The sequence below is a fragment of the Pelobates fuscus genome, chromosome 11 (assembly GCF_036172605.1).
Source record: "Pelobates fuscus isolate aPelFus1 chromosome 11, aPelFus1.pri, whole genome shotgun sequence".
Classification (NCBI taxonomy): Eukaryota; Metazoa; Chordata; class Amphibia; order Anura; family Pelobatidae; genus Pelobates; species Pelobates fuscus.
Window position 1 is genome coordinate 100671464 of NC_086327.1, and position 119528 is coordinate 100790991.

The 119528-nt window shown below is 42.6% G+C and overlaps 2 protein-coding genes across 2 annotated transcripts; both read right to left on the bottom strand.

The window, feature by feature from the left end:
* Positions 1–794: 794 nt before the first annotated feature.
* On the bottom strand, positions 795–71588 carry LOC134577950 (membrane-spanning 4-domains subfamily A member 4A-like). The gene is made up of 7 exons (XM_063436898.1): positions 71509–71588; positions 27560–27727; positions 14254–14367; positions 12103–12159; positions 10513–10674; positions 5971–6090; positions 795–3479 (listed from the first exon to the last, which is right to left on the bottom strand). Exons 2-7 carry the CDS (start codon positions 27716–27718, stop codon positions 3393–3395), a joined length of 699 nt encoding a protein of 232 aa, XP_063292968.1. The 5' UTR covers positions 27719–27727; positions 71509–71588; the 3' UTR covers positions 795–3392.
* Positions 71589–82344: 10756 nt separating this feature from the next.
* LOC134577946 (membrane-spanning 4-domains subfamily A member 4A-like) lies at positions 82345–105080 on the bottom strand. Its single transcript, XM_063436893.1, has 7 exons — positions 105004–105080; positions 99365–99532; positions 96369–96494; positions 90625–90681; positions 86089–86247; positions 84570–84689; positions 82345–82532 (listed from the first exon to the last, which is right to left on the bottom strand). The coding sequence occupies exons 2-7, from the start codon at positions 99521–99523 to the stop codon at positions 82443–82445; spliced, it is 711 nt and encodes a 236-aa protein (XP_063292963.1). The 5' UTR covers positions 99524–99532; positions 105004–105080; the 3' UTR covers positions 82345–82442.
* Between the last annotated feature and the right edge of the window lie 14448 nt (positions 105081–119528).

Consider the following 119528-nt stretch of genomic DNA (forward strand, 5'->3'; position numbering starts at 1 on the left):
CATCAAGGAGCTGATCTTTGAACATGGTCCACACCCTCGGAGGTCACCAATAGATGACCTCAGCAGCGTCTGGCAAGATACCCCCGGGATAGATTATGATGCCGAAAGCAGCAACATGTGCAGGCTCCAGTGTTGGCTGCAACCATTTCAGACTCCGTTATTGCCTGTGAGCAATCCTACCAATGTGGGAATAGGCAGTTCTCACACTTTCACCCTTTTTCTTTGTTTTTCTTCTTTAATTGGTTATCTAAGTTTTTTTTTACTTTTATACCCATTCTCATTAAGCAAGCGAGGCCTATCTCCAAACATCCAGTGGCATTTTCAGACATTAGCAGTGTTAAGCTATGTTAAGGTGTGCAGTTATTTATGTTTGAATTTTAACCAACACACGTTTCTGTTAATATAGGTAAACGATCCTTACAATGTGCTCTTTGCATTTCATCTCAGTATAACTTGAAAATGTGCAGCATACTATATATGTGATACCCCTACAGATAATTTGGCCTTTATTCTTCTTTGTATATTAGCCAGATTGTTTTGGCTTAATACTCTGAAAATGTCTGTGACTGTGCACTGCACAAAATAAAAAATATTATAATTGTATTTATTTTGAATTCCCAGCTCACCTTATTGAATAACCCTTTTTAGAAACATAAACTGTGCATTGCTTACTTATCTTGTAGTGAGTTGCTAAGAGATTTGTTGTTTTCTTCACCAGTACTGAATCTAGTAATATGTGGCATACACAAACCACAGTCAAATGTTGATTATCATACTAATAAATATGATCAACATTTGCAAGTGCACAAATGCTCTTTATTGAGAGAGGTATATAACAATAGTTAACAGAAGTGCAGTGAAAGTGATAATCTTTAACAGATTGGATAAACAGCTCTACGTATAAACAAAATGAAGATCTCTTTAAATAATTGACCAATTCTTTGCCATGAACTTCTTTGTAATTTAGCAATCTCTGGTTTGTCCTGCAACTCCTTTCCAGCGCTGGGGAGGCCACGATGAACTGACAGACACAAGTTGTTCAAAGTGACTTATCCAAAAATGTTTATTGCATATCCCAAATATATAGTTATTTTTTTGTTTTTTAACAGGGCGTGCTTTTATTCTTTATCTAACCAGATAGTTACACATGGTCTTAATGTATAGAGAAGGTAGAAAAAGGGGGGTGATTAGTTTGGACTTTTACTGCTGTTACTAGGCAGATCAGCATTAAGGGTGTGATGTGGGTAGGGGGGAGGAAAGAATGTATAAAGTCCAAACTTTTAAACAACCAACACCCCCTATACATTGAACAGAACTTGGCTTGCTAGTCTAGACACTTATTCACCAACATGTTAAAAATCAAAGAGCATATAAAATAATCACATTCCATCACATATTAATTTAATCAATTAAGATTTGTAAATGTAAAATGTTCTTTATTATAAAATAGAACTATATTGAAAGTGATCATTTGAAATACAAAGTATAAACAACAGTCTGTATCACAATATTACACGTAAGCTTAATTAATATTTCAAAGACACAAAAAAACAGGTAGAATCAAGAAAGTATCAAAAAGTGTGTAGCTCACTTAAAGGATTACTCCAAGCATCACCGATCATCATTACATCCTGCTGTAATGGAAATGATGCCCAAATTACCGTGGCCTGGCTCCTCAGTAAAGGGGTAAACTGTTTAGCAACAGTATGCTCCCTGTTGGTCCAGTGACATGTTTCCAGAGTCTGCAGAGCTGCAGAACTCAGAAGCCGCAACGGACTCCTGCTTAGCCATGCCCCCTCTTCAGACAATGTGTTCCAAGACTGGCTTTTAGAATCTCGGTAAATACTGAGCTACCGAGAGCAACATGAGCTGCAGGGAGTCAGAGAGCCTGCGCCAGAGGCTAGCCAGGGAGATGCATTGTGAGTATTACTGCTACGAGTATGTGTATCTGGCTGTCTATACATCTGTCTTTTTTCCTTTCATGCTTTTTTTCCCTACATCTAAGTGCTTGCCAATCTTTTCCCTGGTACATTCAATTCTTGAGCTTTCTGCTACTATTACCCGATTTCCTTTAAAGAGATAAATTAGGTGAAATCCAATCCCTGCATTGTGCCTGCTCTCTGTATTACACACTCTAGGTTGCATTCTTTAGTCTAGTTTAGGGCTCTGGAGGAGGAGAATTCTGTGATTGTGATAGGATCCTAGTGTAGTTCTCTTTTTACCCCATATTGAAGGGACAGTTATTAAAGACTAAACTTTAAAACACAGAGCCTGACAGCGTTAACTTGTTTAATCTTGTTTGTAGTTTGCCCTACCATAATTACTGTGTATTAAAGAGACACCATTGGCACCCAGACCACTTCAACTTATGGAAGTGGCCTGGATTCATTGTCACTGTCCTCTTAACCCTGCATATTTAGAGGAACTGCAATGTTTATATTGCATGGTTAAGGCTGCCCCTACTGGCTTTATCCCAGACAGCCATTAGAGGTGATTCCTGCAGATTAACTCCATTAAACAACGCTGGATGTCACGCCTTGTATGATGACATCCAGCTTCTTGAAAAATCACATTTGAAAGCATTGATTTCCTTTGTAAAAAACCTAATGCACTGCATGATCGGATGACATGGGTGGTGGAGCAGCCCGACCAGGTAATCATGTTTTTTTAACCCATTTTGCCAGTGGGGTAGGGTGACAGCAGCAGAAGGACACTATAGTGTTAAAAATACAGTTTTCTACTCCTAAAACTATAGTGTTCCTTTAACCCTTTGCAGCATGGTAGTAGTGCAATGTATATTATTATTATTTATATAGCGCCATCAGATTCGGTAGTGCTGTACAATGGGTGGACTAACAGACATGTAATTATAACCAGACAAGTGGACGTAGAGGGATAGAGAGGTGGAAGGCCCTGCTCAATAAGCTTACATTCTAGAGGTAGTGATATAGTCCAGTTATATAACAAGAACCAAAGAAACCTATGTCAAGAAAAGAAAACTGATATTTTGTTTGATGTTAATGAAAAAGTAGCATTTATGAAGAATCAAAATGAGGCCTAGCATCTCAGGAAGTAATCTAGTTTGCAGAAGGCGTTTGTGCACGGGGCTATATGAGTTGCATAGCTGTAGAGCAGTAATATACCAACTTTGATAGTGCTTTAATAATGAGAAGCATTAGTTTGCTTTGATTAGCTCAAAAATGGAAAATGGTCTAAGCCGAAGTGGAAACTGCAGACTGGCAGCAGAGGAGCTGCTAGTCTGCAAAAAAAAAAAACAAATAGAAACTTGTATTTATGTTTAAAATTTCACAAAACTACGTAGGCATCTGAAAAGTTGTGATGAAAAGGTAATGTCATATCTTCCCTAGAAGATATTCTTTGATATCAATACATTATTCATCTGTGGTTAAGGTAGTAGGATCAGGAGTCATGTAATTTCCAGAGTTTATCACCGATGAGGCTTGATAAATTATTACTGTCTAAAATAAAATATAAAAGAAATTCTATTTTAGTGGCAACATAGTATATAATTCATTATTTTAAAGCATTACATTTTGAATATTCTAAAGCAATTAATAATGATATAAAATCAACTAACATGTTCCACATTCTGCAAGAATGATTTATGTAAATATATTAACATTTTGAATCTACGGAAATAATTCACATTTAACAGGACTTTCTAAACAGCCTAATCACTGCGACTTAATGCAATGGATATGTAGGCAACAATTTGGTGGTTCATTGTCAAACCACATGGAAGCATTTTTTTTTTTCCAGTATCCAGGCTTCTCCCTGGCACCCAGAGACCTCCTCTTCGTTGGCTGCATTGATAATGTGAAATTTTAAAATTCAGCTTTATTAATGTCAGTTTCAGCTGACACTCTGTGTTTTGGTACCACCTCCAAACTGTAAGTTTTTGTGTGACTCAGCACACATCTCTCCACCCATGTGTATCTCTTTACCCTCCTACACCTTTGGATCTCTTACCCCTATTACTCTTCTGTGTCTCCTATCCCTCCTTTGTCCCTTTTATTCCCCTTTTGTGTACCTCACCCCCTTATTCCTATTCTTCTTTTCTGTTTATTATCTCCTTCGTGTTTCTTATTCTCATATTTTCTATATATCTTACTCACCCTTTACAGTACTGTAGAGTGGCCTTGCAGACTGTAGTAGAGGAATTTCTTTATCATCTATCTGGTTTGATAGAAGTTGCTTGTTCGTGCTGTTAGCATCATATCTCTACAACCTCCATCTTTCTTGGATTGGGTAGAGGATAAAGAAGACCTTCTACACTGATGTCCGCAAGGCTATGTCGCAAAGAGTAATAGATGAGGGGGGATCTCTGTTTATTCCCTCCCATTAGTCATACAGAGCAGATTGCCCCTTGCACCCAGGTTAGTACATAACTAACTAATCTAGATTAGTTTTGAGAATCACTGTGCTAGGCTATAGCCGTAGACTAACCCCACCTGTACCTTGACGGAAGGGCTAAAGCACACTAACCTCTGAATTTTAAAGAAGCTCCTACTCTCTTTGGACCCTTCAAGGGTTCAATGTACCAGGTAGGTAACAGTAACAAGTTTATTAAGTGTGAATTATTAGGCATTCAAAGTGTATTTAAAATAAACATAAAAATAAAGGCATAATTATCTGAGCTATTGCCATGGCTTGGATATTTTAGCCTGTGTTTTGCAATTTGATTTTTAACTTTATGATTAGTGAACAAATCTGGCCTATCTGTAATGGAACAAGACCTGTTAAAGACACACTACTAAACGAATGTTTCAAGGACCAAAAGAATGACATTACAACCTTAATCAAGACCACAAATGTAATCTTCTTTAATTCTGTTTGAAAAATACTACAAATACACATTTAAATGCCCTCCCTTTAAAGGAAAACTTCAACCACTATTACCACTATGGCCTGCTGTACTGGTTATGGTGCCCTACCAGAGTATGTAGTCAATCAGTATAGGAGCAGTTTGACAACTTACCCAGGCCTTAATGGGTGCCCATCACAGCCTCCCTCCCAAGTGCTCCTTTGAGCTAAGCTCTTTTGTGCATAGCCATGCTTGTTAGCTTAGTGTTGAATTCATCAGCTTAACACTGTCAGTCAATGAGTGTGACCCTCATTAGCTGAATGCATCAGCTCAGTGCTGTCAGCCAATCAGTGTGACCCTCATTAGCTGAATGCATCAGCTAAGTTCTGTCAACCAATCAGTGTGGCCTTGCATGGTTGAGCGTAAGTCACGGGCAGAAGCTTCCAGCAGCAGAAGAAGTGGCGTCAGGTGCTTGATGGGAGCAAGGAAACTTGTCAAAAAAGTCTTAAACAGTCTGAGTGCACCAATTCACTTATGTCACCATAATTATTATTATTGTGCTTGAAGTGTTCCTTTAATGATTTATTTTTCATTTGTCGTTGGAAATGCATGATTATTTTAAAATAACTCCAATCTTTCCCCACCCTGTAAAAACATTTTAAATTCAGTGTGAAATTTAGAGATGCAAGGGTAGAAAATTAGGGGGTTCATTAAAAAGTAATATGAAACTGAATTGCAAAATACAAGCTAAAATAGTTAAATAATTCTCCAATTTAGATATTTATAATAATACATACATTTTGCAAATTAATCACTTTTTGTCATTTAATCACTAAAACGCATACATGCGCATGTTCAACACATCATGAGTTGGCGAAATCACTGAAATGATGAAGGGTAGCAGAGGTAATTTTCTTTCACTTACCACCGCTGCGTTAGTCATCCTAGTAACACTGCAGTAGAATTTACTGAGTAACTAGTAACTGTCACCACTAGTTAACATGGTTCACTTCGGCTTTAAATATAATTTGTGTAACATCACATTCTAGTACGCATATTTGTAAGACTTACAAGATGAGAAAAATTGTTTTGTTTTCTTTCTCCTGAATAATTTATTTCAGCATATCTTTATACATTTAACTTACCGTTTCATTATATGATGTCCGGCACACAGTTTTACATCCAAAAACAGATGTGGATATTGTGATACAAAGCTGCGTTACTGTCATTATGAAAAGCAATGCCAGCATTCCCTCAACAACAGGCTGCAATGAGAAAAATGTTTAGAAATTAAAAATGACTCCAATCTTGACTCACCCTGTAAATACATTTTAGACAATAGACAGAGACAAAAAGAGCATCTATTTTGCCCACTTTAACCATTTCAGGACAAATGTTTTTCTGAGACTGTGTTTTGATGGACAAGGATTTTTAGCACTTTTGATTTGTTCCACCTTTATTTAACACTTTTATTTTACTGTAAGTGTACCTGTACCTACTATATCTTGTTTATAAAGGATGGATAGGGCTTTCATTTTATACTAAACAACATTAAAGGGACACTATAGTCACCGGAACCACTATAGCTCAATGTAGTTGTTCTGGTGTCTATAGCATCTCCTTGTGTCTTCAGAGAAAAGGCAGTGTTTACATTGCTGCCTATGAACACCTCAAGTGGCAGTCACTCAGACAGCTACTAGAAGTGCTTCCTGCATTTAGTGGCTGAACATTCCCCATAGAGATGCATTGATTCAACGCGTCACTATGAGGACATGCCGCTTGGCCCAGCACAGTGTTTTGCAGCGCCTGCGCAATAGCCTGCCAAGCATTGGACTGGCTGAGACCATCAAGTCATGAGAAAAAGGCGAGTAAACGCTGGGGCTAGGGGCCAAAACAGCCATACCAGGACTATAGTGTCAGGAATACGTGTATATATTGACATATGTGTATTCTTGACATTATAGTGTTCCTTTGAAGGATTACTAAAACAAAAACAAAAAAGTTTGAATAAAACAGTTTTTGGTTTGAGTAACCTTTGTTGTCATGCCCCCCTCAGACTAGCCCCCAAAGCAACAACTAGATTACGATCCCACAATGAGGACAAGCTCTTCCTGCTGCTTCAACCTCCTTTTTTTAACGTTACTTCCCCTCACTGCAGGGGGATGGATGTCCTGTAGGATGGGCTGAGGGAAGGACTTGGGTGGCACAAAAAGCTAAATGCCAAATATGTACAGCTATACCTTAGAGAAAAATAATGTGTAAAACATACAATTTTTAGAAATTGGAACAACTGATTGGCTTAGAACATCAGCTGATGGCCCTAAGCCAATTAGCGGTGCCCTTCCACATGGCAGACAGAGACTTCTGTTTTGAAGATTTTCAGAAAGCTGAGCAAAGTAACACTGGGGAAGAGACTTTGGGGTTGGAACATTCAAGAACGTTATCACCTGTAAAGGTAAGCCAATACCATCGACCTATGTGCCCCATAACAACTTAATATTTTGCTATAGTTGTTATGGTGCCATGAGGGTCCCCAAAAAAACAAACAAACAACTGAAAGTGATAGAATAAGAGAAATTACTTGACCAGTTGTGCCACCTTTGCTATGCTTCTACGTCCTTCCTCTTCGTCCCCCTGGGCCATGTGATCGCGAGGTCCTTGCGAGGACCACGCGATCACATGGTATGTATAGCCATCCAAGGTATTGCCAGCAGGGGGAGTGCCTGTAATGACAGGTACTCCTCCTGCTGTCTGGAAAAATAAAAACAGTGTAAAACAGTGTAAAAATAAATAATATATACTTAGATCATATATATTTATTATATATATATATGATCTAAGAATATATATACACAAATACACATACACTGTCTAAGTGTGTTTCAATATTAATATATACATAATTATATATATATATATTAATATCAAAATACACGTACAATGATATTGATTAAATATATACATATAATTTTCATTATATATATTTATATATAATAAAGAATAAATAAATATGTAAATACGTTAAAAAATAAAATTCAAAAAATAATAATAAATAAATAAAAAAATATATATACGTATATATATATATACATATATATACATATGTGTAATTTTGTTCTAACTGTATTTTAAAATTTATATATATATATATATATCAAAATACATGTAGAACGAAATAATATATATATCTATATACATAAGTATATACGTATATATCACTATATATATACCTATATATAAATAAAATTAATTAAAAAAATTATACTGTTGGAAGAAAAAGTATGTGAACCCTTTGGAATGATATGGATTTCTGCACAAATTGGTCATAAAATGTGATCTGATCATCATCTAAGTCACAACAATAGACAATCACAGTCTGCTTAAACTAATAACACACAAAGAATGAAATGTTGCCATGTTTTTATTGAACACACCATGTAAACATTCACAGTGCAGGTGGAAAAAGTATGTGAACCCCTAGAATAATGACATCTCCAAGAGCTAATTGGAGTGAGATGTCAGCCACTGGAGTCCAATCAATGAGATGAGATCGGAGGTGTTGGTTACAGCTGCCCTGCCCTATAAAAAACACACACCAGTTCTGGGTTTGCTTTTCACAAAAAGCATTGCTTGATGTGAATGATGCCTCGCACAAAAGAGCTCTCAGAAGACCTACGATTAAGAATTGTTGACTTGCATAAAGCTGGAAAGGGTTTTAAAAGTATCTCCAAAAGCCTTGCTGTTCATCAGTCCATGGTAAGACAAATTGTCTATAAATGGAGAAAGTTCAGCACTGCTGCTACTCTCCCTAGGAGCGGCCGTCCTGTAAAGATGACTGCAAGAGCACAGCGCAAACTGCTCAATGCGGTGAAGAAAAATCCTAGAGTGTCAGCTAATGATTTACAAAAGTCACTGGCAAATGCTAACATCCCTGTTTGCGAATCAACAATACGTAAAAATGGATTTCATGGGAGGGTACCACAGAGGAAGCCACTGCTGTCCAAACAAAACATTGCTGCACATTTACAGTTTGCAAAAGAGCATCTGGATGTTCCACAACAGTACTGGCAAAATATTCTGTGGACAGATGAAAAAGAGGCACAGCACACCAACATCAAAACATTATCCCAACTGTGAAGTATGGTGGTGGGGGCATCATGGTTTGGGTCTGCTTTGCTAAGCCAGGGCCTGGACGGATTGCTATCATCGAAGGAAAAATGAATTCCCAAGTTTATCAAGACATTTTGCAGGAGAACTTAAGGCCATCTGTCTACCAGCTGAAGCTCAACAGAAGATGGATGTTGCAACAGGACAATGACCGAAAGCATAGAAGTAAATCAACAACAGAATGGCTTAAACAGAAGAAAATACACCTTCAGAAGTGGCCCAGTCAGAGTCCTGACCTCAACCCGATTGAGATGCTGTGGCATAACCTCAAGAAAGCGATTCACACCAGACATCCCAAGAATATTGCTGAACTGAAACAGTTCTGTAAAGAGGAATGGTCAAGAATTACTCCTAACCATTGTGCACGTCTGATCTGCAACTACAGGAAACATTTGGTTGAAGTTATTGCTGCCAAAGGAGGTTCAACCAGTTATTAAATCCAAGGGTTCACATACTTTTTCTACCTGCACTGTGAATGTTTACATGGTGTGTTCAATAAAAACATGGCAACATTTCATTATTTGTGTGTTATTAGTTTAAGCAGACTGTGATTGTTTATTGTTGTGACTTAGATGATGATCAGATCACATTTTATGACCAATTTGTGCAGAAATCCATATCATTCCAAAGGATTCACATACTTTTTCTTGCAACTGTATACACACACACATATATATATATATATATATATATATATACATATACACACACACACGTATATATAATAATTCTACGCATATATTTATGTAATAATTTTACATAATTAGGTAATTTTATTAATTACAATTTGCAGGACCTGCCTGACAACCCAGGCCGAAAGTTCAGGAAATTTAATTTGCTAGCACTATATTTAGCCCTGTAACTTTCCAAGACACCATAAAACCTGTACATGGGGGGTACTGTTTTACTCGGAAGACTTCGCTGAACACAAATATTAGTGTTTTAAAACAGTAAAATGTATTACAACGACGATATCGTCAGTGACATTTTTTGCATTTTTCACACACAAATGGCACTTACACTGACGATATAATTGTTGTGATACATTTTACTGTTTTGAAACACTAATATTTGTGTTCAGCGAAGTCTCCCGAGTATAACAGTACCCCACATGTACAGGTTTTATGGGTACTGTTTTACATGTGAGACATCACTGAATACAAATATGTGTATTTTATTGCAGTAAAAGCAAACAGTATTTTGACATTCACAGTTAAAATGTCACGTAGAACTAAGAACATTTTAAAAAAATCTTATTTTCTCCCATTTTTTTTTTTACATTTTATTCATATTAAATTATGTTCCCTACCTAAATATTTGATGTTAAATGAAAGCCCTGTTTCCCCTGAATAAAATGATTTATAATAAGTGTGGGTGCACCTAATATGAAAGAGGTGAATTACGGTTGGACAGACATATAGCACAAATGCCAGGTTTTGTTTACGTTTTGTTTTGATCACAACTTGTACATTTGGCTGCGGTCTTAAGGGGTTAAGTGCAATAATAGAGAGTTTATTTACCTTAGGGTTAAAATTGCCTTCACAGTGAACGGATGATTTATAATAAAAACAGGTATGAATACTTGATCTGTACCAGTGAATAGCCACTCCAAATAAAAACAGTATAATTGCAATACATGCAGTAATTGAGCTTAAGATGTTCAAAACCAGGCTTGATCTCACCTGAAATGCAAGAAAATGAATGTGATTTATTTATAATTATGTTTAATTATTTGGTCTAGCATGCAGTAACCACTCTTAGTCCTTAACTAAAAAGTCATTCCCTGCGCTGCTCTACACTTCAAACTAGGAATAAACACATAGTACAATTAATGAAAATAGGCTCTCTTTTTTTTTGCATACCCCTCCAAATAAATAAAACAAATTAAAATCTTGACATGGTTGAATTCCTCCTATTAATATGTTTCTGTAATTAATAGTTTCTGTACTGCAATGAGCTCATTACTGACATACGTACAAAAAAAAAAAATCCCAAAGACCCCCAGAAAACTATAATGTGGATATTTTTCCTACCAACATTAACTGAATAACCAAGCAAGACTCTTACAGCCCTTACTATCCCACTAAATGTAAAGTAATGTGTGAGATAAGTGTCACGAAAAGGTAGGGACTGCTCAGTGGCTCCATCTAGTGGATGGTCAATTCTTTGGTTCTATATAAATGTTGCATGTGCTTATTTATTTTTCTTTCTTTCTTAATAAATGTTAAGCAAAGTTTTTTTTTTTTTAAAAAGGAACACACATTCTGCACTACGCAATCTAAGTTTGCATTCGTCTTTCCAAACACAAATTGGGAACTTGAATGGATAAAGTTAGTTCTAAACACTTTGCAACTCGGTGCACATTCACGAACGATTAGATACTTATTTCAGGGTGACCACAAAAAGCTGGCAAATGTGGCTGAACAATCTATTCCCATGTTTATCTCTGATCTATCTTGATTACACGTCATTCTACGTATGTACTTATTACTATATGTTGAGGTTTTGTTTGTTTTGGAATGGCCAGAAAGTACCTGTATTATTTCAGGCTGATGCATCTATGCATAAATGGCATGCTCCCTCTAAGTGCAAGATAAATATGTATTTAATAAAGATAACCACTGCAATAAATATAATTTAACCCAATATTTTGGTTTAGCTATTGCTGAAGGAACTCCTGAGACAGGGCAATAAATGGAATGTGGTAAGGGAAAATGGCACATTTTGGGAATTTACACCATTATATAAAAAAATAAAAAAAAAACCTAAAACGTTTTTGTTTTCCCCCATAAAATTGGTTTTCTTTGAGCTTTATAGCAGACATTGCTAGTGAGGAGAAGAAATAGAAACATTGTTTCAAATCTGTTCTTCTGTTTGTATGAACTCTCTATTCTAACTGCAAAGGACAGAGATTAGAACAATGATTGACAGGGAGCTACGATAGAGGTGCCCAATTGCAAGATAAAAAGTTCTGAATTTTTTAAATTTTAAAACATACATATTTTAAAAATACAGGGGTTAGTAAACATAATATTGAACACTTCGAACAGGTGACAGATCTCCCTTTAACGGTTTTCATTATATTTATCCCTAGTATTATGTGGTCTTACCTTCCCTAATGTTGGTTTCACTGCAGCACTAATTGATATTGATCCAGATATAATATACTGTAAATATAAAATCTGACATTAGCTTATGATTTATAAACAAACAGCATGGATAAGTTGTTGGATGTCAGCATAATCTGTTCCTTAAAAGGAACACTATAGCCACCAAAACAACTTCAGCTCAATGAAGCATTTTTATTTTTTAGATCATGCCTCTGAAGTTGTACTGCTCAATTCTCTATCATTTAGGAGTTGGATCACTTTTGTTTCTGTTAATGCAGCCCTAGCCACACCTACCCTGGCTGTGACTTACACAGCCGGCATGAAAAAAAAATAGTTTCACTTAGTAACTTATTTTTAAAAGTTTTTATCTCCTGATCTCAAAATTTAACTTTAATCACACACAGGAGGCTCCTGCATGGTCTAGCAAGCTATTAACAGAGCAGGAGAAAATAAATTCTAAATTAAACAGAATTTGCAATAAAGGAAGTGTAAACTTTAGATGACTTTTTACAGGAAGTGTTTAGGAAGGCTGTGCAAGTCACATGCAGGAAGGTGTGACTACAGCTGCATAAACAAAGTGATTTAACACATGAATGGCAGAGAATTGAGCAGTGAGCAAACAGGGACATGATATATACAACAAAACTGCTTCATTAAGCTAAATTTGTTGTATTGACTATGGTGTCCCTTTAACTACATACAGCAATGATGTGTTTACCAGAAAAGATACAATGAAATGTTCTATCCTTTTCATGTGTGTTCTTGGTTATAGATATAATTATCCATTTTAATAGTCCTCATTTAATCAAACGAAGAAAATGCTAAGCTGTTTATGTCAGGTACAGCACCTGCAATGCCAAAATCCGAACACTTCTATGGTCGGTGCACTAACCACCTGATCTCACCTGTGTAGTTTGGTTCGAAAAAACAAACGTATGTAATGCATGTCTCCTGACATACTGCCTAATGGATAATCTGAAAGGTTAAAATTACATTTAATAATTCCTCCATTGAGCAAAAAACAAAACAAAAAATGAAACAGTTTGATGGTGCTCTTACGGCATATGCATGGGCACTGCATGATGTATTTGAACCTGTCTCAATTTTTGTATGTATAATTAGGGTATGAAAATCTGAGGGGAAAATGTTTATATTTTTTTCAAACTACATTTTCATTTGCTGATAAACATACATAAATGTCTAAAATAAAACCAATCACTTATTAATCTAGCAAATTTTAAGACAAATTAAGTACGTTATCGGATGGCAAGTAAAAACAAGCTAAGAATCATATTTTAAAAGATACAGTCTATTAGGTAAAAGGACCATGTGGATCATTCTTTAGAACACAGATCATGTACAAATTCAAGGTAGGTTGAATAGCATATTAAAAGAGAAAGTGAAGGATCAAGGAAAATTGAGAGAAAAGGGAGGTTAGGAAAGAATAAAGGAAACATGGATCAGTAGAGAAGTATAACACAGCATGGATTCCACAAATATAGATACTGTAATTATTGAGATTAAGAGTCGCTTCATAGAAGAAGAAAAAACCTTCAACAGAAAATCTGGTCATACATGTACAAAAAAAAAGGTTAAAGTCTTAAATTGGTACACAGGGATGCATAATTTGGGGATTCTTAAGTACAATCCTTGGAAACCATATATGATTAGGTGCTTCCTTTATTTTAAGATCAAGTTCTCAGTGGATCAATGAACCGTTCACAAAAATTAAGGATGATGAGGACATTTATAGTTTTGCAGAATCTAGTTTAGACCGCAATCAAAAGTCTCACTATAATGGACTTCTTGTGCGTTGATGACATCTGGTCTATGTAGTGAAAATACCTTGTCACAGGAGTGTATGAAAGGGGATCCGAAAGGTCACCAAACATTTATATTTTTAATTTTGTTCCTTTTTTACACTTCTAATCTGTAATTATGTGTTGAAAACTGCTATCTGTACTTATTAACAAACAATATATTGGGTTCTTTCCAGAAATTGTATGCTTTGCATAGGGATATGTTAATGATGGCAACATGCTCAGAAGAAGAAGTTCTTATCACTATAGAGGAATATCTATCCAATGTAGTAGTAGATATTCAAGAACTGAGATTTAGTATCGGGCATAAAAATGCATTACATTTTCTTACCATTACTCCAGACCAAAAAGGTAAACCGCTGTAAAGGATCAGGAAATATTCCGGGGCAAAACAAAAAATAATGCCAAAAATAATGAAAAATATTCCTGAAAATACCTGAGTCACCTGTATGGGAAATAATATAGACAAAATATATATTCACAAAATGCATTTAATATATATTTAAAAAAACAACAACAACCACATACCTCTTAAACATTTTATATTGTATAAGGACAATTGTGAATTAATAGAAGCACTGAAAAAAACAACACATGTATTAGTCGCACCTTTTTCTTTCATGGATGCTTACAATTACATTATGGATCCATAGCAGTATCCTATAGGGTCATTGATCTAAGAGGTGGGGCACACTTGTCCATACCAGTTGGTGCGCATAAGGACATAGATGAGGTCAGAGGCGTAACTAGAAACCACATGGCCCCAGCGCGAAAACTGCCTTGGCCCCCTATACATCTCTCTCCCGTCCCTCCCCCTCTCAGCCCGTCTATGTGTCACACTCCCAACCCTCAATGTGTCTAATTCATACAAACACACACTGACATTCATGCAGATACACACCATATAACACATGCAGATACACACACAGACACACATGCAGATACACAGACAAACAGAATTACACACTTTGAAATACACAGAATGACACTCCTTTAGATACAAACACTGACACAAATACAGATATACAGACACACACACTGACACACATGCGGATACACAGACACATGCAGACAGATACACAAACACTTAAGGACAAACATTAAAATACACAGAGTGACACTCATACAGATTCAAACAGTGACACACATACACATACACATACATAGCACACATTGACATACAGATACACAGACATACAGATACACATGCAGACACACACATACAGAGACAAACACACGCATACAGAGACAATCACACACACATACAGAGACACACACACACATAAATAGAGAGATACACACATACAGAGACACACACCCATACATCCAGAGAGAGACACACGCACAGACATACAGAAGCAAGAAAGAGGGCGTATCACTACTTATCATCTTTACGGCTAGGTAAGCAGGATACTCGATAAATAAATATAAAAATGCAGTTCAAACATAGGCCATGTAATTGATATAAACTGTTTGTTTTACCACGCTTGTTATAATGATCATGGCTTGTCCAGCCGACTTGTTACACCTTGCATATGAAAAATAAAGAATTAAAAAAAAAAAAAAAAAAAAAAAAAAAAAAGAAAGAGGGCGTATAACACGCCTAGTAGTTTATATATGAAAAAAATACATACATGTATCCTTGAATATTCCAATAAATCGTAACCTCGGAAAAGAATTAAGATAAAAAAATAATAGTGCAATACAGTAAAAAAAATGTAAACCAAATAATTAATAGCTATGTACAGTCCACTCACATTGGGATGAGCTATAACAGAGCTCTGCTGTGGAGCGCTTGGACGGTACAATCCCCGTCTTTGGATTCGTAGTAGTTGCCATGGATGTTTCCAGAGTGCAATGTGCGTAGTTGGTATAAAAGAAAGATAGCAGCAAAATGGTGAAGTAAGTACTAATATTATAATAGGTAATAAATAGTATTGTACTTACACTTTCCAGAGCATGTGACCTGCTCTAGTATAAACAGCTTAGGTGGTATAATCCCCACCAAGGATATACAGGATACCAGGAAATAAAAGTAGTAGATATAAAAAGTAACTTTAAAAGTATACTTTAATATAAACAAACAAAATAGTAGATAGTAAAATATAAAATATAAAATATAGTCCCACTTAACGCGTTTCGCCTGATAGACTTCTTCAGAAGTGTGGTATAATGTCCAAAAAGTCAGTTTATATATCCTTATTGATGAGAAAATAGTGTCCTGGTGTGATTACTTCCTGGTTTCGGTTTCGTGCTGACACGCACACGTCATACCGGAAATGACGCGGCACCCGCGTCATACCGGAAGTGACGCGATGCTCGCGTCAGACCGGAAATGGCCGCGGCATTGATATTGAAAGAAAAGTGTGGTATCTGATGCCTTGGAACGCACGCATTACCAGTGGATGGTGTGCGTAGCGTTCCGAGCGTTCCCCGCCCCAATTTCCAATGTAGAGGGGTGTGGGCACATCGTAATCCAAATATGGCGCGGCGGCCATATTTGATAAGGGCAACGATCAGTATTCACAATAAATAAAACAGAATGATGAAATATATTAGAAATAGCAATGAGGGAATGATAGCAATTGCACAGATAATATTTGGATTACAATATTTGGATTACGATGTGCCCACACCCCTCTACATTGGAAATTGGGGCGGGGAACGGGGCGTTATGACGCGTGCGTGTCAGCACAAAACCGGAACCAGGAAGTAATCACACCAGGACACTATTTTCTCATCAATAAGGATATATAAACTGACTTTTTGGACATTATACCACACTTTTGAAGAAGCCTATCAGGCGAAACGCGTTAAGTGAGACTATATTTTATATTTTACTATCTACTATTTTGTTTGTTTATATTAAAGTATACTTTTAAAGTTACTTTTTATATCTACTACTTTTATTTCCTGGTATCCTGTATATCCTTGGTGGGGATTATACCACCTAAGCTGTTTATACTAGAGCAGGTCACATGCTCTGGAAAGTGTAAGTACAATACTATTTATTACCTATTATAATATTAGTACTTACTTCACCATATTGCTGCTATCTTTCTTTTATACCAACTACGCACATTGCACTCTGGAAACATCCGTGGCAACTACTACGAATCCAAAGACGGGGATTGTACCGTCCAAGCGCTCCACAGCAGAGCTCTGTTATAGCTCATCCCAATGTGAGTGGACTGTACATAGCTATTAATTATTTGGTTTACATTTTTTTTACTGTATCGCACTATTATTTTTTATCTTAATTCTTTTCCGAGGTTACGATTAATTGGAATATTCAAGGATACATGTATGTATTTTTTTCATATATAAACTACTAGGCGCGGTATGCACCCTCTTTCTTGCTTCTCTATTACTCACAAGGTTGGGGAATCCTTGTTTCTGTATACTGCTGCCTGATTACTATAGTGAGCGCCTATTATTTTCCTTTTTTCCACATACATACAGACACACACCCACCCACATACATACAGTAAGACACACACACAAACAATCACACATGCACAGTGGTTTAGTCACCATCCTTTTTCCAACCTTTTAGGTGCAGGAGAGTGACTTCCCTGAGGTCCAGTGGCTCAGGCTGATGGGAGTCAGAGTCCCCACTCTGTCTACCTCCTCTCTTCCTCCCATGCGGGCTCTGTGTAAACTGGGAGGAGTGACCAGGGCAGTCACTTCCTCCCAGCTCAGTCTGACCTCATCACAGATGGTCTGGTGACGCTGTTAAAACACCACAGCGCTGACCGAGTCCCTTGGAAATACTTCAGCAGTTCAACCGCGTGGCCCGGGGCTGCAACACATGGCCAGTTGGGCAACGCGGTCGCAGGGATCCATAGGCCGGCCGGGCCCGGTCGCAGCTGCGACCCCTGCGACTGCGGTAGTTTCGCCACTGGATGAGCTATTAGTCAAAGAGTTGTACAAGAAGTTTGTATATAACTCCTATAGTGAGGGGGGATTATCATCTAGACAACTATCTCACACCTACTCCTAACAGAACGTTTTTATAACAACGCGCTATACAAATCCCAAGTAATCATAACATAAATAGCATCCTTAAAATAACACCGTATAACACACTAGCCTCGACTAAAATATATAATAAAATATTATTAATATAATAATAATAATATTAATCTTGTTGAAATCGATCGAGCCTTTAATAATTATTATTCTAAACTCTATAATTTAGAATCTAAACCTGGAACAGCAATTATAGAGAATTATCTTCCTAAGACCTCTCTTCCTGTCCTTAAAATTCATCAAAAATATCAGCTTAATAGATCTATTACCAGAGAAGAGATAGGAAGGGCTATCTCTTATTTAAAAAAATATATATATAAGTCTCCAGGCCCCGATGGTTTTCCCAATTCTTTTTTTAAGATAAATGCTTCTAAGATCATAGTTTTTTTTTTTTTTTTTACTGTTTAACGGGATGTTTAACGGGATAATAGAGGGCAGGGAATTTCCTAAAGAGATGACACGAGTAAATATTATTCCTATATTAAAGCAGGGTAAGACTCAAACAGAGATCACCAATTACCCAGTATACTTAATTAATGTGGATATGAAGATATACGCGTCAGTGCTATCTGCTTGACTGAAAACTATTATAGGAGAATTAATCCATTTAGATCAGGTGGGTTGTGTTAAATGAATGCAACATATCTGTGAGGAATTGCTCAAAACTTTCCAAAAACAATTAAATAACTGTAAAAAAAAATAATGGAGGTTTCATGGTGGAGGCATTTAAATATAGCAGATGCATATTTAATACTCAAGTTATAGTATTGTTTTAGATCCTGTCCATTTAGAGTTTTTAAATGTTTTTAATTAGTTTCCAAGATAAATATCTGAATTCATCTGGGCAGGTAAGCAACCTAGGGTCTCAAAATATTCTTCACAAAAGCCATCCTATGGTTGGTATTTTGTTTCCAGGTGTTAAATTACATGAAGCAAGCATGATGTTGTATCTAAGGATATGGGTTAAGCCAAATACATTTGCTAATACTTGGTATGTTCTTGAACAAAAGAACTGCCCTTACTATAAATTATATACCGTATTTATCGGCGTATAACACGCACCGGCGTATAACACGCACCTCATTTTTAGAAGGAAATTCCAGGAAATTTCCCCCCCTCCCATAGTATTCCCCCCCTCATCCCATAGTGTCGTTCCCTCCCTTTCCATAGTATTCTCCCCCCCTACCATAGTATTCTCCACCCCGTCCCATAGTATTCTCCACCCCCTCCCATAGTGTTCCCCCCTCATCCCATAGTGTCCCCCCTCTCATCCCATAGTGTCCCCCCTCTCATCCCATAGTGTCCCCCCTCTCATCCCATAGTGTCCCCCCTTTCCACAGTATTCTCCTACCCTTTCCACAGTATTCTTCCCCCCTTTCCATAGTATTCTCCCCCCTCCCATAGTATTCTCCCCTCCCATAGTATTCTCCCCCCTTCCCCTCCCATAGTATTGTCCCCCCTTCCCCTCCCATAGTATTGTCCCCCCTTCCCCTCCCATAGTATTCTCCCCCCTTCCCCTCCCATAGTATTGTCCCCCCTTCCCCTCCCATAGTATTGTCCCCCCTTCCCCTCCCATAGTATTCTCCCCCCTTCCCCTCCCATGCACTTTCCCTTGTCCCATCATTACTTACCTGTCTTGAAGTGTGGGCTGGCTTCACAGCGCGCACCGCGGTACAGGAACATCAATTTCAGGTTCCGGTTTCCGGCAGGACTGAAAGGTAGTGTGCACACTTCCTTTCAGTCCCGCCGGAAACCGGAACCTGAAATTGAAGTTCCAGTACCGCGGTGCGCGCTGAACACCGGCCAGCGCTTCAAGACAGGTAAGTATATCGGCGTATAACACGCACCCACAATTTCCCCCCTATTTTCAGGGGAAAAAAGTGCGTGTTATACGCCGATAAATACGGTAATCTATTTTGGTCAGAACTTTTATGGACTGAAAAATGTATATTCCAAAATGGGAATCTCACTGATATGTTTATTACCCTGAAAACTTTAAAGAACAAATTACATATATGAGATAATTTTTCTAGAAAGGCCCCAATTGATATTCTGTAATATAATGATAGAAGTCAATATTTCAAATTGGAAACAACAGGTATTTTAAAGATCTCTGATCTTATTGATAATAAACAACCTATGCTTTTTCTCTAAATCTATACTTTTAATTCATCTTATTTCCAGGTCCATTAGTTTATTGGAAAACAGTGAACCCATAATTAAAGTTTCCCCTTTTATAAAATGAGAGAGAGATATTAACTTTTTTTTTCATACTCTGATTGGCATCAAGCCACTCTTTTGGTAAGGCACAGTACACACTGTACTGCTTTACTTGAATTACATTTACAAATTATATATAGGTGGTATATAATTCCTGTTAGACTCCATATAATCTCATATGGACAAATACTCATCTAGCTGTTGGAGATGTGAAGGAGCGTCAGGAACCATCTACTACATCTGGAGGGAATGTGAAAGTACGTGGTCAAAAAAAAAAAAAAAAATCATCTCTTTTCAACTTTTTTTTAAAAAAATTTTAAATGTTGGTTTTCCTTCTCAAAATAAGGCTTTGAAATATTTACTCACTCATATACTTCTTGCCATTATTGTAAAAAAAAAAACAACAACTCCCTTTATCTGGTGAGAAATAGTAGATCAAATAGATTTACAAATATAGAATTGAATGTAATTTTATATCATCAGTGGGTAATTTTGTCTCCTATTCTAATGTATGGTTATCCTGGACAAAATATATAAACATATTATTGTAAACATTTAATACATCTTTATATTCCCCAATTAGATTAGTCCTGTGCCGAACCTATATTATGATTTGTTTATTTTTATATATTTTTTTTATAGTTTTAGTTATATGTATTTTTTTTGTGTCTTATTCATTTTTATATCTACTTTATGTGTTTTTTTTGGGAAATATGTTGGTGGATAATGTATGAAAATTTGTATAAATGAAGTATAGAAAAAAACAAAAAAACAATCAAATACAATTTTTTTTCTTTTTAAATGGGGCTAAATTTTTTGGTATTTGGTACCTGAAGAAGTCCCTAAGGGAAAGAAAGGGACAGGATATATAAACGCAATTACATAATTAATCAATTAATTATAAAGCCCCCTCCTTCCCAGCTTCCCTAGTTAAGTAACAAAGTCTGAAAAACAGGAAAGCCAGAAGGGAGGAAGCGTGATGCTGTTTTAGAACATACCTAGCAAAAGAACTTTACGCTAACTATGAGACAATTTCTCCTTTCCTGGTTAACCACGACAGCATCACTGATGAGTAATATTGAAGACAACTAAGAATCCATTAACATCACAAACTGAACTGCAAAATACTCCATTAGTTAGAGGCCACTACCATTAAAACACATTACGAAAGGAAAAATAACTCTTTGTCACATCCAACTTATAGAGCGTGATGAATTTTAAATGAGATGACCAAGTAGCTGCCCTGCTTATCTCTGCCACAGATGACCATGACCAGGGCCGGTGCAAGGATTTTTGGGTACATAGGCGAAGATGTATTTTTCCACCCCCCCCCCATTCAAAAATAACATCTTCACCTAAACAGCCCCTCTCCCCGTCCTTTATTGGTCCCCTCCCTTCCCTGTCCCTTAGTGTTCTTCTGACAGTCACACACACTCAATGACAAACACAGAGACTCACTGATCTGACACACACACACACTGATTGACACTCATTGACAGACACACTGATAGTCACACACAGACTCAATGACAAAGATACTCTCACTGATTTGACAGACACTCACAAACACACACTGACGGACACACACATACACTGACACACTCACATGCAACACTCATACAATCACTCACAGACACACATGCACACACTCAGTCACTCACAGACACAATACACACACACAATCACTCACAGACACACATACACTCACTCACACACTCACACACAGTCACTCACAGACACACAGTCACTCACAGACACACATACACTCACTCACGCACACACTCACTCACGCACACACTCACTCACACAGAGACACACTCACAGACACATACACACTCACTCACACAGACACTCACACACAGACACACACTCACAGACACAGACACACACTCAGACACTCACTCACATAGAGACACAGACACTCACTCACACACACTCACACACAGACACTCACACACAGACACTCACACACACAGACACTCACACTCTCACACAGAGACACATACTCACTCACAGACACATACACACAGACACTCACTCACACACAGACACTCACACAGACACTCACACACACACAGACACTCACACACACACTCACACACAGACACTCACACACACACACACACACACACACACACACACACACACACACACACTCACAGACACACAGACACTCACACACACACTCACACACAGACACTCACTCACACACACACACACACAGACACTCACACACACACACACACAGACACATCACATACATTCACAAATTATTTTAATAAATAAATAATATCCACCCAGCCTCCCTACCTGGAGAGCTGGTGTGGATCATTCCCTGGGGTCCAGTGGGGCTGCTGGGCGGCGTGCGGCAGTGCAATTGGAGGGAAGATGTAACGTCATATTCCGGCTCCCGCGGCATCTGCAGACAGCGCGCGAGGGAGCAGAGCAGAGAGGTTAGAGCTCCCTCGCCGCGCCTGATCGCAGCACTGCCGCACTGGGGGCGGAGATGGTGGCCGGCAGGAGGGATAGCTTCCCTGCTGCCGGTCACTGAAGTCCTTATGGACGCGCCGGCCCTGACCATGACGCTGCCACTGAGCTTGTTGAATGTGCTTTTAATTCCCATCAGAGCAGATTTTCCCACTATGGAGTAGGTTTTAGAAATGGCAAGATAAATACACCACCTTAATGTTGCTTTAGAAGTTTCTTATAGTTCCCAAGGGTAAGAGTTTGTTAGATTTCTTGAAATACTTGGATTTAAGTAAATGGGCTTGAACACATCTCTTGGCATCTAACTTTTTCCATTTCTCTTCCTCTAGTGAAGAAGGTTCTGTGAACATTTTTTGAATATGGAAATTTGAAACTACTTTAGGAAGAAATTTCAGGGAGATGGTTAGACTAATGCCTGAATATCTTATCATCTCTTATAATGTCTACTATATTTTCTCGATTGTATCCGCTATTGATTTCTTCTACTATACTTAAAAATGTGCCTGTTTTCTCCAGCTGTGATGCATAACACTATGCTAGGGGACTGCTGTTGGGGCACCCCAAGCTTGTATGTTATTACTTTTATGCACAACAAAAATATAAAATTTTAAAAAGACAACAAACTGTATAAGGTACTTCACTAGATATAAGAAAAACATTTTTCAGAGTCAATAAGCAATCAGAGATGACTTCCAAAGGTTCAAATGACTGATTAGTTAGGACTCGAAGGACAAGGGGAAGATCCCATGGGGGAGAAAGAGACATAAGAGGAGGCTTATTCCGTGAAACTTCTTTCATGAATCTAGAGGATTCAAGGCCCATCTAATATTGGTAAGAGCAGAAAGCACAGAAACCTGCACCTTTAAGGGAACTTTGACTCAGGTCCTTGTCTATACCATCTTGTATAAATTCCTAAATATTTGAGCATAGAGGTTCCTTTCTGACCAGCTCAGTAATGCATCCCAAAATGTGACAGAGGCAGAAGTATACATCTTTCTAGCTTTGAGAAGAGTCTAGGCTAATCCCAGAGACATGTAGGATTTCACTACAGATTCCCTTTCAAAAGCCATACCGATAAGTTAAGTGACTGAGGGGATGGGTGGACTGCTGGACCTTGATGAAAAAGATCTCACATCTCGGGAAAGATAGAAGGCTCATTTAGGCTCATTCTGAGTAACAATTGACACCAAAGCCTCCTTGGTCAGATTGCTTTGATAGTGATCACCTTGATTTTGGAACTTCAAATTGTCCTCAATTTAAACAAGAGAAATTGGAGGGAAGATGTAACCCAAATTGAATGTCCACAATTGTGGTGATGAAAAAAGAGCAATTTACTTTTATTCTACCTTAAAGTTAAGTGTAACAAATGAAGATTTTGTATTATACTAGAACAGAGGTTCCCAATCCGTTATACGCTTATTCAGTGCCCCAGGGAGTATGCAAAATAATTTTTCCAGTGGCGGCGATGCACACTTAGGGCCACCCGCTACACATGTGCCTTCAGGGGTCAGGTCGCACGCTGCAATGATTTAATAGCGCGACCAGACCCCTGTGTTAGTGCAGCCATAGCGGAGAGGAAGTAACAGCTTGTAACTACTTCCTCCCAGTTCACATTGTGAGTAAGCCACATGGAAGAGGACGGGGCGGGGCAGACCGGACGAGCAGCAGGACCCTTACACCCACCAGATCCAGTGTCACGGACAGATAGGATCCATCAAGCAAAGACAAGCACAGCAAATACTAAAGAACAGAAAGCGTAATATCGGACCTTACAATGGCCGGATTAAACCCCACTAGAATAGTACAAGACAAGCCGAGGTCATGGATACAGAAGACAGAATATACGTTTGGAATAGCCAAAGGTCAAGGACAATAGAGAGGAGACTAGTCAAAGATAAGCCAAGGTCAAAATGACAGAAATACAAGAAATGCAAACGCGCCCTCGGATAAACCAAACAAATGGAAACCACAACAGGGCAAACAAAAGAATCAGAGAGTTTAAATAGCCCAGGAAAGGCTCTAATTGGTTATTGGGACCTGGTGATGCCAAAACATGCGTGCACGTCGATGACGTAATGACGCACACATGTCTCCATCACCAGCATCCAAAATGTGTCATGTGCTTTTAAATTGCGGCCTTTAGAAGCGGCCGGCGTTCGTGGTGATGCCAGCGTGATTCCCGGCCATGTAGCGTGGAGAGCAGATTGAGACCCAGCAAAAGATAATTTATTTTTATTTTTAGCATGTCCACCCTTATCGGGCTCAAGCACGCTGTCATGACGACCTGTTGCAGGCTCTCCAGCGTGCCGATTGGGCACGGGCACGTGGACTCCCCAGATCGGCAGCATGACACCAAGGCAGCCAAAAGGTCAGGGTATTTATCGGTGTGTCAGGGTGTGTGTCTGTGTACTTGGGGCGGAGGAGAATTATATTATTGGTAATTATGTGTTGTATATGTGTGTATGAATGTATCTGTATGACTGTGAGTTAGTGTATGTATTTGTGTATCATGTGTGTGTGTTAGTGTGTCTCTGTGTCAGTGTGTGTATGTGTATCTGCATGTGTGTCAGTGTAGCTGTGTGTCAGATTATGTATCTGTGTCAGTATGTATGTCAGGGTATGTATCTGTGTGTCAGTGTATCTGTGTGTAAGTGTATCTGTGTGTTAGTGTATGTATCTGTATGTCTGTGTGTATGTGTCAGTGAGTGTATCTGTGTATGTATCTGTGTCAGTGCATGCATCTGTGTGTCGCATGTGCACGTGTGCCAGGGTTTGTATTTGTATCTCAGGGTATGTATCATTAAGTGGGTCAGTGTATGTATACATGTGTCTGTGTAACTACATGTGTGTCAGTGTGTTTATGCCTGTGTGAGTGTGTGTAACTGTATGTCTGTGAGTACGTGTATGTGTCAGAGTGTGTATCTGTGTATCAGTATGTATTGCAGTGTATGTATCTGTGTGCATGTGTGTTTGTTTGTGTATCTACATGTGTGTCTGTATCTGCATGTGTGTTGAGTATGTATCTGCATGTGTGTTGAGTGTGTATCTGTGTGACACTGTGTGTATCTATGAATCTGCATGTGTGTGAGGGTGTGTATCTATGTATCAGAGTGTGTATGGGTATGTATCTGTATGTGCATGTGTATCTACTTGGCTGTGTATCTGCATGTGTGTCAGGGTATATCTGTGTGTCAGGGTGTGTATCTCTGTGTCACGATGTGTATCTCTGTGTGTCTCTGCATCAGGGTCTGTGTCTGTGTGTATCTGCATGTGCCAGGGTATGTGTGTCAATATGAATGTCAGTGTATGTATCTGTGTGCATGTGTGTGTGTATCTGCATGTGTGTCAAGTGTGTATCTGCATGTGTGTATCTGCGTGTCAGTTTGTGTATCTATGTATCTGCATGTTTGTCAGGGTGTGTATCTCTGTGTCATGGTGTGTATCTCTGTGTGTCTGTGTGTCAGAGTGTGTGTCTGTGTGTATCTCTGTGTATCTGCATGTGTCAGGGTATGTATCTATGCATCAGGGTATGTATCTGTGTATCTGTACGTTTGTCAGGGTGTGTATCCTTAAGTGTGTCAGTGTATATATATATGTGTGTATATCTGTAAGTGTGTCATGGTATGTTTCTGTGTCAGTGTGTGTGTGTATATATATATATCTGTGTATCTACATGTGTGTCTGTGTATCTACATGTGTATCTACATGTGTATTTGTGTGTAAGAGTGTGTCTGTCTGTGTGTCAGGGTATGTATCTGTATGTGTGTCAGTGTCTGTATATCTGTATCTGCATGTGTGTCAGTGTATCTGTGTGTCAGTGTGGGTATCTGGGTCTATATGTATGTCAGTGTATTTATCTGTGTATCTGCATAGGTTTTAGGGTATGTATTGGTTGTCACGGTGTGTGTCTGTGTACCTGGGGTGGAGGAGAAGCAGTGAGAGCTTGGGGCGAAGAAGAAACAGGAAGAGCCTGGGGCGGAGGAGAAGATGAGAGAGCCTGGGGCGAAGGGAGAAGCAGGGGGAGCATGGGACAGAGAAAAAATGTATACATGTGAAATAATGTAACTATATTAATTACAAACATTTTGCTAACATGAGGAGTACAATTTATAATAATTGGCTGGTAAGTGGTACTCAAGTAAAGAAAGGTTGGAAACCACTGTACTCTACTATTTTCTCTATTTTTTTTTAATGTATAATGGAACTTGTTATATCCCTTTTAAAAGAATCATTTAGAAATGGTCAGACAAAGTGTTGTGTTTTGACATTTTCTACACGTTTAAAGTAATACTAAAGGTATCAAAATAACTTTAAGTTAATAAAGCAGTTTGGGAGTATATGTCATTCCCCTGACATTTAGGAGTTAAATTACTTTTGTTTCTGTTTATGCAGCCCTTGCCACCTATACTTGGCATCGACTTACCCAGCCTGCATGAAAAAAATAGTTTTATTTTAATCAGATGTTAACTTGATTTAGAAGTTTTTATATCCTGCTCTGTAGGTTCTAGAAGGCTATTAACAGAGCAGGAGATAAAAAAAATTATAGATTTAACAGACTGTGCACTACAGGAACTTAAAATATATACTTTTCAGGAAGTGTTTAGGAAAGCTGTGCAAGTCACATGCAGGGAGGTGTGACTACAGCTGTATAAACAAAGCGATTAATTCATAAATGGCAGATTACTGAGCAGTGAGACTGCAGGGGTATGATCTATACACCAAAATTCCTTTATTAAGCTAAAGTTGTTTTGGTGCCTATAGTGTCCACTTTAAAATGAAAGGCATTATAGCACTGCATTTTTGTCCATGTATTTGCCAATTGCCATCACCAATAGAAGATGGCAGTAATAAAGAAGAACATTTTAGTTGTCCATTACTATTTTTAATGACATACTTACACCAAGAGCTTCAGGTTCTCCTTTGTAGAAGCTGATGAGAGGCTTTGGAGTTGTGTTTTTTATATTTTGGATGTGATCTGATAACTCTTGCAAATTACCACTTGGATTAATTTGAGTAATAACCGCAAAGCCATCATTGTCTGATCGAATTTCAGTCATGATTCCCACCTATATCAAAAAGAACAAAGAGAGGCCATCAAAATTATGGGTTGAGCAATAAAAAATTATTACGATGTATATTCTTTACAATGGATAGGTCACGTATTAAACCTAAATGTAAATATATTGTATTTAAAGAAGTAGTCAAAGATCGTAACTAATTAAAAAATAGTGCCTTCAAAATGCTACGGGATCTGGATAATGTTTTTTGCTTTATGGAAATTGTAATTACACAGCACATGTAAGGAGTTATTGAAATATTTGCCAAATCATTGTCTTTTATAATTGAATTACATAAATTTACAATTATTTATATGCATGTATTGTTTATAGATATAATATACCCTACTAAAACAATTGGTTCAGTCTAGGCAAGGTAAATTAAATGTAACCCCATTTTTTAATATATAACATAGGATCACAGATTTTTTTAAATGTCTTGAAGGGTCTATGCCTGTGCTGCAGGGTCTGTACCTATGCTAAGCTCTCACATTTAAAAAAAAAATGTGTAAATAAATATACTGAGCAACTATAAGAACACTCTTATAAGTGGTTCTGGTACCTAGACTTCCCTAGTTCCAAAGCGACTGTCAGCTGCTTCTCCTTTGGTGGCTGGCAAAATAAAGAAGCATTAGCTAGAGTTTCCCAGTGACAGCAGTCGACACTACAGGCATACCCCACAATCGACACTACAGGCATAACCCACTTTACATACCCTCACTGTACGTAATGGTGCCTCGCGAGTACGGACATTTCCGCGCCGCTTCTGTCAGCGAGGGAACACAAAATGGAAGGTTCTATTCTCGCCCGGAGCAGCTCTTTAGCTTCCGTCCCCTTTTTTGGGGATCATGGTGCAATAAACATTTCCCTGTATTTTCCAATTTACATGTCATGTGCCATCTTGCTGTATTGCACCTCTGCTCCTTTACAGAATATGCAACTCTTGAAGGGTAGTGATATGCTGGCGTTAAAGCCATGATCCCTGCATACAGTAAGTGAGATTTTTTTTACTTTTTAAAATAACTCAATTTCTGCAGGAGTACATACTGTACCTTATACGCTCAAAGCAGGCAAATGGGTCCAATACAGGCTAAGCACTATAGGAGTATAATGGTGGCAGCTGTCTAAGGAAGTTGTATGGCTTTTGGTGCTGTGAGTTGCAATGGGGGGGGGGGGGGAGAGGGTTAGTAGTTACTAGAGGCAAATGGAAAGGTGCTCTGAAATACTGGAATATAATTTTCTAAGAAGAAAACAGTTTAAAAAAGTATTTTGCAGACTTATAGTCCAATTTAATGCGGACATCACCGCAGTTTGTCTGTCATCAGAATAACCTCTCTGAAATATTCCACCCGGCAGATTGGCTGTATTGGTTAATTTGGAATTTGTTTTAACTGAATAAAAACCCACTGGAAATCACTAAATAAATCACTGGACATCAAATCACTGGAAATCTGCAGTTGCAGTATCAGTTATGCCTGTAAATGACTATTGTAATGCAGTACATGCATTGGGAAGTAAAAAAAAAGGGATTGCTTCACTTTAAAGGGACACTCCAGGCACCCAGACCACTTCTGCCCATTGGAGTGGTCTGGGTGCCAACTCCCACTACTCTTAACCCTGCAAGTGTAATTAAGTGTTCTTGCATAGCAAGACCACTTAATGTTATCTCACATATATATTATTATTATTAAGTGTTCTTGCATAGCAAGACCACTTAATGTTATCTCACATATATATTCTTCTTCTTCTTCTTCTTCTTATTAAGTGTTCTTGCATAGCAAGACCACTTACTGTTATCTCACATATATATTATTAAGTGTTCTTGCAAAGCAAGACCACTTACTGTTATCTCACATATATATATTATTATTATTATAGCCAAATTTGCCACCCTAACTCCTCCCACAGTTTTTACACTACATAGACAAAAATATACCAAAACGTGCAGATTGTTCCCGATCGGAGTGCTATTACTTTGTGGAACGTTTCGCCGAATGGTTCTCGGAATATCGTCGTTCTTGTGGCGAAATTTGTCCCATAGGAATGAATGGCAAAGCTAGAGTGGGAGCTGGCAAAAGCTGAAAAATCAGGACATGATTTCTAAACTGCCACCACTCCCACATTTTCAAGCCCACCTACACAAATCTTATATCAAAACGTTCAGCTATCCCTGCTGCCACTAAAAATATCCACGGCTAAGCCATAGTCCTGATAGTTTTTACAATATGACCATTTGTTTGCAACTCGCGCCACCCATTGACATTCATTGAAACTCCACTCTGCAAAGCTCACATTTGAAGGGCAATTTCTAAACTGCGACTGTGCCTTCATTTTTAATATTGCAGAGACATACTATACATCAAAATGTAGGTCTGGGTCTTGTGATTCTCACAATATAAAGCTCTTCACTGTAGGAATTATAGTTTTTAAAATACGACCGTTTGAAGATGGCAACCGCAAAAATACTCTGACCTGTGCCAGGCTGCAGCAGCAAGTGATGTCATAGACAGGGCCTTTTGCACCTGCTAATGTTTTTATAACTGTATGTTTTAATGTAACTGTGAAGCACTTTGGGCAACAACATTGCAATTAAATGTGCTATATAAATAAATAATAACAGTTACTCCGCCCACTCCAGTTGTAGACTACTGGTGGAGGCAAGAACACTTCACAATTTCCCCAGAAATTGTAGCTTTTCTAGTTAAGTGTTCTTGCATAGCAAGACCACTGTCACGATTCTAGGGAACCCAACACGCTAACACACACACAGACACACACACAGAAAGTGTGCAGTACCGGTCCTTAGAGTGGCCGGGCTAAGCACGCACAGAATAGTCAGGAGATAAGCCGAGTAAGGGGAACCAGAAAACAGAATAACGAGAAACAAGCCGAGGTCAAAGGGTAGGAGAAAGTCACAAAGTCAGTATAACAAGCCAGAGAGTACGTAACCAGAAAGCACACGTTCACAATCAATACTATGAAGCAAAGACCACAACAGGGCACAGAAAGACAGGAAAGGTAAGTATTTAAATCCTAGCCTGAATCCTGATTGGTTAACCACCAATCAGTATTAACAAACACACGTGGGGGATATCTATACCCCCCACTGTGTTTGTTGCACTGTAGCTTTAACGCCGGGTCACGTGAGTGACCCCGGCGCTTAGATAATAGTGCCGGCTCCCAGCATGCAGCGTTAGACATGCTGCCACTGGGAGGAGGAGAGGAGGACGCGAGCGGCGTGTCAAGAGGAGAGGACGCCGCTCGCTTATCGGTAAGGGGAGAGGGGACCGCGGGCGGCGACGGACCGAGGGTGAGTGCTGCGAGAGTGCTCGTCCAAAGCGGGCATTCCCTTGTCGGAGAACACACCGGGAAGGACAGCGGGTTGGAACCCATAAGCCACCATAAAAGGACTTACGCCAGTAGAAGAATGAGACACAGTGTTTCTGGCAAACTCAGCCCAGGGAAGGAGATGGGACCAGTTGTCCTGGTGTGCATTCGTGAAACAGCGTAAATACAACTCCACAGACTGATTTGCTCGTTCGGCAGCTCCATTAGATTGCGGATGATAGGAGGAAGTAAATGATAAGGAGACCCCCATCTCAGCACAAAAGCCTCTCCAAAACCTAGAGACAAACTGAGGGCCCCTGTCAGATACGATATCTTGTGGTATACCATGCAAGCGGAACACTTCTTTGGCAAACACCTGAGCCAACTGAACCGCAGAAGGTAGCTTCTTAAGCGGAATGAAGTGCGCCATTTTGGAGAACCTATCCGTTACAGTCAAAATTACTGTCTGCCCATCAGATGAAGGAAGATCCACAATAAAGTCCATGGATAAGTGTGTCCACGGTTTCTTGGGTACAGATAGGGGCATAAGGAGTCCCAGGGGTTTAACATTAGGGGACTTACACTGTGTACAGACACGGCAAGCCTGCACGTAATCTACCACGTCTTTTTTGAGTGAGGGCCACCAAAACTGTTGGATAAGACCCTTGTAAGTCTTGGTAACCCCTGGATGACCAGCCGTTTTGGCTGTGTGAAATAAAGTTAACAACTTCTTTCTGTCTTTTACTTTCACGTACAGCTTACCAGTAGGAGTCTCAGAGGGTGCTTGGGATTGGTATGACTTGATACCATCAAGAAAAAGAGACGAGATAACCAAACGGGTAGTAGCTATTATTTTAGTTGTGGGTACAATGGGCTCAGGAGTGGAGGTAATAGAATCTACAGGTTCGTACTGGCGGGAGATGGCATCAGCCTTGACATTTCGATAACCAGGCCTGTATGTGATTATGTACTGAAAACGTGAGAGAAATAAAGACCATCTAGCCTGACGAGAGGATAACCTCTTAGCATCTGCGATATAGGATAGATTTTTATGATCGTTTATAACCAGAATCTTGTGTCTAGCTCCCTCTAACAAGTACCTCCATTCTTTAAATGCCATCACTATAGCTAATAATTCCCTGTTCCCAACGTCGTAATTCTTTTCAGACTCTGACAAGCGTTTTGAAAAGTAACCACAGGGAAGGAGGGGTTCGTCATACGATTGTCTTTGTGACAACACTGCTCCTATACCTGATTCAGAGGCGTCTACTTCCAGTACAAAGGGAAGGGAAGGATCAGGATGGTGTAACACAGGGGCAGTGGCAAATGCCTTTTTTAGAGTCTCGAAGGCCACAATAGCATTAGGATTCCAAACCCTGGGGTGTAAACCCTTTTTTGTCAGTTTAGTGATAGGGGAAATAATGGATGAGAAGTTTTTAACAAACTTTCTATAATAATTGGCAAACCCTATAAATCGCTGTATTGCCTTAAGTCCTTGGGGAAGGGGCCAGGACAGTATAGCTTCCAATTTTGAAGGATCCATGCTGAATCCTTGTTCAGAAATAACATAACCCAGGAATTGTACAGAAGTTTGGTCGAATAAGCATTTCTCTAATTTACAATAAAGACCGTTCTGCAACAACTTTTTAAGCACCATCCTAACATGAGTATGATGTGTCTCCAAATCTGGAGAATATACCAGTATGTCATCAAGGTAGACTACGGCACAGACATGCAGTAGGTCTCTAATGACATCGTTTATGAGATCCTGAAATACGGCAGGAGCATTACACAATCCAAAAGGCATGACTAGATACTCGTAATGCCCACTGCGTGTATTGAACGCCGTTTTCCATTCATCGTTCTCTTTGATACGAACAAGGTTATAAGCCCCCCTGAGGTCTAGTTTTGTAAAATATTTAGAACCTTTGACACGATCAAACAACTCCGTAATGAGAGGGATCGGATAGGCATTTTTAATCGTTATATTGTTTATTGCTCTGTAATCTATACACGGTCTCAAATCACCCTCCTTTTTCGCCACAAAAAAGAAACCAGCACCAGCCGGAGAGGAGGACCTTCTAATAAAACCTTTAGTTAAGGCCTCCCGTATGTACTCCTCCATGACCTGGTTCTCTTTCTCAGAAAGAGGGTAGACCTTACCCCTAGGAGGCATAGTACCCGGTAATAGGTTAATGGCACAGTCATACTCACGGTGTGGAGGTAACTTAACTGCCTCCCTTTTTTCGAAAACCAATGCAAGGTCTGCATATACAGAAGGGACAGAAACAGAAAGTGGTTTAGCTGTGGGCACGTTGAGTAAACAAACGGGACGTACCTGGGCCATACAGTCTCGTTGACAAGATTCCCCCCAGGAGAGTATATCTAAACAACCCCAATCAAGTACTGGGTTGTGTTTAACTAACCAGGGAAAACCCAGAACGATGGTAGCAGTAGGGGAGTCAATTATTTGGAAGGTTAATCGTTCCTTGTGTAAAGCACCCACAGACATAACTATATCTTGGGTTTCATGGGTCACCAGAGGTTTCTCAAGTGGTCTACCATCTATGGCCTCAACGGCCAAGGGTGTGGCCTTTCGGATCAAAGTCAGGGCTGCGGTTTTGGCAAAGTTCTCATCCATAAGGTTGTCTGCCGCACCTGAATCGATCAAGGCTTTGGTTGTTATAGTGGTTTTATTGACCAAAAGAGAAACCGTAATAAACGGTCTGGAGATGGACACATGAGGGGACAAGGTCATAACACCCGAGGCCGACCCCTCTCTGGGCCTTAGGTGCTGTAGTTTCCCTGTAACTTAGGGCAGGTATTACAGTGGTGCCCCCTCTTACCACAATAAAGACATAACCCCTCCCTTCTACGATACGTTCTTTCAGCCTCAGTTAACCCTGTAGCACCCAATTGCATGGGTTCGGGGGATGATTGTCTAGGAGCGGGTAATGCTAGTAATGCAGTACTGGGTAGAGCAGGTAACACCCGTGTATCCAGCCGTCTTTGAGTACGCCTCTCTCTAATACGGTTATCAATAAGGATTACATAGTCTATAACATCATCCAGAAGAACAGGCAGTTCCCTGGATGCTATTTCATCCAGTATGTAAGCGGCCAAACCCTCCTGAAAGGCTGTTACGAGGGCCAGGGCCGGATTAACATAGGGGCTGATGGAGCTGCAGCTCCAGGCCCAGGCCCATGGAATAGGCCCATTTAAAAAAAAAAAAAAAAAAAATTTTTTTTTTTTTTTTTTTTACACACTACTCTTAGGTTTTCCTCCTGACTAATATTTTAAGGCACAGCCTGTATTTGAGGCTGCTGGCCATGCTGGTATTGCAGTATTACCGGCAATGCAAATATTTTTCTCAGTATAAACAGAGATTACTCTGCAATACCAGCACCGGCCAGTAGGGGTCACTGTGTATGGAGAGAGGCAGGGATAGGAAGTTACAGCATATCCCTCCCTGCCTCTCTCTACTCACTGATACACAGGGGAGCAGCTACACAGTACAAAGACAGCAGCTCTCAGCCTGCAAAGACAGACTACAGCTCAGGGAAGTAAGGGATGATGGGAAAGACATCAGGGAGACATGGGGACACTGGGGGACACTGAGGGACACTGGAGGACACTGGGAGACGTTGGGACACTGAGACACTGGGGGACACTGGGAGACGTGGGGACACTGAGACACATGGGAACACTGAGACACATGGGGACACAGAAACATGGGGATGCTGTGAGACATAGGTAGGCACATTGGGACACATGTCTCCCAGTGTCCCCATGCCTCCCAGCCAGTGTCCCTAGTGTCTGTGTCCCCATGGCTCCCAGTATCCCCATGCCTCTCAGCCGGTGTCCCCATGTATCCCAGTGTCCACATGTCTCCCAGCTAGTGTCTGTGTCCCCATGTCTCCTAGTGTCCCTATGTCTCCCAGCCAGTGTCCCTAGTGTCTCAGTGTCCCCATGTCTCCCAGTCTCTGTGTCCCCATATCTCTGTGTCCCCATGTCTCCCAGTGTCTGTGACCCCATTTCTCCCGGGTTCCCCAAATGTCTGGGTCCCCATGTCTCCATGTCTCTCAGTGTCCCCATGTCTGTATCCACAAGATCCCCCATGTCTCCAAGTGTCTCAGTGCCCCCATGTCTCCAAGTGTCCCCGTGTCTCCAAGTGTCTCAGTGTCCCCGTGTCTCCAAGTGTCTCAGTGTCCCCGTGTCTCCAAGTGTCTCAGTGTCTCCAAGTGTCTCAGTGTCCCCGTGTCTCTGTGTCCCCATGTATCCTAGTGACACTGGGGACACTGGGAGAAATGGGGACACAGACACCGGGAGACTAGGGGACTGGGCGACATGGGGACACTGACACTGTGATGCATAGGGACACTGATGCCAGGCTGGCCTTCCAATTCTTTGGACAGACATACCCCCTTTTTGGGCATGTTCACCCCTTCTGGCAGTTCTGGTCATGTGATTCGCATCAGTGGCCTACTCTTTTACCCCGCCCATTGGCTTCCTGCTTCACTGGACACTGCTGTTGGTATGGATTTACTTAAAAGATGAAAGCATAAATTAGATAAAGAGATTAGCATAGAGTATGTGTTTTCTTATAGCTGCATCCCTTGAGTTTCCCTCCAACACCAACTCCATCAGATATATGATGCTTGGGAGGTATGACTATTTTAGTGTTTTTCATCGATAAGATTCTGTAATTAGGCCCCATGATAATTGGCAGCACCAGGCCCACTGGGCTCTTAATCCGGCCCTGACGAGGGCGTCATTATTCCAAACTACTTCAGCTGCTAGAGTGCGGAATTCGATAGTATAATCCGCTACAGATCTGTTACCCTGTCGAACCCTAAGCAGAGCTTTGCCAGCAGAGGCAACCCTACCGGGTTGATCAAGCGTGCGTTTGAATGCTGACAAAAAATCTGCAAAGGACATAGGAGACATATTTTCCCACATGGGGTTTGCCCATGCTAAAGCTCTCCCAGACAGGTGGTTTATCAAAAAGGCAATTTTGGACCTGTCGGTGGGATAGGAACGTGGATTCATCACCAAATGGATGTCAATTTGATCGAGGAAACCACGACACAAAGCTGGGTCACCACTATAGCGCTGTGGAGGTGTCATATGGACTACATGAGCAGGAACGGGTACTGGAGTGGTAATGGGTTCGGGCACAGCAGCAACCGCCTCCTGGACGGCAGGCTGCAGGTGTGCAGTACGAGCCAGTATGGTCTGCAAAGCTTGAGCAAACTGATCCATACGGTGGTCCAAGCCATCCATTCTAGCCTCCTGATTAACTAGGAGCTGTGGTATGTCAGCAGGTTCCATTATGGCCCTGTTGTAATGTCACGATTCTAGGGAACCCAACACGCTAACACACACACAGACACACACACAGAAAGTGTGCAGTACCGGTCCTTAGAGTGGCCGGGCTAAGCACACACAGAATAGTCAGGAGATAAGCCGAGTAAGGGGAACCAGAAAACAGAATAACGAGAAACAAGCCGAGGTCAAAGGGTAGGAGAAAGTCACAAAGTCAGTATAAAAAGCCAGAGAGTACGTAACCAGAAAGCACACGTTCACAATCAATACTATGAAGCAAAGACCACAACAGGGCACAGAAAGACAGGAAAGGTAAGTATTTAAATCCTAGCCTGAATCCTGATTGACTAACCACCAATCAGTATTAACAAACACATGTGGGGGATATCTATACCCCCCACTGTGTTTGTTGCACTGTAGCTTTAACGCCGGGTCACGTGAGTGACCCCGGCGCTTAGATAATAGTGCTGGCTCCCAGCGTTAGACATGCTGCCGCTGGGAGGAGGAGAGGAGGACGCGAGCGGCGTGTCAAGAGGAGAGGACGCCGCTCGCTTATCGGTAAGGGGAGAGGGGATCGAGGGTGAGTGCTGCGAGAGGATTGCAGCCTCCCCTCACTGCCGCCCGCGGAGCCCTGACAACCACTTAATGTTATCTCACATATATATTATTATTATTATTATTATTATTATTATTATTATTATTATAGCCAAATTTGCCACCCTAACGCCTCCCACAGTTTTTACACTACATAGACAAAAATATACCAAAACGTGCAGATTGTTCCCGATCGGATTGCTATTACTTTGTGGAACGTTTCGGCGAATGGTTCTCGGAATATCGTCGTTCTTGTGGCAAAATTTGTCCCATAGGAATGAATGGCAAAGCTAGAGTGGGAGCTGGCAAAAGCTGAAAAATCAGGACATGATTTCTAAACTGCCACCACTCCCTAATTTTCAGGCCCACCTACACAAATCTTGTATCAAAACGTTCAGCTATCCCTGCTGCCACTAGAAATGTCCCTGGCTAAGCCATAGTCCTGATAGTTTTCACAATATGACCATTTGTTTGCAACTCACGCCTTCCATTGACATTCATTGAAACTCCACTCTGCAAAGCTCACTTTTGAAGGGCAATTTCTAAACTGCGACTGTGCCTTCATTCTTAATATCTCAGAGACATACTATACATCAAAATGTAGGACTGGGTCTTGTGATTCTCACAATATAAAGCTCTTCTCTGTAGGATTTATAGTTTTAAAAATATGACCATTTGAAGATGGCAACCGCAAAAATACTCTGACCTGTGCCAGGCTGCAGCAGCAAGTAATGTCATAGACAATGCCTTTTACACCTGCTAATGTTTTTGTAAATCTTTCTTTTATTATGGCATATACCACTGGGCTAATCCTCATTCCTATCTAGCTGAACCGTGCTATACATGGGTGAAAACACATTGATACCAGATTTAATAAAAATAACGTGTCAGGCTTTACGAACTCGGAGCCGGTAAGCTGGGTTAAGTCCCTGGTTCTCGTAGACGGTCATGCAGAATGAGTGCGGGACTTGGGAAGGTCGGTATGTATGTATTGGGACAGTCCACTAAGGGAATCCTGTTGCCAAAGACAGTCCATTGGAACTTGCTGGGGTTCTGTGCCATAGTAGTGGAGTACGGTGGTGTGCACCCGACGGCCTCTCCTGGTTCAGCCGATGCCCACGTGTGGAAAGTTCGTGATGGCGGTAAGGAGTTTACCGGTGTTCTGGAGTGTTCGTGTTGCGGCGAACAGGAGTCTGACCGAGCTTTCCCGGCACTCAACTCCCCGCTCCACGTTTCTCCCTCTGCACTTCCTGGGTGCTCGTCGTCCTGGTGTCGTGTCTCTTCGGCCCGAGGCCTTAGCAGGGGCCTGTGCCGCATGTCCATTGACCCCATCAACAGGGTCGGGGGCCCAAGGGCGTGCCTGAGCACAGCTATCCCCTCGGGTATATGGGCGGCGTGGGAGGATCACCTCCAAGTAGGCCCCCAGCTCGGAAGAAGGGTACACTGTCCCAGTATCGATTTTCTCCTTGTGAGCGGTGAGGTGCGCCGTTCTGCCCTTAGGTGGTCCCCGTGGGTACCCCAGAGTGACTCCGCTAGGTAATGTTGTTGTAGGGATCGTGACTGTGCGGCAGCGGTAGGTGATACGTCTGCCATTAGCCCGCTTTTTCCTTCTGCGGGTTTTCTGTGGTGGCGGTTGACCCTTTAGTGTTATGAGGCTATTGTAGTTTGGCTGTCGGCATTTGGGAGGCTGCTGAGGTCGCCGCTCAGTGCGGTTTTGTTTACCTCTGTCTGGCTTCCGTGTAGCTTGTGCCTGTCTCATACGTTGCTGCAGTTTGGACCAGAATTTGTCAAATATGACCTCCAGGGTGTCCGGAACTAGGTACCTGGGGTCTGCTGTGTCCGATTGCGCTATTGTCTGGCCCATCGTCTCAGTGCCTGGTGCATCCGCCATCTTGGGTGGCTTCCGTCCCGCTTGATAGTTCCGTCGGGTACCCAGAGGCGTTGAGACCGGAGGCAGAACAGGACTTTGGGAACCGGGATAACCCCCACCGGCGGGGGGGGGGGGGTAGGATGTGTGTGCCCCCTCGTCTGCCAGAGAACCGGGAGAGCGGCCGTCCCTCCTCGGCTCCCACCCGCACAGGCCGCTTGCCGCACGTGGTCCGCCTGGCACCGGAGGACCAAGTGTTTGGTATCCCCGGGTTCAGGTTGGTCTTTTGCACTCGATTAGTGCTGTCAGCAGTCTGTGTGCTCGGGTGGTCGGGCGTTGTGCCCGGAATCTTGGGTCCAGACTCGGGAGCCCACTCCTTGTGCGTCTTGTCCGTTTGGCAGTCAGGCTCCGCCCCCCTGCTAATGTTTTTATAACTGTATGTTTTAATGTAACTGTGAAGCACTTTGGGCAACAACATTGCAATTAAATGTGCTATATAAATAAATAATAACAGTTACTCAGCCCACTCCAGTTGTATACTACTGGTGGAGGCAAGAACACTTCACAATTTCCCCAGAAATTGTAGCTTTTCTAGTTATTATTATTATTATAGCCAAATTTGCCACCCTAACTCCTCCCACAGTTTTTACACTACATAGATAAAAATATACCAAAACGTGCAGATTGTTCCCGATCGGATTGCTATTACTTTGTGGAACGTTTTGCCGAATGGTTCACGGAATATCGTCATTCTTGTGGCGAAATTTGTCCCATAGGAATAAATGGCAAAATGTTCAAAACTAGAGTGGGAGCTGGCAAAAGCTGAAAAATCAGGACATGATTTCTAAACTGCCACCACTCCCTCATTTTCAAGCCCACCTACACAAATCTTATATCAAAACGTTCAGCTATCCCTGCTGCCACTATAAATGTCCACGGCTAAGCCATAGTCCTGATAGCTTTCACAATATGACCATTTGTCTGCAACTCACTGTAGCGGTACTTACCCTTTCCAGGGGCCAGCCGGGGTCCTCTGTTCAAGCCGGGGTCCTGCTGCTGCACGAGCTGCGCGCGGCTCATCCGCCGTCTGTGACAGGAAGGCGGGCAGTGACCGCGAGAAGCGGTCACGTGTCCCGTCTGACTCTAAGAGTGCGCCGCGGGTATCGGGCGCGCTCTTAAAGGGACAGTGGGAGCCTAAATTGGCAAAGGCCTCCCATTGGTCCCAGTCATGCCACACTCCCCATACACTTACCTTTTGGGGGCGTGGATATGACAGGGGCCAATCAAAATAGATGTTTAGGTATATATACTCACCTTTTTCCCTTCCTTGCCCTATCGTGGTTTCTGTTTCAGTTCCCTTTAGCGCTTGTTGTGTTCAGTTCTGTTCCTTCGTACTTGACCTTGGCTTTGTTTCTGACTACGTTATCTCTTTATCCTTATCTGTTCTGTTTGCCGGCTTGCTGTTTACTGTGTACCAGAACCCGGCTAGTCTTAGTTTACGCTGTCTCTTTGTGCCCTTGACCTCGGATCGCACCTGACTCTGTACTCCTCTCATATACGTTGAGTCCAGCCATTCTAAGGTCCGGTAGACGTATCTCCTCTCTGTGTTGTCTTCTGTTGAGTTGAATCCTGCGTGTTGGGGTATATTTTCGTTACATTACAATAGGGCCATGGACCCCGCAGATTTAGCTCAGCAGATGGTTTCTCATGAGGCTAGATTTGTAGAGCAGGATCACCGTATGGATCAGATAGCCCAGGCTCTCCAAACGCTCTTATCTAGAACTATTTCAGTAACCGTACCAGATCCTCCTGCTCCTCTTCTTCCTGATGTATCTACTTTGCCTAATGCTTCGGCCCATTTAACACCCCCTCCTAAGTATGGAGGGGAAGCTAAGACTTGCAGAGGATTCATTAATCAAATAGGATTCCACTTTGAAATGCATCCACTTTCCTTTCCCACAGATAGGTCTAAAGTAGGGTTCCTGATGCACCAACTTACCGATAAAGCACTTGAGTGGGCAAATCCTATTTGGGAGGCTAATGGACCTATGGTACATAATTTCAATAGTTTCCTTATAGCTTTTCGTAGAACTTTTGACGCAACTAAAAGGTCAAAGAATGCCGCCAGAACATTAATGAGAATTAAACAGGGTTCTAGGTCTGTTGCAGACTATGGCATTCAGTTTCGTACCCTTGCTTCACAGGTAGATTGGACCAACAATGGGTTAACTACTGCATTCATGGAAGGTTTATATGACACCGAAGTCCAGTTTTTGGGGTATTTGATTTCCGCTAAAGGTTTTCGTATGGATCCCCAGAAGCTTTCTGCTGTCAAAGAATGGCCTCTACCACAAGGTTTGAAAGCCATTCAGCGTTTTCTTGGTTTCTCTAACTATTATAGACGCTTTATTAAAGGTTTTTCCTCTATTGAAGCGCCTATCACCTGTATGACAAAAAAGGATGGCAATACTCGTGTCTGGTCTCCCGAGGCACTTCAGGCTTTTGAATTTCTTAAAACTACGTTCGCCTCTGCACCTATTTTACAGCATCCTGTCCCCTCACTGCCCTATATTCTTGAAGTTGATGCTTCCGATATCGGGGTAGGTGCTGTCTTATCCCAAAGAGAGTCACCTGACAAGCCATTGCATCCTTGTGGCTTCTTTTCCAAACAAATGTCCAAAGCAGAAAAGAATTATGACGTGGGTAATCGCGAACTCCTTGCTATTATTTAAACACTTAAAGATTGGAGACATTTGTTAGAAGGAACTAAGGATCCCATCCTCATATTTACGGATCACAAGAACCTATCCTACCTTAGTGAGGCTAAAAGATTGTCTTCTAGACAGGCTAGGTGGTCACTGTTTTTGTCTCATTTCAATTATATTATCACCTATAGGCCAGGTGATCGCAACACTAAAGCAGACGCTCTGTCCAGACAGTTCGAACTACTGACAAACAGGAGATTGTTGTTACTCCTGTCATTCCCACCAGACAGGATAATAGCTACTACTATTTTGTCTATTTCCTTGTCCCTCTTACAGGCCATACAAGCGAAACAAAGCATGGCACCTAGCAAGAGGCCTAATGATAAACTGTTCGTTGATGTTCCCGAGAGACGGGATATTCTGTCGTTGTATCATGACACTAAGACTGCTGGACATCCTGGTATTTCCAAAACGGTGTCAGCTGTTTCTCTGTATTTTTGGTGGGATTCCTTACGCAAGGATGTCACCGACTATATAGGTGCTTGTACTACTTGTGCCTGTATGAAATCTTCTCGTAGAGTTCCTTGTGGGCTGTTGCATCCGTTACCCGTTCCCGAGAGACCTTGGTCTAACCTGTCAATGGATTTTATTGTTGAATTACTCCCTTCGAATGGTAACACAGTTATCCTAATGATAGTAGATCGGTTTTCCAAGATGGCTCACTTTGTGTCTCTTCGCAAGCTGCCCACGTCTAGGGAACTGGCATTTATCTTCGCTAGAGAGGTGTTTCGGTTGCATGGCATTCCCGTATCTATTGTGTCCGATAGGGGTAGCCAATTTATTTCCAGGTTCTGGAAAGCCTTTTGTTCGGAAATGGGTATTTCTCTCTCATTTTCTTCCGCTTACCACCCCCAGTCTAATGGAGCTGCTGAACGTGCCAATCAATCTCTGAAGCAGTACCTTCATTGTTTCGTATCCCACCATCAGAACAATTGGGCTGACCTTCTTCCTTGGGCTGAGTTTGCTCGGAATAACGCTACTCATGATTCTTCCGGCAAAAGTCCTTTTTACGTTGTCTATGGCCAGCATCCCGTTGTTCTTCCGGCTGCTTTCTCCTTGCAGGGCATGCCAGTTCTGGATGAGCATTTGGCTGGTTTGCGTAATACTTGGGAGCAGGTTCAGCGTTCTTTGGTGGATTCCGCTGCTCGCCAGAAGGTGCAGGCTGACAAGCATCGCAGGGCGGCTCCTTCTTATGTCGTGGGGGACAGGGTTTTGCTTTCCACGCGAAATATTCGCCTCTGGGTGCCTTCTATGAAATTGGTCCCCCGTTTTATTGGTCCTTATCGTATTTTGCATAAAGTTAATCCTGTTTCGTATGCCTTGGGTCTTCCTAAGAATCTGCGTATTCCTAATGTCTTTCACACCTCGTTGTTGAAGCCTTACGTACGCAACCGCTATACCCGGCATACTCCTCCTCCCCCTCCTGTCTCTGTGGAGGGTCATGAGGAGTTTGAAGTTTCTGCTGTTCTTGACTCTCGTTTCCTTAGAGGTCGACTTCAGTACCTGGTGCATTGGAAGGGCTATGGGCCTGAGGAGAACAGTTGGATTTCCGCTGACGCTGTACACGCTCCTTGCCTTGTACGTTCCTTCCATTCTCATTTTCCTGCCAGGCCTGGCCCTCCCCGCCCAGAGGGCGTGTCCTCGGGGGGGGGGTACCAATAGGGGGTAGGTAGACCAATAGTGGCAGGGGTGGATTCTCTGTTGTCACTCCTGTCTCATTATATCGACACTCTTTTACAACCTTTAGTTGTTAATACTCGTGCTTATTTGAAAGATTCGATTCATGTCCTTCAAACATTACAGGAGATCATTTGGTTAGAGGAATACTTCTTAGTGACCAGTGATGTGAGCAGCCTGTACACTATCATTGAACATCACAAAGGCTGTGAAGCAGTAGAACATTTCCTGAGGAAATCTGATTCCTTTAAGGATCAACAGATAGATTTTATCAATAGGGGCATTCAAATGATTTTACAAAATAATTTTTTGGGTTTGAGGATAACTTTTATATTCAGAAGAGGGGTAACGCCATGGGGACCAAGTTCGCACCCAGCTATGCCAACCTGTTTATGGCATATTGGGAAGAGTCATTCATTTATGCAGAGCATGGCTGGAGTGCGAACTTGGTCCTCTATAGCTCTATAGCAGAATACCTGCTTTTTAGTTGGTGTGCTTGTTCTGCATCATTTACTCCGAGGAACAAGCTTCACACAGAGGAATACCCTTTGGATTTTCTTCTATAAACACAATTACCCGAAAACAGACTTTCAGAAAAGGGTTACATTATTGAACCTTCCAGCATTTGATTCCTGGTTACCATCTGATCCTGTATATATATTTGGGGTATATTTGTGTGTTTCTCCTATTGGGTATATACACATCCACAGTGCATGTATTACATTTTATTTGTGGTATCACGTATTTGCGCTGCACACTACTTTTGTTGTTCAGGTGACTATAGTGTCCCTGTAACTTCGGCATCCTAATGATTTAGAGTTCTCCTAACTCGAGCGGACGACACTGCCTCTTGACCAACTTTTTTAAGCCCCATATCTATACGATATATTCCAGGGAAGCCGTTGTTATATTGGTCAGCCTTTCACCGGATATCAATCCAGATAGGGCTGCCTTGACTTTAGGTACGTAGCTTAATCAGCATGATAGGTGACCTTGAAGGCACAGTTTAGAAAATCATCTGTTAACAGAAAGCTAGAGCTATTCGTTGCCCTGAGCCCTTATCTGTACGCAATCTATACAGATAGGTGTTGTTTCTATCCTAGATACTTATTCTAATCACAAAGATAAGTTCCCTCGAAGGCACAGGATAGGTAATTATCTCTCAGCAGACCGCTAGAGATAGCAAGCCAAGTAGATAAATTTAAAAGTAGATTAGGTGCTCATTAAGGCAAAACCTAGAATCTCTACTAAATAACTTACTAAGACAGCTCCCCATTACTTGGATTAATACCACTAGGACTACTTAAAGGACCACTATAGTGCCAGGAAAAAAAACTTGTTAGGTCCCCCCACTCGTTTTTTTTCACAGTGAGAATCTTGGATGCGTCTCTAGCGGCTCTCAGTGAGACAGCCACTAGAGGCTGGATTAACCCTCAGTGTAAACAAATCAGTTTCTCTGTTTTCAGCTGCAGGGTTAAAACTAGAGGAACCTGGCACCCAGACCACTTCATTGAGTTGAAGTGGTCTGGGTGCCTATAGTGGTCCTTTAATGTTTTTCACGGTTACTCTAGTTCATGGGTCGTCAACCTGGTCCCTACGGCCCACTAGTGGGCGTTTCAGGATTCCAGGTGGGCGGTAGCAGGCCCGGACTGGCCATCGGGCAAACCAGGCAAATGCCCGGTGGGCCGCGATGGCCATGGGCCGACAGGAAAGATCAAGAGATCTCCCCTGCCAGCCCATGCACAGCAGCACCGGCCCCAAGATGGAGTTCTATCCCATCATGGGCCGGAGCGGAGATCGGGCAGTGAGCCGGTCACCCTCCGCACACGCCGAGCAGCTTCCTTTCTCTTCTTCTCGCAAGCTCCAAGATTATCAGAGCGTTGCCATGGTAACCCATGGCAACGCTCTGAAAAAATGGTGCTCGCGAGAGGGAGAGAGAGATGGTCTGTACCCTGCGGGGTACAGACTGAATTACCTGCCGGCTGGACCACCAGGCATCGGTGTGTGGTGTAGCCCCCCTCTCACTGGACCACCAGGTATGTGATTGTACCCCCACCCTTTGCAAAGTTAAAAGGGGGAGTAAATGGCATTTTTTTAACTTTTTAATAATAATAATAATAATTTAAGGCCATATACACACATACACACACACTACACACACTGCACCCCTGCACTAACACACACTGCACTAACACACAAACATACTGCTCCCCTGCACTAACACACTAACACACACTGCACTAACACACAAACATACTGCTCCCCTGCACTAACACACACTGCACTGACACACAAACATACTGCTCCCCTGCACTAACACACAAACATACTGCTCCCCTGCACTAACACACTAACACACACTGCACTAACACACAAACATACTGCTCCCCTGCACTAACACACTAACACACACTGCACTAACACACAAACATACTGCTCCCCTGCACTAACACACTAACACACACTGCACTAACACACAAACATACTGCTCCCCTGCACTAACACACACTGCACTGACACACAAACATACTGCTCCCCTGCACTAACACGCACTGCACTAACACACAAACATACTGCTCCCCTGCACTAACACGCACTGCACTAACACACAAACATACTGCTCCCCTGCACTAACACACACTGCACTAACACACAAACATACTGCTCCCCTGCACTAACACACTAACACACACTGCACTAACACACAAACATACTGCTCCCCTGCACTACCACACACTGCACTAACACACAAACCTACTGCTCCCCTGCACTAACACACTAACACACACTGCACTAACACACAAACATACTGCTCCCCTGCACTAACACACTAACACACACTGCACTAACACACAAACACACTGCTCCCCTGCACTAACACACACTGCACTAAAACAAAAACATACTGCTCCCCTGCACTAACACACTAACACACACTGCACTAACACACAAACATACTGCTCCCCTGCACTACCACACACTGCACTAACACACAAACATACTGCTCCCCTGCACTAACACACACTGCACTAACACACTAACACACACTGCACTAACACACACACATACTGCTCCCCTGCACTAACACACACTGCACTAACACACAAACATACTGCTCCCCTGCACTAACACACTAACACACACTGCACTAACACACAAACATACTGCTCCCCTGCACTAACACACTAACACACACTGCACTAACACACAAACATACTGCTCCACTGCACTAACACACACTGCACTAACACACAAACATACTGCTCCCCTGCACTAACACACTAACACGCACTGCACTAACACACAAACATACTGCTCCCCTGCACTAACACACACTGCACTAACACACAAACATACTGCTCCCCTGCACTAACACACACTGCACTAACACACAAACATACTGCTCCCCTGCACTAACACACACTGCACTAAGACACAAACATACTGCTCCCCTGCACTAACACACACTGCACTAACACACAAACATACTGCTCCCCTGCACTAACACACTAACACACACTTCACTAACACACAAACATACTGATCCCCTGCACTAACACACACTGCACTAACACACAAACATACTGCTCCCCTGCACCAACACACACTGCAACAACACACACACATACTGCTCCTCTGCACTAACACACACTGAACTAACACACAGACATACTGCTCCCCTGCACTAACGCACACTGCACTAACACACACTGCACTACCACCAGGGCCGGATTAACATAGGGGCTGATGGAGCTGCAGCTCCAGGCCCAGGCCCATGGAATAGGCCCATTTAAAAAAAAAAAAAAAAAATTTTTTTTTTTTTTTTTTTTACACACTACTCTTAGGTTTTCCTCCTGACTAATATTTTAAGGCACAGCCTGTATTTGAGGCTGCTGGCCATGCTGGTATTGCAGTATTACCGGCAATGCAAATATTTTTCTCAGTATAAACAGAGATTACTCTGCAATACCAGCACCGGCCAGTAGGGGTCACTGTGTATGGAGAGAGGCAGGGATAGGAAGTTACAGCATATCCCTCCCTGCCTCTCTCTACTCACTGATACACAGGGGAGCAGCTACACAGTACAAAGACAGCAGCTCTCAGCCTGCAAAGACAGACTACAGCTCAGGGAAGTAAGGGATGATGGGAAAGACATCAGGGAGACATGGGGACACTGGGGGACACTGAGGGACACTGGAGGACACTGGGAGACGTTGGGACACTGAGACACTGGGGGACACTGGGAGACGTGGGGACACTGAGACACATGGGAACACTGAGACACATGGGGACACAGAAACATGGGGATGCTGTGAGACATAGGTAGGCACATTGGGACACATGTCTCCCAGTGTCCCCATGCCTCCCAGCCAGTGTCCCTAGTGTCTGTGTCCCCATGGCTCCCAGTATCCCCATGCCTCTCAGCCGGTGTCCCCATGTATCCCAGTGTCCACATGTCTCCCAGCTAGTGTCTGTGTCCCCATGTCTCCTAGTGTCCCTATGTCTCCCAGCCAGTGTCCCTAGTGTCTCAGTGTCCCCATGTCTCCCAGTCTCTGTGTCCCCATATCTCTGTGTCCCCATGTCTCCCAGTGTCTGTGACCCCATTTCTCCCGGGTTCCCCAAATGTCTGGGTCCCCATGTCTCCATGTCTCTCAGTGTCCCCATGTCTGTATCCACAAGATCCCCCATGTCTCCAAGTGTCTCAGTGCCCCCATGTCTCCAAGTGTCCCCGTGTCTCCAAGTGTCTCAGTGTCCCCGTGTCTCCAAGTGTCTCAGTGTCCCCGTGTCTCCAAGTGTCTCAGTGTCTCCAAGTGTCTCAGTGTCCCCGTGTCTCTGTGTCCCCATGTATCCTAGTGACACTGGGGACACTGGGAGAAATGGGGACACAGACACCGGGAGACTAGGGGACTGGGCGACATGGGGACACTGACACTGTGATGCATAGGGACACTGATGCCAGGCTGGCCTTCCAATTCTTTGGACAGACATACCCCCTTTTTGGGCATGTTCACCCCTTCTGGCAGTTCTGGTCATGTGATTCGCATCAGTGGCCTACTCTTTTACCCCGCCCATTGGCTTCCTGCTTCACTGGACACTGCTGTTGGTATGGATTTACTTAAAAGATGAAAGCATAAATTAGATAAAGAGATTAGCATAGAGTATGTGTTTTCTTATAGCTGCATCCCTTGAGTTTCCCTCCAACACCAACTCCATCAGATATATGATGCTTGGGAGGTATGACTATTTTAGTGTTTTTCATCGATAAGATTCTGTAATTAGGCCCCATGATAATTGGCAGCACCAGGCCCACTGGGCTCTTAATCCGGCCCTGACGAGGGCGTCATTATTCCAAACTACTTCAGCTGCTAGAGTGCGGAATTCGATAGTATAATCCGCTACAGATCTGTTACCCTGTCGAACCCTAAGCAGAGCTTTGCCAGCAGAGGCAACCCTACCGGGTTGATCAAGCGTGCGTTTGAATGCTGACAAAAAATCTGCAAAGGACATAGGAGACATATTTTCCCACATGGGGTTTGCCCATGCTAAAGCTCTCCCAGACAGGTGGTTTATCAAAAAGGCAATTTTGGACCTGTCGGTGGGATAGGAACGTGGATTCATCACCAAATGGATGTCAATTTGATTGAGGAAACCACGACACAAAGCTGGGTCACCACTATAGCGCTGTGGAGGTGTCATATGGACTACATGAGCAGGAACGGGTACTGGAGTGGTAATGGGTTCGGGCACAGCAGCAACCGCCTCCTGGACGGCAGGCTGCAGGTGTGCAGTACGAGCCAGTATGGTCTGCAAAGCTTGAGCAAACTGATCCATACGGTGGTCCAAGCCATCCATTCTAGCCTCCTGATTAACTAGGAGCTGTGGTATGTCAGCAGGTTCCATTATGGCCCTGTTGTAATGTCACGATTCTAGGGAACCCAACACGCTAACACACACACAGACACACACACAGAAAGTGTGCAGTACCGGTCCTTAGAGTGGCCGGGCTAAGCACACACAGAATAGTCAGGAGATAAGCCGAGTAAGGGGAACCAGAAAACAGAATAACGAGAAACAAGCCGAGGTCAAAGGGTAGGAGAAAGTCACAAAGTCAGTATAAAAAGCCAGAGAGTACGTAACCAGAAAGCACACGTTCACAATCAATACTATGAAGCAAAGACCACAACAGGGCACAGAAAGACAGGAAAGGTAAGTATTTAAATCCTAGCCTGAATCCTGATTGACTAACCACCAATCAGTATTAACAAACACATGTGGGGGATATCTATACCCCCCACTGTGTTTGTTGCACTGTAGCTTTAACGCCGGGTCACGTGAGTGACCCCGGCGCTTAGATAATAGTGCTGGCTCCCAGCGTTAGACATGCTGCCGCTGGGAGGAGGAGAGGAGGACGCGAGCGGCGTGTCAAGAGGAGAGGACGCCGCTCGCTTATCGGTAAGGGGAGAGGGGATCGAGGGTGAGTGCTGCGAGAGGATTGCAGCCTCCCCTCACTGCCGCCCGCGGAGCCCTGACAACCACTTAATGTTATCTCACATATATATTATTATTATTATTATTATTATTATTATTATTATTATTATTATAGCCAAATTTGCCACCCTAACGCCTCCCACAGTTTTTACACTACATAGACAAAAATATACCAAAACGTGCAGATTGTTCCCGATCGGATTGCTATTACTTTGTGGAACGTTTCGGCGAATGGTTCTCGGAATATCGTCGTTCTTGTGGCAAAATTTGTCCCATAGGAATGAATGGCAAAGCTAGAGTGGGAGCTGGCAAAAGCTGAAAAATCAGGACATGATTTCTAAACTGCCACCACTCCCTAATTTTCAGGCCCACCTACACAAATCTTGTATCAAAACGTTCAGCTATCCCTGCTGCCACTAGAAATGTCCCTGGCTAAGCCATAGTCCTGATAGTTTTCACAATATGACCATTTGTTTGCAACTCACGCCTTCCATTGACATTCATTGAAACTCCACTCTGCAAAGCTCACTTTTGAAGGGCAATTTCTAAACTGCGACTGTGCCTTCATTCTTAATATCTCAGAGACATACTATACATCAAAATGTAGGACTGGGTCTTGTGATTCTCACAATATAAAGCTCTTCTCTGTAGGATTTATAGTTTTAAAAATATGACCATTTGAAGATGGCAACCGCAAAAATACTCTGACCTGTGCCAGGCTGCAGCAGCAAGTAATGTCATAGACAATGCCTTTTACACCTGCTAATGTTTTTGTAAATCTTTCTTTTATTATGGCATATACCACTGGGCTAATCCTCATTCCTATCTAGCTGAACCGTGCTATACATGGGTGAAAACACATTGATACCAGATTTAATAAAAATAACGTGTCAGGCTTTACGAACTCGGAGCCGGTAAGCTGGGTTAAGTCCCTGGTTCTCGTAGACGGTCATGCAGAATGAGTGCGGGACTTGGGAAGGTCGGTATGTATGTATTGGGACAGTCCACTAAGGGAATCCTGTTGCCAAAGACAGTCCATTGGAACTTGCTGGGGTTCTGTGCCATAGTAGTGGAGTACGGTGGTGTGCACCCGACGGCCTCTCCTGGTTCAGCCGATGCCCACGTGTGGAAAGTTCGTGATGGCGGTAAGGAGTTTACCGGTGTTCTGGAGTGTTCGTGTTGCGGCGAACAGGAGTCTGACCGAGCTTTCCCGGCACTCAACTCCCCGCTCCACGTTTCTCCCTCTGCACTTCCTGGGTGCTCGTCGTCCTGGTGTCGTGTCTCTTCGGCCCGAGGCCTTAGCAGGGGCCTGTGCCGCATGTCCATTGACCCCATCAACAGGGTCGGGGGCCCAAGGGCGTGCCTGAGCACAGCTATCCCCTCGGGTATATGGGCGGCGTGGGAGGATCACCTCCAAGTAGGCCCCCAGCTCGGAAGAAGGGTACACTGTCCCAGTATCGATTTTCTCCTTGTGAGCGGTGAGGTGCGCCGTTCTGCCCTTAGGTGGTCCCCGTGGGTACCCCAGAGTGACTCCGCTAGGTAATGTTGTTGTAGGGATCGTGACTGTGCGGCAGCGGTAGGTGATACGTCTGCCATTAGCCCGCTTTTTCCTTCTGCGGGTTTTCTGTGGTGGCGGTTGACCCTTTAGTGTTATGAGGCTATTGTAGTTTGGCTGTCGGCATTTGGGAGGCTGCTGAGGTCGCCGCTCAGTGCGGTTTTGTTTACCTCTGTCTGGCTTCCGTGTAGCTTGTGCCTGTCTCATACGTTGCTGCAGTTTGGACCAGAATTTGTCAAATATGACCTCCAGGGTGTCCGGAACTAGGTACCTGGGGTCTGCTGTGTCCGATTGCGCTATTGTCTGGCCCATCGTCTCAGTGCCTGGTGCATCCGCCATCTTGGGTGGCTTCCGTCCCGCTTGATAGTTCCGTCGGGTACCCAGAGGCGTTGAGACCGGAGGCAGAACAGGACTTTGGGAACCGGGATAACCCCCACCGGCGGGGGGGGGGGGGTAGGATGTGTGTGCCCCCTCGTCTGCCAGAGAACCGGGAGAGCGGCCGTCCCTCCTCGGCTCCCACCCGCACAGGCCGCTTGCCGCACGTGGTCCGCCTGGCACCGGAGGACCAAGTGTTTGGTATCCCCGGGTTCAGGTTGGTCTTTTGCACTCGATTAGTGCTGTCAGCAGTCTGTGTGCTCGGGTGGTCGGGCGTTGTGCCCGGAATCTTGGGTCCAGACTCGGGAGCCCACTCCTTGTGCGTCTTGTCCGTTTGGCAGTCAGGCTCCGCCCCCCTGCTAATGTTTTTATAACTGTATGTTTTAATGTAACTGTGAAGCACTTTGGGCAACAACATTGCAATTAAATGTGCTATATAAATAAATAATAACAGTTACTCAGCCCACTCCAGTTGTATACTACTGGTGGAGGCAAGAACACTTCACAATTTCCCCAGAAATTGTAGCTTTTCTAGTTATTATTATTATTATAGCCAAATTTGCCACCCTAACTCCTCCCACAGTTTTTACACTACATAGATAAAAATATACCAAAACGTGCAGATTGTTCCCGATCGGATTGCTATTACTTTGTGGAACGTTTTGCCGAATGGTTCACGGAATATCGTCATTCTTGTGGCGAAATTTGTCCCATAGGAATAAATGGCAAAATGTTCAAAACTAGAGTGGGAGCTGGCAAAAGCTGAAAAATCAGGACATGATTTCTAAACTGCCACCACTCCCTCATTTTCAAGCCCACCTACACAAATCTTATATCAAAACGTTCAGCTATCCCTGCTGCCACTATAAATGTCCACGGCTAAGCCATAGTCCTGATAGCTTTCACAATATGACCATTTGTCTGCAACTCACTGTAGCGGTACTTACCCTTTCCAGGGGCCAGCCGGGGTCCTCTGTTCAAGCCGGGGTCCTGCTGCTGCACGAGCTGCGCGCGGCTCATCCGCCGTCTGTGACAGGAAGGCGGGCAGTGACCGCGAGAAGCGGTCACGTGTCCCGTCTGACTCTAAGAGTGCGCCGCGGGTATCGGGCGCGCTCTTAAAGGGACAGTGGGAGCCTAAATTGGCAAAGGCCTCCCATTGGTCCCAGTCATGCCACACTCCCCATACACTTACCTTTTGGGGGCGTGGATATGACAGGGGCCAATCAAAATAGATGTTTAGGTATATATACTCACCTTTTTCCCTTCCTTGCCCTATCGTGGTTTCTGTTTCAGTTCCCTTTAGCGCTTGTTGTGTTCAGTTCTGTTCCTTCGTACTTGACCTTGGCTTTGTTTCTGACTACGTTATCTCTTTATCCTTATCTGTTCTGTTTGCCGGCTTGCTGTTTACTGTGTACCAGAACCCGGCTAGTCTTAGTTTACGCTGTCTCTTTGTGCCCTTGACCTCGGATCGCACCTGACTCTGTACTCCTCTCATATACGTTGAGTCCAGCCATTCTAAGGTCCGGTAGACGTATCTCCTCTCTGTGTTGTCTTCTGTTGAGTTGAATCCTGCGTGTTGGGGTATATTTTCGTTACATTACAATAGGGCCATGGACCCCGCAGATTTAGCTCAGCAGATGGTTTCTCATGAGGCTAGATTTGTAGAGCAGGATCACCGTATGGATCAGATAGCCCAGGCTCTCCAAACGCTCTTATCTAGAACTATTTCAGTAACCGTACCAGATCCTCCTGCTCCTCTTCTTCCTGATGTATCTACTTTGCCTAATGCTTCGGCCCATTTAACACCCCCTCCTAAGTATGGAGGGGAAGCTAAGACTTGCAGAGGATTCATTAATCAAATAGGATTCCACTTTGAAATGCATCCACTTTCCTTTCCCACAGATAGGTCTAAAGTAGGGTTCCTGATGCACCAACTTACCGATAAAGCACTTGAGTGGGCAAATCCTATTTGGGAGGCTAATGGACCTATGGTACATAATTTCAATAGTTTCCTTATAGCTTTTCGTAGAACTTTTGACGCAACTAAAAGGTCAAAGAATGCCGCCAGAACATTAATGAGAATTAAACAGGGTTCTAGGTCTGTTGCAGACTATGGCATTCAGTTTCGTACCCTTGCTTCACAGGTAGATTGGACCAACAATGGGTTAACTACTGCATTCATGGAAGGTTTATATGACACCGAAGTCCAGTTTTTGGGGTATTTGATTTCCGCTAAAGGTTTTCGTATGGATCCCCAGAAGCTTTCTGCTGTCAAAGAATGGCCTCTACCACAAGGTTTGAAAGCCATTCAGCGTTTTCTTGGTTTCTCTAACTATTATAGACGCTTTATTAAAGGTTTTTCCTCTATTGAAGCGCCTATCACCTGTATGACAAAAAAGGATGGCAATACTCGTGTCTGGTCTCCCGAGGCACTTCAGGCTTTTGAATTTCTTAAAACTACGTTCGCCTCTGCACCTATTTTACAGCATCCTGTCCCCTCACTGCCCTATATTCTTGAAGTTGATGCTTCCGATATCGGGGTAGGTGCTGTCTTATCCCAAAGAGAGTCACCTGACAAGCCATTGCATCCTTGTGGCTTCTTTTCCAAACAAATGTCCAAAGCAGAAAAGAATTATGACGTGGGTAATCGCGAACTCCTTGCTATTATTTAAACACTTAAAGATTGGAGACATTTGTTAGAAGGAACTAAGGATCCCATCCTCATATTTACGGATCACAAGAACCTATCCTACCTTAGTGAGGCTAAAAGATTGTCTTCTAGACAGGCTAGGTGGTCACTGTTTTTGTCTCATTTCAATTATATTATCACCTATAGGCCAGGTGATCGCAACACTAAAGCAGACGCTCTGTCCAGACAGTTCGAACTACTGACAAACAGGAGATTGTTGTTACTCCTGTCATTCCCACCAGACAGGATAATAGCTACTACTATTTTGTCTATTTCCTTGTCCCTCTTACAGGCCATACAAGCGAAACAAAGCATGGCACCTAGCAAGAGGCCTAATGATAAACTGTTCGTTGATGTTCCCGAGAGACGGGATATTCTGTCGTTGTATCATGACACTAAGACTGCTGGACATCCTGGTATTTCCAAAACGGTGTCAGCTGTTTCTCTGTATTTTTGGTGGGATTCCTTACGCAAGGATGTCACCGACTATATAGGTGCTTGTACTACTTGTGCCTGTATGAAATCTTCTCGTAGAGTTCCTTGTGGGCTGTTGCATCCGTTACCCGTTCCCGAGAGACCTTGGTCTAACCTGTCAATGGATTTTATTGTTGAATTACTCCCTTCGAATGGTAACACAGTTATCCTAATGATAGTAGATCGGTTTTCCAAGATGGCTCACTTTGTGTCTCTTCGCAAGCTGCCCACGTCTAGGGAACTGGCATTTATCTTCGCTAGAGAGGTGTTTCGGTTGCATGGCATTCCCGTATCTATTGTGTCCGATAGGGGTAGCCAATTTATTTCCAGGTTCTGGAAAGCCTTTTGTTCGGAAATGGGTATTTCTCTCTCATTTTCTTCCGCTTACCACCCCCAGTCTAATGGAGCTGCTGAACGTGCCAATCAATCTCTGAAGCAGTACCTTCATTGTTTCGTATCCCACCATCAGAACAATTGGGCTGACCTTCTTCCTTGGGCTGAGTTTGCTCGGAATAACGCTACTCATGATTCTTCCGGCAAAAGTCCTTTTTACGTTGTCTATGGCCAGCATCCCGTTGTTCTTCCGGCTGCTTTCTCCTTGCAGGGCATGCCAGTTCTGGATGAGCATTTGGCTGGTTTGCGTAATACTTGGGAGCAGGTTCAGCGTTCTTTGGTGGATTCCGCTGCTCGCCAGAAGGTGCAGGCTGACAAGCATCGCAGGGCGGCTCCTTCTTATGTCGTGGGGGACAGGGTTTTGCTTTCCACGCGAAATATTCGCCTCTGGGTGCCTTCTATGAAATTGGTCCCCCGTTTTATTGGTCCTTATCGTATTTTGCATAAAGTTAATCCTGTTTCGTATGCCTTGGGTCTTCCTAAGAATCTGCGTATTCCTAATGTCTTTCACACCTCGTTGTTGAAGCCTTACGTACGCAACCGCTATACCCGGCATACTCCTCCTCCCCCTCCTGTCTCTGTGGAGGGTCATGAGGAGTTTGAAGTTTCTGCTGTTCTTGACTCTCGTTTCCTTAGAGGTCGACTTCAGTACCTGGTGCATTGGAAGGGCTATGGGCCTGAGGAGAACAGTTGGATTTCCGCTGACGCTGTACACGCTCCTTGCCTTGTACGTTCCTTCCATTCTCATTTTCCTGCCAGGCCTGGCCCTCCCCGCCCAGAGGGCGTGTCCTCGGGGGGGGGTACCAATAGGGGGTAGGTAGACCAATAGTGGCAGGGGTGGATTCTCTGTTGTCACTCCTGTCTCATTATATCGACACTCTTTTACAACCTTTAGTTGTTAATACTCGTGCTTATTTGAAAGATTCGATTCATGTCCTTCAAACATTACAGGAGATCATTTGGTTAGAGGAATACTTCTTAGTGACCAGTGATGTGAGCAGCCTGTACACTATCATTGAACATCACAAAGGCTGTGAAGCAGTAGAACATTTCCTGAGGAAATCTGATTCCTTTAAGGATCAACAGATAGATTTTATCAATAGGGGCATTCAAATGATTTTACAAAATAATTTTTTGGGTTTGAGGATAACTTTTATATTCAGAAGAGGGGTAACGCCATGGGGACCAAGTTCGCACCCAGCTATGCCAACCTGTTTATGGCATATTGGGAAGAGTCATTCATTTATGCAGAGCATGGCTGGAGTGCGAACTTGGTCCTCTATAGCTCTATAGCAGAATACCTGCTTTTTAGTTGGTGTGCTTGTTCTGCATCATTTACTCCGAGGAACAAGCTTCACACAGAGGAATACCCTTTGGATTTTCTTCTATAAACACAATTACCCGAAAACAGACTTTCAGAAAAGGGTTACATTATTGAACCTTCCAGCATTTGATTCCTGGTTACCATCTGATCCTGTATATATATTTGGGGTATATTTGTGTGTTTCTCCTATTGGGTATATACACATCCACAGTGCATGTATTACATTTTATTTGTGGTATCACGTATTTGCGCTGCACACTACTTTTGTTGTTCAGGTGACTATAGTGTCCCTGTAACTTCGGCATCCTAATGATTTAGAGTTCTCCTAACTCGAGCGGACGACACTGCCTCTTGACCAACTTTTTTAAGCCCCATATCTATACGATATATTCCAGGGAAGCCGTTGTTATATTGGTCAGCCTTTCACCGGATATCAATCCAGATAGGGCTGCCTTGACTTTAGGTACGTAGCTTAATCAGCATGATAGGTGACCTTGAAGGCACAGTTTAGAAAATCATCTGTTAACAGAAAGCTAGAGCTATTCGTTGCCCTGAGCCCTTATCTGTACGCAATCTATACAGATAGGTGTTGTTTCTATCCTAGATACTTATTCTAATCACAAAGATAAGTTCCCTCGAAGGCACAGGATAGGTAATTATCTCTCAGCAGACCGCTAGAGATAGCAAGCCAAGTAGATAAATTTAAAAGTAGATTAGGTGCTCATTAAGGCAAAACCTAGAATCTCTACTAAATAACTTACTAAGACAGCTCCCCATTACTTGGATTAATACCACTAGGACTACTTAAAGGACCACTATAGTGCCAGGAAAAAAAACTTGTTAGGTCCCCCCACTCGTTTTTTTTCACAGTGAGAATCTTGGATGCGTCTCTAGCGGCTCTCAGTGAGACAGCCACTAGAGGCTGGATTAACCCTCAGTGTAAACAAATCAGTTTCTCTGTTTTCAGCTGCAGGGTTAAAACTAGAGGAACCTGGCACCCAGACCACTTCATTGAGTTGAAGTGGTCTGGGTGCCTATAGTGGTCCTTTAATGTTTTTCACGGTTACTCTAGTTCATGGGTCGTCAACCTGGTCCCTACGGCCCACTAGTGGGCGTTTCAGGATTCCAGGTGGGCGGTAGCAGGCCCGGACTGGCCATCGGGCAAACCAGGCAAATGCCCGGTGGGCCGCGATGGCCATGGGCCGACAGGAAAGATCAAGAGATCTCCCCTGCCAGCCCATGCACAGCAGCACCGGCCCCAAGATGGAGTTCTATCCCATCATGGGCCGGAGCGGAGATCGGGCAGTGAGCCGGTCACCCTCCGCACACGCCGAGCAGCTTCCTTTCTCTTCTTCTCGCAAGCTCCAAGATTATCAGAGCGTTGCCATGGTAACCCATGGCAACGCTCTGAAAAAATGGTGCTCGCGAGAGGGAGAGAGAGATGGTCTGTACCCTGCGGGGTACAGACTGAATTACCTGCCGGCTGGACCACCAGGCATCGGTGTGTGGTGTAGCCCCCCTCTCACTGGACCACCAGGTATGTGATTGTACCCCCACCCTTTGCAAAGTTAAAAGGGGGAGTAAATGGCATTTTTTTAACTTTTTAATAATAATAATAATAATTTAAGGCCATATACACACATACACACACACTACACACACTGCACCCCTGCACTAACACACACTGCACTAACACACAAACATACTGCTCCCCTGCACTAACACACTAACACACACTGCACTAACACACAAACATACTGCTCCCCTGCACTAACACACACTGCACTGACACACAAACATACTGCTCCCCTGCACTAACACACAAACATACTGCTCCCCTGCACTAACACACTAACACACACTGCACTAACACACAAACATACTGCTCCCCTGCACTAACACACTAACACACACTGCACTAACACACAAACATACTGCTCCCCTGCACTAACACACTAACACACACTGCACTAACACACAAACATACTGCTCCCCTGCACTAACACACACTGCACTGACACACAAACATACTGCTCCCCTGCACTAACACGCACTGCACTAACACACAAACATACTGCTCCCCTGCACTAACACGCACTGCACTAACACACAAACATACTGCTCCCCTGCACTAACACACACTGCACTAACACACAAACATACTGCTCCCCTGCACTAACACACTAACACACACTGCACTAACACACAAACATACTGCTCCCCTGCACTACCACACACTGCACTAACACACAAACCTACTGCTCCCCTGCACTAACACACTAACACACACTGCACTAACACACAAACATACTGCTCCCCTGCACTAACACACTAACACACACTGCACTAACACACAAACACACTGCTCCCCTGCACTAACACACACTGCACTAAAACAAAAACATACTGCTCCCCTGCACTAACACACTAACACACACTGCACTAACACACAAACATACTGCTCCCCTGCACTACCACACACTGCACTAACACACAAACATACTGCTCCCCTGCACTAACACACACTGCACTAACACACTAACACACACTGCACTAACACACACACATACTGCTCCCCTGCACTAACACACACTGCACTAACACACAAACATACTGCTCCCCTGCACTAACACACTAACACACACTGCACTAACACACAAACATACTGCTCCCCTGCACTAACACACTAACACACACTGCACTAACACACAAACATACTGCTCCACTGCACTAACACACACTGCACTAACACACAAACATACTGCTCCCCTGCACTAACACACTAACACGCACTGCACTAACACACAAACATACTGCTCCCCTGCACTAACACACACTGCACTAACACACAAACATACTGCTCCCCTGCACTAACACACACTGCACTAACACACAAACATACTGCTCCCCTGCACTAACACACACTGCACTAAGACACAAACATACTGCTCCCCTGCACTAACACACACTGCACTAACACACAAACATACTGCTCCCCTGCACTAACACACTAACACACACTTCACTAACACACAAACATACTGATCCCCTGCACTAACACACACTGCACTAACACACAAACATACTGCTCCCCTGCACCAACACACACTGCAACAACACACACACATACTGCTCCTCTGCACTAACACACACTGAACTAACACACAGACATACTGCTCCCCTGCACTAACGCACACTGCACTAACACACACTGCACTACCACCAGGGCCGGATTAACATAGGGGCTGATGGAGCTGCAGCTCCAGGCCCAGGCCCATGGAATAGGCCCATTTAAAAAAAAAAAAAAAAAATTTTTTTTTTTTTTTTTTTTACACACTACTCTTAGGTTTTCCTCCTGACTAATATTTTAAGGCACAGCCTGTATTTGAGGCTGCTGGCCATGCTGGTATTGCAGTATTACCGGCAATGCAAATATTTTTCTCAGTATAAACAGAGATTACTCTGCAATACCAGCACCGGCCAGTAGGGGTCACTGTGTATGGAGAGAGGCAGGGATAGGAAGTTACAGCATATCCCTCCCTGCCTCTCTCTACTCACTGATACACAGGGGAGCAGCTACACAGTACAAAGACAGCAGCTCTCAGCCTGCAAAGACAGACTACAGCTCAGGGAAGTAAGGGATGATGGGAAAGACATCAGGGAGACATGGGGACACTGGGGGACACTGAGGGACACTGGAGGACACTGGGAGACGTTGGGACACTGAGACACTGGGGGACACTGGGAGACGTGGGGACACTGAGACACATGGGAACACTGAGACACATGGGGACACAGAAACATGGGGATGCTGTGAGACATAGGTAGGCACATTGGGACACATGTCTCCCAGTGTCCCCATGCCTCCCAGCCAGTGTCCCTAGTGTCTGTGTCCCCATGGCTCCCAGTATCCCCATGCCTCTCAGCCGGTGTCCCCATGTATCCCAGTGTCCACATGTCTCCCAGCTAGTGTCTGTGTCCCCATGTCTCCTAGTGTCCCTATGTCTCCCAGCCAGTGTCCCTAGTGTCTCAGTGTCCCCATGTCTCCCAGTCTCTGTGTCCCCATATCTCTGTGTCCCCATGTCTCCCAGTGTCTGTGACCCCATTTCTCCCGGGTTCCCCAAATGTCTGGGTCCCCATGTCTCCATGTCTCTCAGTGTCCCCATGTCTGTATCCACAAGATCCCCCATGTCTCCAAGTGTCTCAGTGCCCCCATGTCTCCAAGTGTCCCCGTGTCTCCAAGTGTCTCAGTGTCCCCGTGTCTCCAAGTGTCTCAGTGTCCCCGTGTCTCCAAGTGTCTCAGTGTCTCCAAGTGTCTCAGTGTCCCCGTGTCTCTGTGTCCCCATGTATCCTAGTGACACTGGGGACACTGGGAGAAATGGGGACACAGACACCGGGAGACTAGGGGACTGGGCGACATGGGGACACTGACACTGTGATGCATAGGGACACTGATGCCAGGCTGGCCTTCCAATTCTTTGGACAGACATACCCCCTTTTTGGGCATGTTCACCCCTTCTGGCAGTTCTGGTCATGTGATTCGCATCAGTGGCCTACTCTTTTACCCCGCCCATTGGCTTCCTGCTTCACTGGACACTGCTGTTGGTATGGATTTACTTAAAAGATGAAAGCATAAATTAGATAAAGAGATTAGCATAGAGTATGTGTTTTCTTATAGCTGCATCCCTTGAGTTTCCCTCCAACACCAACTCCATCAGATATATGATGCTTGGGAGGTATGACTATTTTAGTGTTTTTCATCGATAAGATTCTGTAATTAGGCCCCATGATAATTGGCAGCACCAGGCCCACTGGGCTCTTAATCCGGCCCTGACTACCACACAAACATACTGCTCCCCTGCACTAACACACTAACACACACTGCACTAACACACAAACATACTGCTCCCCTGCACTAACACACTACACACACAGCACCCCCTGCACTAACACACAAACACACTGCATACACTCTATACCCCTACATACACACTACAGCTCCTGTATTAACACACAATACACACTCTATACCCTTATATCCACACTACACCTCCTGCACTTACACACAAACACACTACACACACTCTATACCCCTTATATACACACTATTCCCCTGGCACTGGATGCTCTGGAGGAGCATCACATTAACATACTCATTTGGTGGGGGGGGGGGGGTGTGAGTGTCAATGGTGGTAACGTGACGCCCCCTTTCTGGCCCCGCCCCTAATAGTGGTCTGCTCTGCCTTTAATTGCCCAGGCTGAATTTTTGTCCCAGTCTGGCCCTGGGTGGTAGGTATTTTCCATGTTTTTTACAGATTGGTTGAGCGGGCGGGCGCGAGCTGGGTACCGCCATCACCACTTGCCGGGGCCACATATGGAGGGGTCCAGAGCTCGAGTCCTGCAGGAACGCGCGGGAACGGCGTTCCCGCACTTTTTTCACAGCAGGAACGCCGTTCCCTTTAGAAGTCCTGCAGGACCTGCCTTTTGTAGCAGAGGGGAGCTGACTGAGCAGCAGGGGGCAGGCTCCCAGCAGGAGAGGGAAATTGGAAGAGCTTGCGTCTCAAATTAGGCAGGGGGGAGAAGCCTGCATTGAATGACACCTAGTCACCAGCATGCAATTAATGACCCCAGCACTGGACCCACCTCCTGTCACCAGGGAGCACAAGAGAGCACACAGCCCCCTCCCCCGCCTGCATTAAGCATATTGTACAGCACCCCTCCCATCCCCCAAGGGACAGGGGCCGGACAACTGCAGCATCTGAGGGGTAAGTCACTGATAACTATGGACTGTCCTGGTTTTGTTTTATTAGTTATAACATCCCATTACCAAGTAGGCCTCACTGGTCTTTATAACTGGCATCAGAAGGATCTTACCGAGATTTACTGCATCTTATCTCTGACTGGGGTCAGCTCACCTTTTTAAGGGTTAAATCTTTCATCAATCTTTGCAGAATTGTGTATATAATATAGAAAATCATTTTTTGTCTTAGTAACTTTATGTTGGGGAAAAATACTGATACAGTCCTGCTGTTGTGTCCTGTATCCCTTGGTTGTGAGATGTGTTATACAGCATTTCTTTTGAACAATTTATTTATTGGTCTATTAACCTCTGCAGTGCTGGGGGTAAGTGCATTGCAGACAGTAAGTGCATTGAATGGCTTGTTTGCACCCCATGTCTGCATGCAGTTGGTGTAAATGCAGAGCAAGGCTGCAGACTGCAATCAGACAATATATTTAATCTTAAAAGTATGTATGTGTGACATATCCGAGTAAATAATGCTAAACATGACTGCTGTTTATCTCACTATGCACTGCTTGGGTGCACACATCCACAATATGCATAAATGTTTACATATTCACCATGCCCCCTTAACATGTGAGCTATTCAAATGTTTGTGTGTGTCTGTCACATATAGCAATAACTGTATTTTTATATATGCTTTCCAAAATGGCTTTATATTTTGTTTCTCTTATTTGTAGTGAGTTGTAAGCTCAGGTTGATGTTCATAGGGGGTATGATATATCCTAAAAAAAAGTGTACACCAGATTTGAATGATCTGCAGTTAGAAGCTAGCACATTGTGTGTGTGTGTGTGTGTGTGTGTGCGCGCACGCGCGAAAGTATGGTCACTGAATATGGCTGGAGCTATGATTCAAGTCAAAAGAATCCATGTGGTGTCAGTGGCTGGTGAAGAGACTTACTGAGACTCATCCCTCTCCTTTGTGGAGAAATCTCTCTGACAGGCATTGGTTGTGTCTAGGCTATCTGCTAGGCCTCCATGTCTCTGCTTATTTAATAACTATGTGTGTTGTCTCTCTGTAATTGTAAGCACCCAATGGTTATCTCATTAGTCTTTTTGATCTGACAATCTTTAAACAAATCTACATTTTATTATTGACATAAAATTGTGCACTTATTCTGCATGCCACACAAATGTTCTATGTCTGATACTGACGCTTGTTAGCTTAGAACCTTTGCATACTGCTAATATGTGATGTGAGTAGGTAATCTGGGAAGATGCCAAACCCCTGGGAAAGTGGGAAGGGTGGGTGGAAAGTGCTTAGTAAAAAATAAAATGGAAGGTATTGGAGTGGATTGTGATGTCAAGCCTCTCAGAGCTTGTTGGATGTTGCGGGGAAAATGGAAGGTATTGCTTGGAGTGGATTGTGATGTGACAAGAATATAGTAGAAACTCCATAATATCTGTTAACAGGCAAAAAACCTAACCTTTCTAAAATAAAGATTCATGGGTCAGAAACACAAACACACAAACAAACACACACAGTGTCATAGGCAGAGACACACACACACACACACACACACACTCTTTCTCACTCTCTCTCCCACTTACAAACAGTATGGGCTGACCTGGAGGGGAGAGCATTGGCACTGAAGTCTCTTGTGTGTAATAGTTGGGGAAACAGGGACTTCTTCCTGCTTTCCCCTCAGTGTGCTGCCGTAACCAGGAAACAGGTAGATACTGCATTTAGCTCCGGTCCTGCTGCCGATTTATTTCTGCCTCCGCTGCCACAGGCAGTCACACACAACCCCTTACTTGAAGCCAGCTTTTAAAACTCTGCACTGTCGGCCCCTGTGTATGTGAGCTACGTTGGATGCCTGGCACCCCTGCTGCCAATATGCCCTGTGTGGCCGCACAGCTTGCACACCCCGAAGGCCGACCCTGTGACAAGAAAAGTCCTTCATATCTAGTATGATATATATATATATATATATATATATATAATATGTGTGTTTGTGTCAGGTGTTTATCATACGTTTCCTTCTGTCTTTGTGGTTTCCATTTTTTATATTTGGTTAAATAATACGATGCATGTGAATTTTGGAGATGACTTTGTAAACTGGCACTTTACAATAAATGTTGCACTGTATTTTCTGGGAAATATATATATGCATACAAGCGTATAATTAAAAAAATATATTTTTGGAGGGGTGGATCTTTCGTGAGTTCCCACACTTTTTTCCCCAGGACTTGACCCCTGGAGGGGTCCATCGGGTGGCCCATGCTGTCAGGGCCACCCGATGGATGTGGATTGTGAGGGGGCCTGGTCAGCGCAGGGCGTTTTAACAGCGTGACCGGGCCCCCTGTGATGACATCATCTCTGCTGGGAGGAAGTGATTCCCCGGTCACTCCTCCCAGCATACTGAGAGCCGCGCAGGAGGAAGGAGGAGGAGGGAGTCAGAGTGGGACTAGCTATCCACATTTCTGGACATAACCTAATAAGACTGTCTATCTATTTAATAACAATTTGTGATTCTTCTGTAGTAGCAACGATAAGACATATATGTTGCCACTTCTATGAATAGTCTGGCTGCCTGCCAGCACAAGGGAAGTTTTAGTCAGTAAAAGTACAGCTGTGCATATACTTTTCTCTTTCTCATCACTATATTTCTCTCACGATAGCACTCTCTACTCACAGTGTGATAAGAATCTCTTTTTTTTCCCTCTATTTTCAATGTATGAAATAAATGAAAAGTTTTAATTTATCTTTATCTGTATATACATCCTTTTGTGGGCAATTTCTGCATCTAGTAAATCATCTTATACCAAGGGTTATTAACTTCTAAAGCCTTTCGTTGTTTTGTTCTTTTCCTATGTGTTTGTTTTTTTTCTTCTTAGAGCATATTAATTTTTCGATAAACTCATGACAACAAAAGATTTTAAAATTCCTATCTATGGATACTGGGGGTTTAAATATAAGTATATTCGACTAATTTACTGATAAACATAGATGCAAAAATTTCTATCTCTAAATGTCAAAGGGTTAAATACCAATAAAAAAAGGAGCAGATTATATGATACTCTTGGGGAACATAACATTCAAGTGGCATTCTTACAGGAAACGCATTGGTTGCAGGGTCTTAAGCAAAGATGGGGTGGGGACAAATTTAATAATATAGTCCATGCTTCCTTAAGAGAAAAGAAAAAAAGAGGAGTTGCAGTTGTTTTCAATAGTAATATAGATTTGTTTGTGTAATGGATAAATTGTCCTATACTTTAGTCAATGTCTACCTACCGAATGTCGACCCTATGACAAAATTTCTATCCATAATGGATAGAGTTGACAAAGTATCTAAGGGACATCTAATTATAGCTGGAGATTTTAATTGTGTGGGGAACGCTAAAATGGATAAGACATATACTCCTGCTACTTCAATGGATAAAAGAACTGTCAAACAGTCTAAAAAATTTAATAACATCTGTAAACAATACAATCTATATGATATATGGAGATTATTACATCCAATGGAAAAAGATTACTCCCACCAATCGTGCGTGCATGGTTCATACTCACGTATTGATCTATGTTTATTAGACGCAAACTCGATACCCTTATGTAATTCAATTGAAATTAAAGAGAGTCTATGGTCTGATCATAGCCTCATTCTAATAAACTTTGGTAATAAATCTTCTAAGGTGCGTACTACTTGGAGACTGAATGATGCTCTTATCAATGACCCGAAGAATAAGGAAGAATTAACCCAATTACTAAAAATTTTTTGGTTAGAAAATAGTTCATCTGATACATCGCCGGCAAATAACTGGTGTACACACAAATCAGTTATGCGTGGCTATTTAATTAAATTAGCCCATATAATGAGGACTATAAAGGGTAAGATACTAACTGATCTGTATATTGAGTTCTATAATTTATCCAAGTTAAATAAACAAAATCCATCTGCAGAAATGAAAACTAAGTTAAATGGTGTACAAAAACAAATTAATCTAAAAGTGGAAGAAAAAATTAAATTAAATATTTATAAACTAAGATTAAAAAACTACTACACTGGCAATAGAGCTAATAAAAATTTGTCAAAAAAACTACAAAATTATCATGCAAAAAATCGAGTGGAACAACTGATCGATGGCCAAAAGGTCTATTCGACACCCTCTGCAATAGGGGAGAGATTCAATCAATTTTATGAAGATTTGTATAATCTTAAATTGTCTCCTAACTTAAATGATATCCAAAACTATTTAGCAGACACTCAGATCCCAAAAGTTACAGCTCAAGATCTACTAACCTTAAACAGGATTATTTCGGCTGATGAAGTTAAATTTCAAATAAATAGACTCCCTATTAACAAAACCCCGGGCCCTGACGGTTTTACGAATTTAACAAACGACTATTGATAGATCAAGTTAGGTTCCAATTATCAATGGAATATGAGATGATCAACAACACGACTTTTACTTCTAGGAAAAAGAGATGGTATTGTGAATGGTTAGACAAATATAGCCTATTATTTGGATAGCTCTCCCATGGATAGATTTTTTTTAATCTAATCTATATTGGATATCTGCATAGATAGAGAAAGATTTGATAAAATTATAATAGAAGTCAATAACCTCAGTCCAGGGGAAGGGATTTTATTTGATAAGGTGCTCTAAGGTTTTTTTTTTTTCTGGTTGTTTGGTTTTTTTTTTTTTTTGTTGTCGTGGTTTATCTATGTTAGTATGCTGCTATGCTGGTCTATAAGTGAATATGAGATCATTGTTTTTGATTATGTACTATGTATCATAAATTACGATAAAACTATGTATTTGCTTGATACTTGTGCATACTTGCTGATGTGTATTAGTTTCAGCATATTCGTTGTTTATGTAAAAAAATAATGAAAAATGTTTTCAATAAAGATATAATAAAAAAAAAAAAAAAAGTTAGGGAATTTTCATTTTCACTTTATCCCTTGGAGGTTTGTGCAGACAGGGGTCTACCATTATCTTATTCTCAAACGTGCATTTTTCTAGCCACTAACTCTGATTTAATAAAGTAGCTGAACTCTGATTGGCTGTGAACATACAAATTTAAAGCCTATATCTGCAAAACAAGTCTACTGCTCCAGGAAAATGTGCAAATGGACAAGCCCTGTAATTCACAACGAATTTCCCCCATTAAAAAAAAACAAAAAAAAAAACAAAAAAACTTCTAAAGCCTGCAACATAGAAGCTCGCGGCATTTTCTAATATCTCTCAGGACTGCATAATTGAGGGAAATGGTCTTGCCCAGGAGTGGGTGAATGTTGGATTCCTGGGCGTCGTAGAGTTGCTCTGACTCCCATCAACCTGAGCCACCACTGGACCCCAGGGAAAGTCACCTTCCTGTACCTAAAAGATAGGAAACAGGAGGGTGACTTAAACATTATGCATATATGTGTGTGTTTGTGTGTTTGTGTGTGTGTGTCTGTATATGTGTGCGTCTGTGTGCGTCTGTGTGTGTCTGTGTGTGTGTGTGACTGTCTGTATGTATGTGTGTATGTGTCTTTGTATGTATGTGTGCCTGTCTGTTTGTACGTACGTATGTATGTATGTATGTATGTGTCTTGTGTGTGTGCGTCTGTGTGTGTGTGTGCCTGTCTGTATGTGTCTGTGTGTATGTATGTATGTGTCTTTGTATGTGTGTGTGTATCTATGTGTGTATGTGTGTGTCTATCTGTCTGCATGTATGTATGTATCTGTCTGTCTATATGTGTACATGTGTGTGTGTGTGTGTGTGTGTGTGTGTGTGTATGTATGTATTGGTGTATGTATGTGGTTTTAAAACATCTAAGGGATCTACCCTTTAAACATCCCTGATCTAAGACATGGAGATGTTGCCAGACTGGCACAGTGTGGGAGAAAAGGCGAGTAAAATAACCTTTATAATGCGATCTAAGGGGCGTGGACCCTAAACTGTTTAACACTATAGTGTCAGGCAGGGGCGGACTGAGAACCCTCAGGGCCCCCGGGCAAAATAAATCAAGGGCCCCCTTACAGGCCCCACCCATACTCCGCAGCAAGCGCCACCCATGTCCCGCCTCAATGCACCGCCTCCAGCCACACCCTACACAATCTTTAGACACAAGGAACAAAAGTGCAATAATCCCTTCGAGGCCCCAGTAGAGACTACAATTGAGGGCTAATGGGCCATGGAGGGGGGTCTTTCTAGCAGAGGCTATCTCAGTGTCCTTTAGAGAGTGTGTTAGAAAGAATCCCCTCCAGGCCCTATTAGAGACTACAATGGAGTCTAATAGGCTTGGAAGGGGGTCTTTCTAACAGAGGCCATCTCAGTGTCCCTGTTGGAAACAGTCGCCTCCAGGCCCCAGTAGAGACTACATTTGAGGGCTAATGGGCCATGGAGGGGGGGAGCATTCCAGCCACACCCTACACAATCTTTAGACACAAGGAACAAAAGTGCAATAATCCCTTCGAGGCCCCAGTAGAGACTACAATTGAGGGCTAATGGGCCATGGAGGGGGGTCTTTCTAGCAGAGGCTATCTCAGTGTCCTTTAGAGAGTGTGTTAGAAAGAATTTCCTCCAGGTCCCATTAGAGACTACAATGGAGTCTAATGGGGCCTGGAGGGGGGTCTCTCCAACACTCTGGTTCCTATTCACAATATAGCAACACAACATAGCTTGCTGATACCTAGGCCAAGTTAGCTCCTCTTACCTTAATTACTGTTGCTGGCTGGCAGTCTGTGGGCTTGCTGGAAGGCTGTGGGCTTACTGGCTGCGGCTGGCAGGCTGTGGGCTTGCTGGCAGCCTGTGGGCTTGCTGGCAGGCTGTGGGCTTGCTGGCTACTGCCGGCAGGCTGTGGGCTTGCTGGCTACTGCCGGCAGGCTGTGGGCTTGCTGGCTACTGCCGGCAGGCTGTGGGCTTGCTGGCTACTGCCGGCAGGCTGTGGGCTTGCTGGCTACTGCCGGCAGGCTGTGGGCTTGCTGGCTACTGCCGGCAGGCTGTGGGCTTGCTGGCTACTGCCGGCAGGCTGTGGGCTTGCTGGCTGCGGCTGGCAGGCTGTTGGCTTGCTGGCTGTGGCTTGCTGGCTGCGGTTGGCAGACTGCGGGCTTGCTGGCTGTAAGCCTAACTGGTGGCCTGTGGGCTGGCTGGCCGGCCTGTGGGCTGGCTGGCCGGCCTATGGGCTGGCTGGCTACTGGGGCACTTGTAGATTATTTAAAGAAATAATCCATGCACAATAACCACTACTGCGCTGTGTAGTCGTTATGGTGCCAGGAGGGCCGGACCCCCCTTTCAGAGTAAGTAGTCAAACCGTTTAAGAACAGTTTGACAACTTACCTGGGGTCTGCTGGGATATGAGGCTGTAGTAGGGTATAGGAGCAGTGGTGCAATGTGTAAGGGGTGCAGTGTATGTGAGGGGGTGTAGTGTGTGAATGTGTAGGGTGTGTGGGGCAATGTGTGTATGAGGGGGCTGTGTATGTGTGTGGCAATGTTAGTATGGGGGGCTGTGTGTGTATGGGTGGGCAGCGTATGTGTGTGTGTGGCAATGTGTGTAAATGTGCATGGTGTGTCTGGGTGTATGGTGGGCAGTGTGTGAATGTGTATGGTGTGTGGGGGCAGTGTGTTTATGGGGCTAGAGTTCACTCTCACCACTGCGACCACCAGGAATCCCTGGTAGTCACAGTGTTGAGAGTGAACTCTAGCCCATAGCTCCAGGGCTAGAATTTACTCTCGCAAGAGCCGTAACGTTGCCGTGGTAACCGCGGCAACGATCTGTGCTCGTGCAAGAAGGACCCAGAAGAGCTGCAGGCTGAGCTCCCGGGTCCTCTCTTCCTCCCTCCCCTGCCGGCTGCCCGCACGGTGCCTGCGGACAGGGGAGGGGGCAATTGCCCTCCTCTTACTCCCCCCCTCCCCCTCTTCTTACTCCCCCCTCACTCTCTTCTTACCCCCCTTCTTACTCCCCCCTCCCCCTCTTCTTACTCCCACCTCTTCTTACTCCTCCCTCTTCCTACTCCCCTCCCCCCTCTTCTTACCCCCCTCCCCCCTCTTCTTACCCACTCCCTCTCTTCTTACCCCCTTCTCTCTCTTCGTACCCCCTCCCTCTCTTCTCCTAACCCCCCTCTCTCTTCTTACGCCCCTCCCTCTCTCTTCCTACCCCCTCCCTCTCTCTTCTTACCCCCCCTCCCTCTCTCTTCTTACCCCCTCCCTCTCTCTTCTTACCCCCCCTCCCTCTCTCTTCTTACCCCCCTCCATCTTATTACCCCCCTCCCTCTTTCTTCTTACCCCCCTCCCTTTCTTCTTACCCCCCCTCCCTCTTTCTTCTTACCCACCCCCCTCCCTTTCTTCTTACCCACCCCCCTCCCTTTCTTCTTACCCCCTCCCTCTTTCTTCTTACCCCCCCTTTTTCTTCTTACCCACCCCCTCCCTTTCTTCTTACCCCCTCCCCTCCCTCTCTGTTCATTTCCCCCCTCTCTGTTCATTCCCCCCCTCTCTGTTCATTCCCCTCCCTCTCTGTTCATGTCCCCCCCCACCGCCTCCCTCTCCGTTCATTCCCCCCCCCCCGTTCTTACCCACCCCCTCCTCTGTAGCGTGGCCGAGCTGCTGTCCGGTCCGGTGCCCGGCCGGAGTGATAGGAAGGTGCACACTGAGTGTGCACCATCCTGTCAGTCCGGCCGGGTACAGGAAACAGAAACTCCTGTTCCGCGCGGAACAGGAGTTTCTGTTTCCTGTACCCGGCCGGACTGACAGGAAGGTGCACACTCAGTGTGCACCTTCCTATCACTCCGGCCGGGCACCGCGGACCGGCGAGCGTTACAGAGGAGGGGAGGTGAGAAGCTGCAGCCGCCTGAGCGCTCTTAAGAGAGCGCTCAGGCGGCTGCAGCATTTAAAGGGGCGGCCGGGCGGGCCCCCCTCCCGGCCGGGCCCTCGGACCATGTCCGAAGTGCCCGACCGGTCAGTCCGCCCCTGGTGTCAGGAATGCATGTTTGTACTCCTGCCACTTTAGAGTTCCTTTAAAATATCTTCAAAAAAAATTTAGAACTTATAAATGTTTTCTGTGTCACATAAATGAATCGTGGCCCTGCATCCTGAAATGCATTAGTTTCCACATATAAAAGGCATTGACAAATGCTGTTTGAAATAATACTGTAATGCAGCCCAGTCCAGTCCTTCATTCTATCAGTAATTCTATACGTTTCTTACTTTCTGCCGGTGTCATGTGATGAGGATTATTCCGTTGAATCCGCTGCCTTGCCTGTCTTCTCAGATCTGCAATGGGCTTGTTTACAAAGACTGAGTGTGCTGTGATGTCATTAGCAGGGCGGGGTTTCTCATTCAGGGCTGTGAGGATTCCTGTGATGAAATCCTGTGTTCTGTTCATTCTCTCATTTCTTTTAAAGAGTACTCATTCCGGATTTTTTTTAAAATTGTAAAAATTCTTAACTATAAACATTCCCTTAATTTATAATAAGGTTAGTTATATATATTTTCATTATTTCTTAAGTTTTGTGATATTGTTCACACTATGAAGTTTTAACAGAACTTTATTTTGTGATTGTTAAATATTTATCATGCAAGTTTGTGTGTGTGTGTTTAGAATTGCAGTTTTAATGTATTTATAATTTAAATGTATTTAATGTTTAAATGTATTTATAATTTCTGTATGCATTGATCCCACGTTATTTGATGGAAACATAAGCATACAGAATCTGATGGCGCTATATAAATAATAAAATGATAATAATAATAATAATAGATACGTCCAACAAAAAACGGTCCTTAACCCCTTAAGACCGCAGCCAAATGTACAAGTTGTGATCCAAAAAAAACGTAAACAAAACCTGGCATTTGCGCTATATGTCTGTCCAACCGTAATTCACCTCTTTCATATTAAATGCACCCACACTTATTATAAATCATTTTATTCAGGGGAAACAGGGCTTTCGTTTAACATCAAATATTTAGGTATGGAACATAATTTAACCCCTTAACGCCGTTACGGCGTGCTATGCCGTCACGGGTTAAGTGGGCTTTAAAGCCGTTATGACGGCATAGCACGCCGTAACGGCTTGCAGCCCCAGGAGGTAAGTTATACTTACCTCCGCCGCGATCCGCTTCGGGAGGACTGCCTCACAGCCCAGGCAGCCCTCCCACGGCAAATCAGGCCCCCGGGGGCCATGTGATCGCTCTCAAAGAGCGATCACATGGCCCCCTATAGCTGGCTGTGGATCTGCCAGCAGGGGGACTGTTTGAAATATCAGACAGTCCCCCTGCTGGTGGGAAGTATAAAAAATAAATAAAAGACAAGTGTAAAAATAAATTAAATATATTTTTATATATATATAATATGCATATATATTATATATAATATATATACATATTATATATGTAACGTCATACAAAGTGTATTTTAATATTAATATAAGTATATATATTAATATTAAAATACACTTAGAATGACGTTACATATATATAATATGTATATATATTATATATATAATAGATGTACATATATATATTATATATAAATACGTATAATTAAAATAATAAATAAATAAAATAATAAAATAAATAAATAAAATATTGAAACAAAATTTTATATAAATTATATATGCATATGTAATTTCATTCTAACTGTATTTTGTTATTAATATATATATATCGGTAACAAAATACACTTAGAATGACATTCTATATATATCTATATATATATAAAATACAAATAACCGCAAATATATATATAGATAAATACATATAATTACATAAAAGATTACATTAGTATACACGTAGAATTTAAATACCTATAAATGCATATATATTAAAATTCTACATGTATATTTAAATAATCTTTTAACGTAATTATGTGATTTGATTAATTAAAATTTGATTGACATGCATGGCAACACAGGGAGAAAGTGTAGAGAATTTAATTTGCAAGCACTATATTTGACCCTGTAACTCTCCAAGACACCATAAAACCTGTACATAGGGGGTACTGTTTTACTCGGGAGACTTCGCTGAACTCAAATATTCATGTTTCAAACTGGTAAATTGTATTACAGCGATGATATTTTAAGTAAAAGTGACGTTTTTTGCATTTTTTACAAGCCAACTGCACTTTTATGGTCTATATTATTGTTGTAATATGTTTTACTGTTTTAAAACACTAATATTTGTGTTTAGTGAAGTCTCCCGAGAATAACAGTACCCCCCATGTACAGGTTTTATGGTGTTTTGGAAAGTTAGAGAGTCACATATAAGGCTTGCATTTCATTTTTTTCACATTGAAATTTGCCAGATTGGTTACGTTGCCTTTGAGACCATATGGTAGCCCAGAAATAAGAATTACCCCCATGATGGCATACCGTTTGCAAAAGTAGACAACCCAAGGTATTGCAAATGGAGTATGTCCAGTCTTTTTTAGTAGCCACTTGGTCACAAACACTGGCCAAAGTTAGTGTTAATATTTGAAAATGCAAAAAACTAATTTGAACGCAAATTTTGGCCAGTGTTTGTGACTAAGTAGCTACTAAAAAAAAAAAAAAACATACCCTATTTGCAATACCCTGGGTTGTCTACTATTGCAAATGGTATGCCATCATGGGGATAATTTTCATTCCTGGGCTACCATACGGTCTCAAAGGCAACCTGGCAAATTTTAATGTGAAAAAACTGAAACGCAAACCTTATATTTGACTCTGTAACTTTTGAAAACACCATAAAACCTGTACATGAGGGGTACTGTTATACTCAGGAGACTTCGCTGAACACAAATATTAGTGTTTCAAAACAGTAAAACGTATCACAACAATTATATTGTCAGTGTAAGTGCCATTTGTGTGTGAAAAATGCAAAAAATGTCACTGTCACTGACGATATCGTCGTTGTAATATATTTTACTGTTTTGAAACACTAATATTTGTGTTCAGCAAAGTCTTCCGAGTAAAACAGTGCCCCCCATGTACAGGTTTTATGGTGTCTTGGAAAGTTACAGGGTTAAATATAGTGCTAGCAAATTAAATTCCCTATAGTTTCAGCATGGGTTGTCAGGCAGGTCCCGCTAATTGTAATTAATAAAATGACCTAATTATGTAAAATTATTACATAAATATATGCGTAGAATTATTATATATATAGGTGTGTATATATATATATATGTGTGCATATATCTGTATATAATTTTTTTTTTTTTTTTATTTATATATAGGTATATATTTAGTGATATATACGTATATACTTATGTATATAGATATATATATTATTTCGTTCTACATGTATTTTGATATCAATATATATATATTAATTTTAAAATACAGTTAGAACGAAATTACGCATGTTTATATATTTTTTATCTATTTATTTTGTATTATTTTTTTATTTTATTTTTTAACGTATTTATATATTTATTTATTTTTTATTATAATATAAATATATATATAATAAAAATTATATATATATTTAATCAATATCATTGTACGTGTATTTTGATATTAATATCTATATATAATTATGTATATATTAATATTAAAATACATGTAGACAGTGTATATGTGTATATATATACTTAGATCATATATATAATAAATATATATATGATCTAAGTATATATAATCTTATTTTTACACTGTTTTAACTGATTTTATTTGAGTTTCAGACAGCAGGGGGAGTACCTGTCATTACAGGCACTCCCCCTGCTGGCACTGCCTTGGACGGCTATGCCGTCCATGTGATCGCGGGGTCCTCGCGATCACATGGCCCTGGGGGGCCAAAGAGGACGGAGGGGGACTCCCGGGGCTCCAAGGTAAGTCCCCCATACCGCGATCGCCGGCGTGGGATCGCCGGCGACCGGGTAAGTACATAAGATCGCAGGACGTTCTATGCCGCCCTGCGGATTTTAGAGCCATCTAAATAAGGACGGCATAGAACGTCCTGCGGTCTTAAGGGGTTAAGGACCACGGACGTATGAAGTAAATTTTAGTGCTGGAAGTGATTTGATTGCTTCCAGCCGCTCGAAGGGTATTACACGATGCCTCGATACCGTGGTATCGTGGAATACCCCCCTCACTGCCGGGCACCCGAGTGATCAATCCCCCCCGGAGCGATCACTTCCGGGTTGCCACACGTGGTGCCCAGCAGTGTAGGCAAGAGCATCAGAAGCCTCCTGGGGCCAAAATATACAAAATACACAACCTAGCGCTTTCGCTTATTCACTAAACAATTATTTCAAAGCTTGTAATAGTTTTATTTAAAAACACCTCATCTAAGCAAAAATGTAATGGGGGTTTAGTTACATTATGTGATCATACATTGCATAAGCCTGCCACAACGTCAGTGTACCCCATTCTTAGCAGGTCCTACTCTAGCAACCTAATGCTTGCTCTTATGAGATTAATCCACTTACTTGGGAAATACTTTCTTACTGCGACTCTCTGCAAGTCAAGGCTAAATAGGGTCCTGGAATGAGGCACTTGTGCCACCGCTCCCTGTCACTACTATACTAACTGTAATCATATCAGACACATTTAATCTCAGTGAATTTCATAAACTAGGTTTTCATAAAATAACATAAAGATTAAATATCAATGTTGTTTATATATAAATATATCAATGTTGTTTATAAATAAATAAATATAGACTAGGCAATAAGAGCATGTACATGCTGTATCAGGCTGCATTCAGCAGCCTGCTGTCTCAGAGCCAGGAACTGACTAATAATTTTTTTAAAAAAAGGTTTAAAAATCTAGAGAAGGGGACGGAGCCTAACAGCACATCCGAATAGACGCCATATTTCATAGCTCCGAGCGCTACAATTATAATCCACTAAATATCACCCACATCTTACCGTAAACGGCTGCAACAGGGGCAGATATCGGCGCAGCACACCGTCCTGAAGCCGCAGATACCTTTTTTACTCACCCTGGGCAAGAAAAACCAGAGCCGAGGCCCCAAGGCCTACCACGTGAGCAGACAGCCTTTCGCAACCTCCAGAGGCCTACCGGGTTGGAGTGAGCCAGACTTAATATCCCTGCTGGCCGGCGACATGGGTAGAAGAACCCAAAAAACACCAGCGACCACTATCAGTACGCAGCATGATATCAGCCAGATGCTGCAATACCCGACGCCCACGGCGATACCGGCAGCACAAGAGACCTCACTCTAATGGGAGCCCTCGATCTCAAGAGCAGACGGCGGGATCTCACCTCGGAGCCCGGCACTGGCGAATAGGGTGACCTCATGCTCACCAGAGACAGAAGCTATGGCAACAAAGCGGGAAATCCAGGACATGCTCACCGGCCTCCAAAACAACCTCAGGACAATGTGGGAAGCGGATCTGGCGGCTCTCACAACTGAGGTGCAGGCCGCCAAAGTGCGCTCCCAGACTATTGAGGGAGACGTTATAGACCTAAAACAAGGACTAAAAGCACTGAGCGACAAGGTGAATCAGCTACAGGCAACACAAACCGAAAGAAACAGGCAAATGAACATGCTGGATGACAGAGGCCGGAGAAAAAACATCAAGATACGGGGAGTCGCGGAGTCCATACCCCTGTAAGAATTGCCACACTTTGTAAGAAGGTTGGTGACCTCCCTCCTTCCAGCAAGAGAAGCCAAATACTTCTCCTTTGATGGGGTGTACAGAATAGCCAAGTCCCCATGGGCCCCTCCGACCGCACCATGTGACATCCTCCTCAGGTGCCACATGATGTCAAATAAGCTAAGCCTACTAGCGGCACTTAAAGGGAAATCATCATACAACTTCGAGACGTGCAAAATCTCCTTCTTCCAGGATATCAGCAGAGTCACACTAATGTGGCGAAAATCCATGCAACCCCTCGCACAGACCCTACAAAAGGAAGGCCTGACTTACTGATGGGCGACACCGCAAACATTGCTTCTGCTCCTAGCAGCACTGGACTTACCACCGTGAAACACCCCTACCCAAGAACTGCTGTGCACTGAGGCCCGGACGGCCACTGATGTGGAGTATGCTGATTCTGAAAATGTAAATATGATGCATACTTTTAAAGTTATGAATAATGTGGACAAATTGTATTTCTCTGTCTGTGATAATTACATTACCCATTGTGTAAGGTAATTGTATCACAGGCAGAGGGGAGGATTTTGTGTGGGAGTGTCTGAGTGTATCATGACTGAATGTATCGTGTTTATTGGTTGTTTTCCAAAACCCTGTGGGTGGTACTAATGTGTGTATATAAGAACAATAAACCCACAGCTCTGTCTGTTCACTGCTTGACCCCCAACACGGAGCTTTGTCTCGTTCTTGGGGGGATTTATTGTATGCTGTTCCAGTTCGACTGCTAGGAGTGTAAACCTTTCATATGGTTTTTCCTATTCGGCTGTTTACAGCATTCATATGGTTCCGGTTCGGCTGTTTACGGCATTCAAATGCTTCTCCGGTTCGGTGGATCGGTGTCTACAGTAGCTGCCTGTATATCTGGACGGGAATATCTCCTAAACGGCTGTTAACCCCTTTTATGCCTGGGGGTGCCGTTACAATTGGTGGCAAGCGGCGGGATCGTTCCCACAGCCAGAAGGACAGATACAGGAGACACCATTCCGTGTATTTACAAGTTGGGGCAACGCATGTCCCAGTACAGCGACCCTAAAAGCAACAGAATGGAACCAGCAGTGTTATACGAGGAGGAGGACCTGGATGGCCGGGATGCCTTAAGGAAAGGCATCTGGTGCCAGGCCCTGGATAATGTACAATACCAGCGGGCTGAGTCCCCCCCAGTGAAGAGCAGCGGTTTCAGAAGCGGTTGGGGCATTTGAATGCAGGACTGTTTTTGTACGGTTTTGGCATTTGAATGCAGGGGTCTGTTTGTGGGTAATATTGGTTATTGCATGCAAATATGTATTCCCAAATACAAATGTAGACATACACACACAGGGGCACATTTCCATATACAGAAAAACACATACACGAACACACAGAGATGCCCAGGCACATATACACACTCTGAGAGCTTCACACAGTTTGACACATATGCACAGTTAGATTGACACACACTGACACACAAACACTGGCACACACAAACAAACACACCTTCACAGATGTATACACTGATACACAAACACACATTTGTGGATGTATACACTGACACACATAAACACTGACACAAACAGTGACATACATACACTGGCACACACAAACACTGACACGTATGCACAGATAAATACACTGACAAGTAATAGCAGTATCTGGAATGTGAGGAAACCTTGTAACAAAATATCCAAGTGGCAGCTTGTAACAAAAGTCTTTATTAAATAAAACCATAAAAAAACCTTTTCGCAAAGTTTCCTCACATTCCAGATACTGCTACAATTTGATTTATGAACATGGAATTAAGTGCTTTGAATGCAACAGAGTGCAGTGTTTTAAAAAAAATCCGTCATTGTTTGAATTTATCACTGGATTTTTTTAATGGGGCTATGTCTACTAAATAATGATTTATTTATGTTTTGTATTTTGGAAGTAAAGTGTCCCTTTAAGTGTTTTTGTATATTGCTTCATGGCAGGTCACTAGAATTTAATTTGGGCATAAAGCAATTTCAGCAAATCTTGATATTTCATACAATTAGTTTAATAAAAGATTTACAGGGTTATTCACTAAAGTAAGAATTGATGGGAATTCAAAGTGAATTTAAAATTTATGGTCAAAATAGCCAAACTTAAAAAACAGAATGGACTTGGAGAACCTTTCATATTCGGCTATTTTGCCCCAAATTTTGAAATTTACTTTGACGTCACTTTAGTAAATTTCTACTTAAATGAATAACCGTTAGTAAAATAAAATGTGCATTAGTCACTTATCGTATGGTGACTTGCCAACCCTAAGAGATCTAAAGTGCTCTTCACCAGTCCAGAATCTATTCCATATATGGCAATCACAAACCACAGTGCACACAAATGTAAAAAATTCAGATTTGCAATAACAATAGTGAAACAGAAGTTCAGTGAAAGTGATTTTTTTTTTTTTTTTTTCAACAGACATGATAAACAGCTCCGGGGTACAAAATTAATTACCGTAATATTAATTTACACAAGGCTTGTGAGTGTAAAATGTTCTGTATAATGGACAAAAATATGCTTATACAATAAAACTATATTGAAAGTGACAATTTTTCAGAAAAAAAATGATAAGGAGCAGTCTGTATACAATTATTACATGTAAGCTTTATAAATATTGCAAAGTCAACAGAAAAAGAGAGAGAACCGAGAAAACACCAGAAGGTGGCAAAATGTGTGTGAAGCTCACTTAAGCTGCTTTTAAAGATTTTTACCATGTGGTTCATAGGATGTAAAGTCAGCCTGGTCAGATACTGATAGGTACATGATCTCATACCTGCTTGATAATGATTAGATTTATAAAGTCGAAATACTAAGTACACATTGAGAGCAACATAAGCTGCAGCCTACAGGGGAGGATAACCATGACTATGTCTGTATAGTACCTGTCTTTTGTTTTCTTTTGGTTTTTTTCCCCATCTTCTAAGTGCCTACATTTCCTTGGTGCATTTAATTCCAGAGCTTTGTGCTATCATAATGCAGTTTTATTTAACCCCTTAAGGACCAAACTTCTGGAATAAAAGGGAATCATGACATGTCACACATGTCATGTGTCCTTAAGGGGTTAAAGAGATAACCTGGGCGCCAATCCAATCCACACACTGTGCCTTTTCTCCCTATTACACACTCTAGTTTACACTCTGTTAAAGGACCACTAAAGTCACCGAGGCAAACTAATCTCAATAAAGAGAGCTAGGTGCAGTGGTCCTTCAATTTTAAACCTGCAATGTAAAACATTGCAGTTTTTTTCTTTTAGGCACTGAAATGTTTACAGGGTTAGGTCCCCCTCTAGTGGCGGTCTTCTTGATAGCCATTAGAGGTTCCTCTGCGGCAATGACCAAGTAAAACTCTGTCACTTGATGTGGAAGCCCCCATAGGAATGCATTTGAAGAATGCTTTAGTATAGAGAAATTTTGATGCACTTGTGGCTCCTGCTTTGGACGGGCATCAGGTCCCTAATGCTCCTTTATGAAGAACATTGTATTGAACCATTCTAAAAGAGTTCATACATCCTCCATGAATTCACGGAAGGAGGAGAGGTGAGCCCTAGGGAGCTTTGGTGAGGGAAATTAAGTAAAAACATTTATTTTTATTAATTATTGGATAAAGGGGGCACAAGACCTCCATATAACTAGGGACAGGAATACTAAGGAGTTAGGAATACTAACTACTAATGCTTTAGTTTTCCTTTATCTTAGTTTAGGGCTCCTGAGAAGGATTCACTGATTGTAAAAATGATCCTAATGAAGGTTTTTCCCCCATCTGGAAGTGCATGATATTAGAGGCTATAAAGAGAAGGAAAATTTGGTATTTTGTTTAATGTTGTTCTGAAGAAGCAGAATGAGGCCACTGATCTCTAGTAGGTTTGCAGAACGTGTTTGTGTACAGGTCTATATGTGTTTTATTGCTCGAGATCGATATTATGCTAAAACTTTGATGGTGCTCTAGTAATGACTCTTATATACAAGCGTTGCTTCCAAAAAGGAAACCAGTTCAATCTGAAGAAGAAAAGGCAAAGTGGCAGCTGAAGAGATATTTATGCTTTAAATTACAGAAAACGAAACAACTGCAAACTAGTGATGAAAAAAGGGTGCGGAGCCTGACTCGCTAGCTGACAAGAGGTGTCCTGTTCGAGCTCCTGCGATCCGTGCTGTTTTTCTTGGGATAACCTGGCCTACAGTGTTTAAACCATCGGGCCAAGGTGCCGCCTTCCCAGGGAGCACCTTTACACTCTGTTTGAGACCTCTCCGGAAGCCATTGGCCACCAGGAACCTCGGCGTCAGTTGCGGCCTACATGCATAAGAGCTGAGGGAAGGCGACTGATTTCCTCACTCACACAAGAGATGAACAACACTCCCGATCTCCTACCCTCAACCTCCCCTTATTCTCAAGATGTCAAAAGGCAATATCCCAGAGGATCAAAGTTGCAAGGCGATTTAAGGCATATTATAGAGCGCGCCTTGCTGCATCTAGAAGATATTTTCAATCGCTTTATGGCAAAAAAAAAAGAGGAGAGAGCAGCGGCAATACTACATCTCAGTCGCAAGTCTGACCAGGAGCAAGTACAGCGGAGAGAGCACGAGAGAGCCAATGCTGGGCGAGGATCCTACTTCAACGCCTGTTCCACATAGCGCAGGCTTACCTAGGACAGGGGACTTCAGGGCGTTGACCCTGCGACACAGTCAGAATCAGCAGCAGAAAGCCAGCGGGAATCTTTACTGTCCCCACTTGGGGAAGGACTTGACCTCTCTGCACTATCAAGTCCGTGGATGGAAGCGGTTCGCCCACAATAAAACCTGGGACTGGCAAGATACCTGACCTTAGAACAGGATGGCTGCCTCTGCTGGTGGAAGGCCAGCTTACTTCCCGTGCTTGCCGACTATAGGAGTCGGGTGACTCTCTCCTCCATATAACATGACAGCCTACTGCCTAGGCCTTACATTCATACCTACCTATAGGTATTAAAGCTATATTATGTTATAACAGCTAATTTAATTTGCTTATCTCTCAGTGGTGGTAAGTTCCAGCGGCATATCCATTTTTATTGCTTAAGCGCTGCAAGTATTATTATTATTCTTGAATTAAACTCTTCATGCCCAGCAAGTCTGACTAGATTCAAGTTTAGCTTCTATTAAATGTTCAGACATGTGGGCTTAGCATGTTTATGTAGCCTGTTATTATTCTCTATTATTTTATTCTATTTTACAAAAATCAGTGCATTATATCTGACAATGCATGTGACATCGTGTACCATTTCCTTGTGTATAGTTTCTAATTGTAATCGTAATTGTATAGTTTCTAATTGTAAGCTTGTTAATTTTCACTTTGCACTGGATAAAAATAAGGAATGTAAAAAAAAAATATATAGTGATGAAAAAATAATGCATAATGTTATATTAGATTGTATAATAATGTTATATTATATATATATATATATTATATTATATTTACAATATGCAGTCCATACAAAATGTTGGTACTGATGTTTTGAGAAGTATTTTTTTATATTTGGCTTTCCCTGGAAGAGACCTCATTATTGAGGAGTTTAAAATTCTTCTGTTGTTGAAGCAGTAGTATCAGCAGTGGCTGTGTTATCTCCAATATTTATCTCTGGGTTTTGATAAATTATTACAGTCTAAAATGAAATAGAAATAAAATATATGTTAGTTGCAACGTAGTTATTTATTATCTAAAATTGCTAACATTTTGAATATTCTAAAACAATAGTTATGTAAAATCATTAGCATTCTCAATATTCTGCTAGAATTAATTATTATAATAACCAAAAAGGGGATAGCACTTAAAAAATAAATAAATAGTGCTTGTGAAAACAAGTGTTGCGGTCAAAATGTACTTAGCATACATTGATCAAAGAAATTATGTAAAAAAATAAACACAATCTAGTGCAGATTATCCTTATTATAATACACTGTGCTTCATGTACATATATGAGGGTTACACTCACATTTACCAGAGTCCTATCATCCCTAGCTCTGGTTGAAAAAGGGTCCACTTGAGAGGGAATAACTCCCACAATGCTCTGGCTTTTTAAGACTTCAAAGGGATTCTCCAGTGCCTGGAAAACATTAATTTTTCTGGGACTGCAGGACCCTCTAGTGCCCCTCCCACCCCTATCTCAAGTTTCTGAAGGGGTTAAAACCCCTTCAGTGACTTACCGGAGTCCAGCGCCGATGTCCCTCGGCGCTGGGACAGGCTCCGCCTTCTCTCCTCCCGCACCAACGTCAGCCGGCGGGGGAGACCTAATGCGCATGCGAGGCAATGGCCGCGCACACGCATTAGACCTCCTCTTGGGAAAGCATTGAATAATGCTTTTAATGCTTTCCTCTGGGGAATGCTTTTCATGTTCTATGAACACGGAAGTCCCTCTAGTGGCTGTCTAGTAGGGCCCGAGACAGCCAGGGACCCGGCCACACAGCCATGCTCCAGCTGGAGAGATTAGAGGTTTCTCCAACTGGAACGGCAAAATAAAAAAAATATCTTCCCTCAATAGGTTGTCAGGCCCCTGAGGATGCATAGGGCCACAGCAACCTATTACTCTGCACATTACCCCCCTCTTCACTCCCACTGACTGAGACCAGGCAGCATTACAAGCTCTCTGCGGGGTCTCATTCTTCCTGTCCCATGTGGTGCTCTGTGTGCTGGGAGAGGCATGGGGAGGAAGTGACACCACTTCCTGCACTCTCCTATCACACAGAACATTCTCACAGCCATCACACAGATGAAACACACCCTCTCTGCCCCGCCCCCTTCTTAGTGGGCCGCTGTGATAAAAAAATGCCAGGGCCGAATTTTTCTCCCAGTCCGGCCCTGCCTAGGTTACTTGGCACCCAGACCATTTTTTCTTCAGCACAATTCTCCCCCTGTTTTTATTCATTGCTGCCATCAGGGGTTACAAACCCTACACGTTTAAGGGGCCCAGTGAGCCAGAGTCTTATATGCAGAATATATATGATTAAATATGTCTCCTTATGTGTCTTTCCTATTCCCTTTTATCTCCTATATTGTGTCTTAACATCCATTTGTGTCTCTTAAACTCCCTTGACAACCTTGTGTCTCCTTACCCCTCTTACCCTCCGTTTGCGTATCTTAACCCCCTCTTGTGAATCTTTTTTTCCACCTTTTTCCCCTTATGCTCCTCTCGAGTCTCTTATCCTTTCATGTCTTACCCTCCTTTTGTGTATTTATACCTTTGTAGCAACATTGTGGGCTATTGTAGAGTGACCTTACAGACTACAACAAGGGAACTTCAGCCATTTATTATAATCCATACATTTTTCAATGAATCACTTTAATGTACAATACATAGAGAGGAACGGTCACTTCCACAATCTCAGCACACCCTAACAACTAAAATTATTTTTAAATTGTGTAGTTTATTTTCATTTATCTAGTTTGTCAAAGTATGTAAATGAATTAACTATTGCAGTGCTGTATGTATGGTGCACCGCTGGAGAAAATGCCGAATGTGCATGTATATGTGTACAGCATTTTCCTATTAGATGCCAAAGAGATCATGAGGCAGCTAAATCACTGAAGTACAGTAGAGGTACGCATTTCTGTTGAGTAAACTGTGTGACTACTAATGTCTGACTTTGCAATTTCTCTCTTTAATTTCAGCTCTGTGAAAATTATCTTTATACTCTTAACTTACCATTTCTTTATAGGACGTTCGGCACACAGCTTTACATCCAAAAACAGATGTGGATATTGTGATACAAAACTGCAATAATGTCAATATAAATAGCAGTACCACAATTCCTTGTACAACAGGCTGCAATGAGAAAGAAATGTAATGTAATGAGAAAAAATTAAAAAATATCTCTGCGCTTGCCCTAAATTTTAATAATAGAGAGACAGAGAGAAAGGCCATATATATTGTACACTTTAACTATTTCATGACCAGGTTTCTCAGAGATTCTGTATGTTCATGACCAAGGCCTTTTTAGCATTTTTTTATGTGTTTTGTTCCATCTTTATTTAACACTTTCTCTTTACATGTTAAAGAATAGATAGGGCTTTCATCTTATACCCAATATGTATATTAAAGGACATAAAAGAGTTTTTAGTAACCCTTTCTGGCATGGGTCCCCACACCGCCCACACAAAAAGGGAAATAAAAATAAAGCACAAATATACCTATGATACCATGCTGAGGCCAATTTCTCTATGCAGACTGATCCTGCTTTGGTGACATTAGTTCTACTCACTGAATGGGGAGCAACGTCTGAACGTTCATTAGGTTGGGCTGAGGGAAGGACATGGGCATCAATGAGGTTGGCTAATTATGATGCTGAAGGTGAAGTTACACATCTGGCACTTCATAATGAAACACTGTATGTACAGAGTCCAAGTACCATGGCCACTTCAAATCACTTAAAGGGACACTTTAGTTACCAGAACCACTAAAGCCGAATGTAGTGGTTCTAGTGTACATAGCCTCTCTCTGCATTCTTTTCAATGTAAAGGCTACCTTTTCTGAGAAAAGAAAAAACAGAGTTTACATTGTTCCCTAGTAACACCTCTAGGCATCATCACTCAGATGGCCACTATATGGTCAGAAACACAAACATGTATTCCTGACCCTATAGGGTTAAAACCACCAAAAAGCCTGAAGGTAATGATCCTACTCACCAGAACAAATGCAATAAGCTGTAGTTGTTCTGGTGACTATAGTGTCCCTTTAAGTTTTCAAATTTCCAATTTTGATCGATTTGATTTACTGGGCATATGGCACGTGTGACAAAAAATTATCGAGACTCAACTTCACGCTATCCCAATCATGGCATATTATCTGCAAAATAAGACAATTGTGGGCTATGTAACACACAACATTTTTACTATTTTTATATCATGACTCTACTAGCTACTAATGATGCTCTTTAGAAAAGGGTGTCTGAACGCGTTGGGCACTAGGAGGGGTTATATTGGACGTCAGAAACTGCGGGCCTGCCTGGCTGAGCTTAGTGGCAGAGTTTCCTGCAGCATGGGCAGTGGCAATGTGCAACCAGTGGACTGTAGTCATTATGGTACTTGGAGTATACTTTAAAATCCATACCGCACATTATATATATATATATATATATATATACACATACATACATATACATACATACATACACACACACACACACTTACACTTACTTTAAGATCAGAAATGAGAGTATATTTACCTGAGGGTTAAAATTGCCTTCACAGTTAACAGATGGTTTATAATAGGAACAGGTGGAAATGAATCCAGTTTCATGTTGACCGATTGCAAATACAAACAATACAATTGCACTACCTGCAGCAACTGAGCTTATGATGTTTAAAACAAGGTTTGATCTCACCTGAAATGTAAGAAAAGGAAAGTGACTTATGTGCAAAGATTTTAATCAATTGGTCAGCTATGAAGTAACCACTCTTAGACAAAACAGATAATCCCGACTTGAAACCATTCCCAGTGATAATCCATGCTTTAGGCTAAATATTAACACATAGTGCGATTAATGGACGAGACAATCATTTTTTTTTTTTTTTTGCCTAGCCCTCGTTAAGCCCACGTGGAGCAAAGATGGATTAATTTTATTGTGTGCCTCTGGTTTATTTAGTGATTTTTTTTAAAGATGAGTATAGGAGTAACATGTCCGCTGGGGAGAGAGGAATGGAGACATATAAGTCAGATAAGGCTTTCAAGGGTATCACAGACAATAGAAGTATAGCCACCGCAAGCCTTGGGCAGGCGATTCAATTATTCTCGCTGCCAAGAACAAACTGTAAACATTCCTAGAGGGCCATGAGATTGAACCAAGAGAGAGGCTAGGTCCACACGTGGCAGCTCCATTGAAAGAGGAAGTGAAAGGTTGCATGCGTTAAATGATAGACACCACTCCAGAGTTAAGAGTCTTGGCCACCATATGTGACCCAAGAATAAAGGGCAATGTCGGCCATGAGGAGTAATACCCTGCCTATATGGAAAGACAGACTAGTTTATAAATTGCATGAGATGCAGAGGGAAGTATAATCACGGAGCAACAGCAGTGGTTCAAGCAAGTAGTGAAACTCCTTGAAGCAGTGAAGGCACCTCTATGCAGCAGAGATCCTCCTCCTTAGCTGGTGCGTTTGGTCATGGTGCTAGAGGCAGAGGCAAACAGAGTGAAGCAGCAGCCGTTTGGGCCGAGGTCTTTACTGCACATCATTCCAGTGTAGTGTCTGTGAAATGGACGAAAACATAATTTCCCCAATCTAGTTACAAAGCCTCTTATTTACTGGAAAAAAAAGCAGGAGTGGCCAAGGCTTAGGTTGGTCATTATTATTATTATTATTATTATTATTTATATAGCGCCATCAGATTCCGTAGCGCTGTACAATGGGTGGACTAACAGGCATGTAATTTTAACCAAACAACTGGACGTACAGGAACAGAGAGGTGGAGGACTCTGCTCAATGAGTTTACATTCTTGCTGTAATGTGTTCAGAGTGAGAGGGTCTTCTTTCTCAATTATTATTCTCAATCCCCAGAGGTCACAGCTCTCCCCATTAGTTTAGTTGAGAAAATTGCATTTTTAAAACTCAAACTACCCAAGCTTGGCTACCCATCTCTACATGTTAATGCAGATTGCTTTTAGAGGAGCCAACAGCTTTAATTCTTTTTTTATGGGTGTGACTGGATGCCACCTTTTCCTTTAGCTCGTGTCCAAATGTTCTGCTGCTGCTGTTTTGAGTGAATAAAATATCCCTGTTTTAGGGGTTATTTGGAGCAGAGTAGGAATGCAGTGCTTCACCATCTAAGCACTGCAGTTTTCTGTTAACAATGCTACAGAAAACTGATAGAGACTAGTGACTTCCAATGCCTCTTCCTTGGGCTCACATCCAAAGGTTGCCGCTGCAGTTCTAAATTGAAATATTCTATTTTGAGGGTTGTTAGGATTAGGGTAGGGGTGCAGTGTTTTTCTATAGGAATGACTGGGGCCATGGCTCCAGATGGCACTTTAACACTTTAAAATGCCGCCTGGGCCGCCTCTGCTGAATAAATATATGCAGCAGAAGTAGCTCTCTAGGTGGCCACCTAAATCTGCTCAGGGCAAACTGATTTGTCGGGTCCTCGGTCACTGACTAAGGGCACGACACCAGGAGCGGGCCCCTCCGCTCAGACTGCCCGAGGAGAGAGAGCCTCCGGTCTGGAGCTCCGCCCGGTGTGAGTTTCAGGTTATGTGATGGAGGGCTCGCGAGCTCACAGAGAGTTGCTGCGGATTTCCATGGCAACACTGACTTGAGGGCTGCAGACTGGATAGAGATCCCAATGGAAAAAGTATGTCAATGTGGGGAGGCTTGTCACAGCCTCCCCACCGCTTGCACCCAAACAACCTGCCCCCTGCACCCCCAGCCTGCTCCCCCACAACCTGTCCTCTGCAACGCCATAACCTACCACATACTGCCCCCCCATAACCTGCCCCTCCACAGCCTACGACATACTGCCCCCCATAGCCTCCCTCTCCACTACCTATTACATGCTGTCCCCCATAGTCTGCCCCTCCACAGCCTATAATATACTGCCCCCAATAGTCTGCCCCTCCACAGCCTACCACATACTGCCCCCCATAGCCTGCCTCTCCACTACCTATTACATGCTGTCCCCCATAGCCTGCATCTCCACTACCTATTACATGCTCTCCCCCATAGTCTGCCCCTCCACAGCCTATAATATACTGCCCCCAATAGTCTGCCCCTCCACAGCCTACCACATACTGCCCCCCATAGCCTGCCTCTCCACTACCTATTACATGCTGTCCCCCATAGCCTGCATCTCCACTACCTATTACATGCTGTCCCCCATAGTCTGCCCCTCCACAGCCTATAATATACTGCCCCCAATAGTCTGCCCCTCCACAGCCTACCACATACTGCCCCCCATAGCTTGCCCCTTCTGCCCCCCACAACTTACCACAGCCTGGGTCTCCACAGCCTGCCCCCCACTGCATCCCTACAGCATTTCATCCTTGGATCCAGGCAGCACCGTATCTTGGGCCAGCCCTGCCTGTAAAGGACTGCAGTTTTTCATTAACTGTGTCTGCAGTGCCATGTCTTTATTCCCTGGTCTGACTTCCAAAGGACACGGAAATGACCGAATGAACCCCCTTTCTGCCACTCTGCTCTCAATGGGCTCACATCCAAAGACTGCTGCTGTTCAGAATGAATTATGTAAATATCCCCATTTAGGGATTGTTGGGAATAGGGTAAGTGCTGCAGCACTTCATCGTGTAAAGCACTGCAGTCAAAGGCTGCCACTGCCACCTTTCTTCCAGTCTGCCATCGTTCCCCTGATCTCATGTCCAATTATTATTTAACTCTGGAGTGTTTGCAGAGTGCATAATGCATGGTTTGTGCATTTTTTTAATAATATATATATGTATTACTTTTAAAGAAAGGCAATGCAATTTATATATATATATATATATATATATATATATATATATACATGGTTTGTGCATTTTTTTTATTATATATATATATAAATTGCATTGCCTTTCTTTAAAAGTAATATATATATATATATATATATATATAATAAAAAAAATGCACAAACCATGCATATATATAAATAAATTGCATTGCCTTTCATTTAGGTGTTTATTTATTTGCTTTGTTTCATGTATTTATTGGTTTTCAATTTGCATTAATCCTGTCTTACAAAAGAGGATTCATTAGTTTCCATATAGAATAATGGTTGAAAGTCGGTAATTAAAATGAAAAGCAACTCACTCTCAGCCAAAAAGGATAGATTTATGACCAGAAGTCGGTCAGAGTGAAAAAAAATATTTTTTTACTAACCAAATAGAATCAAAGATTTGTCCATGCGCATCTACTTTGCATTTCTCTTTTCAGACACATATAGGAAACTTGAATGGATAAAATGATATCGCAACACTTTGCAACACAGTGCTTTCATGAACAGTCCGCTACTGTAGCATTTTTTAGAGTTGTCACAAGAACCTAGTAAATGTTGCAACAATGTTATTTTTTCCTTATTCAGCTTTCATCTAGCTTGATCAATCATGAATATATCATTCTATGTATGTCTTAGTATTATATCTTGAGTTTTTTTTCTCTCTGTAATGGCCAGACGATGCCTGTATTATTTGTGGCTAACACTTCTACAATGTAAATATGTAGAATTTAATTGTCAGCTTCTCTCGAATGGCAGGCTGAAAACACATTTAACATAGATAACTCATTAAAAAATAAAAAAAAAAACACACACAAAATAACCCCCCCCCCAAAAAAAAAAAAAAAAACCACACACACACACACACACACACACACACACACACTTAACTCTAACCTGTGTTTATCCATCACAAGAGCAACTGCTGTCATAACAAATGGAAACAATAGGAATGATGATATATTAATGGGGCACCATCACTTTTTGGGACTTTATATAAAACATTGAAAATTATTGTTGAACTTTATACCGATAATTTAGCAATTTAAATCAAAATCACGTTTGGACAAGGCAAAAATCAGGGTAGACATTGCTAATCGGAGGAGAAATAAATTGGAGGTGTGGATTTTATATGTCTAGATTGTATTTTTCACATCTCACAAATATATATTTGTTAAAAACAGGGATAAGTACACATAATATTAAAAATGCTGGAAAGTGTCAGTTAACCTGTAATTTGTTTTAATTAAACATAATTATGATTATTAGTATGTGGCCTTACCAGCCCTAATGTTGGTTTCAGTGCAGCACGAATTGATAGTGATCCAGAAATAATATACTGTAAATAAACAATAAATATGGCATTAGCTTTTGATCTAGAAAAACAGTATGGCAAAGTTGTCAGCATAATCTGTTCCTTAGTAACATACATCAATGATGCTACTAACAATGTTCTATTATATTCATGTTTATAGATCTAGCTACCCAGTTAAATCAAACTCTGAAGGAGAAAATGTGAAGCTGTTTATGGCAGGTATAGCACCTGCAATGTGAAAATCTGAACAATTTACTACAATTGGTGCATTAACCACCTGATCTCACCCGTGTAGATTGGTTAAAGAAACCAAATGTACATAATGCATGTCTTCTCATATATTGCCCTATGAATAATCTGAAAGGTGGCGATATGATTTCTAATCCGCCTTACCCAATTGAATTTGAGATTTGTTTCACTTGTTTACAAAGAGGTTAATCCATTGCCATAAGTTTTCACATATTACAATTATTACATGACCATATGCTCACAGAATATACCTGTGCTTTCTTGGCTTTTTAAAAAGGTTTTTATGGATAAAAATACAACTATTTCAAAATGTGTAAGATAGTAGTAAAGAAAGAGTGTTTTCCAAATGTCAAATCAAATTTTATGAATATTAAAAAGATGTGAATTAATGAAATTCAAAAACGAAATATACGAAACTCAAAACATTCATGGTCACGGTATAATGTGTTTGAACATGTATGCAATATTAGGAAGAAAAACCTGCATTTTTTTTTTTTAAATTGCAATTTTAGTTGTTGACAAAAAACATACAGAAAGGTCTTTAAGGTACAACCTATCTCTGTGAAGGGACTACGCGTACTAATCCAGCTGGTTCTTTAGAATACAGATCATGCACAAGTTCATTAGTAGGCTGAACAGTATGTAAAATGAGAAAGGGAAAGAGCAAAGGAAAATTGAGAGAGAAAGAAGATCAGTGTAGAATGGGCAGAGCAAGGATCAGTAGGGGAGTATAACTGTAAACTACTGGAAAGACTTTTCTTTACCCGTATGTCTCACTTCCTCAATTCCAACTCTCTCCTTAACCTTCTTCAATCTGGCTTCCACCCCCTCCACTCTACTGAGACTGCTCTTATCAAAGTTACTAGCGACCTAATTTTGCTAAATCCAAAGGCCACTACTCCATACGAATTCTTCTTCACATCTCTGCTGCCTTTGGCACTGTTGATCATGCACTTCTTCTTCAAACTTTTTAATCACGCGGTCTCTGTGACTGTCTTCTCGTGGTTTTCCTCTTCTCTCTTCCAATGCTTATTCAGTGTCTTCTTTTCTAATGATACCTCCTCCCTTCGTCCTGTCTTGGCTGGAGTCCCCCATGGCTCTGTCCTTGGTCCCCTTCTATTCTCTCTTTATACTGCCTCTGTTGGCAAACTTATTACCTCTTTTGGATTCCACTACCACCTGTACGCTGATGACACCCAGATAAATCTCTCCTCCCTGGATCTCTCCCCTGCCAACCCTGCAATGTGTCACTGCTTTCCTTTCTTCCATCTCTGACTGGATGTCCTCCCGCTTTCTGAAACTCAATTTCTCTAAAACTGAGCTCTTCGTCTTTCCTCCTCCTAATACTGATCCTCCGCTTTCGCTCTCCCTTCAGGTTAGGGGTATCCACATCAGTTCATCCTTGCAAGCACGCTGTCTTGGTGTCATACTTGATTTTGGACTCACCTTTGAGCCTCACATCCAGTATGTTACCAAATCCTGTAGATTCCATCTTAAAAACATAGCCCACATCTGCCCCTTTCCTACGCAAGATGCTATTAAGGAGCTTGTCCATGCTCTAGTAATTTCTTGCATGGATTATTATAACCCTCTCCTAATTGGTCTTCCCAAAAGCCGTATTGCCCCGCTACAGTCTGTAATGGTTTCTGCCGCCAGACTGATTTTCCTCTCCTGTCGCTCCTCTCACACCTCACCCCTCTGTCAGTCTTTACATTGGCTTCCTGTATCCTATAGGAGTCAATTCAAAGTACTAATCCATACCTATAAAGCATTGAACAACTCTAGCCCCTCTTATATTTCCTTACAGATGCATAGGTATGTCCCTTCTCAGTCTCTCCGCTCTGTTCATGACCTTCTCCTATCCGCTGCTTGCAGTTGCACCACCAACTCACGCTTGCAGGACTTCTTACGAGGGGCTTCCTTCCTATGAAATAGCCTGCCTAAGACCATCAAGCTCTCCCCTAGTCTTCAATCATATAAGAAGTGTCTTAAAACCTAAAATCTCTTTAGGAAAGCTTGTGGCCTCCCAGAGTAACCTCTACCTTACATACCTGTCTCATACTCTCTCCTAAAGGGCAGCACTCTACTCTCTCCTCCAGCTCTGCTTCACTCCCACCTTATTTGATTGTGTTTTATACCCCATATCCTATAGACTGTAAGCTCTTTGAGCAAGGTCCTCTTCAACCCTGTAAGTTTTTCTATTTGTCCTATTTACAGTCAAATCCCCGCCCTCTTATAATATTGTAAAGCGCTACGGAATCTGTTGGTGCTATATAATTAGACAAAAATAATTACACAGATTATGGGTCAAACCATACAAAAAAAAGAGTACCTTCAACAGAAAATTGCTCAGTTTAAAAAAAAAAAAAAATAATAAAAAAAAAATGGGTGGGAATGTTCAATAAGTACACAGGGTATTAACAATAGGGAAATTTGGGAGTACAATCCTGGGAAACCATATATGATTATGTATTTCTTTAGGGTTGAAATCACACGAGATCTAGTTCTCAATGGACCAACGATCCTCCATTACTACTTACTGGAATGAAGGATGGTGAATGCTTTTCTAGTTTTCCAGACTTACTCCCATTCAAACGTGATGAATGAATGTTGTAGGTGATGATAATATCTGGTCCATGAAAGGGGATCCGAAAGACCAACAAATATTTATGTTTTTCCTTTTGTGCCTTCATCTTTGTCATATTAATTATGTGTAAAGAAGTGCAATCTGTACTTAAAGACTAACAATATATTGGTTACTTTCCATAAATTGTATGCTTTGCATAGGGATATATTAAAGGACCACTAAAGTCACCCAATCTACCTCATCTCAATTAAGTGGTCTAGTGCAGTGGACATGTCATTTTAACTGCATAATTGAGTGAAGCTCTGTTCTGGAATTAAATGCTGCCCATAGTCACAAGTCATAGTAACTAGCAAATTCCTAGTTCCCAGGTCTATGAGAAGCAGATCCTTGTTCTAATCTCTATGAGGAGCAATGTATCGGAGGACATCGCTAGTGATGTGAGCTTGGAGGCTGAAACCAGAGGAGGAGCTGGGGCTCAGCAGAAGAGTCTTGGTGTTAGAAACGAGGTTAGTAATTATTATTTTTCGTAAATTTTACTGAGCAAAGAGGGTGCATAGTGATTACTTTGCTATAAGGAAACCTATAGTCCTGAAATAGCAGTGTTCCTGTCCCCTTAACCTTGCTAAAAGTGCGATGTTCACATTGCCTCTAGTTTCAGAAATCCACTAGAGACACTTTGTTGATTCACACAGAGTTTAACTCCGTGAAACAATGCTGGACACAGGGGCAGACTGATAACTCATCGGCCCCTGGGCAATAGGATATCATGGGGCCCCCGTCTACCCACCAACTTGCAAGAGACACAAATATACATCACGCACACATGCATGTGTTACAGAAAGAGTTGTAATGTGGGAGGGGAGGGGCAGAGGCTTCAGTAGGGGACAGGAGTTGTAGTGTGTGGGACTGGGGCTGTAGTGGGACTGGGGCTCTAATGGGCAACATGGGCTCTAATGGGTAAAAGGTGCTGTAGAGGGGGTATAGGGGTTCTAATTTCAGATAGAGACTGTAGTGTTGGGTGTTTGTGGGGGACAGGGGCTGTAGTGGGGTAGTTTTTAGGTCCCCAGCCCCCCTTTCCTCCCATTAAAAAGTTATTTTTTTCACGTTTTTGACCTAAATTAGAGTGGGTGCTGGTGCAAGATTTTTTTTCGGTCCACCTATCGTAAGGATGGAAAAAAAGGTAGATCCCCATCTTTCGTACAACTACCACAATACTTTGCCAGATGGGTATCTACCATTTCCCCATCCTTGCAAGATTGAACTTGCCCTGAGCAGTGTATGTATGTTTGACTGTAAGCATGTTTTGAATGGAGTATGTGTGTGTGAATGTAGGGGTGTATTTGTGTGTACTGTTTGCCTTAGAATGTAGGGGTGTGTCTGTATGTATTGTTGATATTTGAATGCAGGGGTGTATTTGCTTGAACAGATACACAGGTGCAGACTCACAGATACATACATACATACACCAACACATATACAGATACACAGATACACAGACACACATTGACATCCAAATTTACAAACACACTAACACACAGACAGACACACTAACACACATACAGATATACAGATACACCGACACACAATAACATGCATAAAGATACACACACACCCACACACATACTGATACGGATACACACACACTAACACACATACACACATACATACATACAGATACAGACACACACTAACACACATACAGATATACACTAACACATATACAGATATACACACACTAACATACATACAGATACAGACACACTAACACACATACAGATATACACACACACACTAACAGATACAGACACACACTAACACATATACAGATATACACACACTAACATACACACATACAGATATACACACACACTAACAGATACAGACACACTAACACATATACAGATATACACACACACATACAGATATACACACACTAACAGATACAGACACACACTAACACATATACAGATATACACACACTAACATATATACAGATAACATGCACACACAGATCACATTACATAGTTAACCACCCCCTGCTTACATACCTTTTTGGTTCAGGAGGGTGGCTGAGTGTGATGGGAGTCTGGCTCCCTCCTCTCTCGGCTTGTTGGTAAGCCTGATCATTGAAGATTGCGGGTGGCCCGTGCAGGCGGCGCACGTCGATGGGCGTGTGACGTCGACATTGTGCGCCCACAGGGATCACATACTCCTCTGCTCCCTCGGACCCTAGCTCCACCTCTGGTAAGCACTGCTGGGCCCGAGGGAGGCGTTTTACTCAAGTGGTCGGCGCAAATTGTGTTGTGTGTCAAAGACACACACAAAGTGGCTGGTTGGCGGGCCCCCTACCTCGGCCGGGCCCTCGGACCATGTCCGAAGTGCCCGACCTGTCAGTCCGCCCCTGGCTGGACATCCTCACGCTTTGCATGAGGACGTCCATCGTCTCGAAAACCACACAGGAAAGCATTGAGTTAAGCCTAATGTGCACACAGTTCTCTCCTCGCATGCGCATTAGGTTTCCTGAAGCTTAATGTGTGCACAGCGCTCACCTCGAATGCGTGTTTGATTTCCTGAAATCCATTTGGCCAACAGAGGAGAAGTCTGGTCTGAGTGACCTCAGTGCTGGAATCAGGCAAGTGAAAAGAGGGCTTTGAACTCTTTATTTGCTGGAGAGGAGTGGGGGCTAGGGGTAGATGGACACTATAGTGTTATGAATAAGGTTTTGTATTTCTGACACTATAGTGTTCCTTTAATTCAAGTAGCCAAAGCATTAATCCTCTCATGCAAAAAGCGAATTAAAAGATAAGAAAGAAACATTATCATTATAAATATTCAAAAAGTTCTATCAGGAATACAAATTGATTGATTTTCTTACCATTACTCCAGACCAAAAAGGTAAACCGGAGAGGATGAACAAGGCAAATCTGTAATCATCATCCACAAACATACAAAAAACAACACCAAAAATAATGTGAAATGCTCCTGAAAATACCTGAGCCACCTGTATGCATAATAAAACAGACAAAAATATAGTCACAAAATGCATTTAGTGAATCACATACCAATTAGTAATGTTATAGTGCATGAAGACAACTGTGAAATAAATGAAGCATTGTAAAATACACATTAGTCACATGTAGGAATTTTCTTTCTAGTTCATCTCTATGTTCTAGTTCATAACCTCTATGATATAGCAGTATTCTATCAGGTAATTTATTAAGAGATCCTATCAATACTCGCTAATGTGCATAAGGACATAGATGATGTACAAGTCACATTTCAAATTTAAAGGAATACTATAACCCCTGTTGAGTTAAATATGCCCTACTTGGCACTGTGGGGAAGGTCCCCCCCTCTCAATTTGTGATAAAATCTGAAATAAACAAATATCCCAGCGCTGCTTTTCCACACCAAGTCCTGATGTCACTGGGGCCACGCACTAATTAAATGGACCAACGACTGACCCGGAGAGTATGCACTGAGGGAGGGGGTAAATGGTGTCAGAGTGAGGGAGGGAGGAGATGACTGGTAACAGTGACTGAGGGAGGGGGTGACTGGTGGCATTGACTGAGGGAGGAGGTGACTGGTGACAGAGTGAGGGTGTTAGAAATACAATTCTATCTATCTCCATTACTGACAATGAAGCACCTCAGTTCCAGAAAGTTGCTGAATACAACAATGTGGATTTTAACATTTAATTTTATTTCACAGCCATTACAAACACATCTTTGTTAAACATTGGGTAAAAATTTTAATTACATTAAAAAAATTAAATTAAGAATACTACAGGGCAGCACTTTTCCTGTGGGGCCCACCCTCTATGCAGAAGTGATATATGTCCAAGAAAAATGGTGGATTTAGCAATCCTAAAGCTAGCCTCTGCTTCTTCCCTCCTGGTCTAGAACGCCAGGATGCGTGGGCCTCTGCGTAACATAGAAGATTCCATTCACAAAAAAGGTTATTTTTGTTTTTCTTGGATTCATAGGCAGCCGAAATTTCGGTGTATCCCTAGCCATGAATACTTCAAATTACCCAAGTGGTCATGGTGGTTGGAGGAACCCTTTAAAGGGACACTATAGGCACCAGAACAACTTTAGCTTAATGAAGCAGTTTTGGTGTATAGAACATGCCCCTGCAGCCTCACTGCTCAATCCTCTGTCATTTAGGAGTTAAATCCCTTTGTTTATGAACCCTAGTCACACCTCCCTGCATGTGACTTGCACAGCCTTCCATAAACACTTCCTGTAAAGAGAGCCCTATTTAGGCTTTCTTTATTGCAAGTTCTGTTTAATTAAGATTTTCTTATCCCCTGCTATGTTAATAACTTGCTAGACCCTGCAAGAGCCTCCTGTATGGGATTAAAGTTCAATTTAGAGATTGTGATACAATTATTTAAGGTAAATTACATCTGTTTGAAAGTTAAACCAGTTTTTTTCTTCATGCAGGCTCTGTCAATCATAGCCAGGGGAGGTGTGGCTAGGGCTGCATAAACAGAAACAAAGTGATTTAACTCCTAAATGACAGTGAATTGAGCAGTGAAATTGCAGGGGAATGATCTATACACTAAAACTGCTTTATTTAGCTAAAGTAATTTAGGTGACTATAGTGTTCCTTTAAGGTCAAAATAGTTGAACTGGAAAAAGTCCCAGCTTGCTATGCGTTCAACTAGGCTATGTTGACCTCCAATTTGAAATTCACTTTGATTTCCTAGCAAACATCCTTTTTGTGAATAACCCTGTTTGTGTATCATCAGTTTCCTCTGCTGCCTCGAAGTCAAGGCCTTTCAGACATAACATATAGGACATCACACATTCAAAATGTGCTAAAAAATAAAGCAAGTGGCAGAGAAGAACAATCTTCCTAGGGTGGGAGAGCTTTGGTTAAAAATAAATAAATTATATACTCTTTTATTCTGGTTTAAAGTTAAATGGACACTATAGTCACCAGAACAACTACAGCTTATTCAGAGAAAAGACAGTGTTTACATTACAGCCTAGGGACACCTCCAGCATCCCTCCTCAGATGGCCATTGAAGGTGCATCCTGAGATAGTGCTGCACAGTGTGCAGTACTGATGTTCAGCATCTCCACACTCTCCATTGAGACACTGAACTTTCCTCATAGAGATGCATTGATTCAATGATCTCTATGAGAAAAATGCTGACTGGCCCGGGTTACTGTCTGTCATGCCCCAGTTACCGGTAATTCCTTGTCTCTTCCGGGTTGACGGAGTTTAGCCACACCCCCTCTCTGACGCGGTCTCGCCACGCTACATAATGCGACCGCGCCAGATAGGGGGTGTGGCTAAACTCCGTCAACCCGGAAGAGACAAGGAATTACCGGTAACTGGGGCATGACACTGGCCCACCTCTTTCCTATGTGAAAGCATTCTGATTGGCTGAGATCATCACCCACAGACTAGAATAAAGGTGAGTTTTTACTATATTTAGGAGGGTAAGAGGGGGCCAGAGGGTTTAGATATAGTGTTTTTAATACCACAGTTTCAGGAATACTTTTGTGTTCCTGACCATATAGTGTTCCTTTAAGCAAAATAATTTAAGATTTTGCATCGTACTTGAACATTCTGCACTATTTTCTTGAGATCAATGACATTCTCCAACAAAAAAAACTATATAATTCTTAGATCTTTCTATAAATGGGTCACAGTGGATATGCTACCACTTTATTATTTAAATGTATTAACCCCTTAAGGACCAAACTTCTGGAATAAAAGGGAATCATGACGTGTCAGACATGTCATGTGTCCTTAAGGGGTTAAAGCACTCTGTTTTATTAACCTCTTTGCAGATAGATGTAAAGCTATCAAAAAACAGTTGAACATTTTAGTTATCAATATATTGGACAAACTTACTCCAAGAGCTTCGGGTTCTCCTTTCTGGAACTTGAGGAGAGGCTGTGGTGTTGTGTTCTTTATATTTTGAATGTGATCTGTTAACTCCTGGAGATCACCACTTTGATCAATTTGACCAAGAGTTGTAAAGCCATCATTGTTTGATCGAATTTCAAACATGATTCCGACCTAAATCAAAAAGAATAGTGGGTGGGGCATCGAAATGATGTGTTGAGCAGTAAACAGTTAATACACTCTTTTACAATGGATAGGTCACACCTTAAACCTAGGTGCAGATTTATTGTATTTAGAGAAATCAAAGATCATGTCTACCAATCAACAAATAGGAAAGAGCCTTCCGAATGCTACAGGACCCGAGTCATGTTCTGCTTTATGGAAATTGTAAAAACAGTACTTGAAAGGAGTTATTGTTATTTATGTAACCATTAAAATATTTGCTATTTTTATAATATACATCTGTACGAAAATACCAGCACTCAAAAGCGCACACACACACACACACATTAATGTATTATATTTAAACATCTAGCCTGATCAAGATAACATAAAGGGTTACTATAACCCAGGGCTCAACAAATCCCAGGAGCTAGATCGCCACGGCAACTAGAAATTTCACCCTGGCGCCTGGAATTTGCCGGCTCTTTAATGTGACCGCTGAGGGAGTTTTTAAGGCGGCCGCCACTGGACGGCATGGAGCCGGCTGCCCATTGGAGCAAGGAGGATGTGCGTGAGGGAGCAGAACTCTTACTGCAGCACCTCTCTGCTCCCTTGCACTGTCTAATGATGCCGGGAGCCTGAATATGATGTCACTCTGGCCCCGGCATCATTACAGAGCGCAAACAGGGAGCAGAGAGGAGCAGGGCTGGCGCTAGGCAGACTATGCAGTGGCCTAGGGCACTCTGTGAGAGGGGACACCCCTGAAGGGGCTGTATACTGTCTGAATCCCTCATGAGAGTATGCTGGTAGTGTTTACTCACCAAGAACACAGAGACCCCGCTTCCGCCTGTGACAGAGTCTCTGGCGCCCTCCCCTCACTGCTGCAACCCTACTCCTTGTAAATCAGCCAAATAAAATACTTTTATTAAAGCATGGGGGTTACGGTTGTAACACAGCCTTTTTGCCCACCCACAAACTCTTAACTCTGCCCCTCCTGGCCCAAATATCCTAACTCTGCCCCCTGTCTGCCTCTAACCCCTTCTCCCAAGTTCCTGCCTCCAGATGTCCTTTGAAGAGGCGGCCAGTGGGAGGGAGAAGGTTCCCTTGCTCCCCCTGTCCAGTTCCTGGTAGGAGTGATCACAGAAAGACAGGAAGCATGACACAGAAAAGGTACCACACTGGACAACTGGGCTGCTTCCAGTGCCCCTAGACCCCACCACCAGTATGCGAGGGAATGAGACAGCTTGCTGTGTGTGTGTGTGTGTGTGTGTATGTTAGACAGTGTATGAGTATCTGTGTGTGTTTTTGTTAGGCAGTGCCTGTGTGTGTGTGTGTGTATATGTATTATGCAGTGTCTGTATGTCTATTAGAGTGTGTATATATATATATATATATATATAGAAGATATATACACACACACACAAATATTGTAAAGCGCTACGGAATCTGTTGGCGCTATATAAATGGCAATCATAATAATATTTTAGGCAGTGTGTGTCTCTACTGAACAGTTTGTGTATGTATTAAGCAGTGCATGTATGTATTAAACATGCAGTTTATATAAAAGATGTGGAATGTATATCGCCCAACGGCTGGAACATGCAGTTTGGGCGTTGGACAGGGAGATTTTTTTTTTATTATTCTTTTAGGGCTGCCTTGGTGGTGTTGGTGCCAAGCATGGAGTCTACCTATGGCAGGCATATCGGGATGCTGTAACTTGGCCTGGCTGCAGCTCATAGTGAGGTGAAAAGAGCGGCAGCATCCATCTGCTCTTCACAGTGCTCAAGACTCATGGCCGCCGGGATTCAGCATGATGCCATACCTGGCAGCCAACATGCTATAAAAGGCAAAGTGAGCATGTGACAGAGTGCTGCAGGTAATCTTTACCTGTTTAGTTTGTGTTTGTATGAGGCAGTGTGCAGTGGGTTTGTGTATGGGTCAGTGTTGTTGAGTGTCAATGTGTTTCTGTATGGGTCCACTTTAGTCCCTTGGGCAAGTAGATTTAAATATATATATATCCATACCCCTTTATGCATCTATAAAGCAGTTTGTGTGTCTGTGTGTATGTATGTATTGGGCAGTTTGTAAGTATGACACAGTTTGTGTTTGCTAAGAGAGAGGAATACTCCACACAAAATATTTTAACGTGCTGAAGTGCTTTATATGTTTGGAGTTTGTCATTTTATTGACAGTTTATAAAATGTCTGATTTCAATACAAATTGAACCTTTTATAATTGGGGTCAAAATATCTCCCTGTCTGTCACACAGCTAAGGAGGTTTTCTTTTACTTCCTTTAGCTCCACAGAGCTAACAGAAGAGGCAGACGTGCAGTACTAACATGCACCTGCCTTCTCCCTTTCTCAATGAGTTGAACTAGGGAAACCGGGGAAAGCTGTGATCGAGTGCGCATGCGCTCAACTGCAGCCCCAGAACAGAGGCTTCTCAGTGAGAAGCTTCTGATTGGACGCTTGCAGAAAAAAAAAAAAAAAAGCATATTTTTTTTTGTGGTTATATCTTCTAAATTGTTAAAAGAAATAAGTGCAATGTCTCCTTTTGGAGTTTAGTGAATAAACTTGTACAACTATCTCATGAGGGGGCGGCAAAATAGACCTTTGCCTAGGGCGGCATAATTCCTTGCACCGGCCCTGTAGAGGAGCTACAGGCAGAGTACTGCTCCCTCACATGCAGGAAGAGAGCAGCTCCACTGGACCCCAGGGAAAGACCCACTCAGTTCTCCTAAAGGTAGGGAGGCTGAGTGGGTTTCAAGTAATACAAAAATGTGAGTGTGAGCCTGTCAGAGTGAATGTGTGACTCTCATCAGAGTGTGTTTTGGTACCTGCCCCCTTCGATCGCATGAGGAAGGTGTTTTTACTAACCTTTTTTTTTTCCACCCTGTGACACTTTCGCCACGGCTGGTACAACCTTAATGGCTGAGATTATCAATCCTTATGATCTCAGCTAAGCCAATGCTTGCCTTTAGGAAAGCATTGGGAGGATTTTGTGCATGCGCAGCAAATGTGCCCATCCGCATCTCCTTATAGGGATGCATTGCATTAATGAATCTCTATGAGGAACATTGAGTGCCTACATGCAGAGCTTGGAGACCTTGAACGTCAGTGTTGCATGTGGTGCAGCAGTGACCCAGGACTCTCTAGCGGCCGTCTGAGTGAATGTCACTAGAGGTGTTACGAAGCAGCAATGTAAACACTGTTTGCTGAAAAGGCAGTGTTTACACTGAAAAGCCTTCATGGACAGGCTATATACACTAGGACAACTACATCAAGCTGTAGTGGTTCTGGTGACTATAGTGTCCCTTTAGGAATTTCATTTTTCTCGTTGAAAATGACTGGCTTATAACTTTTTTAGCTGGCTCCTAGATTCCAAACAAATTTGTCAAGCCCTGCTATAAACACTTTTCTCCAAAATCTATATTTAGCTTTATTATGCCCTAGTACTACTGACCACACTCACCCCCTTATTTAATAGAAAAAGACACACAGTGTCATCTGAGGTCCAATCAAATGCTTCTCTATGAGCTAGGGTAGGTGTTTTAAGGCAAAATAGTAGTAGCTAGATAGATTTTCAGGTTGCTCGGTAGCATCGGAGTTTTCTTAAGAGATAATTCGTGAATGGACAGCTAGCTCTGGATTGGTTAGTGGTGAGGAACAGGGATAATGACTGTAAAGTGTTTTAGATTTCAGGGCTTACCTCAAATACGTATTGGAAGCTGTTGAAAGGACTGAAGAGCCTGTGCTGAGCCACCTCATTTTCGTAAAAAAAAATATGATGTAAATTTATTTACTGTTGTGATGTTTGTATTAGAAGTGGTGGTCAGATTATGCAATGGTTAGAAGTGATACATTTTAATTGTGGTTTTATATTACAATATTAATAATAATTTGGTTATGCCTTTCTTGTGAAAAATAAAACATTTAAAAGTTAATTCATGTGTCTGTGGTCATTGTGTGGTCTTTTATTTAATGTATCTAATTTCAACATATTGCCTGCCATGCTCATCTTATACTTTGCGCTCATCACAATCCTTTCTCTAAAGATCTCAGAGCAGCATGGAATGTCCTGAAAAGCTAACTTTGGTGGCTCTATCCAACTCTGAAGTCATTCAAAAAGTAGAGTGGGTCAGTGCTTCTTGGAATACAATCCTTAAAGCAACTTAAATGCATTTGATATGATTTGACCTTAGTAATATGCTGAATAATTTATAGGTTTTGTGCAAAATTATAGATGTTTTGCAGTATGTTGCACCATCAACCTTCGCTCTTAGCCATACCTTCTAACTCTAACAAAGATTTGAGCATACAAAAAAAAAATCATCATCATAGTTACATAGCTGAAAAGAGACTTGCGTCCATCAAGTTCAGCCTTCCTCACATACGTTTTTTGCTGTTGATCATCATCTCCTGGGCTCTCCTTAGGGGCCTAAATAAAAATAAAAGCCAGGAAACTAGGCACACACATAATTCACAGAGATCCTAAGTGATTAGACACCCCCTGTACACTCAGGGGCTCAAATAAATAATTAGAAACTCCAGGAGGCTGGGCATATCCTGGACCCTTAGCAAAAACCTGTCCATCATGAGGTTCATGGGGTTGACAGAGGAGAGGCCAATCGTCAGGCCTCACCAGGTGTTTTGGGGGTTTGCGGACGTACTTCATCTTCAAGACTGTTAAAAAAAATCAATCACCTGTCAATGTGATAGCTGATCGGTGAGCTACTATTAAATGCTGAGAATGTAAATTGTAGGCTCGGAAGCATGTGGAACGTTATTTTTCTTTAACCCCTTAAGGACAAAACTTCTGGAATAAAAGGGAATCATGTCAGTGCCAGAGCAGTACATTGTGCGGTGTTCAACTGCAGAACGGAAAGGGTTAAAAAGTTCTCTGCTTTTAGAAGTGGCCATGTTTTAGATATAAATATTCGATGTGAAATTAAAGCCCTATTTCTCCCGAACAAAATTATATATAATAAGTGTGGGTACACTTAATATGAAAGCGGTAAATTATGGTTGAAAAGACATACAGCTTAAATTCCTAGTTTTGGTTTTTGTCAGAACTTTGAACAATTGCTCTGTCCTTAACGGGTTAAGCACACACATCAGCTGCCACATAATTCCTAATACCCGGGTGGTCAAACTGTAGCACCGGGGCTGTTGAACTAAAGCTCCCATGAATCTTTGCCACAGCATGATTTTCCAGAATCTTAGTGGTTACATGCCAGCAACAGAGAGGAGTATTCAGAGTATGACATCCTTTTCTTGTCCATTTAAAATATCTACAAATAAATGTGCAACTTACGTTTTGTGTGTCACCCATTCAAATCTTACAGTTCTATACAGAATCGTGGCCCTGCATGCTGATAGTTTCCACATATTAAAGGCATTGACAAATGCTGCTTACAATAATACTGTAATACAGCCCAATCCTTAGTTTTACCAGCGATGTTGCAATTCTAAAAGTTTCTTACTTTCTGTCGGTTTCAAATGAGGAGAACAATTCCGTTGAATCTGCTGCCTTGCCTGTCTTCTCGGATCTGCAATGGGCTTGTTTACAGACTTAATGGGCTGTGATGTCATTAGAAGGGAGGGTTTCTCATCCAGGGCTGGAGAGTTTCCTGTGATGAAACCCAGTGTTCTGTTCACATTCTCTCATTTCTTTTAAAAAGTACTTATTTTGGATCTTTTAAAAGTTGCAGGATTAAAAGAACTCTATAGTTTGTGGTTCCCACAAAAAGCCCTTAAAACCCACCAACGATCCAGGTTTTCTCAGTACCTTCACTGCAATAATCAAGGGAGATACATAAATCCTGGATTATTGGTGAGCCATGAGGACTGGTTTGGGAACCACTGCTCTATAGGATTTGGTAATATTTGAAAGGGAAACTATAGTGTCAGGAAAACAAGGTAATCTTTATAGGGAAACTAGTGCCAGGAAAACAAACCCCTTCTGTCACTTACCTGGGTCCAGTGCCAATGTCCCTCTGCGCTTTCTCAACTCCGCCCACGCTCCTACCCCTCCAACATCTGCCGGCGGGGGAGACCTAATTCGCAAGAGTGGCAATGGCCATGCTCGCATTAGGATTTCCCCACAAGAAAGCATTATTCAATACTTTCCTTTGGTGATTCCCGCTATGCTGGAAGTCCTCATGCATAGCGTGAGGACGTCCAGCATTGTTTAGACAACATAAAATCGTATATAAGCAGCCGGAAATCCCTCTTGTGGCCATCTGGTAGACAGCCACTAGAGGAGGAGTTAAACCTAGCAGGTAATTATTGCAGTTTATAAAAACTGCAATAATTATCAAACTAGGTTTAAGGGTGATGGGAGTTTGCACCCAGACCACTTCAATAAGCTGAAGTGGTCTGGGTGCCTACAGTGTACTAACCCATCCAAGAGAGATACCTACACACACATAAATACACATACAATTATGGGAAAAAGTAAGTACACCCTCTTTTAATTTTATGTTTTTTAATACATATCAGGACATAATCATCTATTCCCTAGCAGGTCTTAAAATGAGGTAAATACGACCTTTCGATAAACCACAACCCATGAAATAATAGACCATGTCATGATTTATTGTAAGGGACACTGTAGGCACCATAACCGCTTTATGTAATTGATATGGTTATAGTGTCTGAAGTCCCCGGGCATTCAGCATTGAACCATTTCTAATGCTAAATAAGAGTCCTGAATAGCCCATCTCCTCTGCGCTGCTTGGGCTTATGAGGACGTATTAGTTGGGCATAAATGGGTGGCTGTGATTGGCAGAGTGTGTCAACTGACTGCCTTCAGCCTTTCACATTGCCCATTGCTGATATACATCAGTATGGCTAGAAGGTTGTGTGTAATATCTGCCCTAGGCAGAGCTGTGGACCCTCAAGCAGTGTTAAAGGAACACTCCACTGCCCAAATACAAAATATATAACATGATTTGTTTAGTAGATATATCCCCAATGAAAACTTGCACGCATTTAATTTTGCTTTTTTTTTTTATTAGGGTAAATCTAAAAACAGCTTGCAAAGCCTACATTTCTCTTGTCTGCAGCCTTTGCAAGAACTCCCATTCTAACCCAGCCCAGACTTTCTGTGGCTGTCCAATCACAGACTTCCCAATGCAGCTGAATTTGCAAGACAGTTGCTCTGAACAATTGCTGTCTCTTGAGTTTTGTTCCACTGAGCTAACGAAACCAAGAAGTAGCAAGACCAAGGGAGGTGTTACCAGGTTAGTTCATGACAAGATCAATTTTCTGTTCAAATCTGCACTTTTTCCAAAATTAAAAAAGAGGGCACACCCTTCACACAAAAGCTTTTCCTTTTTTTTTTTTAAAACAAAAGGTGCTTTAGGGATCTGGAGTGGCCCTTTAACAAAAATAAAGCCAACACGGAGAAGTCATGGGTGAAACACAAGAGAAGTTTGTTCACTATACCAAGAATTAGGAATTACACACAGCATACTGAAACACTACAACACACATGTATACACAATATTTACATTGTATACAAGCAGTCCCCTTTAATGACTGAGGGAAACTAAACTTGATAAAAAAAAAAAAAAAAAAAAAATAAGTATAGAGCAGACCTATTGCAATAACTGAATAAGGCTAGCATGCCACACTTGTATTCCTAATGTTATAATGTTCCATTAATTATGAATTATAAGCAATCCCCTCGTGCATGGTCAGCTTTAGGTATATGTTTTATTTTTTCAATTTTTAATGTTTTGTGACATTTTCTGTATTTTGAAAGTATTTCATCTATTTTGTAATTGTTAAATATTTATCATGCAAGGTGCCTGAAGGTTTTCTGTGTGTGTTTAGAATTGTACTTTAAACCCACTGGCTGCCAAACAACTGCGAGATGTAATGTCCAGATTTATTTTCATTTCAACGTGCATAGATAACACATTATTTGAGGGAAACAAATAGTTGGAGAGGAAAAAAAAATAAAAATATAATTTACTGAATAATGAATCAGACTTAGAGCTGCAATGTAAACATTGCAGTTTCTCTGGAACTGCAACGTTTTTCATTGCAGCACTAATTGCAAAAGGGACACTGCACCCTGACCATTTCAGTAAGCTAAAGTGGCCTGGGTGCCTATAGTGTCCCTTTAATAATCACTGCCTTCTGATTGTGTAATCTACTGGTACAATTTAAAGATCTTTGCTCTCAAATTCCTTATCCTTATAGTTTTGGAACCACTTTTGGCTTCCTTTATGTACCCATGCAAAGGGAGTCTTATAGATCACTGTAAGGAAACCAAGTCTAGCCAAACCTCTTTCGGTAGTTTCCTCCCGAAGCGCCAGAGTCTAATGTAGAGAGACCTCCGTTCGGTAGCTACAAGGAACGAAATCCATACGAAAATACAAATGGCTTCACAAGATAATTCCCTTGGTAAAGCATACGAATTCCAAATAACAGTCAGAGTCCAGGATCAGGATACAAGTAGAACTAAGTTTTATTCACACACACAGCCTTTTATGCAGGTCCCCATGCAAGGGGACATCCCACAGGGAGGAGTAACATTTATCCAATTGTGTACAGTAAAAATATAAAACACACCCAACACAAACATGTAATTCCCTCCCCTAGCCCTGGAGATAATCAGGTCTGATACACAGGGGCGTATTAGCCGCGAGGCAAACAAGGCATTTGCCTTGGGCGGCATTTTCCAGGGGGCGGCAAAAAACGCCGCCCCCAAATGCCCAAGGCAAATGTCTTGTTAGCCTTGCGGGTAACAGACATGCCGGGCTGGTTGCTGGTTGCTGGGCGGCCGGCGAGGGAGCTCTTCCCCTGAGCTCTCTGCTCAGCTCCCTCGCGCGCCGCCCGCAGAGTGAGACTGGGAGCCGGAATATGACGTCATATTCCGGCTCCGCCTCCCAGCCTCACTCTGCGGGCGGCGCGCGAGGGAGCTGAGCAGAGAGCTCAGGGGAAGAGCTCCCTCGCCGGCCGCCCAGCCTGCCCGCCAGTGCCGTCCTGCAGCCACTTGACCACCAGGGAATTGGAGAACCCCCCCACCCCCAGCATTCCCAAAGGTAGGGGGGGGGGGGGAGTAAATAAAAAAAAATTTGTTAATGTGAGTGTGTGTGTCTCTGACTGTGTGTGTCTGATAGTGTGTGTGTCTGTTAGTGTGTGTGAGTGTGTGTGTCTGTTAGTGTGTGTGTGTGTGTGTCTGTTAGTGTGTGTGTGTGTGTGTGTCTGTTAGTGTGTGTGTGTCTGTTAGTGTGTGTGTCTGACTGTGTGTGTCTGACTGTGTGTCCGACAGTGTGTGTCTGTTAGTGTGTGTGTCTGTTAGTGTGTGTGTGTCCGACTGTGTGTGTTTGTTAGTGTGTGTGTCTCACTGTGTGTGTCTGTTAGTGTGTGTGTCAGACTGTGTGTGTTTGTTAGTGTGTGTGTCTCACTGTGTGTGTCTGTTAGTGTGTGTGTGTCCGACTGTGTGTGTTTGTTAGTGTGTGTGTCTGACTGTGTGTGTTTGTTAGTGTGTGTGTGTGTGTGTGTGTCCGACTGTGTGTGTTTGTTAGTGTGTGTGTCCGACTGTGTGTGTTTGTTGGTGTGTGTGTCTCACTGTGTGTGTCTGTTGGTGTGTGTGTCCGACTGTGTGTGTTTGTTAGTGTGTGTGTGTGTGTCCGACTGTGTGTGTCCGACTGTGTGTGTCTGACTGTGTGTGTCTGTTAGCTAGTGTATGCGTATCTGTCAGTGAATGTGTGTGTATTTAGAAGGCGGGGCAGGGGGGAAGGGTTGGGTGGGGGTGGCGCGCGTGCGCGCGGGGGGGGGGGGGGTGTCTGAGTTTTGTCCTGCCTAGGGCAGCACAAAACCAAGATACACCACTGCTGATACAGTGGCAACCTAATTATCTCCAGGCAGAAAAATCACTAGTCTCCCCAATTTCTGGAACACCCCTTTATACATGGGGTATCCCCACAAATCCTATGTCCCCTGATAGCCCTGATCAGGGGTTCTCAAAATCTCTGGAAGTCCTTTGTGACCGGGTCACCGGGGGTGGGCTGCCCAAAATAGTTCCACAAGTTTGAGGGTTATTGCTGGTCACTTCAGAAAAAGGGGAAAAACTAATAAAAGTACCAAATGGATTCCCCTGGCTCCTAGCAGCGATTGTTCCCCTCCTTCGTATGCACAATTGTACCGAAAAGCGCTCTTCTAGCTAATCGGTATCTATAGTTCCAGCGTGCGTACGATTGAGACCGGTGTTCGGGAAGTCGAGTGTCCGATTTTAGTTCCAGACACTCGACGACCAAGTCCCGCTGCCTTTGTTTGACGAAAAAAAGATGGCCACGGTTTTCTCTGCCACGTGGCGTTCGGCAGTAAGAACGCTGGCCGCACACGTAGAGGGTGAAAGTGATGCCGGCTTTGAAGTTAAGTGAGCCAGGGGTGGTCTTTTGTTCGGCAGTTCCATCTGCCGATTGAAAACATACAGAAAAAGCAAGAAACATGCAGAAATACCGGATAACAGAGTCATTTCTTCACAATCACCTTTTCATCAACAGATTTAAATACATTGGAAATGTATCATCCTTTAAATCTTTCATTTGTTCTATTGATCTATGAGACAGCTCTTAGTTTCAAGTGGTATTCGACTATCATGAATTTTTTAAATCCATTAACTAATAAAGTTTATGTAAGTTTTTTATTGGTGAAGGTTAAGAACGTTTGCTTTCCTTAAAGGAATTATTGTTGTTTTGTCTGGAGTATTTTATGCTCAATGTAGGTTTACCCCCTTTTACTCTCAGTAGATGACTCTATCAGAACCCTTATTACATATGGGGATTCATGTATAAATATTTTTTTTTTTCAAATGTCTCTGAGAATATCCCTATATTGTGAGGATTTGGGTCTCTTTCAACTATATTGTTGTTTATTTTTTATTTTTATGTCTGTTTGCCTACTTTATTTTATTTATTTAGTTAACATTTAAAAAAATATATATATTTATTTGTGCCCAGCGCGAGAGGGCTTGCAAAAGTAATATTATTCAAATTAAACATCACAGTATACATGCTACAGTGCATTCCGTCTCAGGTTAACATTGCCTGTGAGTAGGAGTTTTTATTTTTAAATTTTATAACATGACAGGAGGCTTCGTATTTGCTTAAGTCTCTCTTTACTAGAACTCCACAGCAGCACAGAAAACAACCAATCAGAAAAAAGTTAGGTACTATAAAACTCCCCTCCCCATGCATCATTTCCTCTTTCTTTGCTGCTCCGCATCAGTACAGGTCAGAGTACCTCTGCCTCCTGCTATTATTAGTTGGTGGCTCTGGGATTTGATTGACTTATCTATTATTTATATTTGTTACTCTAGTGATCATATTATATTTTTTTATGGATTTATATTTTTTATATTTTATATTTTATTTTTCATATTATATATTTATATATGTATTTATTTATTTTTTTATATATACATCTTATATATTATATTTGTTTGTACTTTTCTTCCTATATCTAGCTATTTATTTTATGTTTTTGTTTGGTTATTTTTTTTTTTTCATATTGTGTGGTTTGGGGTTACTACCCCCCCCTTTTTTACTGTCTCTGGGCTTCCCTGTTTCCTTGGGGTGGCCCCCTCTCATTGTGGTGTTTTTTGTGGGGTGTTTCCCAGGGATTCAGGCAGTTAACCCCTTCGTTCTTCTCCCAACCCCACTCTCTAACACCCCGCGGTTAACCCTCACCGCGGACTATGGACGCTTAGCTTGGGGTTCCAGGAGACTAGCTTTTGGCTAACTCCTCTGATTCCCCGTGCTCCAGGGTGAGTCTGCCGGCGCGCGGGGTATCTCGCGGTCAGGCGCGAGTACCCGGTGGCCCGGATCGCTCACGCACATGGCCACCTCGCCATGCGGCTCCCCCCTGGATCCACGTGCATCCGACCAGATAGAGGGGGGTGCGCCTGCTAAACGCGCCCCCCCTTCCTCCCATGGTGGTCGGACACAGAGTTTTTCTTCCCCACTGGGGTCTGGCTCTGTAACAGGGCACATACAGAGCCAGAAGTCAGGTAGCTCACTATTTCTGCGAGTATCTGGACTACATTCATATTTTAGTTCACATTGATATTTGTAAGTGATGAAGGTATGTGTCCATTGTTTTCTTCACTACTCTCCTCTCATTATCTACCTCCTATTAGATATAGCCTAAGCACATGTATGGTGGCTCAGTGGTTACAGACTTGCACTGGGGATTTTCATCCATGAGTTCAAATCCCCTGTATAGCAAGACATCAGTCTGTTGTGTAATTACATGCTGGCTGAAGGAACACGTGGATCATCTTTTGTTGGATCTATATGATGCAAGGACACGTGAAATTTTTATATTGCAAAATTATGGTTAACTACCAGTCCCTATGCTTCGGTATTTATGTACATGGTCCATCCATGGAGACAGAGACCAGACTACTCTAGTAAGATACTCACTATCCTGGGTGTATTTAAAAAGCTAAGCAGACCTATCTCTGGCTCAGATTGATATGAGAGACCATTCTATGCTGACTCTATTTCTTTTCAGATGGCATGCTGGTGAGACATATACTGATGACGAATTCTCAAACAGGTCTGCAGCTTCATGTGCATGCCTTCTCAGTTTTAAATTAATCACGCTGTATGTCGTGATTCATGAGCACTATCATCACTGGACCAGGTTCAGCCTGTATGTGCTACGGCTGGTATACCACTATTTTGCCTGCTGGGCATTTAGGGACTGCCGGTCCTGGTTCAGGTTATTCACACGGCATTACGCTGTCTAAAAGGGTTGGTGTGTAGGGGTCCTATGTCACAGGATGCCCTGAGGATCTACGATTTCTAGGGACCTCTACCCGCGATACCCTTGTAAAGCGCTGCGGAATAGAATGGCGCTATATAAATACCATGTTATGATAATATAATAATGATCCGCAACCCAGGATTGGCCTGCTACGTCTGTGCCCATTCAAGCGGCCTGCTATAACTGTGCCCATTAGAACGGCCTGCTATGTCTGTGCCCATAAGAACGGCCTGCTATGTCTGTGCCCATAAGAATGGCCTGCTATGTCTGTGCCCATAAGAACGGCCTGCTATGTCTGTGCCCATAAGAACGGCCTGCTATGTCTGTGCCCATAAGAACGGCCTGCTATGTCTGTGCCCATAAGAACGGCCTGCTATGTCTGTGCCTATAAGAACGGCCTGCTATGTCTGTGCCCATAAGAACGGCCTGCTATGTCTGTGCCCATAAGAACGGCCTACTATGTCTGTGCCCATAAGAACGACCTGCTATGTCTGTGTCCATAAGAACGGCCTGCTATGTCTGTGTCCATAAGATTGGCCTGCTATGTCTGTGCCCATAAGATTGGCCTGCTATGTCTGTGCCCATAAGATTGGCCTGCTATGTCTGTGCCCATAAGATTGGCCTGCTGTGTCTGTGCCCATAAGATTGGCCTGCTGTGTCTGTGCCCATAAGATTGGCCTGCTGTGTCTGTGCCCATAAGATTGGCCTGCTGTGTCTGTGCCCATAAGATTGGCCTGCTGTGTCTGTGCCCATAAGATTGGCCTGCTGTGTCTGTGCCCATAAGATTGGCCTGCTGTGTCTGTGCCCATAAGATTGGCCTGCTATGTCTGTGCCCATAAGAACGACCTGCTATGTCTGTGCCCATAAGAACGGCCTGCTAGGTCGGTGCCCCATTTATTGGCCTCCTATGTCGGTGCCTATTTGTCTGGCCTTCTAGGTCGGTGCCTATTTGCTTGGCCAACTATCCTGTGTCCATTAGTTTGGCCTGCTGGGCCTGCTCTATTGGTGCCGAACCCCCTTTTGGCCGCGGGCCTGGGGGAATATCACTGAGGAGAAGCCAGTGCCCACCAGTGACACGGAAATAGGCAGGTGTCCGGACAAGCACTATTGCCATACTATCCAAGAGGACACCTTATACGGCCATCTGGATATGGTAGGTAGGGTGAAGGCCCTAAACCTCAGACCTGAAGGGCAAGTTTTCTTACGAAGACTCGGACACACGTCCGCGGTTTGCGCCAGTCCGGCGACGGCGCATCTCAAAGGAGAACCTTGCACTGGCAAGGACCGGTACTCAGTCACCTACAGGAGAACGCGGTGTTTTCCTTGTCTTTATCAACTAACTCCGTATCTGCCTCCCGGTATCCATATAGCTATCGGTAGTTATTCCTGCGTAAGGTTAGCTCCTGGCCCTGTGCAGTGGGTCTTACTTGTCTTGCCTTCCGGCCTGCTATTTGCCTTCTAGCTGAGATAGAATTTGCGTTTTTACTCATACCTACGTTATTGTTGTCTTTTTCGTTTTTTCGTGACTTTCTTTTCCCTTTGCTCGGGTCGTCGAGAGGCCTGACTTGACCTCCTCCGACCTCCCGGGTGCTCGTGGATTGCGGAGAACGTCTCCTGCTTTCCTCAGACTACCAACGGTCTGCCTGGAACCCGCGCGTGCGCACGGGATCCGGACGGTCAGTTGATAGTTTTGCCATCGTTTTTCCCGTAGATTACCCTCAGCCTTATGCTGATACTCGTTTTTGGTGTACCCTTAGTTGGTCACCCTGAGTCTCTAGGGACTCTAGCTTGGATCACAGGAGGGTGCGGCCCTCCATCACTTCGATCCGAGGACATTTTATCTTCTGGAGCAGAGAGCGAACCCCTCTCAGATACGGAACCGGACACTGATTTGTTATTAGAGGGCGCACCCCTCCCTCTCCCTCAGCCAGGGACTGAGCTGGATACAGGGGTCATGTTTGGAGGAAACATTCTCATAGAGAGGTACGGTCATGGATGCAGACTCTACTGTTTGGTTATTTACGGGTACGGCCCGCTCAGACTATCAGCCGGACGTTAGCACGTTATTTGATCACATTAGTAGAGAGCGCGGCTCTCTCATACACTCGACGCTCTACGGTGCCATCCGTTTGTTCATCACACAGGCTTGTGCCTGTGCAAGACATCGAGGACTACATGGAGGGGCGTCCCTCCTGCATTCAAGTAGATCTGACGTCCGTGCTACTGGTTCCGATATAGAGGACTGCCTGGTTCATGCAAGATATCCATATTTAGACTGGATTCCTCTAGTCTATCTCCTGCAATGGAGGGATATTCTCACAGAGGTATAACGAGGGGTGACTCCCGCTTATTTATACACATTCCTGGAGATGGTTCGGCTATCGGATGGAACTCAGGTATTATGTGAGTGCAGGTTTGGGTATATTCGGCACCATAGAAAGCAGAGGATTGCTTTCTGTTTTTGGATATCCAGACCATTGTAACAACTGCTCAGACAGTTTTTCTCCCATATTTAGGTGGCAGGAGATACGGGGACCTACATGGAGCAAACGGGCTCTGCCTTGCTCGGGTAACAGGATTAAGGAGGGCCTATTACCCGCTCTGAAGGTACAAACCGTACGTATGGTTCACATGGTAAGACCGGGAAACCCGGTTTGTCTTGACCTCCCCGGTCATCAGATCTTGGGATAAGATGGCAGGACTGCCCCGTCTCCTCGAAACGCATACCTGGTGATCAGGGTTCGGAGATGGAGGACCCTCCGTCTATACTCTAGTTATTCCTCACGGGAGCCGTTTTTGTTGGATTCGCGCTACCCTACTCTTCAACTATCGTCAAGGAGACCTACGAGACCTTATGGTGGTACCTGGTATACCACGACTCCTACACAAACATCTTTCACTCTTGGACGGGGGCATTTCTGGATGGGAATCTGCGTTCCTGTTTGCGCTTTCCATTCCTTTGAAGATTTCTGGGATTCCCTATTCCCAGAATAGTCGACCACCGTTCCTCCACCCAAGTTCAGTTCGGAACCCTGAATGGACGTCCTTTGGAGCCTTTTCTCTACGGCGTCCGAAGTTTACACAGTCCGTTTGGAATATTGGAATCACTTAGTATGCGGCTGGTTTGGCCACACTATTGCCTGCATTATGAATTTATGCTCGGATGTGACACCCCACCGGGTGGAACAGGAAGGTACGAAAGTTCCTCCTCGATTACTTTTGCGATTTTGGTGGTGGTCTTCGGTGCATTCCTTGGAATTGGAGATCTCCCTGCAAGGCCGCATCGCCGAATGGCCCTGGCACGATCGGAGGAGCTGCCTTACGGGTCATGAGTTGAGACTTGGTGTCAGTTTTCTCCTCGCGACCCTAGGTCCTAGATCGGATTTCGAAGTTATACAACTACAGGAATGTGGCTAATAGGTCAGCCTACCAGCTCATGGACCGACTTCTAGGAAACAGGTTGCTACACCACGTACAATGGATTTACCGGCGGATGGTGCTTTTTTTCCGTATCTGAGATTCTTCGTCGGTTGGCATCTTCTTTGACCCGTCGGCTGTTATCTATCGTATTTGGAAGGTCCAATTAGGATTACTCTGATATTTCCTGGAATAATTACCAGCGACACAAACAGCGTTGGATTGGTGAACTGAGCGTTGAAACAGCAAATACGAAGCCTCCTGTCATGTTATAAAATTGTAGATTATGCTAGCTTTAGTGTACCTATAATCTTAATTTTATTAATGACAGGAGGCGAGTATTTCCCACCCATTCTTGTCCCTCCCTTGTTTAAGGTTATAGTTTAGATTATCAGGTAAGTATGCAACTCTGTTTGTTGTCTCTGCTACCTGTCGCTTGTTCCTTATGTCTGTGTTTTTTTCCATAAGTAGGGTTGGGATATTTATATATTAGGTTAATTTTGTTGCTACGTTGGGTACCTACATGTTTATTCAGAGTACATTTCATTGGATAATCAACCTGTTCGATTCTGTTTTTCTCTCGTTTCAGTTTACAGTCCATCTACACTATCTAGTTTGACGGTTACACTTGGATGGTGGACATCGTTATATTCATCGTATCTAGGACTTCGTTTCTTCCCCATGATGTTCTCTGCCTTTTATTCTGTTTTGTCGCAGCTTGAAAGAGGATGCATGGGGAGGGGAGTTTTATAGTACCTAACTTTTTTCTGATTGGTTGTTTTCTGTGCTGCTGTGGAGTTCTAGTAAAGAGAGACTTAAGCAAATACTCGCCTCCTGTCATTAATAAAATTAAGATTATAGGTACACTAAAGCTAGCATAATCTACAATTGTCGTGGGTTATTTTGAGTGGGGTAAAATAGGCCCATAGGCATAAATAGCGAAAACCTGAAATAGATTAGCAATATCTAGGTATTCTTGCATAAAACATTTACCCTATGCCAGTGGTGAAGCCGCATAGGTAGCATATTATACTCTGGGCTGTAGGCCTTACGCTATACTCTGATACACCTCGGGGGGAGGGGCGGGGGGTGCCCTTGTGTGTTATTAGGGCATAGAAGGGCTGTGGATAGCACCTGATATGTACTGGCGCAAGTCATAAAATCATATATAAGGGTTTTTAACTAAAATCAAAAACGCTAGCATATATAGTCTCAATGAATGAGGCAGTCGGTATTGGGTTATGAGTCCCATAATGTGAGGTAGAGAATGCCATCAAATTTTTATAGGCTCCGCTGAGAAAAGATTAAAAGTAAGGATTAAAAAAATAACATTAATGAACTTTGAACCGCAAAAGGTAGATGTCCTTACGACTGTAGAGGGCATAGTGGGGCTGAGAGTCCCTTGATTTAGGTTGTGGCTGCGGAATAGGCATCGGGCATCCCTCCTTGAGGTGCAAGTGGCATAATCTTTGATGGACCCCAACTGTGTGCGGTGTTGTCTTTTTCTGGGAGTTTATGGAGAGTTAGAGAGTCTTCTGGTAGGCCGAGTTGCAGCAAAGCGGCAGCTACCTTCAGATCTGTAATTGAGTGGACCATATTGTTATGCAGGATTTGAAGAGCCCTTAACGAGCGCCAGTGGTAATATATTGTTATTCCTTAGGTAGCGCCATGAAGGGCTGTAGCGACTGTCTCCATTGCAGGGTATCTCCTGACAGGTCAATGTAAAAGGAAAGGGTCATGTTTTCAAAACTATATGGTGTAGTCCTCTTGAGGTCAGAAAAAACTGTTACTTTATCCACGTAGGCACAGAATCTCACCACAAGGTCACCGGAAGCCACTGCTGGAGCTCTCCAAGGTTTAGGTACCCTGAAGACTGCGTCAAATTTTGTATTCCTGGCTTGTTTGGGCGCAAGTAGGGCTCCGATGAGGCTTTGCATCACGTGCGGGAGTTCCTCTGCTAGGACATCCTTGGTGACACCTCGGATTTTTATGTTGTTGCAACGTCTGAGGTCTTCAAGCACGGCAACACGCTAGGTCAGCTGTTGCTTTTTCAGCGCCTGCAGCTCGGTTTGGAGTTCTACTATGGCTTGGGGCCTGTTTTTGTGAGGACGCCTCCACCATCCTAATGCGACCAGGCCCGTAAGGTCCGACCGAAGCTGGGCTACGTCAGCCTGGATTACCTTTTGCAAGTCACCCAGCATAGTTTTTTAGAGTCTCTGTGGTGACTGGTTCAGATTTCCAATTCTATGAATCTGCTGTGTCAGTGGGGCAAACATACCGCTGGTGCAGTCATTCAGGCTCAGATCCTTCGAGGAGTCTGTGTAGTCTTCCAAGCCAGCAGCCATTTTGGGCCTTGTGCTTGGTGGAACAAATCGCCAAAATTGACTCCTCGTTTGGGTTTGTCCGGCTTATGTTTTTCGATTTTTCGTCCCATTGCCCCAGTAGGTCTGTGGGGTATGATCAGGGATCGCTGATTTTGTCGGTATGGAAGCAGAGCCGATCTAGTATGCTTCTGTCTAGGTCTGCTGCCAGGCCCTGCCCCCCCCCCCCCCCAACTATATTGTTTTCCTGAAGTGATTGGGGGGTGTAGTGTTTTGGAAGGACACGTACTAAAGTGGTAGCAGCTGTACAAAAGGTGTACATTGATATCACTAAGCACCTGTTTTAATGGATATATTGGTTGTTTTGTCCCAAATATAATTGAAATTGTCAAAAAGAATACTTCCCAAAAAACACTAGTGGGCACCAAATGTTTATTTTTTCTTTTTTTTTGCTTTGGTTCTTTTTTATTTTCAATAATACAGTTTGGATGTAATATATTTTTTTGGCCTTTTTTTTTTTTGACCAAAGAGAAGAAAATTTTAGAAGAAAGACTTCTGAAGGTAAATATAGATTTTTTCCACACAGGTTTTTCTTTCTTTTAAATTTAATAACACTCACCCATTGGTAGGGAAATAATGGTAGACAGGGATGTGTTCTCTTCATTATTTATTTCAAAGCCACCACCAGAAGCCCACATGATGAGGTCATTCTAGCGACTGTCCTCGCAAAAGGGGCAAACAATTGTCCAGAGCACCTCCTTGCAAAGACTTTTCATTGAACTACAATGGGAAGTTGGTGATTGGGCAGCCACAGACAATCTGTGCTGGGGAAGAAGGGGAGGGGTTGAGAAGACTGTAACTTTTGCAAGCTATTTTTTATATAATCTCAATGAAAACAATGTATAATTAAATGCAGACATTCTTTCATTGGGGGTATATCTACTATATAGTATTTTTTTATTTTTGTATTTTTGCAGTGAAGTGTCACTTTAAGTGTTTTTGTATATCGCTTCATTATATGTCACTAGAACATAATTTGGGGGAATGCATAAAACAATTTTAGGAAATCTTGATACTTCACACAGTTTGTTTAATAAAAAAAAAAAAATTACAGGATATTCACTAAAGTGAGAATTGACTGGAATTCAAAGTGAATTTTAAGTCCAAAATAGCCAAACTAAAAACAGAATTTTCTTGGAGAACCGTTGGTTTTGAGCTATTTTGATCACAATTTTTTTAAAAAAAACTTTGAAATCACTTTAGTAAGTTCCCTCTTTAGTGAATATCCCTGTTCGTAAAATAAAATGTACATTGCTCACCTGTCATATGGTGAGTTACCAATCCAAAGACTTACCTCCTTGATTATAAGTAATCTATGGGTTTCTTTACCAGTCACAGGATCTCGCCTATTTGTGGCAATCACAAACCACTGTCAAATATCGGTTACCACACTTATAAATATAATTAAGATTTGCAAGTAC

What these genes read in the sequence shown, in the direction of transcription:
- LOC134577950 (XM_063436898.1), bottom strand. Translation starts at nt 27,718, where the DNA reads ATGACTGAAATTCGATCAGACAATGATGGCTTTGCGGTTATTACTCAA. An exon ending in CTTTTTGGTCTGGAGTAATG is followed by an intron (nt 12,160 to 14,253) that starts GTAAGAAAATGT and finishes TTATATTTACAG; the next exon opens with TATATTATATCTGGATCAAT. An exon ending in GGACATCATATAATGAAACG is followed by an intron (nt 3,480 to 5,970) that starts GTAAGTTAAATG and finishes ATTTTATTTTAG; the next exon opens with ACAGTAATAATTTATCAAGC.
- LOC134577946 (XM_063436893.1), bottom strand. Translation starts at nt 99,523, where the DNA reads ATGTTTGAAATTCGATCAAACAATGATGGCTTTACAACTCTTGGTCAA. An exon ending in CTTTTTGGTCTGGAGTAATG is followed by an intron (nt 90,682 to 96,368) that starts GTAAGAAAATCA and finishes GTTTATTTACAG; the next exon opens with TATATTATTTCTGGATCACT. An exon ending in GAACGTCCTATAAAGAAATG is followed by an intron (nt 82,533 to 84,569) that starts GTAAGTTAAGAG and finishes ATTTCATTTTAG; the next exon opens with ACTGTAATAATTTATCAAAA.